We start from the raw sequence: 118,396 nt of genomic DNA on the forward strand, positions 1-118,396 counted from the left end.
GTCAGCGTGCAGTCAGCAGCCAGCATGAGCGCTATGGAAATCAAAGATAGCCGTATGCAGTTACGTAGCACGATGAGTGCCATTTACAAGCATGCAGCGACACTTTTTAAAATGTGTTAAAAACTCTCCAAGACTGTTAATTAGGATGCAAAATTGAATTCCAAATAATTAAGTCGGTGGAAATGGTGTGATTTGTAATAACTGTTGTGATAGGTGCGTTAGAATGATGTAATTTTTAGTTAAAAAATAGAAAAAGATGTCTGTACGAAGCAACTAAGGACTTCACAGCACATTTTTAGCTTCATAAAACTTGCCAATTAAAGAACTGCTACTTCTGAATGGTTCATTCTCTATTTGTATTATTCTTTTACCTACAAACTAAAGAAAAAACGTATTTTACAAACAACTTTAAATTAGTGTAACTCTGAAAATATTGAGAATAGGAACTATGATTATATTACATTTTGTTCAAAATGTCTTCAGGAAAAACCTCCGTAATGGACAGTAAGTCCTTGTGAATCACCCTGTATAATATGAAAATAGAACGCATAAGTGTTCTCATTCATTGTATATTGGTGCATTAAACAATTTATGTAATTAGAACATTATTTGCTAAAAATATATTTTATTAATTGGCAAAATGTGAACGTTCATTGCAAAAAGGTCATGAGTCATTGATTTTGAAAATGTGTTTTATGCCAAACAAAAAATTTTAAATGAAAAATGTGTAATGCAATATTTTCCTTGGTAACGCTTTAATCATTGACAGTCGGATGAGAATTAAAAATTAGATAGTTTATGCTGTAGGTAGTTTTTTCTTTCTCCTGTAAAATTTCATTTCCTTGACTCATGACCTTTTTGAAATGACCGATTCAATTTAAGATCAACTTATTTCAATTCCAGTTTAATTGTTTCAGTACACATTAAAATATAATACATAATAAAGACAGATACATGTAAATGTGTTTTGCACAACAGTAAATAACAATTTAATTCACACAAAGTGATCAAGATAGTATAAGAGAATAGTGAACTGTTAAAAGGCCATCAGTTACTATTTTGGCTCATTGGAGTTTTTGTACAATTTGGAATATAAATTGGTATAGCTACCATGTAGTGTTAGGAAGTCATCAGACAATGCATTCATAAACTTGTGGCAGGAGAGCAAACATTTTACATTTTATTACAAGGATAATAGTCACTGATTCATGCCTCTCTTACAAAATATTATTGGTGGCACTGATTAGAGAATCAGCTATTTACCATCTATTTTCTTCATTGTACATAAGCAAATGATACTGAGGAAGAAATGAATGTCAGCATCCTGCTAATAGGAAGAAAGGGGCTAGATAAGATTGAAGCAGAATAAGTATATGAATATGAGACCAATGACGAAATTGCATTGAAGATGATAGTTTGGGCATGAATTGGACAGATCCTGATTCTGAAAATTGAGTTACCTACTACTTCACAAATGCATTTGAATATTCAAGATTATATAGAACCAGGAACATACGTATTTTGGTAAACTTCGAGGGTAAGTTGTATCTTGATAAGATAATGGAAAAAAATTGTGAAGTTTACTTATAAAATTCGAGCCACAACAGAAATGAAATATATCAGAAATTGCCACAAAAACCAGATGAATAGAATACTACAAGAAATCGTTCAACTCATCAATGAGCCTTATAAGACTGGCCGTTCTTATCTATACTTGTATAATTTCTAATTAAAACATCAAAATTAAGTTAAAACATAAGTTGACCTATCAAAAACACTTCTTTGCTCTTACAGCCAAACTTATTTATTCATTGCGACTGATGTACTTTTAACAGTTTGCTTTCAAATAAATATGTAAATGTTACAACAGATACAAATTGTTTTCTAAAAATTATACAACTTATAAAATAATAAAAAAGAAAATATTAATCTATTTCATGCAGGGGCTCTTGAATTCATCATTAGAAAACATAGTTTGTGACGATGTTTTGTGTATTCTGCTCTTCATGAATGTAGTCTAATTGGGGAACTTAATACTAATTTTATTTATACAATTGTGTATTAGTCATTGTAAGATTACTAATCTACTTAGTTCTATCACAGAAATGTGTAAATTTTATCATTCAGACCTTGTTTACAGAGATATTCGGGTGCTGATGATTTACAACTGCACTTATCTTACAATTCTTTAATATACATTTTGTTATATGCCTGGCAATAAAATTAACATAACCATTCTGACAGGAGAAGAGATACATAGCTGAAATTCTCACTACTAGTTCAATACAACCACCCTGGTACTTACAAAATCATTTCAAGCTTCCTTTCATACCACTAAATATGGATTCAAATCACACACTAATTCTCATACACATTCTCTAAAAGTTCTGCACAAGTACATTCTTGTATACTGCTTCAATTACAATTACAGTAAAACCTCGCTTATTACGCTATCCCGTGTAGTCCACTTTTTTTGTCCGGTCCCTGTGTAATAAAGTTGCGAGTTATAGAACCAAAGTTGGCTTTATTCAACATATAAATTTAGCTACCTGGTTACATAAACAAATACCTTGGATACATAAACAAAACAAAACAGAAGAATCGATCATTATGGATATGGTCGATTTAACTATAAAACTCATTACACCCTGAACATTTCATATGTAACGCCTTTATAAAATACCCTGTTTGTTGCGCTCAAGTCCCGCATAATACACTATTTTTGTGGAATATTTTCGATGTAATTTTCAGCAATGTACTGTAATGGCAATGAAACATTTTGGCCATTGAACTCACTGGTGCCATTAACCTGAAAAGTATTGGTATTCGACCCTTTACCTGAGCATTTAAACCACCCTTTTGTTACGCTCTCTTATTCGACCCTTTACCTGCGTGCTTAAAGCTTACCCCTCTCTCTCTCAAACAACATTCCTCACGCGACTGTAATAAAATTCTGGAAATTTTTGCTGGTCAGTTTGTTGTCCTTTTGTATTGAAGTGTCTGTGAGTGTGATTACAATGCGTGTTAAACGAAAAACGCTTTCTGCATTGGAAAAATTGGGAATCTTACGAAAATACGATGAAAACAGTACTCTTCATCAGAAACAACTGTCTGATTCATTAGGAATCCCATCATCGATATTAAGAACGATAATAAAAAATTCGCGACTCAATCACTGCAGCTGCAACGTCGGGAGGATGTAAGCGCAAGAGAGTGAAGTGTGGTAAACATGAGGACTTGGAGAACACGCACACGGCAAACAACTATAAATGACTCTTTTCGAAAGAATTAAGTACAGTACATACATACAGTATGGTAAATGTCTTTAACGTACAGTAATTACATAATAGAGTAATACTGTATTACCTTTCATGAATAATGTATTTCAATAAAGAAGAATGCTAATAGATACTGTATATAGGTCAAAATTAGCATACCCGCCTAATACGCAGTCCCTTGAACAGTGTCTTATCGGGGTTTTACTGTATTTTTAAACTAACTTCAACTACATTTACTTCTCTCACATTTTATGTCACTATAAGTTGACTTAATATATATCAACATATATGTCGAACTTGGAGTCAGGCCACAAGGGAAAAACACTAGAGGAGAGGGATTCGATCCGGTGCTGTTGATTGAACTTCGGCGTAGCTCAACAGTTGGAGCTCTTGGTGCGTAGAATTTTTTTCCTTTAATAACCATAATTATTTGGAACCATAATGATTTCCTCTGCGTAATTTAACTACGCAACTTCTCATAATTTCGTCCTATGTTCACACCTTAATCAGTACAAAATTGAATGTTACTATGTATAACATCAATAACTTCTGAGGACATACTTCTTTATAATTACATGATAAAAGAACACATGAAACGCTTAATAAGCCATTAAAACAACCTATACTGAAATTTACTGAGAAATGTTGATTTTAAGTTTGTAAGGTAATGAATGTAGTTAAGCCTAAAGTGAACTATGGCACGAGCAAAAAGAAGGGGGGGGGGGTTTAAGAGAAGGTAGATATGAAGGCTTAGAGATAGAAATGAGCTGGAAAAGAAGTAGGCTTAAGCTACTAACTCCATATCCTTGATAATGTGCCTTTTTAACGGGCTCCCTCTATCCTCTCTCATCTCAAATTTATCCCTGACATAAGAAAAAGGAAGAATTTTTAGGTAAAATATCACGTTCATACTTGAGCAAGTGCAGCATTTATTTCATTTCCTAACAATGGTTTAGGTCGTGTATATAAGAAAAATAATAGGTAAGCTGACCGAAATCACACCCTCCTTTTCACATAAGTATTTTCTCTTAATTCTCATTTGTAAGTTCACGAGAATTGAGTTCAATACAGAAGAACAGTCTTTTCTTACCCCCCCCCCTCTTTCGTTTTTTCAGATCCATGAAAATACATACTGACAAACATCATTATTCTGGTCCTTTTCTCAACGTCCTTAACATAATAACTACAACAGCAGTCTTTTTCCAATATTATCTTCGCATATAACAATACATCTTAGCTGCAAAAGTTTCACTACCGTAACTTAAAAAACTAAAAATAAAAAATAATAATACATTACAAAGAAGAAATCAATACGAAACAGTTACGATCTACGAGAGTAACTTCAATAAAACTATCTCTAAGATATGCAAAAACATTATTAGTTAAAAAATAGAGACAGCCATCTCTTAACATTCGTTGAATACAAAGTTAAAATATGAGTCATAAAGAGACAACCTTCTATCTACCCTTTATTTGCGTTTCTGTATCCTGCTGCAAAGTTTAAGCCCTTTGTTTTTCTAGTATTTCCACATTCATTTGCTTTTCTACATTTTAGTGTAAGTCTGTTTTTGGAAAAATGATGTCATATGAGTTATCTATACTAAAATAATGTACACACACTTTGAAAATAAATTCTTTGTTCACTGTTCATTTATGATCTATTCAAACTATAAATTAAATTGCAATTAAATAAGAAAGCGGTAATGGCAGAACTTTGTTGTAGTGTATTATTTTACAATTCTGAATAGTTTGAATGTTATAATCCAAATAGTATTTTGTTTAAATATTATTATAATACAGAACTATAGCATCTTAAAGCAAAACGGTAAAAATAAAACTCTAAATGCTACTGAAAGTAGTCACTTCCTTTCGACCATTCAGAAATATTCAGGTCAAAAATTGTTGTCAAACTCTTCGCATTTTTAAACACCATCATAGTTTTCACCAGGACTTGAGGTGGGGTTCGGTGTGGTGGGATGGCATCCCGGTTCCTTTTAAAATGGCCTAAAACCATCCCTTTACTTTTTAGCACTGGAATGTTTTCTTTGTATTGCAGATATGTTGATTTCAAAATATTTTATTTATTTCATACTGCTTGAATGAAATATAATCAGGTCTTCTATTGTCAAAATCACTTACTGACGACCTTTCGATATGTCGGCATCATACAAATTTAAGGAAAGCATAATTTTCATATTCTTAAGACCAATCATAATTATACAATGTCGAAAACAGTTTGCCCATCCCACCCCAATGCAGCGGCAGCCTGTATCCGATAGACCAATAATTTACAACACAATTTTAAGTTTTTCTATTGTTGTCACGTCTGAATTGTTAGTTATTGAAAATGAAAACCTTGGCAGAAAATGAGGTATACACTTCCTCCTTCCTTTTACTTCATCGAACAAAAATAAATTTGGTGTTGAAATAACATAGCCAAAAAACTACAAGTAAAATTTATGATGGGTATAGGCTATATTCTGAAAACTTGTAGAATAATGCGAGAACTTTGAAAATAGATTTTTCACCCATCCCATTTAAGTGACGTGTCAGATGTTTACAGTAAATAGTCAGTCATAAAAGTTTCTATTGTTGATAACATGTTCCAACCATAAGCCAATGAGAATAAAAAAAAAAGAATGGAAGTAAATCAACCAATGGGGACACAACATAATTATTATATTTTATTATTCTAGTTCTACCATTGAGAAAGGATCATTGCTTCAGTGACAGAAAGTGCACGAAATGTTACTTTAATCCAGCATCTGTTTTCATTTACCAGTGAAAATGGAGAAATAGATAATTCGAAGTAAGATACTTGAGTGAACTGTGTGCAAGTATAAGTAAAAGTAAACCAAAGAACTGACTGGTGAAGTAGTTTTTCTTTATACCTCTATAATGCAGCACCTATTTGAGTAACACATATAGCCTTTGTGCACTGAATAAAGAGGAATTTTAGCTTCACTCTCAAATATTTTGAAAAGTGCTTTAGACCTCTCAAATAACAAAAAAAATATTAAAACATTCATTGATTATAGCAACTGCAAATATAAAAGTAACAAACTGTTCCTTGGATCACTAAGGTTTTGAGGTATACATATCAGTACTAACATGTTTTATCATTCATTAAGCTAAATTTTACATCACATGAAAAAAATAAATGTTAAATGTTACGTTTTATTTAATGACGCTCGCAACTGCAGAGGTTATATCAACATCGCCGGATGTGCCGGAATTTTGTCCCGCAGGAGTTCTTTTACATGCCAGTAAATCTACTGACATGAGCCTGTCGCATTTAAGCATACTTAAATGCCATCGACCTGGCCCGGGATCGAACCCGCAACCTTGGGCATAGAAGGCCAGCGCTATACCAACTCGCCAACCAGGTCGACTGAAAAAAATATATGAGTATGATGAAAATTTACAGCATCAGAAATAATAAAATTTAAATAATTATGCAGCATATTTTAAATGACATATATAGTTCAGCAGAATTGAAGAAAACCACACATTTAGATCAGTCAATTTCTGGTTGGAAATAAACATGATTATGACGTAATTAAAAAAAATACATCATACATGTTAACACAAAGAAGTACGTTCACGATCAACAGATAACAAAGTTACATATAATCTGAGATACTGTCAAACAGAAAAGGGTCATTGTTCTATGAAAATAATACATTCTTTCAGACATTTTTTCTGCATAATATTGTGAGACAATTATTATATCACAATCATGTAAATACATAAAATGATTACGGTATCACGAAACTCTCGTTATAATGTGGCAGCTGAAGAATAGTCTGTAATTCAACAAAGTTCAAAGAATAATTCATTACAGACATATGAAACTATTGTAAAGATGCAGAAATGTTAGTTTTAATTTATATTTACAGATTATACACAATGTTGTAATTACCTATCATTTAAAATTCATAATACATAAAATGGCGGCATGGCGCGTCCTCAGGTTGCGGATAGAGGAGATGGCCTCCAGATATGGAGGGTAGCTGCAAATATATTGAATAAGCAGTCGTGGACAGCCGATAAGGGGTGGTCCTCCAGCTTGGGGGTTGGGCGAAGGGCTAACAACCCATCACCGTAAAAAACAGCTTGTTACGTATCCCTACAATAAGATGGGAGGATAATATTAAAATGGATTTGAGGGAGGTGGGGTATGATGATAGAGACTGGATTAATCTTGCACAGGATAGGGACCGCTGGCGGGCTTATGTGAGGGCGGTAATGAACCTTCGGGTTCCTTAAAAGCCATTTGTAAGTAAGTAAGTTGTAAGTAATACATAAAATGGTCATGATATCACAAAACTCTCGTTATAATGTGTCAGCTGAAGAATAGCCTGTAATTCAACAAAATTCAAATAATAATTCATTACAGACATATGAAACTATTGTAGAGATTCAGAAATGTTGGCTTTAATTTATATTTACAGATACTATTCAACTTTGTAATTACCTACTATGTAAAATTCATAATACATAAAATGGTTATGGAAACTCTCATAATGTGCCAGCTGAAGAATAGTCTATAATTCAACGAAATTCAAGGAATAATTCATTACAGACATATGAAACTATTATACAGAAGTAGAAATGTTCGTTTTAATTTATATTTACAGATGCTACACAACCTTGCAATTACCTACCATCCTAGATCATATATACCCCAGATAGGTCAGCCTTATAGACTTTGACATTAACAACTTTTGTCAGGTTTACTATGCTGCCATCTAATTGTTACATAAGGAGTCACGTCATAATTCCCATTTGAATTGCATTAGCGACTGTACTGCCATCTTGTGTTCATTTACAGCAGACACGTGGTGATCCTGGCGGTTGTTCTCTTCAAAGTGCAAACGATTTTAACATAGCGATGACCTATCTGTTACATATATGATCTAGGCTACCATGTAAAATTCATAATACATACAATGGTTATGGTATCACATTTTTCAGTATAGTCTATATGGATATAAAAATCAACAAGTTACATTTATATACATCTTGATCATAAAAGGTTAAAAATGTTCGTAAAAATCTGTCTCTTATGCCATTATTATTGCTCTAAAAATGCAGACATTGCTACAATTAAGCATGAAAACTACGTTTCAAGCAGAGTTGCTTTGTAGCTACTGAACAATTGTCATCATATTAATTGCTATCATAATAAAAATTACAAAAATACCGCCTTTCTCTCTGACTCCTCTATTCAGTCTTATCAGCTCTTGAACCTTAAGTTTAGCAATATTGTCGTTGGGGTTTCCTTTTTCCCCATCAAACCATAACCTCATGCACGGTTGATCATCTGGGGTGTACTTCCATGCATCATCCCATACCTTCAGGAAAAATAATACAATTATGATTAAACATAATACAGCAAAGATTAACATTTAGTAAGATTTTATATATATATATATATATATATATATATATATATATATATATATATATATATTAAAATCCTTTATATTTAGTTAAAATAATTCATTAAATCTGCTTTGGGTACACTGAAATAATTTAAGATCACTTCGAGGCTGGTCAAAGAGAGTTTCATCACCTTATTCCAATTGTCAAGAAACAATAAAGTCCAAATTGTGTTGGTTACTGAATACACTGGTGTCACAATTAATGAATAAGAAGATGCTTATATAATTTATTTCCAAGAAATAGTCTGTCCAGGCATCCTGGGTTGCCAAAAACACAGAATAACACACATATAAGAATAGTAACGATTACAGTAAAAAGATGAGTCAAATTGAAATGTGAACTAGGAGCTTAAATTTAAGAAATAATAAATTTGTACATATATTTGTAACAATCACACACTAACGAATAGAAAAGGGGTGGGGGATTATGATATTCCGTATAAATGATTTTTCAGAATTGCCACAGACCCTTTAATGGTTGAAGTAATTATTTTTGGAATGATGTCATGGATTCCAAATGTTTTGATAGTGTTTGCAGTTGATTCTATTTGCCAAATCATATCCATATCATCATAGTCTCTGCAGTTGATGGCATTGTTAAATAAAATATTTAAACTAAATCATACCTTTTCACAGAAATTTTTTTCCGTCTCAAATACTTCCCGAAACGTTCTGCATTCTGATCCATGAGGACAGGAATTTCCTTGTTTACTCCACACCCATTTACTAACCCAGTTGTCTATACATGTGTAGTCATCAACACAAGCTGAGAACCAAGCAATACAATCACTTTGGCACAATGGTACTTGGTAAAAACGTTCATTACGAATCTTCATAGATACCTGTAAGTGTAATAAATTACAATTAATTTAATATTTTGTATTATGTTTCAGAACTTTTCTAATATTTATTTAACCCTTCAATAATCACGTGGGGGATACCTGTTAACCAGCGTGTTTCTTTTCATTGTTGCATTTCCTAGAAGGGATTACAACCGTAAGGCTTTAGGTACATCCAAGACCAAGCTCTGTATTGTAAAGAGATGTCAGCAGAAAGTGTTCAGAAATAAATACTTTTGAAGGAAAATCCCAGAACAAAAAAAAAATAGGACACAAGCGATTCAGGTATTATTGTATACAAAGATGTTCACAACAAAGCAAGGATTATAAACGTGTTTGCAATGTCAATTTTGTAGGTAAATGTCAAAAGTATTTGAAATTTACACATAAATGATTATCTATTAATTATAAATAAACTAATTCCGTTTCAAAATTATTTTTATGTTTATTTATTAATAAATTGTATATACTCCATAGTACCACATTCATGTAACTATTCATATTAAAAAGAATGTCCAAAATCATTCTCTAAAACAAGAATATGACTTGGGTGACAGCTGTCTCCCATGCGACTGAAAATCTTACAAAAAAGTACATAAGTATTGAAGATTTAATTTAATCAGTACATACATTTTATTCCAATTTAAGTAAAACACATTAAACTAATATGCACACTCGAAAACAACAGACCTACTGTACTAGAAATTCATTTATGAATGTAAAATAGGCAATAACCAGAAGACATACACAAAAGCATGCGCACACAAAAAGTAAAGAATAATTCAACTAAAAACATATAAATATAAATACATAATATTAAAATAAATCAGAGCTAGAGAAGTAGTCCAAATAAATGCTAATGTTAATATTAATCAATGACAATTTCGTTACTTTAAAAAAAATATATATGCGCATCATTACCTACTTTCAATGATCTCATCCTGTCCCTATTGTTATGAGATAATGAACAAATACTACAGTGGCAATCAGTTATGAGTAGGAGGCGGATGTTGATGAAAAGACATCTTATTTTTCACATTAGGACAATGCCTATTAATATAGAAATCCTTCCTGTGTTAATATCAATGTAAAAACTAAGTTTGTTATATTGAATTTTTTTTTACTTTTTTTTTTTAACTAATAGGTCATTTTTACAGTTTTTTCGGCATTTTTTGGTCATTTGCAATATTTTGAAGACCTTTTAGATCATTTTGAATGCATTTTACTTTCTTCTTTACATATAGGTCTGTTAAATCTTTTTCTAAGCAAACAGATCAGTAGTAGACCCTACTTGTAATTACCTACTGAATAAGTGAATAACAATGAACTTTGAGTTTTATAGTTTGGAACAAACTCTAAAATCCATCCCTCGTTTCACTGAAGGCTTCACCTCACACAACAGAAGTAATATAAAATGCTTGACAACAGCTTAGTTTAAGTGAGGGCTTTGACCACTGCTGTTCTTTTGTTGGTACGAGGGTGTCTTTAGAATTTGTTTGGAAGGGGGAAAACTTTCACCCTTTCCTGGACAATAGGATGTTGTTTCCCTAATATGGTTCGGGAGGGATGTACTAGAGTAGACAGTATTTTTAACACAAAGACTGCAAAAATGAATGCTGCACCCACAATTTGTTTTGTCATTTACACTCTCCATCTGGAAGGTCTGGTAACAAAAGTGAAGAGCTGAAGGAGGAAGGCACTGACATATACCACCCCTGATTGAAATACATTGTAAACCCTCGTTAAAATCTATAGTTTTCCCTTAAAACTCTAATTTTGTTGCATGCTCTTTTCCTTTATCTTAGTCAAATTCCAGGAAGTTGCCTCCTATCTCCGACATTTGCAGGGCAGTTATTGAAACAAGGTGACTAATTTTAAAAAATTGTGGATGAGTATGGTGAATAATATTACAATGTACCAAAGTACATATGATATTTCAGTGCAGAACTTCTGCGTCATCATATGATGATGTAAGAGTGGAACAGAGAAAAATTCTCTCCGGCACCGGGATTTGAACCCGAGTTTTCAGCTCTACGTGCTGACGCTCTATCCACTAAGCCACATCGGATTCCCATCCCGATGTCGGATCGAATCCTCTCAGTTTAAGTTCCACTTCTTGGGTTCCCTTTATGATGTAATATAATATACGATAATGTGAAAAATAATCACATTGTGATTTAAGACGCAGCTTATTCCGTGGTGGGAATATAATGGTGTAGCAGACGGTTGACTCAAACTCGTTTTCTACTGCGCATGTCGTCACTTGGGAAGCAGCAGTGGCGCGCTAATTCGCGCCGCAGTCCTCGAGGAACAAAACAAATAGCTGTTGTGTGTACGTGCACGGTGTTAATTCTTTGTTTATATATATTATATTGAATGTTATTCTTGTATCAGTAATACTATTAGTGTGACACATTTTTAAGTCGATGATGTACTTGGAATAACTCACATCACACAGTGACATTTGAGTATTAGCACAGTACATTTAGCAAAACTATGTCTATGGGCCGGCTTCACCAACCTTCAGTAAATCAGTCCAAATGAAACATTAAAATATTTAACGATTCACTAAAATGCGAGCTGCTCACCAACCAAATTTTCTTAACATTTAATGAACAGTAAGTAATGGCTCATTAAGGATAAATAAATGCGACCTATGAATTTTTCGTAACTATATCACAACATCTTTATACGAAACCACAGTCTACTATATCGCAAATCGTGTACAGTATTAGAAAACGGTTTTGTTATGTCTCTTGGTAGTGGAAATGTTGAAATTTTGGCCGCGATTTACACGAGTACATTTATATGCGCTGTCTCCGTAGACTTCAAGCTGAGCACCTATTATATGCCTCGTAAAGCTTATTACGTCTCGGCTCTTTGGTGGAGCAGTCAGTAGCGAGCTGGGACCCGAGTTCGACTCTCGGTGAGAACTATTTTTTTATTAACGTAACTAATTTCTATACATGTTATCTTTCTTCATTTTATATTTTTTTGTAGTAAAACGAATTATTTCGCAAATCTGGCTCCACTAGGAGAATTAAGAAAACTCTTGGGAGATCAATTTTCTTCCCGAAATACAACAAAGCTAAACAAACAAATTAAAGAAAAGAAAAAAACACATGTGGATCTAATACTTTGTCCACATGCCACTGGCATCTATCACTGCCTGGCATCTTCGGGGCATTGAGTCAATCAGATCGCGGAAAAGTTCTGGTCCTCAGTGAGATGTTCCCAGATAGCTAGAACTGATCTGGATTTTTAGATGGGCTGTCTCGATATTTGCCAATCCTCCTCTTTTCATGTCTTTCCGTGAACCGTCTTTGAACATTTATGGCGGTGTGCGCGGGGTTGTTATCCTGCTGGAAATGAAATTTCCTTTGGAAAGAAAATCCACGAATCCAGTTCTTTCGCTTCTGTTTTAAAGCCAGTGCAAACATATCTTATTGCTAGCTATAATATAATTCTAATAAATGAAAGTTAATATACCAATTAAGTTTTGTACTAATACTTCTTAGGTATAGTTATAATAACCACTTTCATGTGTTATAAAAACTCAGTTGTATGTTACCTAGTTGACTAGTTTCAGCTTTGTCTCAGCTGTTTTTATGACATTCTAACCCAGTCATGTCAATTGATGCCCATAGGAGCAAGCGCGCGCTTTAGAGCTCAGGAGAGGCTGAGCGCTTTACAGCGGAAAGGAAAGAGAGAGACGAAAGAGGTAGTATATGCCGCTTGGTCGAGCTATATTCAGGGATGGTCAGCACTGATTCAATGGATAAAGGGAAGAGAACTTATTAAAACTGTATCCATGTTAATTTTTAGATTTGTCTGAGAAGTATAAGTGCATTATAAGAATATAAGTTTTAATTTCAATGCTCATTTTTCACAAGTTTAATTTTTTTTTTATTCAAAAGAAATATTATCTCAACTTATTTTATAGAAAAGTGACATTTTCAGATATAGGCCTATTTATTTAGTAGCCTTACAGAATGTTTTCGTAAATCTAATATACCGTAAATACATATTACTGAAGATAGTGTATTGAAAATTTTGAAAATATTCGCATGGAAATTCTTTGTAAGGAAATGAATTAACAAAGCAACTACTGTTACATCATAATTAAAAGATACGTGCCCACGTGTCGTAAAAATGTCAGCTCTATAGCTTCAGCAGATTTAGAGAAAATAATTTAATATTCTAATGATAGGAAGTTGCTCACCAATATCACCTTAAAAGCATAATGCGATAAGAGTTTTATTATGGAATATTAGTTACACTTAAAACATATACAGCACCTAGGTAACTTTGCTTTGTACTGTAATATTGTTTTGATTAGTTTATTGATTACTTTAATAAGGCTAAAGGTACCATCAATATTAATTCCAACTTATCATGTCATACTCAATCTCTTTTTTTGGGATATTACTTTTTTTATGAATGATGTGTTTCATCCATTTAGTACAGTAAGTTGTACTACTATTGAATTTATTGAATATTCCTTCTTAACTCTTTATTATGTTATTAACATTTAAAACACAACTGCAATATTAAGAAATTGGTATTAGTACTTTTGTTTTAAAGATAATATAGATAATATCAAATAGAAAGAAGCCATATAAAAATAACGACATAAAATTTCACATTCCGTCTGAAGTTTGTGCACCACTGTTTTCTTAATCCAACAGGCTGCTTATTTATATACACAACCTTTCTTCTTTCCATACTTTGCGCTTGATGCCCGCGCACGACGTCAAGGTCAGAAAAATGCGCTTGCTTTTACATCACTGTTCTAACCTATGATCAATTTCTTCTAAAATTTTGAGTACCATGATCTTCGTGATGCGGTATCTTTCGTGAATTTTTGTGTCATTGAAATTTTAAAATGATCGTTTCTTAAATGGTTCACTTTATCTTCATCTGACTCTTAATTTTCAGCAGTTCCCGCTATAGGCCTAACAATTCTGCGTCGAAACGTTCCGCCATTTTATATTGCAACTAATGAACTATTAAAAATTTAAAGACGGAAATTTCTATTACTAAATTTAATGATAGTTTTACTGGTTCGTTAGGCTAAAGATGGTTAGCAAGATATAAAAATTATTTAATGAACCAGTAAATAAATTAAAGAATCATTAAAACCTTGGTGAAGGTTGGTGAAACCGGCCCATTTGTCAAACTGAATGTGTAATGTAAAATTAATTTTAGTAGGTAGATTTATAGTTATTTTTATCTCACAAGTTATACTGCTGTTTCAATAATTCAATTATTTACTGTTAAATAATTATAATATGTAGGTCTATTGTAGACGAACTGAAGAATTGTTACATCTGAATTTTGGTGAACTTGTTTATTATTTTTTAAATTTAGATTCAGATTTTTTTCGACGCGTGTTGTTATTTTAAATTCCGAATGGGGTGACTGTATCCACCTCTTGTGCTTAAAATTGTTTTATGTTTTAAACATACAGAATTAATAAAAGTTAGTGTACTTAATTAATAACATGTAATATAAAATGCCATATTTGATTCTGATTTCTTGGTATTCATAATCAATTAACCTATTCCACTTCCAAAGCCTTACGGAGTTGAGCTGAGCTAAGCTAACAAGCTGCGAGAGAGTTCGCAATGCTTCCCGCGTGACGTCATCACGTAGTATGAGAACAGGCGAGACTGTGCACTGCTTCACCATTATATTCCCATCACGGCATATTCCGTCAGATTCTGGCCACTTAGTCACTCATAACGAGTGCACCTCTGCACATGTGTGGACATTGTGCCATTGTCATACATCTATGACGCAGTGCATGAGGGTAGGCCAATAGAGGGAACCCAAGCGGTAGAACTTAAACTGAGAGGATTCGATCCGACATCGGGATGGGAATCCAGTGTGGCTTAGTGGATAGAGCATCAGCACGTAGAACTGAAAACCCAGGTTCAAATCCCGGTGCCGGAGAGAATTTTTTTCTCTGTTCCACTCTTACATCACCATAGGCCTATGGTGAATAATATTTAAATGTCATTTTCTTTTAATTTCATGTTATTTTTCCATTATTTTAAGGACATTTTATTGATCATTTTAAGTAGATTTTTAGGTCATCAACAGCCGCTCCCTAGTTATGAAAGTAGCTTGATTTAGAAAGCATTTGCACATACACAGTCGCGTGACCTCCCGGGTCAATCCGCTATAGTTCGTTGCTGATTGTTGAACTAACTACAGTAGAACTTTGTTACAGCATCATCAAAAGGACTAAAGAAACGATGTCGCAATAAATGAGTGTCACTATAACAAAAAATTAATATGTAAATAAAAAAAAAAAAAGAAAAGAAATGTATTCACAATAATATGTATTCTGTACTGCTATAATTTAATATTAAATTTCATACAGAAGTACGGTATTACAACTTTTTAAAATACTTTACACAGTTCTTGTTCTTTTTATTATTTTGAAAAATAAAAATATTGTATTGGGATGTAGAAAATAGTGAAATAAGGAGTAAAATACTATAATGTACAATAATTAAAATACATACAGTACTCACAATTAAGAAAGTGGGTTGAAGAAATCTGTAATTTTTTTCTGCTTCTGTTTTGCAAAATACTGCATCTGTAAATCATTCTCAATTCTTCCTTAAACAAATCAAATTTACGACAAACATCAACTTTCTTTTTACCACTCTCGATTTGTTTTATAATATTAGAGAGTTTTTGCACTCTTGATGCCCGCCAAAATCTAACACTATCAGCGTATTCCGAATCTCACCGGACCAGTGGACATCAATGACGTCACACTGCAGAAAAATAGGAACAAAAAATCTGCTGGAAGGTTCAATGGTTATCATGGCGGCTGTACAAGTTGTATGTGCTATGCTAGCAAAATTTTGCGAAATTTTTATACTGTCATCTCATTCAAAGAAAAGAGATCATAAACAATTTATTTCTTGAACAAGCAGTAATAATTAGTCCGTTGACATGTTCGTTCATAAGCCATTAACATATTTTCTTTTATGTTGTGCTCATTACAAACAATACAGCAGAACACACTGCCATGACACAACAGTACACGATGTCTTTCGTCTGCTAATTCTCACCCTATACAAGAACCAATCAGATTCACTGATGGCGGCTGATGGAGACTGCCACCACCTCTGCAAGCTGATGGCACCGGTGCGACAGTGGTGGAGCATCAGTGACGTCATCATTGAAATTCTGAACACGGTGATGCCATCAGATTGCTCAGCACTGAGAATGCGCTATATGTTAATATCAATAGTGATGTAAAGTTTCGGAAAGAATCGAAAGAGATCTGTGCATGTATTCCTTTAATGTGGCTCGTTTTGTTGTTTCTATTATACGATATTTTCCGCTCCATTAACATTTATCATTCTTAGCTTCTATGGCAGTCAATCAATCACGCTGTAATTTTTTTAATTGATAGTTCAATGTGTAAGAAAAGCATAGAAAAAAAATTCGAAATGCAAATCTTCCTTGAAAAGTGAAAAAAAAAATACAAACTTCGATGTGACCTGTTCAATATGATCAGTCAATTTAAGAGAACAGTGAATTATGATAATTAATAATTGAAATAATTTTAGTTTTGTCCTTTAAATGTGCAGAAATTTAATCTGAACAAATGTAACATTATAAAATTCATTTGCAGAACGAAAAGTTACATTTATCTTTCTCTTCCAGTTACTTCTAGCACTCTGTCGAATTCGAGTGTAATCCTCGGCACAATTTACGCAGTGCTCAATATTGGGACACGAGGAATTTCCATGGTCATCATTGCCGCACTTTGCACATGTGATATTATTAGTGCAATGTTTCTGCATATGTCCGAACCATTGGCAGCTAAGCAATGCATAGGGTTTGGCACATATGCAAGCGCACACGCACGCACACACACACACACAGAGGGACACACTCACAGGGACACACTCACACCAACAAGTACATGTTCTGGTAGGAAAGACCTCTCAAAGGTCAAGAATATTGTGCAGAGCAGAACAGTTTGTCCCGCTTACCTAACAGATTGTTCTGTGAGCTCTAGCTGTAACTCCTCATCAGACATATCACCAAGAGCATCTGAAACTTGCCTTTAGCGACATCTCATTTTGTTACAGAGACGAAGTTTCGACTAGAAGACTAACCTTGCCCACGAATCCATCGAGTGAATGTCTCATGTAAAATGGGCTGATATTTTTTTTTCTGGTCTTATTTAAAGTTATACTACTTTTATTTTAACATTGTTAGGGTCCAGATTCATTGCATCATTTTGAGTCTTTGTAGAACCACTAGTTGCTTTTTGCTGTTGTTGAGAAGGGAGGAGAGAGTGTGGGTGCATTGGAAAACTGGCTTCCCCTTACAAAACCATCAGCGTTAGCCTGCCACTGAGGGGGCAAAAGAAAAAAACGCCTAAGGATAATTCACAGCCTGTACCGAACATAAGGACCCCTCCTCCGCAACCTCCTCACTCAAGTTACCCTTCAAACTGGTCATTATACATCTAATGGCAAGTCCTGCACCAGAAATGAGCCTGTGACTCCCCACTCTTTGCTGAATAATCCTAAGACTACCTGGATTCAGGGAACTTGTAACTGATTGCATTGTGGCTTCCATTTGTCAGAGTGATAAAACATTGCATTCATCTGGAATAATGTTGATTTATTTGGTATATTCAGATTTACTATCATTTCTCTTATAGTAGTGTTTACTGATGATAATTCGATTTTACAAAGTGATTACTCTCTTGCCAATCATTATTTCTAACCGAACAATTTCGAGTATTTATGAAATTTTTCTGGGTAATTCGCAAATTTAAGTCTTAAAAAAATAGTAAAAAAAAATCTAATGTCTATTACATTCAAAGAGCAAGGAAAAACACCAAGAAACAACTGAAAGGATTTTAAACAGGTTCTGTGTTACAGTTTCGCATAGAAATCGATAACATTTAAATTTGGTTAAAATCAGTTGATTATGCAGGATGTTTCAAAAGTAGAGGACATTATTTCAGGTATGTATTCCCCATATGTAGACAATACAAAAAGTTCATTATAACATGCATCTGGAAACACTTGGTTTCCGAGTTACAGCCTTCAAAACAGTAATATTCACAGGCATGTTTTTCTTCCTGCAGGTAGGTGCCGTGACAGAAGATATTAACAGAGGACACTCTGACAGTTAATTCCGAAGGGTACATTGAGTGTTATGTTTGGCGTTGTACTGTGTGACATGTACTCAAATCAGGAGCTGGCAGAAGTGCACTTCATGTACAGTAAGGCGGACAACAATGTTGCGCTGGCTCGTCATTTGTACCAGGAGAGGTACCCTGATCAATGGATAGGTAGAGGTGGCACAATTGCTTGGCCTCCACGCTCGCCTGATTTCAACCCTATCGATTTCTACTTGTGGGGCCATTTAAAGTCATTGGTATATTCGTCTCCATGGTGCCTGACATGGAATTCCTTCGAAATCGAATTGTGGCAGGTTGTGAGAAAATAAGCAATACTCCTGGAATTTGGGGTCGTGTTCGCAGGGCCATGAGACATCGATGTGAGGCCTGTATTCAAGCAGGAAGTGGACATTTTGTTCATCTGATGTAAAGGCAACTACCAGCGGGAAGAAAAATGTTCCAGTGAATATCACTGTTTTGAAGGCCATAACTTGGAAACCAAGCATTTCCAGACACATATTGTAATGAACTTTTTGTACTGTCTACATATGGGGAATACATACCTGAAATTATGCCCTCTATTTTTAAACACCCTGTATAACAGGTTTCCCATGCAGAAATAACAAACAATAAATACTTCAAAATGAATTATGGGAATGAATATGGAAAATTAACTATTTTGTTAGTATTTGCAATTTAATCAAAACAATTTAAATTAAATGAACTATGAAAATGCTTACAATGAGAGTTAAGAGAACAATCACAAACGAGATTATGCAATGTCATTTCAAGCAGAATAATTTTAGAGAAAAAAAGTTTCAGAACATATTTTTTCTATGAACATGCGGAAAGACAGCATTTCCAACAAGAAAACTGGCATTGAAAGTAAGGTTTCCCGTACTGAGTACAGAAAATATTTTTTGCACGCTGCCTAATAAATGCATCTACAGAAAAACATTTTTTTTTATAATTAACACTTTATTAATAATAATATTCGAATAAAACGTTTCTACAGTGATTTACAAATTGCTATTGGTAGCTAATATTAATCATAAATTCGTTGGTTTCATTTTCACCACCAGAATCCATTATTTTTAACAAAAAGTATTGAAACAGAATTAAATTTCCTACATAAAAAACGGGAACTCTTATTTGCATCTAAAATACACTATTGTTGCCACTAGATCACCACCTTCTGGAAATGTATCTTACAATATATGAGTTTCGAAACAAAATATGAAGATAGTCATTTTGTCAATTTTTCTCTCATCTGTTTAATCCTGTCACTTTCGTAGAAAAAATAGCATACAATACACTTGCGGAAATGGCAATTTCAAAATTTGTATGATTGGTGCACTTGCACGCTTTGCTTATTTTCGAAATATGACTTCCTCTGGAAGAGAAATAAAGCTGGAAGACCTATGTTATACTAAATTTTTGACACACAAAAGCATATCATATTTTTTTACTAGGTTATTTAACGACGCTGTATCAACTACTAGGTTATTTAGCGACGATGGGATTGGTGATAGCAAGATCGTATTTGGCGAGATGAGGCCGTGGATTCGCCATAGATTACCTGACATTCGCCTTACGGTTGAGGAAACCTACGAAAAAACCCAAGCAGGTAATCAGCCCAAGTGGGAATCGAACCCACACCCGACCACAACTCCAGATCAGCAGGCCAGCACCTCAGTTGACTGACAAGCAAACATTCTCATTGGGGCAGATAAAAAAGTTATTTTTTTTTCTTTCACCATGTTAATAATGTCAAAACAAGTGCTTGTACAAATTTTGGTCACTCGAACGCAATTACGAGGGCTGTAAAAAATAAGTTTCCCTTAAAGAAAGAAAATACAATTTCATTGAAAAAAATTTATTGGAGTAGATACAACAAATATGTTGAGCTATTTTTAAACATATTCCCCACTGGAATTGAGACATCTGTCATACTATGGGATGGACAGAATAGTGCAGACAGCTGTTACACTTGATTCCGATCCCAGGCAACAAACTTCTATGACACAGGGCTACGGAAGTATGACAAATGTCTCAATTCCGGTGGGAAATATGTTGATTTGTATAAGCACTTGTTTTGACATTGTTAACATGGTGGAAGAAAAAAAATAATTTTTTTATCTGCCCCCATGAGAATGTTTGCTTGTGAGCTATGCCAGTGGCTAGCAAACATATTCAGATGATTAATTTTGTAAACAAAGTTCTTAATAGTCTTAACTGGTAATACTTTCAGGTAGAAATGGTTTTGTCAGCTAACTCTTAAAAATGATGCCATGTAAAATTACCTCAGCCATTATCATCGTAGCTTATAAAAGTCTACCATAACAAGTAATCATTATAAATGTCATCATCTAAAAAATGGAATTCTCATCTGACAGAGTAATTATAGTAAGAGTTTGTTAACTAACAGCTGGAAGCACTGGAACCCAAAAAACTACATCATCATTACAAATAGACACGGTATATTTAAATGCAAATACCTTTCTATACATTGCATTTATATGAACGATTTTGGTGTCATGCAATATCATGGACTAAAAAGCTTTTATTCAAATCACAAGATTTTCAATATATAATCCTACAGCATTCAATGCCTTTGCAAACGTCTATCAAATTTAACACTCAAGTTAATGTTTCTTCAGAGATGCTCTCCACAGCAGTTATAATAGCATTTTTCACTTCTTTGATCGTGTATGGGTTATTCTTTCACACGCTGCTCTTCAGTAAACTTCAAAGGTAGTAACCACAGAGATTCAAATCTGACAAGTACAACAGCCAGGTTCAGCATGTTCATCAAATTGTTCAGGATAATGATTGGAGAGTACTGTCAAGGAAGTATTCATTCAGGTTATCCATGATGACATTCGCAGTTATGCAGTCTTACCCCATCTTTTTGGAAAAATGTTTCTTTCATGTTTATTCCTGTATCATAAAGAGTTGGAACGAAGTCATTACGAGTTGCAGATAATACTATGTAGTAATTGTGTCAGTCAAGAAGAACAGTCCAACAAATAATGAAATAGTGCAACACACTACACATTTCTGAGATCCCCAGACAGTTGGGTAACAAACATTGCAGTAACTAATTTTTGTGGTCACCCAACATGAGGTCTACCTGGTGAGATGCCAGAGAGAGGAAATATCCCCACTAGGTTGAGAATGCCTGATGTAGATGCAACATATAGAAGGATAATATTTTAATTTAAAAAGTATGTCTTTTTGTAACATCCCTGTATATGCATTACCAAAACTACTGTGTATTATCTAATGCCAGGCGTTTGACAATAAAGTTATTTGACCTCCTGCACTCCAATATTTTTCAAAGATATTATCAAGGCCAGCCACTGAAGCACAGATTTTGAGGTGTTCCGAATCCATTTCTTGGTTTGAGTTGCACAATGGGCAGTTAGGGGACTGATATATTCCAATTCTATGCAGGTATTTGGCCAAACAATCATGGCCTGTTGCCAATCTAAACAACAATTGTGTATTATCTGCTGCCTACCTTTACAGTCCAAGGTCCAACATTTGGTGAACATTCATAGAAACATAAATCTTGTCTGAAATGTCTCCTACAATCTTCAGACATATTTTTCTTGTGACTGCAATGGTCGTAGTTGAAGTTGTAAAGATTTGAGTGATGGGCATTTCTTGTTGTATTGTGTGTGCAGCATGATCTTTTTGCCCATGGTGAACACTAGAAGAGATTATTAAAACATAACATATTAATTCAATCAGCACTATAGAAGACTGGAAGACTATCTCTCTACAATAATTTTCTTTTTGGGAATGTAGAAAAGTGGGCATCTGGGTGAACAGAACTTAACTACTGTGCTCCAACCACGAGAAAGTTTCTGCCGGATGAGACGAAGGGGGATAATGCTGTGAATGAATGTTGATGTCATAAGGTCACACACGTGGGTACTCTTATCTCTATTGGCTAGCTCTCACAGCACAAACCATAACATTGATACAGACATATTGATACTACCCTAGTTACAAAATTAGATCACAGTTAATCTCTTGGTCTTTTAATCCCTTCATACAGGAAAAAACATATGCAGGAGAGCGCATGGTTTTTAAACTGGCGTTATAACGGTAATATTATTTATGTACTTCATTCCAATAGATGAGGCAATAGTAAGCACATTCCTTTCACGGTTGATCTCCTGGTTGGAGAACAGTATGGTGGAAACCTTCAGTGTACAATAACACCCTGTGGAGGGAGTGGGAGGAGGGACTCCATTTAATATGTCTGTGCTAAACTGGTTGGTGGTTGCTAATGCTCGGCGTTTTGAAGTTCTCCCATATGCCTTCTTGCTTCCCAGTATCGTAATGACAGATTTGTAGTTGTTAAATGTTTACACTTCTTGAGGTGTGTCATACTATAATGTATTGTCTTCTTTACAAAGTAAACAATTAGGAGTACGAAAAATATTTATTTTATATAGATGGGCAGCCAAACAATCATGTTCCATATATAACTGAAAAAAGTGCGAGAGCTTTCATTCGTGGACAATCTGGAATTAAATTTTTATTGTTTAATAAAATATTCCATTGCTTATTTACACTTTCACGTATTTCTTGTTGGATGATTTTCTTGATTATTAGTTTTGAGGACTGAAATGATAAACATGAATTTGTAGTTTGTTGAATCATTGTGCCCTTTTTTGCTAAGGAATCTGCTATCTCATTATACCAAGAATTCCACGGTGTGAAGGAACCCATTGCAAAACTTGTTTTATGAAAAGATTATGTTTGATACTTTGGTGAATTTTATCAATTTTTTTGGTGTATAGGTGTTTGCATTAATGGCTTGTATAGTTGATTTAGTATCGCTAAATATAATAGCTTTATTAAAGAGGTAAATGTGATAGAAAAGTTGTTTTAATATAGAATTGACTGCCTCAAGTTTTCCATCAAAGTGAGTTGAATTTTGATCCAAAGATATATGAAGGAGCAAAATAATTTACTGTATATTACTGTATTATAAAATTTATTGTCAATTTTGAGTCATCAGTGTAAATGTGTATCCACTCAGTTTCTGAGAATCTAGTGTTGATAGTTTCTAGTGCAATTTGTTTCAAACAAATAGGGCTTTCATCTTGTTTTTTTTTTTAATTTGGTCTATCAAATGTATATTATAATGGATTTGTAATCTATTGACAGGATAAGATGGAAGATGTAATTTTCCATACTACATTTGTCTAATGGTAAGCTATATTGTTTTTGTAGATATTTAACTTCCTGTATGAAACCTTGTTGGGTCTCTAGGGTTCTGGGAGTATCTGAAAGGCCTAACAATCGCCTCGGATTGTATACTTTAACATATATATGGTGCCGGTAAACGAAGTTTTACGAAATGTAGATGATACTTACCTGTACGGTATATTCTAATGCATTGTTGTAGCCTCCTCCTCTCAGTTGTTACAAATATGACTCTCGACAGGCCCAGGATGCCATTTCCCTAGTAATTCGTCCTGAACCTCTCATATGTTATGTTGGTAATTAGTAATAAGTAGTAGGAGGGGGAATTACAATTATGCATTGGAATAAATAAGTAAGTATTAAACGATTTTTGTTGAAAGTGACTGCAAACTAAAACTATGTGTTTTTCACTATGTACCTAAATCTCACAGAAAACAGCGAAGCAAAAGAAAACTGTGCCTCCTTTGATGTAGTTCTTCTGGGAAAATATCAATTTCTGTTATAAGTTTAGGCTAGACCTACCTGTTTATACAGCTCTTCCTCTGGACCAGGTCTGCTCTTATGATGTTTTCCATCCAAGCACCAATTCAGAAGCTGATCAGGATCATTTGACAACTGACTCATTATCATGGGAAATATAAAAAGTAAGTGAAGGTAGATGATATTATTCATTATCTGAAATAAAAACGATACGGTATATAGTAATTAATACCAGTAACAGTGATAATAGCCATTAACTACACTATTCAAAATCATTAATTAATCAGTAATCCAACTTTTTGATCGTCTCTTCGACATTTTAATTAAAAGTCTGCCCATTATTACGAAATAAAACACAGACCTACCTGCAATAAAATTAAGTTCTTACTCAATTTACATTTAAGTTAATATTATTTAGATAGGCTATTATTTTTCGGTAAATCAAGGGAAGTTAAACTTGACGAAAAAATAGCAAAGGGAAATGGATATACTAAAGAGAGTAGGCTTAGGTCGTGCTTGAATTTGAAGAAATTCAAGACATAAATAAGGTTAAGTTAGGAAACGATGTAACCTTAATGTAACTATTTCTTTCAACATTTTCTCAAGTCTTAAAGCTAATTACAATAGAGTGTAATGCTGAACTCACCCCAAAACACTTGGATACAACGAATATGCTATAATTAACAGACAAACACTAATTTAATAAAATGCGTTCTCATCTGTATTTGACCTTATAACCTTGACCGCATTGGTAGCAAAATTCGAGACTACGGAAAACTGGCTAATCGGTAGCACAAATTAAAAATAACTTGTACCAAGCACAGAAATTATTCTACAGATGTAATGTCTTCATATTTTACAAAATTACAAATTATTATTTTTATGTATGTGTAGAAACGAAGACATACAAATTATTGCATCATTTAAATTTTCCCGGTCAAATTACAGCGTTGCCAGAGGCCACAAATCTACGTCATCTACGTCAGAGTCATCTTCAGTCGGATGGCTCTGGTAAAAATGCAAGCTCGAAACCTACTTTCGAATGATCTTCTTCGTCTCGACTTTCAAGAGCAATAAGAGCAGTTTGGAGCTCATTGATTGCATGGAGTGTTCTGATTTTCTGAACACAGTTTTGAATGAGCTTAACCGAGCTCAACCAATCCGAACCAGACTTTGTGTTGTTGTTGTGTGTTGTCCGGTTTGATGTGTGTATTTTATGAGCATTGGCGAAATAAGAGTAATATTCTCGGGTGGATAATTTGATACGAATGATAATAAACACAGGCTAACATAAATCGTTGAAGATATTCAAAATGAATTTGTTCAGTGTACTGTTTCACTGTTTTTGATGTGATTAATGTTAGTAGGCCATGTTTCTTGTGTTTCATTATGGTTGACGTTACGAAGAATGTACAAATAGTGCATTTAATAAGTGAGGTGGATGATAATTTGACGTGTTTTTATTGCTAAAGCGAATTCATCTAACATGAAAAGAAAGGTAAATGGTGTAGGTGATGGGACATTTTTTTATATAAGATTCTATTGAGGTTAAGTGGCACGTAGAAGTTCATTTTTTTTTTTAATTTGTATTCTAATAGGCCGAAGAGAATGGAGAAGGTGATGGCACAGTCCCAAAATCACCATTTCCTTTACCTCAGAACTATAATAGAGGTGGAGTTCATACAGGCTGGCAGCCATGGGGAAATATGCGATTTCGAGGTGGAAGAGGAATGTGGAGAGGGCCAAGAGGAATGCCAAACAATCATGGATACTTTCGAGGACCAGGAAGGGGAGGCCCCTACGGATATTATGACCCTTCACAGCAAATGTATCAGGTAATATATATGGATATTTGTTTACTTTAGCAACACCGACTATAGCCAGATGTGAGATTAGGAAGTCAATGTAGAGTATCCACCGGCCACTGAACGCATATTTCACACTTTTATCACTGCCAGTGTTGCGCTATAAACCAATTTTCGACAATGTAATGTAAAAGACTGCCTACAAATATTCGGAAAGTTTCAGAGAAAATATACAAATTCAATCTTCTATCATGATTTTTTGTTTTTAAATTGGGTAATTTGCTGGGAGACATCGTTAGACATAGACCACTCTTACACTAAACCTGGAGTAATTTAAGCTTACATACATACATACATACATACAAATGGCTTTTAAGGAACCCGAAGGTTCATTGCCGCCCTCCCGCCATCGGTCCCTATCCTGTGCAAGATTAATCCAGTCTCTATCATCATATCCCACATCCCTCAAATCGATTTTAATATTATCCTCCCATCTACGTCTCGGCCTCCCCAAAGGTATTTTTCCCTCCGGTCTCCCAACTTACACTCTATATGCATTTCTGGATTCGCCCATACGTGCTACATTCCCTGCCCATCGTAAACGTCTGGATTTAATGTTCCTGATTATGTCGGGTGAAGAATACAATATGTGCAGTTCTGCGTTGTGTAACTTTCTCCATTCTCCTGTAACTTCATCCCTCTTAGCCCCAAATATTTTCCTAAGAACCTTATTCTCAAACACCCTTAACCTATGTTCCTCTCTCAGAGTGAGAGTCCAAGTTTCATTGCTGAGGTCGTGCCAGAGAATCAGTCCTATTCCGAGGCTTATTGTAGGGATTCGTAACAACCCCCAGGCTGGAGGACCACCCCTTATCGGCTGTCCACGACTGCTTATTTAATATATTCACAGCTACTCTCCATATCTGGAGGCCGTCTCCTCTATCCGCAACCTGAGGATGCGCTGTGCCGTGGTGATAGGGACCCACAATACATTACATGCAATACAAGCTTATTAATCAAATATGATTCTACTTAGCCCCTACTGTTTTTTATATGCTTACCTGTATATAATTTCTATTTTATACATATTTCATTGTTATTTTACATCCAGACATCATTAAGAACGATGAATATTACTTAATATCTCCTATCGTTCTTCAAATAGTGTTTATGTGCCATGTTAATTTTCATTTGTTTTCATAAGTTAACAATGATGCACATTAGGAGCAACATATAAGCAATTATTTTCCTCCACAATCCACGTTATACTCACGTTGTTTTGAAATGATTAATCGAAGATGATATGCTTATTGTTTATTACACGCACATTTGTATTTAATTTCTATTCTATACATCTTTTTTCTGTCCCAAAATCATTAAGAATGGTGAATATTATTCATGCTTGTTTCCTGTATTTCTTAAAATGTTATGTGGCATGTTAGTTTTTGTTTGTCGTTATTTATGTATACAATGATGCGTGGGAAAATGTTAGAACACGGACTGCACCTGCCAAAAACAATGCGCCAAAAAAAAAAAAAAAAATTCGTACTCACTCCACATCCTATATTCACATTTGTTTTTCAGTGATTTATTAAAGAATGTACCGGTATTTAAAATACTAATTTAGAAACATGTTACATAAATCATCCTTGTACCAAAAGAGAATGCTCCCCTGGACAAAATTATCGTATAGGCCTATTGTAACGGTCCTCAGCACTCTCTGAAATGATTAACGGGTAAAAAGTGTATCGGAATATGCACCTTCGTGCAGAAGGGAGAGGAAGAAAGCATGTTCGCCAGTAGCCACGGATGCACGCTAGTACATCTCTTATCCGTGGGTAAGAGAAGCGAGCCCGAGGGCGCGGTGTGCTGATGACCACTGATATATTGGCTGCAATATCAATTTAAGAAGCATATTAAAGGAATTATTCTTGCACTAAAATGTAGCCTATGCTACCTGGACAAAAATGATCGTATTTTAATAAAATTATTTAAATACGGTTGCATGTTAAACGAATTATCCTTGAACTAAAAAGGAAGCTCTCTGGACCAAATGATCGTAGTTTAATTATTTCATTACTTCATAAATATACTCTCAAAAATTGTAGTACGCAATTCCAGGACACTATGTCATCACTGCGAAAGCTGCTGTAAACCCACCCAAAATATGTTATATAGGCTATATGAGGTTAAGTTAGGTTAGATTTAGGTGTGTAGCATTATATGAAAGTTACGTTAGGTTAGGTTAGATTAGATTAGATTAGATTAGGTGTGTAGTTTTATATGAGATTATGTTAGGTTAGATTTAGGTGTGTAGCGTTATATGAAACGTTAGGTTAGATTGTGTAGCATTATATGAAAGGTTAGGTTAGGTTAGATTACATGTGTAGTATTACACGGGGTTAAGTTAGGTTAGATTAAATACGTAGCATTATATGTAAGGTTAGGTTAGATTAGGTGTGTAGTATTATCTGAGGTTACGATAGGTTAGATTAGGTGTCTGGTATTCTCAAAGGTTAGGTTAGGTATGTAGTATTATATGAGAGGTTAGATTGGGTTAGGTTTATAGTAATATTTACCATTTATGGTTGTGGTGGATAGAGCAGTGCTGCCCTTTTGTAGAACTCTCATAACAGACGTTGACCTGGGCAAGTTCTCTTTGAGTATGTGCTTGTCAAAGTAGCACTCGAAATGCTCCTTTTGGCCGAACAAAGGCATTGAATACTTGACGAGCAACAAGTTATACTAAATATGTTTATGATTAGTGTAAAACTGGTAGGAACATAAGTAACATTCACCTTTGTTTCCTTTAGCGACACCAAATATAGCCAGATGTGATGAGATAGTAGCGACATCTTGTGACTAACCTTGTAACCTTGTCACAGTCCTTGGTCTCATGTCACTTCATTTACTCACTCTAACCTTGCCACATTCCTCTGCCTCTTGTTACATCTAAACTAGTGCTGAGGTAGTTCCCTATGTACTATGCCTATACGCCTTGCATATATTAATCTGTGACAAGTTAGGTTTGTTAGTTTAGGCTTTTATTACACCTTGGATATACGATAAACTGCATCTCCATAAAAAAAAATCCCTTATAAATTTAACGATTTTCACTTCTGAAATCACCGGAATTACCTCAGCGCTAGTCCCCCCTCATCTAACCCACTCTAACTTTGTTATATTTCTCAGTCTCATGTCACTTAGCTATCTCCTCATGTAATGTAAACTAACCTTTAATTAGTAATATTTGCGAAAATACACGCCGGCGAAAGGTGAAACATAGTGCAACACAATTCCCACTGTGGTGGGAAGACTTACAGGTGGACCTATGTGCATGTTTTCCATCTCTTTCCACTAGCTATTACGTCTTCTGGATTGCAACTTGAGCGATGGGCGTTTGTTTTGGATTTATGCACAATCTTAAAGCTGATTCATTACTAAGTGAGACCTTAACATTGCATTATATTGAAATCAGTTGGATACACAGTATGTCACTATGTCATATGGTGCCATTTACAGTTGCCAAAATCATTGTAGAAAAACGAAAGGGAGTGAGATAAAATATTTCAGGTTCTATCCTCCTCCTCTCTCTCTCTCTCTCTCTCTCTCTCTCTCTCTCTCTCTCTCTCTCTTAGCACCAAATATGTCAGTAACTTCATCATATAACTTGGGACGTTTTTTAAGTTCCTTGAAGAGTGATTTTTCAATAGTCATTGAAGTGAGTCCATTGAGATGATCCTGAGCTGTTGTATTTCTGCAGCAGTCTTTTAGTCTTTTCAAGGCAGAAAAGCTTCTTTCAGCAGAGGCATTTGTAGCTAGCATGGTTAAAATAAATTTAACGAGCTTTGATACTTCAAGTAACGTTTTGCTAAAGTCATTTTGCTCTAGGTACCTATGCAAAGCTGACACAGATTCTAATTTGAAGAAAGTTCAGATGACTAAAATGGGGAATTGATGAGATTTTGAAGAAGACATAGAGGGAAATTAATAGAGTATTCTTGCAATTTATTGAAATTTAAAATACCGAAAATTTGCATGTGATGTAAATCAGAAAATCTTGGGCATGCTTTTATAAAGGGGCAGTGGCAAAATGACGTCAAAAAGAAAACTCATACTGTATTCTCTTCTACACTCTTATTCTTCTTCGTCTTTCTTCACAGTCTGCAACTTTATTTCTACTATCTAATTTTATATCTACATTACATACATTTTCATTAACACAACTTATCTTGCTGGAGGTGAGACTCGAAACACGGTCCTTTACTTCTATGCTCCACAACCTTAACCATTAGGCTATGCGAACACTTATGAACATGATGCGTGAAACTTATACAAAAGATGAACCGAATTTCAAAACTCCAACTACATGTCATATATTATGTCACGCATTATAGCCTATTATATCTTAAGGAGGAAGACATTTCCCTCCAGCACATAACACACAATACCAAAATCCGCTACCTTAGAAACCACGAAAATCATCACAAAACAGACAATTCTAAATAATAACTTTAACAGGAAACCTTTACATACCGAAAACTTAACATTTTTTTTTTAAGTTAATATTTGTATACCGGTATGTATTTTTCTGTATGTGATTTGATCCTGGTTGAGTGGAAGAAAAGGCCTGATGGCTTTAACCCTGCCAGGGAAAATAAAACTATTATTATTAACGTCATTTTCCTGCAGTAAATCCAAACACCACTCGCTAAATAACAACATATCCCACTATTCTACAATTGATCTATTCACATATACAAATATACACTCTTAATGCCTAATTTTCGATTTTAAAAAAAACACATACGATGCACACTGACCTTAGAAAAATGCACACATTCACTAGACCTACCTGTATCCACCCTAGAAAATAACTTAGCGTTATAAATCAATGTTCCTTCCACTGCAGACATGACGAAAACAACCGACGCCATCATTCTTAATTTTCGATTAATACACATACACCTAAACTGAGCTGTAACCTTAGAAAATGCACACATTCGCTAGGTATCCATCCTAGAAAATAACTTAGCATTATGAACCGATGTTACTCCCACTGCAGACATGACGAAAACAACTGACGCCATCACATTGGCTTAAAGAATTTAGCGTTCTAAGCCATGTTACCATACCTGCAAGATCCCATGACGACAACTGATGTCATCACATACAATGCCTACCGACATGTTCCACCATTAGAAAAGCAAATTTTGTACAGGAAAAGGAGGCCCATTATTGTCTCAAAATAGTACTGCACATTACAAACCACTTCTCTCGCCTGACTTGTAAGGGGAGCACTTTTTCCGTTACTTCTAGACTTGCTGTCCCTTGTAGCACTCCTTTCTCCCTCTGAGCCCATAATTCGTTTTGTACCGCTAACTGCAGAAGTGCTGCCTTTCAACATTATATAAGTGAAACACATGGACACTGTAAATTGCATTAGATATACACTCACAACTAAATTAAATTTAAAATTAAACTCAAAATAATTCTACCTTCATCAACAACTAAATACTCGTATCTACGAAAACAATAACCATGATATAACACCAATACTTGCTGTAACACAATAACGAAGATTCAACACTTCCGAACAAAACAACTGGCTACCATGTGCTCGCTACAAAACAGTTAGCAACATCGACCTGTCACCATGTACTCTGATTGGCTAGTTTGAGTAGTTGCCATAGTGATGCTTTGAAGCCACTGAACTATCAATACCTTTTTAGTTTTGTATAGACTGTAGATCACTGGCTAAAAAGAAACTGCCTACTGAAGGATGCACTGGAAGGAATGGTGAACAGGAAAAAAGTTAGGGACAGAAGAAGTTATCAGATGATAGAAAACATTAAGTAAGATATTATAAAGATCGTATATGGAGACGAAGAGGGGGCTGAAGAGAAGGAAGATTGGAGAATGCTGGGTTTACACAGTAGAACCTTCTCTTGGACAGAAAACTATGAATGAATGAAGCCTATATCGAGTTAACATAAAACATATAAATATTAAGAAAATGTCTTTACATGCTCACATTTGTTTTTCCATGTATATTTCGAATATTGTTCTTTGCTGCTTTCAAAAGCGGCACAAATGTGTGTTTGCCCGGGAACTGAGACAGTGTTTAAAATTCTGGGATAATTCCATGAAAGCTGGACGGGTGGCAACCCTACATTCATGATATAAGCTAACCATAATTTGAGTACATCGCCACTTCTGTGACTCAACAGTGCAAATGGTCCAGGTTCAATACCCAGTCAGATCGTGATGGAATTTATGGTGGACAAAGCAAACATGTGAAGGGTTTCTCTGAGGGTACTCCCATTTTCCTCTTCCATTCCATCAACAATTTCCACCTTCCTTCATTTCACCTATCGTCTGTAATAATTAAAAATAGGCTGGTGTGAAATTTTTGTGGTAGTACATGTTCCGATACTGATACAGGAAAAGCTTGGATACCCTGACTCAAGACAGGATAGCTCATCTGTCAACATAGAATTCACAAATGCTACTCGTCGGACTTAAACAATTATCGCATAGGCATATATATATATATATATATATATATATACACATATACATACATACATACACAGACACACATACACATACATACATACATACATACATACACGAGGGTTGTGGCAAAAGTCATGGCAACTATTTTTTTTGTGAGAATTCGAACATGAGTGGAAAATGTGAAATATACAGATGAAAGGACAAGGAAAGGAGGAAATGTATGGACATTTAAAAAATGCCAACATTTTGCTCCTCATGTTTATTATGGTTGTTGCCATAACATTACAAGGTTCCTTGCCAGAATCATTACAGCACACATACCTGTTCTAAAGGCCCTCAAAGTAGCTACCCACCTCCCGACAGCTTTTACCAACTCTCTGTGGCATTCTCTGGTATTTATCCCATGGAGAACAGCTATTTTGATATACGAGCATTGTTCAACACGGATTACATCCATCCTGCATGGCACTACACTGACAAATGATTTAACGTTTCTGTTCTATTACAGACAAGCACAGAGCCATTTGTTTTGTGGACACACACTATGACTGCACGGCTTCCGTGCGACATGTGATATTTTGTGATATCAACTCTTACCTTTGAAAAAAATAGTTGCCATGACTTATGTCCCAACTCTCATATAATATATCTGTGGCTCATAGTCTTGTCACAGTCTAGTATATACAGTCATGAAGATCAATACATAGTGAATATATATCCATAGATAGTTGCTAACCACTAGGATCGCTACTATCGCCTCATCACAGACAGTCTATTGTTCCTAATACCCTCAACAGCTCAAGCTTCATGACTATGTACTAGACTGTGGTCTTATTACAGTATTTGAATTTCTGTCGTGTTTTGTTTCATCACGAATCTCGGGTGCAGGGGAAGATGTATTCTGCGCCAAAACTGAAACAGAGTTTGTTTTCGAGTAAAGGAATATTAAGATGATCTATATATAATGTTACAACTGATAGGAGCCAAGTAAACTGTTATCCAGCTTGCAGCGGGATTGAAATCCTGGCTCATGTATTTGATTTCTGCAAAAATGGGTGAACTTCTCAATAACAGGTACCATAAAGTTCGCAGTTCCATTGCAAGCTGTTTTAGAAATGCTAAAAAATTATGAGGTACCTATGTGGCGAAGTAGTTTGTGTACGCTATTAGTTTTGAATAAGTAATCATATAATATGCACAAAAACTGTCACAATTGAAACACATTTCATTTTTTATGTTTCTTATAATACGAAGTACAAGTTTCATGATCATTAATATTTTTGAAACAGTGATTATAGAAAAACACATTTTATTTGAAAAGTGAGTAAATAAATTACGATTTCTTGAAACCAAGTTCAAAATTAAAACTAAGAACAATATTATTGAGAAATCTCCCTCTTTGTCTCTTCCTCATCATCATTGTGGTCGTCATTATCATCATCATCATCATCATCACCATTGTCATCCATTAAAGGACCGTCTTGCACCCTTTTTATAATTCAGTGTTCTTTTTGGGTCTGGGCTGACAGAGAGGCTGAATCTCAGTTGGCTGATGTAACACGACCTCAAGGCCATGTAATGAGCGTGTATGTTGCAGTTTAGTTCTGCTGTTGCCTTCATCGTGCAGTGTGATAAATCTCCTAAAGATCAAGATATGTCGTTATTTTAGTGTTAATAAAATTCTTTCATGAAATTTTAGTATGTGTGTGTGTATTATATTAGATTGTTGAACTATTGAAATGTTAGCCGAAAGTTAATGAAGAACAAAGTCCCTGAGTTCCATATCCTAGTTGACAGACAGACAACTTGTTCTTAGATTAAGGAAAATGAGATTGCTAAATGCTACAATATTGCAAAGCTAATAAATGTTTTAACAGAACAGAAACTTATGAAATTGGTACATTATTGGAACATTGTCCAAAGAAATCTCCATGTCGTGTTTTACAGGAAGTAGGCTTTTTAAAAACCTCAGCCCTTATGGCTACCAAATTTTTAATGGACTGAAACCTTACAGAATGGCTATAGTCCAAGAATTACTGCTGCATTACGTAAGTTGAGTAAATTTCTGTAATTGGGTTTAACAGAATATTGTTGACGGTATTGTTGAGCCATTTTTTTTAAATAATTTTCTCTGGTGAAGCATGGTTGCATTCACATACATCAGAGGCAGGCAAAATGTAAGGAGCAACTGATGCAGCCTGCATGACAACAAAATAACAGGGTGGGGAGAACAAGAAATACCACACTGATATTTACGGTTGGTTTTGTTTTTCGAATGGGGGGGGGGGGTAGCCTGACGTCACTGTGATGATCACAGAGTTTGTTTTGTGTTGCAACACACATTTTGTTCGCCTGTGATTTACTTGATCATATTGCGGCTTTTTTATAGCACGCGATGCAGAAATTTCCAACCACAATTTCTCTGAGTTCTCCAGTGCGGGAATCTGTGACATGTTAGGTTAGATTAGCCTAGTTTAGGCTTTTCATATGTCTTGTATATACGAATCTGTGAAAGGTTAGGTTAGGTTAGTTAAGGTTTTTGGTATGCCTTACATATTATACGAATCTGTGGCAGGTTAGATTAGGTTAGTTTAGGCTTTTTGTATGCTTTGCATATACAGTACTAAATGAAGTGAAATATGCGTTTCGTTATATTTTGAAGTGTTCTACTTATTTATTTAACATGTTAAATAATCACTTTTAGATTATCTACACCGATCAATTCTTTCCAATTTTTTCCTGTTTTCTGATATATTTTCAAGCCAACTGACGTCCTATACGGATTCTTCATATTCCAAACTACATTCCGTTTGAAAATTAGATCACTTTCCCACTTTTTTCGTCAAAAAAACCTTCAGTGTCGTGTGCTGAAAAAAATCGCATTGCTTCATGAAACAATAAATACGTACTAGAGCACAGATAATCCCAAATAATAAATATAGAAATATATTCTTATACAGTATGAGGACGATAGCTCAGATAGTAAGAGCACTCAGTGTGCCAAGCTGAAGGTCCTGAGTTCGATTCCTGATGCCAGAACGAATTTTTGTCCATTAATAAGTATCTACGTGGATGAATACATAATACTACACAATATTCAATAGAGGACGGCAAGGTCCTCATATAAGAATATAAAAATTATGGTTTATTTAACGACGTTCGCAACTGCCGATGTTATATCAGCATTGCCGATGTGTCGGAATTTTGTCCCGCATTAGTTTTTTTACATGCCACTAAATCTAGTGACATGTGCCTGTCGCATTTAAACTATATATATATATATATATATATATATATAGGATATGCGTGTGTGTTAACATTGATTCAAAAACTGTTGTTGAAATGGCCATAAAGTCATTAAAAATATATGCTCCTGCATATATGACTTATATGTCTAAAATGCAGGTAGTAGGCCGTCGATGATACAAAGAAGAAGAGTTCGGCTGGCACTGTGGATTGGATCTCGGCATAGCTCAGATGGTAAAAGCACTCAGCTCGCAAAGTGGAGGGTCCTGGGTTCGATTCCCGATGCCAGAACGAATTTTTCTCCATTAATAAGTAATAAATAAATAAGCCCAAGTAATAAGCTTACACATGGTTCCATTGCATGACTGAATGGGTTTATATTTTATATTTTATGAAGCGCATGCTATTATTATTATTTTTTAAAGAAAGTTTATTATACAATTATGTACAATACAATTGTGCTTAAAAGTTATGCTATTATTAATAAAAGTTATATGTGTTGAACTACACTGGAGGGTTAATGTGTTACCTCTCAAATAGTTCAAACAGTTTTTGGTAAGAAATAACACATTCACTTCACTGACCATAGACATCACGCACAACACAGTAAATATCTAATATGTTATACGAATCAGCTGAATGAGGAAAAAGAAAAGAGTGGGGAATGCTCATTTGTACTGCCACAAACTTGTCTCTGGCAGAGACTAGGCTACTTAACACAATATCCACATTGTTAAAAATTTAATATTTTTTCATGTTATAAGTAGAATTTTTTGCATACCACTTACTTTAGCATTGTCTACAAGTGTGCAAAACTACTGTCCAGTATTTGATAAAACTGCCTTACTGAATTACTGCTGTCATGCTACTTAAATTCCTACCGAAGTCGGAACTATAAGTTGTTTTAACATCACATAAGAAACTAGGTACATGTAGAGTCCACAATTAAAATGAACCTAGCCATTGGCGTAGCTCTGTCGGCTAAGGGGCTTGCCTACTGATCAGAAGTTGCATTCAGGCGCGGGTTTGATTCCTGCTTGGGCTGATTACGTGGTTGGGTTTTTCCGAGGTTTTCCCCAACTGTAAGACAAATGTCAGGTAATCTATGGCGAATGCCCGGCCTCATTTCGCCAAATACCATCTCGCGATCACCAATCCCATCGACGCTAAATAACCTCGTAGTTGATACAGCGTTGTTAAATAACAAAGTTAAAAAAAATGAACCTAGGAGTATATTACAGTGCAGTATGTTTACATACGCAAGAAGAGGTTTGCATTAAGCGCTACTGTCTTGTCACTCTGGTATGTTTGTAAACAAACAATGCTACAAAATCAAAACAAACACTCTGTTCAAATACTTATGAAATAAAGCCAGTATTTAAAACTAGTTTGTTCATTTTTTTTTTTCAGAAACTAAGCATTTTCCGTAAAATTTCCCCATAAGAAATTGTTCTTGTGTTTTATCCAGGAGCACATTCACGCATTTTCCAAACATACATTTAAGACTCACCCTGTACGAACCTACGTAAAATCTAGACATGTGACAATTATGATGTATTCATAGCTAGTGTAGAAGGAAAAATGAGAGGCCATTAGGCCAATAGATGTTGATATTATGCTAGGAGTTATGAACAGCAGTCAAAGGCTTTCATGTTATGGACGGAACTATATAAATCCTATATTGTGTTTCAGCCTGGATACTATCACAATCCAAAATGGAACCAGCCACCACTTCCACCACCTCTGCCTTTTGTGCAAGTAGATCAGAATAACCAACATCAACAGCAGCCTAACCTTCCAGAGAATCAAGACCAAGATACTAGTGTAAGTAGCGTAATGTCATCTTTAATCTGTTTTCGTCCCTTTCCTTGTTGAATATGGAGCTGACATCAGTATTGAGAATCTGCAGAAGTTGAGTATTTGAGTTGTTTTAAATTTTTTTAACTATAGTTCTATGGTTTGCTATATGGGGAAAATGTTTGCTTGGCAGAAGCTGTACATTTTTATGTTATGATAATTTTAAACTTTAGGAGCTATTAGAGTAGAACTAGCCACTAGTAGTAGATGGCTGAGAAGTATAGTTCTCCCTCAGCATCCATGCTTTCTTTATTTTTATCTGTGCTGGTCGCCAGAATGCTAAATTTTAAAATTCTGAAATCTAATCATTCCATTTCATAATGCCTAAAAAAATAATACCATTTACAAAAAAATATAATATCAGGAGAAGTTCAAACAGATCATGAATCATATATCAAACAGTTAATGACAACTCAAAGTAAATCATCATGAGTGTGTGTTCATGCATGTGCATTCTCTCTTCCTCTTTCCATCTTGCTCTCTCACTGCCTCTCTTTTCATCCCCTTTCTCTCCTGTTTCTCCCTCTCTTTGTCCCTTCCTCTCTGTCCCTACTTTCTCCAAGTGCCTCTTCTTCTCTCCCTTTCTTCCTCTTTCTACCACTTCCTCTGCCTTTCTCTCCCTCTCACCATCTTTCTCCTTTGCACCCTCCCTCTCTTTTTGTCTGTCTCAGAAAATGACATTGACAATTGTTCCATGCTCTTCTTTAACAATATCCGATTTGTAGAGGGAGTTCTGAAGCTCGTTTTGTTATTTTCATGAAATATGGATATATACTTTTGTGCGAGATCGTGCGTATTTGCTTGGTTTCTGCACAAAACCAATCCGCGGAAAGTCTAAAATTCCACATTCAGTATTCCCAACCTAACACACACACAACAATTTCCCTCTTCTTACCGCTTAAGTGACATATTGATTTTACTGATTTAGGCTTTTAACATATTATTTTTAGAGACGTTCAATATAGTAATAATTATAAATTGGAAACTTACCATTGAAATTTCACCTAAATTGCACTGTTAATTATTGTTTTTAAATATTTGCAAAAATTAAGTAAACTCTACAACTCCACTAAAGTTACTGCATTCGTGATGCAAGTAACATTAAGGAAGCCGTGAAAAAATCAACAAGATTCCAGACTCATCATAGACTGGGGGAAAAAAAAGACAGACATATATCACGGCCTGCTGGAGTATAGTAAACACAGAAAACATTTTAAAGCAACAATGTTGAAGATAGATATTTTTGTTTTGAAAATTTTCCATCATTGAACAGAAACCAAGATGGAGATTTCATTGCAACTAATTAGAAATTCCTCTTTCAGGTATGTAATAAACGATCTTCGCACAAAATAATGTACGATACACGAGCGGTATGTTTTCTTTCAATTCTCGGAAATTAAAAAAGCTCAACTACGTTTTGCTTTTTCAAACTTTTCCTCGAACATGAAAACTTCAACATACCACTCTTGTAACGCATATTACTATTGTCATTATAAAGTAAATATTTTTGTTTTCACTGTAATAAATGTTTTTTTTATGCATTAAGTTCTTCTTTTTTTATTTAGGGTGCGTGCAGCATAGATGGCAATTTAGAGCAGGTAAAATTTTTGTATATACTGTAGTTGTATTTTACTTCTTTTTATTGTGATTTAAGTTTTATGAACATTTTCACATTACGATCTAATTAGCTGTGATTACTTAAACAGTATTCTTTTCCTAAAGTACTGAATGCGAAATTCATAGTTGCTACAGAATTCTAAATTTGTAGGTTCTGGAATTTGATCTTTTCTCTCTGTCTCTTGCTCTCTCTCTCACATATACATACACACAGTGTGGATAGAAATCACAGGATACCAGTTCAGAAAATCTGAAAATGTCACCCCTTCTGTGATGTCTGAATTCACTGTTTGTAAAGTGGATGGGTAAGAGAAAGCATAGCTTGATGTGGGCAGTGATTTGCTGTAGTACGAATAAACATTACGAGTTAGCAGATTTTGAAGGCGAGATGGTAATGGTACCCCATGTGTGAATGACTCCATCATCAGAGGTGTGCAGAAATTGCACTATCTCTGTTCTACAGTATCAGTAGCATTTCGGGAATATGTCATTTCTTGAATGAGATTACATCATGAACAGCACTGTGGATAGAAGAAGATGGATGAATGTGACTGTTGATATCTGTTTTGTATGGTTGCAACTAACTGGGGAATGACAGTTGTGCAGATCAACGCTTACTTCGAGGGAAGTGCAACTACATTGAGACTGCCAGAGGTTTGGTGATAGCATGGAAGTTTTTCATCTAGCACTAGTTGAGACCTGTGGTACATATCCGTGCATCTCTGAATGGTCCAAGTGTATGTCCATACCTAACTGACTTTTTTTTTAACTTGGTTATTTAACGATGCTGTATCAACTATGAGGTTATTTAGCGTCAATGAGATTGGTGATAGCGAGATGATATTTGGCGAGATGAGGCCGAGGATTCACCATAAATTACCTGACATTTGCCTTATGGTTGGGGAAAACCTCGGAAGAAACCCAACCAAGTAATCAGCACAAGCGAGAATTGAACCCGAGCCTGAGCACAACTCCGGATCGGCAGGCAAGCGCCTTAACCGACCGAGCTATGCTGGTGGCTTAACTGACCATCTGAATTCTTTCACGGTCGTCATCAATTCTTAGGCCATCTGAATTCTTTCAGGGTCATCATAAATTCTTAGATCAATGAGATTTTTCAGGACAAGGACATGGCTAGAAGATCATTCTGCAGATCTTCTCACCATAAAATGGCCGCCGTTTTCACCAGATATGAAGATTGTAGAAAATCTGCATCAAGTATATCCACTACCACTATCTTTCATAATCTGTTAAGTCCTGGCATTTATCCCTACTGCCAGCAAATTTCTGTCTTCGTCAAGCTGTACTGTCCTCCTACAGATATACCTGCAAAGTGATGGTGGGTTCATGCACTAATGAGAAAAGAGACAGCTTACAGCTTTGCATTTCCCGAAACCCAGGTGTCCTATAATTTCTGTCCACTTAGTCTACATATGACCTCGACATATCTGACCCTATGGAAGAAAGCTTATATACATCTCCTTCCTAAAAATAATAATCCTTTAAACCCAACGATTATCATCCTATAAGCATCTTGCCCACCCTGTCAAAAGCATTGGAACACATTGTTCACAAACATTTGACGGACTTCTTGAATGAACACAATTTACAAGATGAGTATCAGACAGGCTTCAGAACTGGATATAGCACAAATACAGCATTACTTAAAGTTGTGGAAGACATATGGGAAGCCTCCAATAAACAAAAACTGACCATTTTGACACTTCTTGATTTCAGGAAAGTCTTTGACTCATTTGACATAGATCTGTTTCTATGCAAGCTCTGAGTCCTTAACCAATCAGAAAATTCAGTTTTGTGTTTTCTTCCTACCTTCAAGTATGCCAACAATGTGTGCTAGTCTGTAACCGAGTTTCTTCGTGGTGTATTATGGGTGCAGGTGTACCACAGAGTTCGGTTCTTGGACATCTACGTTTTACATAAATTACATATTACAATCTATTAAACACATCCTATTTGCTGATGACGTACAAATATATATAAGTTGGAATACTCAAATCACACACATATGTAAAATATTTTTTATGAAAAAATTTATACTCTACAAAAAAAAAAAAAAAAAGAGTCCGAAATTTCCTTCTGTTGGCTTTCAAGAAGAATTTAGTACAGTCGCCCTTGATGCCTCATTTTGATTACTGTGATACGCTCTTCACTGACCTTAACATGGGACTGACGGAAAAAACTAGAGTGTGTTCATAATGCATGTGTTCGATTTATTTGCAACATCTGTAGATCTGACCAGATCTTACTTTCACTAAATATGCTGTCCTGAGTCATCTCAAAGAGCGAAGAACTATTCACTCTCTTACGTTTCTCTTCAATATTCTTCAGAACTCTAACCCTAGCTTCTTGTTTTCAACATTTGTCCTCATATCACTCAATAGATACTCACTCACAACACCATATCACACTCTCCATTCCTAAACACAGAACATTTCTACTCTTCATCTTTCATCATTTCTGCAGCTCATCTCTGGAACTGTCTACCACAGCATGTCAGAGACTGTTGGATATTATCTATTTAAAAAATAAACTAAAATTGTACTTCTCCGATTCATATTCCTTTCAATTATATAAGCCCTTTTCTCTGGAACAGGTTTGTAAATAATATCTTTTTCTTCCTTTCCTGTTCACCAACACTGAACTGTCTTGACCACCAGATGAATTTGTCATAGCTTTTTATTGTGGCTTTTATTTAAATTTAGTTTTCCCCCCCCCCCCCCCCATTACATTTGTTGTATGCTTCCTTATATTTTCCCTGTTAACTATTTGTACTAATTAACATGCTTATGGTATTATTTTCAGTTTGTACAGAGTCAACTCTTGTTTTGTTCTTAATTTCTGTAATATGTTAGTTAGTATTTTATTCTTTCACTTTTTGTTAAATTTCACTGCTTGTGTACTTTGTGACCTGGTAGAGTGTAAGAGAAGGCCCTATGGCCTTAACTCTGTTAGTATAAATAAATAAATGAAATAATGAATGAATATGGTGGATGTGATTGGAGGATGAGTATTTTCGCTCCTTTCCTCCCTTTTTCACTCCACCAGCACTCTCCATTTCACTTCAATTTTCTCATTATTTCATTTTGTAAAATGTATGCACTTTGTGGCATTCAGACTTAAATGATACTAGATGGCTAGCTGCATACTTATTGTTCATGATGATGGACTGGTGCTGATTTGGGATCCCAAGATAAGACCAAATTCTTTATCAAGGTTTTGTCTAGTAACTGTTGGGGAACTATTTGCGTCTATCTCTGTGGTAACTCCAAGACTGATCAGTAAGGCTAGGATTTGTATGTAATTACATGTTTTTTCCCTTTGCATATACATAACTAAAAATGATAAATGTTCACGAATTAGAACTTTACCCACCTTATATGAAAATTTATCATTACATATTTTACATATTTGATAATAATTACATATTTTTACTTTCTTTTATGTAAAACTACATATTCTGTCTCTTAATTAAAATAAAAATGTTGTAAGAGCAATATGATTTAAAACGGTCTGTATGGCAATATTTGTTCACATTAGAAACTGTGGTACCTGACACTGAAACGGATTTTTCAAGCTATTCAAAAGCTGCTGAGAAATGGTCAGGGAAGAATTCTATTTACTCAATATCGTAGATAAGGATAGCTACACCGCTGGTTTTCCAGCATTCCAAGAAATTGTAAAGGGACTGGCAGAGAAAAAGGTATGGGAATTTACCTCACACCCTGTTTTCCTTCTTCACAATTTGCATTACTGTAGAAAGATCATCCACCCTATTTTATTTTAGTTGTCCAGTGAGTGCCTGAGGCACTCCTTTTCTACTTGTTGTTTGGAAAGGGCGTTGCTATCTTTCCTCCCACCCCGCAAAGAAAAAGTGTACCTCACAAAATTTATTCTTAAATTTGTACATTAGTATTGGTTTGGCAACCACAGCGTTTCATTGCATTTCACAAGTGATGGCTCCTGTAGCGTCAAAATTATCATCGAAGTTAAAATCGTGGGTTAAAATAGACGATTCGTTCACTACTGACGGTGATGTGGTTCTGTGCCAGGCTTGTAATAAGAAGATAGGATGTTCAATGAAATCCCAACTTGAGCAACATGTCCGCAGTGCCCTGCATACTAAGAATAAAGCACTGCAAACATCTAAAAAGCAAGTGCTTCTGTCTCAAATGCAACAGTCTTCAAATGGAAGGAATGAATTCTTCCATGACATGTGTAGTGCTATGGTTGCCGCAAATATCCCATGGTACAAACTCCAGGTACCTAAATATCGCGCATTTTTGGAGAAGTATTACGGGAGGCAGATACCTAACGATTCTACGCTCCGAAAAAAACTACCTGCATTTGTGTTATGAGGAAGCGCTTGCATATGTGCGACGTTATATAGGCAATAACTATATATGGTTCGCCGTCAATGAAACTGCCGATATAAAAGGGCGCTATGTCGCCAACTTTGTGATTGGTAAGCTGGATGGAGAAATATCCCCCACATCTTTTGTGATTTCTTCAAAAGTGTTGGAACACACAAATCATGCAACAGTGGCTCGTTTTGTGAATGATGGACTTAAAGTGTTGTGGCCTGAAGGCGTTCAAGAAGATAAAGTTTTTGTTCTTTATTCTGATGCTGCTGCGTACATGCTAAAAGCGGGAACTGATCCTCACCTGTCTCGCCCATGGACTGCAACGTGTCACCGAAGAAGTGTGAAGTAACTATCCACAAGTGAACAGCATTATTTTTAAACACCAAGAAAGTGTTCGTTAAAGCCCCCCAATGTGTGTTGTACTATAGGGAACAACTGCCAAATATGAAATTGCCCCCTGAACCTGTCCTGACTAGGTGGCGTACGTGGATCAAGGCTGCCTGCTTTTATAGTGAACATTTTAAAGAAGTGAAGTCTGTGATAGATTCGTTTCCAGGGAAATCGGCAGTTTCAGTGAGAGAGGCCCAAAGTGCCTTCAGTGATTCTAAAGTACAGTGCCAATTAGCATATATTCAAAGCAATTTTGGATTCATTGCTGACAGCAATATAAAATTAGAAACTCGTGGGATGCCTTTGAAGACATCACTGGACATTGTGGAAGATGTTAAGTCAAAGTTAAGTGCCGTTGAAGGGATTGTTGGAATAGGAGTAATGAAGAAATTTGTGTCTGTTATGGGAAGAAACCCTGGCTTCTCGACATTGACTGCAGTGTGCAAGATCCTCAGCGGGGAAGAAGAGAATCCTCCAGATGACATCTCTCCTGAAAAATGTCATCTACTTAAATTTGTACCAGCAATGTCCTGCGATGTGGAAAGATCATTTTCTGCGTACAAAAACATCCTCTCTGACTGACAGCATTCCATGACAATGGAAAGCTTGGAGATGTATCTGATAGTTCATTGCACTTCGAAATGAAGTAAGTAGATTGAGTTCTATAAAATAATATTTATTGGACAGATCGCTTAAACAGTGACTATGAAAATAATTGTGTAACGTCTAGTATATATTCGCATTTTTCAAACAGAATAATGGATTTTATTAAATTTTACATATAATTTCGACATGTTTAATTAATTAATTAATTATTGTATCACACTTTATTTTGCAAAAAATATCATTAATGAAATGAAGTGCGCTTGAAGTAACTTAATGTTTAATGTACAATTTATATAAAAATGGAATTTTAATGTACTTTAATATTACATATTTTAAGAAATTGTTGTGTAATATTACATATTTAACTACATATTTCACCTAATATTGTTACATAAATATGTACATATTTTGCATGTTGATATTACATAAAAATCCTAGCCTTACTGATCAGTTCATGTCAACTCTACACATAGACCATATGGCTGCAATGCTGAAGGACCTCTGCCTTGCCCTTCCGTAAATTAAATATTAACTATGTCACAATGGGAGTGATGTTTCCAGACTTCTTTTCTCTCTATTTACAGAGTGATCACCTGATCACAGCAACTCACTGTATGAGTAATTCATTGAAGCTATTGATTACTTCTCTGTCAATGATGATGATTCATAGGGAAAAATACCTTGTAAAAACCTGTAGAAAAGATACCAATTGAAACTAATACTCCAGCCATGGCTAATTGTTTTTACATTATAAAAGTTATTAATAAAGTAATAAATGGCATGCTGGTCCTAAAAATTGCAATTAATTTGTTTGAAGTTAATCAAAATATGACTGTGTATTATTTTCTCGTATACAAAGCATAAAGAAAGAGTATTGTAATGATGCAAAAAATGTATTTCTTGATTTTCGAGGAAATGCACGTTTTTAGCATCCCTGTTACCGAAAAAGTGCTTTTTGGATATGGTGTCGATCTGTGTACAGTGATTTCTGTTTAAATATTGGATGTATTTTGTTCATATTCAAGTCATTATATCCAAGAAAAATAATACAATTACCTAGAAATAATGGATCATTATTTGAAATCACTAATATGATTGGCAATTCACTTCAAGATTGGGTAGGCTGTTTTCTTTATAATAAAATAGTGAATTTAGTATAGTAATAAGGGGAAAACGTTTTGCTAAGAGATTGTTTCATTGCAAATCTTACCTGAGTGTTGAGTTCCTCAGACCAGAACAGATAATGGAGAGTATCTCATCACTAGACATCGGATTTTTAGGCACTAAAAATTGCAGTTTTAGGCGCCTAAAATAAGCTCAAAATTTGTGAAATTAGGCTCTATTTTAATGAAAATAGGCATTTTAGGCACATCAAGGTATCATACTTATTTCTTTCACTGAAATTTTTAGTTATACACTAAAATACGCACAAAAAAGTATGTTTAAACATTAAAAAAGAATACTATATTATATTTATAAACAGAGCTGCACAAATTTAATATATTGAAACTAATGAAACAATGATTATTGATATCAAGATTACTCATTTTAAGTTATTGAAATTCAGTTCCATGCTCAGACTTTATTATAATTATCTGCACAGTACACCACCAGAATTTTTTCTAAATTCTCCACAGTTAACCTTTGCCTTTTGTCACTGAGAATCATTTTGAAAGCAGAAAAACTTCTTTCAACCGAAACTGATGTGAGAGGCGCAAATTTTAAATTAGGTACAATAGAAACATCAATACTTACTGGAACATTTACACTTTCCCCCGATATCACTCTTGATATTTTTTCCAACAATGAAAATCCTACATTCTTATTTAATACGTTGTCCCACTTATTTTTAACTTTTTTCCCAGTTTCGCCCAAAGCAGAATGTATGTTCACTTGAGCTTCCTTTACTATTGCTATTTGGCTACAAAGAGATTGTTTTTCACGTTCTAATTGTTCAATGCTTGCAGGTATGAAAGAAAAGTTTGATGTTATGTAGGCAATATCGTTTTTCACTCGTGAGTCATTCAGACAATCTTTCACTGCTTTCACACACGCTGCACTATCAGTTTCAGGTAATTTATCAATAACTGTGACCACTTCTTTAAAATACTTAGAATAATACACCACTGACTGAATCCAGGTTCCCCATCGTGTAACAACCGGCTGAGGTGGGAGTGGGATATCTGGAAAGTTCTCTCTGAATATTGAAATCCTGGATGGGGCTTTACAAAAAACATTTTTTGTGTTAGAAATAAACGAATTGACAAGAGGAAATTCATTCCGGATTGTTTCAGAAACCCTGTGAAGGCCATGTGCTAGACAGGTTACATGCGTGAGGTTAGGATAAAATGTTTTAAGAAGTGGAGCTGCAGCAACCATGTATGAGGCAGCATCAGTACAAAACAACAGAACTTTAGAATCGTCTATATTACCTGAGTATAAAGACTGTAGGCCTTTATTTACAAAATAAGCAATGGCTTGGCTATTCACTTTCGAAAGTTCCTTAACACATACGAGGTGTGGAATCGAAGGTCCATCAGGACTAAGTTTTCCTACTACCATATTTGCTATATACCTATTCATAGGATCTGAGGTTTCATCCACAGAGACCCATATGTAAGAATCACCTATATCCTCCCGAATGGAAGCTAAAGTTTCATTGTATATTCTGTCTAAGTAATTTTTTCTTAGGGTCGACTCAGATGGGATATTTTGTTTGCAGTATTTTTGTAAAAACTGTCTTAAAACCGGATTTTCAATTGCATTCCAGGGAATGTTAGCAGCAACAAACGCTCTGGTTAAATCAGCATAGAAATTGCTGCTGAGATTGGATGAAGTAGGCTGTGTTAGTAAAGTTTGTTGTAGTTGATTTTTCTGCTGAGCTTTAGCCTTATGAGCCGCTCCTTGCACATGCTGCTTTAGGTGGCACTTCTTTTCTTGCGAAATCTAAAAATGTAAAGTAAACTGAATTAAAATAAAATCCTAATTGTTGTATTGCCGTATTTCTATCACAGAGTTAGTGGGTTCGAACAATCAAAATTTTAATGACCTGCAAATACTTTAACTATCGGAATTTAAAAGGTTAAAGTGTAGTGGTCTTAAAAAGAATTATACCTCAGGATAGCTCAGTCAATGTATAAATATTATAGGCCTACTCATTAAAATTAATAGAATTTATATATTTCAACTATTGTTACATACCTGTTTGCTACAAATCTTGCAGAATATTATTTTTCCATCATAAGTGAATTCTGAATATTCTGTTAGCCATTGCCGGATCAATGTAGATTTTGCACTTATATTTTTCAGCATTATCGCATTAAACTTCACAGGAAAACGTCCTACCACTCAAAATTCTCAACACAAATAAGGTGAGGGAAAGAGCAACTGTTAACGAGCATTCAAATGAACCGTTGTTATTGAGATTCAATTGGACAAAAATACAAAGTTCCACTTATTGTTGCATTTCCTGGTAGTGTTAACACTAGGAGGGCCATTCTTTTAAATATTTTGTAACGGTTTACCCTACTAATTCGCAGTTTTACGACTTTTCATAAATATTTCAAAAACACTCTTTCTCCAAAAATTGTGATTTTATGACACTCTGAAGGGCAGTACAGCTAATCGGTTTCAGACCGAAAACAGTCATTTTTATAGTATAGTATATCTCTGAATCGGTAGCAGCACATGTTGTGATTGTTGCCTGCTTCAAAACTAAGGTTGGTTCTTTGTCGGCATTTATGCCTCCAAACATGTTAAATTCGGTGAAATCTATTGCGAGTGTCGTGAGATTCAAAACATTTTGTTTCCTTTATCAATGGTTTCATGGCCGGTGTGAAGCAAACTTTCCACTTTTTAAATGCCTTAAATTTCGCAGTGAATGCATGTATAAATTATAAAAAGTAAGAGTAAAATGCGAAACTTTACAGTGAGTTAGGCATTTTTAGGCGAATATTAACAAATTAGGCTCTAATAACCGTTTTAGGGCATTTTAGGGCACTATAAAACTCTTTGAATACCTTTCAATTTCCATGAAACACAAATATTAATAATTATTTTTACTTTTCTCCTAAAGAAACAAAATAGGCATTTGCCCTAGAATCCGATGTCTGCTCATCACTAGAGGATTATTGTCGACTCTAAACCAATTTGGTATATGTGAGTGAACCACTGAAGCAAGGCCAAATATAATGTAACATATCACTTTTAATTCCCCTTTTCTGTAGATAGAAAATATTAGAAATTACTGCATTACAGATATAGCTGTTTTATCTAAACTTGTAGTTAAACTGTATCAATCAAGTAAAATGGCTTACTTTAGAGATTATAAAGGATGCCTTTCATGTGCAGTTCAGAAAACGAAAGTTTATCTTATTTCAGTGCATATTAAATTATTTCATTTGCATACATGTTTTGAATAACAGTTCAAGAAAATAAATTCTGTGGCCAGGAGGAAAAAGGTCTTAAGTAAAAATTTTATACTTTTCAGGAGAGCAGTAGAAAGATTGAAATTGGTGTCAATTATAGAGTTTTTTTAATTAAGAGGTTTTTCCTGGATATTATTTGTTTATATTTCTTCTAAAATAGGTAATGTTGGTCATTTAACAATTTTCTTGATTATTTCCAAAAATAGCCGCACTTAAGCCCTTTTAAGACTAGAACCCAAACTAAGACCTTTTTCATGTCAAAATAAATGAGAAATGTAAATTATTAGGAATGCAAAATGGGTCTTAACTAATTATAGGACTGTTTACCCTGATGCTTAAAGTTTTAAAAGGAAAGGGCATCAGTATGTGATAAAATGGCTAAAATACAAGTTAGACCTTTTTAATAGGGAAGCATGGAAAGTGAACATGTGATGATTTGTAAGAAATAAAGTATTAAATATTCTTAAGTCCTGTATTCTGTGTGTGCTCGATTCGAAAAGTACTTAGGACATTTGGTAACGCTCTATAAATCCAGTCAGGAGTCTTATTTGACTTTCACCCTTTTACCAGCTTGTAGAGAATTGTTTCTGCTTTCAGAATATATAAAAATCTTATGTTCGCAAAAAAATTGACTTAAGACCTTTTTCCTCCCGGCCACAGAATTGTAAAACAGTAAAGTCATACACACCACACTAAGGAAATTGAATTAATGGAAAATGTGTAGAAATTGTATTACATAAATTTGAAATGACTATTTCGTTTATATGACGTCATTGCATTTTCGACCAATGAAGTGTAATGAAATTTTGAATTCCAACCAATCACAGTCACACTTTGCGATAATTTTTGCAGCTAGATTTATCGCTATCAATTTATCACATGGTCGTTCTTTTGTTTAATCATTGTCGCCAACTGTTCCCCCGTAAATCAATGATCATGAATACATTAAGATGCAACTACACGGTTAAATTTTTCTTTCAACTTTAAAGCAATGAATGCAAGATTAATATTTAATATTAATTAATATATTTACGCAGTGAAGACGATGTTCAAAACAGCACTCCATGTAGACATAAAATCTTCATGCATCTTAATTTAACGTACGTTTTAAACTTGATTCTTTCAATATTCTTCCCAGATTGCATGGATATGCGATAGGAATATTAAACTGTGTAGATGCAGCCTTAGTTCCGTTACACACTACAGCGAGAATGCGTTTGTCGAGCTATAAAAAATTATTTCCTGTAGCACGTAGTAACCGTCGAAATAAGGCACAGCTGACACTGGTCCTGCTCACACAGGTAATCTAAACTTATGACTGTAGCCTATAAAATACATCTTCATCTTCTAATTCCATGTCCATTGTAGGCTATCTGAAAAAAATTACATTCCTTCATTCAGATTAGATAACTGCGTTTTCAACAATTCTTCATTTAATTAATGTATTAATCAGGTCACTGTCATTATATTATAAAATTGTGAATTAAATCATGATTTCAGCAGATAATGAAAACATATATATTATAATAATAAGAGGAAAGTGCAGTATATGTAATTAACATTTTTAAACCTGTATTTTGCTTTTTTCAATTGGCATTACTGAATAATAACATCGAATTTCCTTATTGCAGTAATCGATATTCATCTATTTCAACTTCACAATGTCTGAATAGGTTAAGTATTCGTAAATGTACAATTATTAACATTTTGTGATCGAATTTTAGGGATATATTATTTACATTTTTATTTTATTCACGAAATAGTCCTAATAAATGTCACTCGAGGTCTGAGATTTATCGGCAGATCTCAGACCTCTCGTGACATTACTACAGATAAATAGAGAAATGCTTCTAGTGAAGTATTAATGTACTTAATTTACCTGTCAATTATATTGTTAGATATTTTGTTTGCACATCAACAGCAGTCACAGCAGCAACAGAAGCAGCAGACACAACAGCAACAACAACCTGAAGAAACTCTAAGGAGGTCAAAAGGCAGTAGACGACGACCGATGTCACAGAGTTATCCATCACGGCCTTGGAACAAAGAAGATGCAGAGCGCGCTCTGAAGGAGGAAGCAGTTCACATGAAAGGCTTGCGTAACAAGAGTCTTATTATTCGCTTTCCTGATCCAGAAGTTTCTAAAGATATGGTTAAGGGATTTCACACAGCTATTGACAAAGTTCATTTTCAAGTTCCAAGTGGACCAAGGTAATTAGAGAGGAGATACAACTTGGTTACTGTATCTGATAATATTGCTGTGTCACATGATTATCTTGCTGGAAGGTGATTCCTGTGCACGTGCGAATGATACCACCTTGAGTACTTGAAACTCTAGTTGTTTTAGGAATCTTAAGTCAATTCATGACAGGAGAGGAGAGCTATATAAAATCAAAATTAATTTCACTAACCTCTTAAATTGTAGAAAATTTGATTGACGCCCATTAGTTTTGTTTATATAAATATGTAAGAATAATTTGAAAGACATGTAGGTTAAACATTTTTCATTGTTGGTAATGAAAAGGGAAATTACAGCATTCTGAAGATTGCTGTGTCTTCGTTTCAAGATGATCCAAAGAAGTGGAATGAGAAGGGATTTCTCTTTGGGATTGATACCGACAGCTACATTTGCTTGCTGCAAACCCCAACGAGTAAGAATCCTCTGTGTGTGTGTGTGTGTGTGTGTGTGTGCGTGCGTGCGTGCGTGTGTGTGTGTCCAAGTACAAAATAGATGTCCCTTTTGTTGTCATAAAGACGATGGTGGACTTAACTTTCGAAATATATTCGTTACCAGTAATGAAAAATGTCGAAGTCATCATACTTTTTTCTGCTTCATTCTATTGAATCATTTGCAAAAAGATTAAAAACATATTAATATTTCTATCTGTGGAACTACATTTAGTTTTGAGGATTTAATTCATCTTTCTGTATTGTTATATTATTAAGTTGGTTGGAATTCTCTTCTTTCAAAATCTTCGAGATGAGTTTCTCTGTCAACATTATCATAATTATGTATTTTTATAGTCCATGAAAAGATATTAACAGGTAAATGATATTTTGTTCATTTCTCTATTATTTGTATAGTTGAAAAATATAGTCTGTACAGCTATTTTTTTATTGCATTTATATGTAATTTTGAAGCTGTAAAGAATAATGTTATATCTCTACAATTTCATTTGTACTATCTTTCAGTCAATAATAATTACTACTGACTGCTTAGTAACTAGGTTTTCATTTCGTCACTGCACCTCCAAAATCCGCTGTGTGCATTTAAACATACTTTTTAGGAGAAAAAAGTATTATCACTTTTAATTCCCTTGATTTTCAAAGCTACTCTGTATAATTTCAATCATTACATAAAAAATTATGAAATTATTCCGAAAGTAGCTTTAAAAATAAAGGGAATTAGGAGTGATGTTCTTTTCGTTCTTCTGAAAATCTGTTAAATGCACATAGCAGATTTTCCAGATGCAGCGACAATTTATTATATTTTATATGTTTATTACTTTTACAGGTATTGTTTTGTACAACTCTGTGAGAAGGCAAATACAGAGAAAACTATTAAAGAATTAGAACAAATCAAGTTTGGTTCTGGAAATTTGATGGTAGAAAAGAAATTTCAGAAAGATGACGAAGAATTGTCTCCAGAGGCCATTGACCCATATACGTAAGAGTCTTTTCACACTGTCTTTACATAATATGATATTCCCTTACTGAAGCAAATCCAAATTAAATTTTTTTTATCTTATTTGCAGGTTATATATTGGTAATTTGCCAACAAATGTGAATGTTGCAAGTGTTAAGGAAAAATTTCCTACAGCTTCAAGAATTGACATTGGTTTCGCCCAAAAGATGAAACACACGAGGTAATTAACATTGTAAGTAAATATATATGCCATTGAATAAACTTCGCATTTTGTAATGATTGTATAGTCTGGTCTCTGTTTTTTGTCTAGGTATGCATTTATTCGCTATAATTCAGTAGACGAAGCAATAAAAGCCTATAGGCAGTCTCATAATCTTGTCCTCGAATCAAGAAGTATTATTGTAAGGTTCCGTCGGCAGAGGGGTCATGTTGGACTTCCAGGGGAAAATGGAAAGCAAAAGGTATTTAGTAATCCTCTTTTAAACTATTATATTTGTGAGAAAGTATATTAGTAAAGCTACTAATGTAATTATATTGGTAGAGTGACCAGACGTCCTCTTTTGTCTGGACATGTCCTCCTTTTTAGGCCTCTGTCCGGGGTCTGGGCAGATTTTTTAAAAATCAAGAAATGTTCTCCTTCTCATAACTTGCATGTCTGATATTTTGAAATTATCTTTCACGCCTTTTTAAGTAATTTTCCTGTAGGTGGCAGCAGCATTGACAGAATATACTCTTTGCCAACTATCATAACTTACTCTCTTTGCATAAAAAGTAATATTAAATTCACATTTTGTGTCATGTTTTTTTTATATATATATTTTGATAATAATTATAATTCCTTTGGCTTTCATATGTAGTTAACTGGAAAATCACTTTATATTAATAAGTTTTATCATAAGTATACTATAATAAAATAGATATTGACATAATTTTAAGTATAATATAGGCCTAAGCCTAAATCTAGATAGGGTAGATATTTTCTGTCCTCTTTAATGATTATAGTTCCCTTGACTTTCATATGTAGCTAAATGTAAAAGCATTATTATTAAGTGTTATCATAATTATTTTTGTAATATTAACGTACTTCTAAGTATCATATAAGCCTAAATCTAAGTACATATTTTCTGTTCTCTTTTTTCGAACAATGTCCTCCTCTTTTTTTTTTTTTTTTTTTTTTTTTTTTTCGATGTGAATCTGGTCACCCTACATATATACTTGAGAAGTGTACAGTGCTATAGTGATAATCATGCTTTGATCTTAGATTTAACTTGTTTTCTATAAGACGAAAAAAATTGATAATAATAATCCGTTTTGAATTTTTTTTTTTTTTTAATTTTTGTGTGATTTGTTTTCTTTTCCTAATAAGTTGATGTAAGCTGTTTGAAAACCATTTAGGATATTGAGATCTTTTAACCATGGTGACTGGAACTGCCAGAGATATGACATTTTTTTACATTAGAACAGAGTGTATTAAGTGCTACGTTTACATCAGCAGCCTGATATACGCAATTCCAATCATAGTTATAAAGATAGAGATTCAAGTAATCACCTTGAGTGTAATTTAGAAAGGAACTTTGTTGACTGTGAATAGGAAAAAAGATCATTTAACTTCGAGATGGATAGAATTTGGTGGATGATAAATGTCATGCAGAAGTAGAGAGTGATTGGTCAGTTTGAATAATAATAATAATAATAATAATAATATAATAGTAATAATGAATAATAAAATAATAATGATGATAATAAGAATAATAAAATAACAACAGTAATAATAATAAATAATTATATTCTAAATGGTTTATTAAAAAATCATGCCTTTTCATTGTAGATGTTACATTTTGACCCCTAGACCAGCCTCATGGTCTAGTGGTCAGAGCTTCTGGCTATAGTTCATGAGGTCCTGGGTTCGATTCCCGGTTAGAGCACAGGAATTTTTCCTTAAAGGGGATTATTCCTGTGTTCGTCCATGGTCTGGAATTTAGGTTAAAGTTTAGATTTAAGACCTCTCCTGGCACCACATTGTCATAATCATCCTATCATATCATCGGGGTAATGTAACTCCGCCTTCCAGGCACCCCAACCTCAGAAGTGGGTTACAACTAAGCCACAGCCAGGAGAGAAGACCAGAAATGTCGAAAAGACAACCTGGTGGCATTGGATAAAAAAAAAAACATTTTGACCCCTCATTTTCTTAAAGCATTTGAAAGATCCAGGGGAAAAACTCATTTACTCCAAATTTAGTAATTTTTATATTTTAATTGAATATGGTGGGTAGTTAAAGTAGATCTTCAAAATCCCCTAATCATACAGGAGAATAACTCACTTGGTTCCACATTATAAGCATATTAAGGAAAGACTTACACAGGAAGAAACTGTCAGTTCTGAAAGTCTGTAAACACATTCCTGAAAAATTTGCAAAATATGACGAAACATTTTTTCCCCTGGACCCTTCATTTGCATTGATCTGAACTTCACATCTACACTGAATGACTTACTGTCTGCGGCACTAATAGTTTGGGGTGGAAAAAGCCGCTTCTTCTGGGTAGGACTACATGAAATGTGATATTTATGATCCATCATTCAAAATCTACCAAAATGTTAATTTAGCAGCTTAGTGATTCTTCGTTATTTTGTAGCCAATAGTTTTATTCGTGATTGAAATAATGTTTTCATTAACAATAATAGAATAGTAGAATATCCCTTTAATTGTGACAACAGTGGAATAAGTGACTTTGCAGTGCTGCTGTACCAAGTTCTTTTCAGTGCCGCAGATATAAGTTGCACACTACTTGAATGTATTTGTCGTTGTTCAGTAAGATTATGTATAGTGCTTATTTGTGTTAAGTTTCATTGTATATAAATTTCTTGTGTAGATGATTTTAAATTATAATAAATACAATTTTGTTGCAGCCGGCAGCTAAAGCAACTAAAACAAAGGTTAAAAAAGAAAAGGAGAAAGATGGAAAGGTAAGCCACACCAAGACATACCCGAAATCATTTGTTACTTTTATGACAAGTTACATATGTTTTGATAATTTATTGGTGATGAGATGGGAGGAATTTTTTGTAAGAATATATTTCATTCTTGTTTCACGATTTGCATGAATATTCAGGAAGCATTTAGAATAATGAGAGATCAGTAAGTTAGTCTGTAATATACGAATATAAAATAAGAATTCAGATTGAAAAAGACGTAGTTTCTTTATAAAAAGTATACATGAATAAATAAACATAATCGTGGATTCGAATTCCATATCCTAAGGTATTGATATTGTTTTGTTTTATAAATGTGATTTCCTGGATTGTAATTAAATAAAGATAACATTGATACTGTTCAAGAATTTAAATATTTGGGTAGTATAATTGACAAGGATGGTGGAGCCTTTGAGGATGTAAAGAACTGAATAAAAAATGCAAATAGTGCATTTGTCCAGTTGTACCCAATATGGAAATCTTATATTATATCTAGATCTATAAAAATTAAAATCTTTAACATTAATGTGAAATCAGTCTTATTATATGGCTGTGAGACATGGAAAACAAGTAAAATTATACAAAATAAACTGCAGACATTTGTTAATAGATGTTTACGAAGAATCTTAAAAATTAGATGGCCAGATATAATCACAAACTCAGAACTATGGAAGATAACAAATCAGAAAGAAATCACAACAGAAATCAAAAGACGAAAGTGGAATTGGATAGGGCACACAATCAGGAAAGAAGATGGAGCAGTAGAAAGAATGGCTTTGGATTGGAACCCCCAGGGTAGTAGAACAAGAGGAAGGCCAAAAAGTACATGGAAGAGAACAGTTTTGGAGGAAATTGCTAGGGAGGGGAAAACATGGAGCGAAGTGAAGAAGTTGGCTACAAATAGGGTCCGATGGAGGGCATTCACCCTATGCTCCTCTTGAGGAGATACAGGAGTTTGATTGATTGATTGATTGATTGAATTAAATAAAGGCCCGATGTTATGCTGACTCCATGTCAGAGATCTTTTTTCCAGGTGTATGTCTGTTGTATAAGGTGAACATTTCTGACAATCCCAAAGATTAAACACGGACAAGAGTAAAATGCCCGAGGGGTTTTTGTATGTATGTGTGTGTGCGTGCACACGTGCGTTATTTTTTTTAAAGAGGACTGGAAATATAATCCCTGTTAAAAAAATTGAGGAATTCCATTTCATTTGGGTTGGGGATGTTGCGCATACACACAATGATACAGTATTTACAACAATCAGAAATACCAGAACAAAATGGTTGTTGCTTCATAAAACTAATTTTGGCACAGTCTGGCACACTCATCACAAATAATTTTTTCCTGCCTTATATGTTACTTGTGTCTTATTTTCTTCAGAGACTGTTCTTTGGAAATTAGTCAGAGAAAGATTTAGTAGTGTTGGTGATTTGATTCTTTTAATGGGCTAATAATTGTGGATAAATTTGTGATTAGGATAAGCAATAAAAATGACTACAATTTCAAGTAATGTGTTGGAGATAGACAACAGACAGTGCGAAAGAACAAGAATTTTGTTTGTATTGTCTATACTAGACCAGTGCTTCCCAAACACTCTGAAACCGCAACCCACTTTCGGGTGAGCCTTCTGTTTGTAACCTCCCACTACCATACCAGTTCTTGACGCCATTCGAAAAATACAGATCCCTATCAAATTACAAACAAGTATAATTTTACTTAAGACCAGTGGATACCACCCAAAGTATGATTTTAAATAATAGCATTTTGAATATTTTCCAGAAGAAACTCTGAACAATTACGACAGTCACAGACAGATACTAAATCCACTCTTAGACAGTTGCATTCAACCGATTGAAATTAAAAAAAAAGTAGGGAAGGACTCATTGAAATATGTACCTACTGGTGAAATGTTGAAACTAGATTTGTTTTCGCAGAGTATAGACAAGTTTTGATCAAAAGAATACATCGAGCTTGCAAAAGAAACTCTTAAATTTTATATAACATTTGCAACCTCGCGTTTATGCAAAATAATTTCCTCGCCTATGATTGTTATCAAAACAGAAGCGAGAAATGTCCTTGAACTTGAAAAATCACAGTATGTATCAAATACTTGGTTCAGATTTGAGAAGCTACTTTCTGAAAAACAGATACATTTATCATATTAATTATTTTCTACTTTATAACTACTGAAAGTTTTTTTTAATTTTTAAATTAAACGTTGTTTATGTTTAAATACAAAATGTATGTTCATAAGGCGTTTTTGTCCTGTTTTGTAAATCATCTCATGACCTGTCTCAGCTCTTTACACGGCCAAACTAGGGAGTAACGATCGCCACTTTGGGAACCACTGTACAGCGCATGCATTATGTCCAGACACTCCCCCACTCTTCCTAGAGAGCTGAACACGAGATCGGATGAGTCTACTTACGAATTATAGGGGAATGGGTTTGTCTTTGCCTAGAACTCTGTAGACACATGCCCAATCTTCCCTTCTATTCTTACCCTCTCCACAGAAACGTTCCTGTACTGCACATCGCGAGTGTCTTGACAAAATCACATGAGCTGTACTAGACTGATTATAATTATACGAAGGCAAATGAAATTGGTCAATAGAGGTTGAACACGCTATTGCAACATCGCTCATACATGTGCATGAAGTGGAGAGGGGACGATTTCTGTGCATCATTATTCGAAATCCGAGTAGAAGGGCTCATACAATTATGTTATTTCACTTTTACCTCAATAATATATATACACCACATACCTTAATGATGTAAAAGTTGTTTCTCCATATAAAGGAGTGATGTCTACAGGGAGTTAGCTAATGCATTGTCATTGCCTTCACTTGATTCACTGTCACTATTACTATCATCTTTTATATTCATCACAAAGCATTCCATAAATTTGTCCCATGATACATCTTTTTGAAAATCTTCCTCCTGTAGTTGTTCAGCATGGCGAACTCAGGGAAACCCAGTCTTCTCTAGTAACTCTGTCTGGAGTTTCATTCTGTAAACTTTTTGACACGTGTTATATGGAAAGAACTTTTTTTGTGCAGTCTCATTCTTTACTTTCGTCCAAATTATTTCTATTACACTATATTGACGATGATAAGAAGGTAAACACACTACAAGATGACCAATGCTTACAGCTATTTGATCCAGTTTGTAGACTTTTTTTCCAGGGTTTTAATGTTGCAACTCGTTCTAGTAATTTAGGAATAGTTTCTGTACAATGAAAATCTATGTAATGTTTTTTTTGCAACCATGCTATAATTTCATGTTTATGGGAATTTGTCTTGGGGAGTTTGTCTACCTGAACAGAATGATAGCTGACATTGTCCACAATGATAACTGATCCCTCCAATTAAGAAAACTGTTTACGAATCAGTATTTAAAACTATTAGCATTAATTTTAGAATGATAATTTTATTTCTCATATGTGGACAAGAGCGAAATAATTACCCATTTACTTTCAGAAATAAAGCCAGTTTTCGCTCATCATAAATGTATCACTGTGAGTCTGCTTCCTTTACCTGGTTGGCACTTTTAAGGCTACCCCTACTTGATGAGTTCTGTCATTTGTGTTGTCTAAAATGATTCTGATTGACCTATATTTCATGCAAATAGAAAATTGGGTGCAGAAATATTCTCAAATTGTAAACTGTCCTTAGGAATTTTGTTCAAGCAACAACTATGTCACCTCTTTAGTTAAAAATCTTCGACCATCATTCGTTCTTTTGTAAATGAAAGCAATATTTTTTTTTAATAGAATTTTTTGCGTGGGTGAAGTAGAACCTTTGTAAATTATCTTTCCTGTCATATGAATTATATTCTTTGCTATTGGATATTTTTTCTCATAGAAATTGTAAATAGTTCTACACAACATACTGTATCTTTCGAAAAGTCATCTCTCATAAATAAGTGCTTCATCCTACTGTGATACTTTCAAAGAGACCTGAATAATGGCACATTTATATTTCACATTGAACCTTTAATGTCTTGAAAATTCTTGTAACTGTACATTCACTCATACCACATGCATTAGCAGAAGTCCTGGCTTTTGGAAAATCAATGGTTGCACATTTCACTTCTACTGATAAATTCTTTGAAAAAAGTATAGACTATATAAAATACATCCCTGCGTTATCCTTGAATTTACTTTTATGTTTTTTTTTTTTTTGGCTATAGCAGAACTGCTGCTACCACTAACGCTTGGTTCACGAAGTCTATTACATACACTTCGAACAGAGAACAGACAAAACATCAAAATTCAAAATGGAAAGAATCATTCAAAGATCCAAAACTAATTCCTGATCTACCTCGAAAATCTGCTGGGGCATGTTTACATTGATTACTGGTCATGATTGCCTCAGTAAACACCTCCATCTTATTGGAGTACTAAATTCACCTAAATGCTTACTGTGCACCAGAAAAGAGGACATGGAGATGGAGCACCTGGCTAATTGTGAAACTCTTAGGACATTATTTGTGGACCTTCAAAATATTGGGAAGCAAGGAGGATGATGACTTCATTGTTAAATCCAGAGCATTAGATACACACACACACACTTCGAACAACACACACAAACTGACAAGTATATTTCACATCTTAAAATACATACCCGCAGTCAAGCAAATCAGCTACCAGCGTGGCTCAGTCGGTTAAGGCGCTTGCCTGCTGGTCTGAAGTTGCGCTTGGGCACGGTTTCAATCCCTGGTTGGGTTTTTCCGAGGTTTTCCTCAACTGTAAGGTAAATGCCAGGTAATCTATGGCCAAATACCATCTCGCTATCACCAATCTCATTGGCACTAAATAACCTCTTAGTTGATACATCGTCGTTAAATAACCCACAAAAAAAAAGTCAAGCAAAACTGAAACCAAACTGATACGATATTGTTAACTGTTTTCTTAGGAGGGGAAAAAAAAGTGAAACTCAGATTGAACAAACAGTTTCGTACCTTAAAACAGTAATAAAACAATCATAAAAGTCATGAAATGTGGTCTCAACTTGACTGCAATTTCCTTCGGAACTATATATCGCAAAAATATGGGAATTATTTTATTTTATTTATTTATTTATTTATTTAATAATAACATATACATAAAAACGTTACATTAAAATACCCCGAAAGAGCAAAGCTCGTGTTCGGGGACAGTTCCGTTACATAGATACACATACTTTGTAGACAAAATACTTAAGAAAAAAGCTCACATAAAGATTGTAATAAAATTAGTAAATAATAATACTAATAATAACTGAGTGAAAAAAGAGACGATGTTTAGATTGATGGATTAATATTAAATTATTATTAGTAGTATAATTAGTGCAGGTCATGTTGAGATAGTAACCAAGATAAAATAGAAAAATACACTTAGGATAGAAATAAACTTGTTTTACAATACATGGTACATAATATATATACAGGGAAGTCTGTCATATAAATTTTTTAATTCTGGATCTGAAAATTTCATTGCTTAAAGTAGTCAATTCTGGATGAAATTTTATTATCGAATTATATAGCCGTGGACCATAATTTGTACTGTGTAGTAAAGCAGCAGATGTGAAATATTTAGGTTCAACTAATTTAAGATTCTGTAAACAAAGCTGTTGTAAACGTGTTTCTCTAAGACCCTTATCTATAGAGGAGTAGGTGGGCGGAAGTTTTAAACAAAACCATGTGTCCACAGCGGTATGTAGCGCTTTGGCTATCTGGGCAATAGCACTTAGAGGCACCTTACTAAGTGCCTTCATATGATCTGCTAGTTATAAATACCAAGTGTAAGTGATAAATAACTACACAGGAAATAGTAAAGGTCCTTTCCTCTCGAATCTTTCATTTAAAATTTGTTGTTAAGCCAAATTGTTGTGGACATTCACCAGAAGTAATCTTCGGAATGATAGTTTTAAGGAACTGGAAATGAAGAGTAAAAAAATCTAAAGTATTAAAATTCTGTTAGAGCTGTTTTTACAGTCTATCTACTGCTGTTTTGGATAGAGTACATGCAGTAGTTAAACAAAAACTAGCTTCAGAAAGATTTAATTCCAAAATATTTGTCAGCGCGTAAGTACAGCACAGGAGAGTTCATAACGTGCTAGTTTGGAACTCTCAATTAACAGCACTTAATTCATTGCTTTGAGGCACCTTCAAATAAAATGGTCAGCACCTGTGGTAGAAAATTAATTTTGTTTGTCATATTCGTTAGTGGTCCAAACTGTAAGAAGCTGCTTGTGGTAAAATGTTTTCAAGGTTTATGCATCACATTCATTCTTCTTAATTATACTGTCTACTTATGTGTCATTTTCTGTTTATAAAGCAAGAAACTGCACAGGTTAAGAAAGAAGGTGAGGAGGAAGAAGCAGAAGAAGAAGATGACGACGACGATGATGATGATGATGACGACGATGATGATGACGACGATGATGACGATGATGATGATGACGACGATGATGACGATGATGATGATGACGACGATGACGATGATGATGAAGACGAAGATGAAGAGGATGAAGAAGATGCTGATGGTGTACAAGAGGGTGATGATGATGACCCAGATGATGATGACGATGATATTGATGCCGACGATGATGATGACGATGATGCAGATGAAGAAGATGTAAGTATAGTCATTTTAAGTGATATATTCTTTAAAATCCTATCTTGCATTCACTTGTCATTTAACTTCTATATTCTGCTGTAAATGAAAACCATACTGCCAGTTCTGATAGGGCATTTCACTATTGACATTCTACAGTGCTGTATACAGATTGATTGCTTTTCAAAATATTCATTTTAAGATTAAAACTATGTAGGCTATAGTAATCTTTAAAAATAATAAAAGTAAGCTAACTCATACAACAGTTTTCACATATAGGCTAAATAAATAAAATAATAAAAGTAAGCTGACTCAAACTTACAAAATATGTCCCATACAAATGAGTAAAATAATAAAAGTAAGCTAAGCTAACTAATACAACAAACGTCGCATGCAGATAGGTGAAATAGTAAAAGTAAGCTACCTAATACAACAGACGTCACATACAAATAAGTAAAATAATAAAAGTAAGCTAACTCATACAACAGGTGTCACATACAGATAAGTAATATAATGAAAGTAAGCTAACTCATACAACAGTTGTCACATACAAATAAGTAAAATAATAAAAGTAAGCTAAAAGCAACTCATACAACAGGTGTCACATACAAATAAGTAAAATAATACAAGTAAGCTAATACAACAAATGTCACATTACTAATAAGTAAAATAATAAAAGTAAGCTAAAAGCTAACTAATACAACAGGTGTCACATACAAATAAGTAAAATAATACAAGTAAGCTAACTAATACAACAAATGTCACATATAAATAAGTAGAATAATAAAAGTAAGTTAACGTATACAACAGTTGTCACATACAAATAATTGATATTAGAGGAGAAAAATTCGCTCTGGCTCCAGGAATCGAACCTGGGTCCTTGGTTCTATGTACCAAGTGCTCTGACCTTTGAGCTACAATCAGGATCAAATCCCCCTCCTCCAGTGTTTTTTTCATTTGTGGCCTGACTTCAAGTTCGACATGTATGTTGACATTTATAGTAAGTCAACTGCCATTATACAAGGAGTGCAGTCAGTTGAGTGACTTGGTGGCCTTGATTCCACAGTAATATGCATAGTAATCTGTACAGTAATATGCACTGTTGCTCAGAGAATCTACGTAAAGATTAATTTTTTTTGTCCTACAGAATACATCTGACAGAGGAGAAAAATTCTGTAGGACCAAAAAATTAAAGTAAAAAACACTGGGACACTTGTTAGATGCGAGATATCAAACACAAATTTTACGAACTGAAATTTACGTAATTACAACTGCAAATTTATGCTGTTGTGATAAAAGAAATAAGAATAAAAATTAAACTTGCTCATAATTTTAATGCCAATGCAACAACAACAACAATACATATAATTTACCATACCTTAAAAACAATAAGTTAATAACCCTTTAATCATGTATGTTGCATGTTCCATACTTCTCAGAGCTATGGAATTGTGATATTTCCTATTGACTTTATATGTAAGTATAGAAGTCAAAACAGAAAAGATTAAAATGAGTTTTAACAACAATATTAATGTTGCTTTAACTAAATTTAGGGAAGCACGATTCTTTTCATCAGTGAAATAAATGTTCATAAGGCTGAAAACACATTCCAGACTAGTATTGCTCCCTGGAAGATACAATAAAAACTCAGCAAATAATAAAATGTTCAAAGAGCCTTTGCTGTGGTTGTGCCAGAGAATCAGTCCCATTCCTGGACTTATTGTGGCTTCGTAACAAGCTGTTTTTTACGGCGATGGGTTGTTAGCCCTTCACCCAACCCCCAAGCTGGAGGACCACCCTTTTTCGGCTGTCCATGACTGCTTATTCAATATATTTGCAGCTACCCTCCATATCTGGAGGCTGTCTCCTCTATCCACAACCTGAGGACGCGCCATAACGTGGCGATAGGGACCCACAATACATGGATAAAAGTTACAGTAACAAGAATATTTAAAATGCTTGATAGGCTTACTGTGCTGATGTCAGTGGATCAATATGAATTGTTCCTATAATGCTTTTCACATGACTTAATTCATACGTCTCATCTTCTTCATGGCTACAGTATTTTGTCAGGGCTGCCGAACTTTAATTTCCTTTAAATGTAAATTAGAAAAATATCTTATGATGAGTTGCCAGACCTAATGCTTTTCAAATATTTGATGGAATGTGTTCCACTGTATTTATTTTTATTTTTTTGTTTCTTATTTTTATTGTGTAATCATGTAAATTGTGTTTATTTATCACTTAACGCCAATATGTATCCCACTGTGTTGTTTTTTTATTATTAATCTATTTTTTCGCTAATATGTTTTCGCGGGATATCAGCCGAGTTAAGATTTTGGAATGCTCCAAGCTTTCGACTGCTATCTCTGCAGCCATCTTCAGGGAAGTGATGTCCGAACAGAAAGTCGAGAGGTAATATAGATGTTAGGCTGTCTCAGGTGAAATGGGATTGGTTGGCGGATCGGCCAATCCGGGGCCGGGAATTGTCATCTCTCGTAAGCTCCGCCCCTCCCGGGATTCCTGTGTGAAGTTTGGCGGGCGGCGAGCCCTGTTCCGCCGGTTGGAATCGGTTGCTGTCCTCGGTCCGTGATCTTCATGACCTTGATTGTAAGAGGGCCTAAGTTGGTCCAAGGCCGGTGTCCATGCCTGACTGAGCTGGAGTCCACTGTCTCTGTTAAAGTTGTTTTTCTCCAGCTTGATCTTATGGCCTCCTTGATTGTACGATCCCAGTAGTGGCTTGATTTGTTAATGACCTTGGTGTGGTCAAACAGTATTTTATGCTCCTTTTCTATGCTGTGTTGCGCCACTGCAGATTTTTCCGGGTAATACAGCCTCAGGTTCCTCTTATGTTCTTTGATTCTGTCTTCTATTGTGCGGCCAGTCTGCCCTATGTATACTTCGCCGCACTCGCATGGAATCTTGTAAATCCCTGGAGTCCTTAAGCCCTGACTGTCTTTAACCTGACGTAGATGACTCCGGATTTTGCTCTGTGGTTTATGGATGGTTTTGATATTTACCTTCTGGAGGATTCTGCTTATTTTGTGTGACACGCTCCCGCAGAATGGAATGAAAGCTTTCTTTGTCGGTTCTTGCTTGCTGTCTAAGTCTATTGTGTTACATCTCGTGGTAACTTATTTGAGGGCTTTGTTGATGTCTCTCCGGCTGTAGTTGTTTTGTTGTAGTGTTCTACGAAGATGGTCCATTTCTGCAGGCAAGTTGTTGATATCGGAAATGGCGCGATGTAGTAGACTCGTCAGGACGGACTTCTTCTGCAAAGGGTGGTGGAGGCTGAGTGTATTCAGGTACAGATCTGTGTGCGTCGGCTTTCTATACACGCCATGTCTGAGAGTACCATCTGCTTTCCTGTGTATGTGGATATCCAGGAACGGCAGTGAGCCCTCTGACTCCACCTCCATGGTGAACTGGATATTCGCGTGGATGCTGTTGAGATGTTGTAGGAACTCTTGTAGCTTGTCTTGTCCATGCGGCCAGACCACGAAGGTGTCGTCTACGTAGCGGAAGAAGTGGCTCGGCTTGTGTGTGGCTGAGTCTAGGGCCTGGTGTTCGAAGTGCTGCATGTAAAAGTTAGCAATAGCAGGTGACAGCGGGGAGCCCATTGCCACGCCGTCGGTTTGTTCGTAGAACTCACTGTTGTATGTAAAGTAAGTTGTAGTCAAGGCCAGTCAGAAGAGTTGTAGAATATCATCCGGGAATTGTTCCGCTACCAGTTCTAGAGCCTCTTTTATCGGAACCTTTGTGAAGAGTGAAATTACATCGAAGCTCACTAGTAGATCTGATGGGACCACTCTGATGTTCTCCAGAATTCTGTCAAATTCTGTAGAGTTTTTCACATGATGTTCACACGTTCCAATCAGGGGTTGGAGCATGTTGGTTAGATGCTTGGCCAGGTGGTATGTGGGCGACCCGATGGTGCTAACAATGGGTCGTAATGGTAGCCCTTGTTTGTGGATCTTGGGGAGCCCGTAAATCCGAGGTGGTGTAGCCGAGTGTGGTAGTAGAACTTTTATAGCCTCGGCAGGCAGCGAGGAAGATTTCAGCAGCGTGGTGGTTCTTCTTATGATCCTGTTAGTGGGATCACGTGTCAGTTTCTTGTAGGTCGTGTCTGCTAGTAGTTCAACAATTTTCTGGTGGTACGTTGAAGAGTCCAACACCACCATAGCGTTTCCTTTGTCGGCCTGGAGAACGACTATACTCTCATCTTCACGTAGCTCCCGGAGCGCTAGTCGTTCATTCCTCGTGATATTGGGTTTGGGTGGTCTGGCTGTGTTGATTATTCGGCAGACATCTCTTCTCACTTCTTCAGATATTCCAGGAGGAAGAGAGGAGATAGCTTGCTCCACTCCACTGATAATGTCCTTGACTGGATATTTTCTTGGAGCTGGAACGAAGGTCATTAACAAATCAAGCCACTACTGGGATTGTACAATCAAGGAGGCCATAGAGATCAAGCTGGAGAAAAACAACTTTAACAGAGACAGTGGACTCCAGCTCAGTCAGGCATGGACACCGGCCTTGGACCAATTTAGGCCCTCTTACAATCAAGGTCATGAAGATCACGGACCGAGGACAGCAACCGATTCCAACCGGCGGAACAGGGCTCGCCGCCCACCAAACTTCACACAGGAATCCCGGGAGGGACGGAGCTTACGAGAGATGACAATTCCCGGCCCCGGATTGGCCGATCCGCCAACTAATCCCGTTTCACCTGAGACAGCCTAACATCTATATTACCTCTCGACTTTCTGTTCAGACATCACTTCCCTGAAGATGGCTGCAGAGATAGCAGTCGAAAGCTTGGAGCATTCCAAAATCTTAACTCGGCTGATATCCCGCGAAAACATATTAGCGAACCAACGCCAAGAAAGCCTCAAATCATACATAAATCTATTTTTTGTGTACATTTTATTCAATTGTCGGTTTCTGGTTTAATTATGTAAGTCCTACTTAATTGTAAACTAATACTAATATGTATACTAATGTGTTTATTTTTATTTCTACTGTATACATTTTTTATTGAATTATCGGCTTCTGTTTTTATGTGATTCGTATTTGATTCTAACAACATTAATATGTATTCCACTATGTTTATTTTTATTTTATGAGGTAAATTTTTATGTAACTACCTCTTTTGATCTCATTATGTACCTAAATTGTATCAGTATGTAATTACTTAATTCTGATCCAGTTTTATGTTCAACTATGTAAGCAAGTTTTAATCCTGGTTGAGTGTAAGAGAAGGCCTTACGGCCTTAACTCTGCCAGGTTAAATAAAGCCGTTATTATTATTATTATTATTATTATTATTATTAAACTTCCCGTAACTAACAGCGACTGAGTCTTAACATTAAAATTAGGCAACGCTGCTTAAGTGCGAATGGTTCGTGTTGTTCGTGGCAGCTAAAAGCCGCAACTTCCATGAACTAAGTCACATAGAAAGGGACATAATAATAATTAATATTAGAATTTTTCTATTGGATACATTTTGAGCATTGAATCAAATTTAGTGAAATTCAAAGCTCTCACTTTCAACTGTTTTCTTAATTGGAGCTGCATTATTGCACAGCACTGAATTTCCATGTAATAAATTATATTTATGTGACCCTATAGAGTCAAGCTCTATCACCAGTGCTGTTTGGAGGAAGGATGTGTATGCCTATTTCTTTTTATATAGCACTGCTGGTGATAGCCACCCTGCTTATATTGTATGTGTGTATTCAATGTCTATCCACTTCACTTGGATGATTCGAGTTTCTGTAATTATGTCATTCACATAGGAAGAAATTAATCTAAGTTTGACTGGTGAATTATCATTGTAATGCTAAAAGAGTCATGAACACATTTAACATACATATGTTTGTATACTAATGGAATGTATTTCTCTTTCAGCACTCCAGCAGTCTCTTCCAACAAATTGATACACAAATTGTTGACCTGAATGGAACACGATTTGACATATAATTGAAATGCTTCAGAAAATGAACTTATGTGAGGGGTGTTAGAAACTTTCCACAAAAACATTTTCAAGACTGCATCAACTGAGTTATAATTTATAAAACAAGTTTTAATACTCCCAGAAATAGTTTCATTGGACTACAGTTTCCATTGGGATTATTGGTCTTATAGGATAATTGTTGTTCCTGCAGGAAATGAGAATTTTATTTTCTCACACTACAGGTTCAAAATCCTGCTGAATGTAAAGGATGTTTGCATGTGGTTTTTACACCACAATTCCGAGTAAATTCTATGATTTCTTACATGTCACAATACTGTATATTAAACTTATTCATTCAGTTACTGTATAGTTTGTGCAGGAACATTTCATTTTGCAATATAGACATGAACTTTTGTACAAATAATCAAGTCCCAGAAATCTATAGAACTCAGGAAGACGAGTTTTTTTTGCTGCTTTTCCGGTTGCTGTTCCTGTGTAGATAAATCAGAGTTAAATGCGATTTTAGCAAGATCAATTTTTTGCAATTCTACTGTCTTCACAGAAATAGTGAAAAGCAAGAATGAAGGCATCAAGTTTGATGAAGATATGAATAATCAATCAGTAATCGTTGTGTGAAACTCAATCCTTAATGAATGAAGGAAGCTCGATCTGGTGTTCTCACATTATAATTTTATATTATTTGACGAGTCGATTTTTTTATTAAGTTATTTATGATAACTTTCATGGCAATCTTTGTGTTTTATTGTTTTATGAATAATATTATGTATATTTATATAAATATTTTATCTGCAGTAATATGTTGAATATTTAAAAGAATCGTGAAGTTGTAATTAAAATGGCATCAGATGAAATATTTTAAACCTATAAAAACTTTTAAAGTTTTGTGCTTTCGTTCTCTTATAAAAGACATGTAACTTTCTTCTTCCTTTTGTCATGTATGTTAATAAATTATATTTGGAAGTTCATTGATACATTTTAACTTTTCTTTGATGTCTATAAGAAATATATATATAATTTTGACTGGCAGTTTCGTAGACAGGAAAAATATAAACTGTAAAGTATTTAGAAACTATTATATTTTTTATATCGCTTTAATCAGTTTTAGAATCATCATACAGAGAGTCTTTGGAATTTATTATTTTTAACAACCAGCGCCTTGTTTTTTTTTTTTTATGCATTTCTTTTCTGGATACTGATTCATTAGATTTATCTTCTCACCAAGATGGTTTTGTTACAAGAATGAAATAAGAATAAGAAAGTGGCAGTACAGAAGAGAAACTATACTTACAGATATCGGATTTTAATTTTTTAATTTTGTGATTTTATAGGACATGGTTGACTACATTATAAATGCATTGTACATAGTTGGCTACATTATAAATGCATTGTCCAAACTAGAGAACTGTGTTTTCTTATTTATCAATAAGTGATCAGGGTTTGATAGTGTATCAGTTGAACTTAAAATGTATAAAAAAAATTTTATTGTGTTGTAATTTCTTGCTATTGTTAGTATACATTCTTTTACTTTTTGAATATTTGTAACTCTTGACTCACTTTTTAGTAAGCCTAGGTACAAGAAAACTTCATCTTGTGTACATATTTTATTAGATTATGTAAAATGCTAGCATTGTTAGTCTTAATGGGTAGTTCCTGAATGACTGTGAAAGAAATTCATTGAAAATGGACTAGAAATACTTTAAAAATAGTGGAAACACCCATTAATTAAGCCTGCATCTGACCAGGAACTCATATTTATTAAGTCTCAAGAGACTATGGGCAAATGATTTTAATCTAGTTAATTATGGACTTGAATAATGAAGCTTATTGTGAATGTTTAGTTTTTGTGCAGTCACTATTGAAGTGGGGACAGAAAATGCTGAAGACACAATTCTAGAAGATCAGTTTATACATTATATTAATATTTTTATAATATGCTGTGTCTTATGGCAACCCTAAATTAAAGGCAGCTATCCTCCTGGTTTATAACAGCTTATAATTGAAGCGTCGGCTGGAACAACGTTGTAAGTTACAAAATTTTCATTCGGTGTGTTTCCGTGTAATAATGCTGTATGTCATGTTACCTTGCTATACTCTTTCGCTTGCAACTGTCCATCAACGCAGTACGTGAAATTTGTCCACTCAAAAGTTTGCTATCCTATAAGAACAAAGTTGTACGTGTACACATTTTTGCAGCTCCTGTAAATTTTACCAAATGTAACTTATAACGTTGTTCCAGCTGACGCTTCAATTACCGTCTTTCGTTATTTGATCAGTTAAATGGAAATATATTAACTCCAACACCTAGATTCCCAAAGATACAATTTAAAGCGAAATGCCACTCAAAATTGATTGCTTACATATCTGAATGAAAAGTACAAGCACACTGCCACTAGATATTCTGATTGAATTAAATTGCATTAGAAAATTGATTGCATTTGTTTCATAATATCTGAATGAAAATTACAACATGCTTGCTGACATTCTGCGAGTTGTATGCAGCCTCTTTAAAAAGCCGAAGTGTACTGAAAAACTCGAGTAAAGTCATAAATAAGCTCTGAGAATCGGCATAAATATCCAATGCACTTTGAATATAGTTTGAACACAAATGCAAATAGGTTTAAAATGACTAAATATTTACCAGGGAGAAAAAATTAATTGTGGATGTGATGATATCTTTTCAGTACAATCTTTAGCAACATTGCTCAGTTTCATTATATATTCTGTACAAGTGTTGAGATATATTGCCAATGTAATTTTGTGGTGTATTATAATTTTATATGTGAACATTTTAAGACCTTTATTATGCCATTTTGGCCTTTGTGTACAAACTAAGCCAGTTTCTTCATTGTTGCTGATATAAATGCTCAGTTTTGAAATATTTTTATTGAGCAATTTTGGTATGGAGTTAAGCTCAGGAAATTTAACATAATGTCCACACAGAATGGTAAAATATATCTTTAGACAGACAAATTTATATTTTAAATTCTACATTGTAAGATATAATCTTCTATGGTGTAGACTGTCAGAGGCATGATTTATGACGAAAGGCCTAAATGTACAAAAGCATACAAGTGTCTGAAATGTTCATACAATAAATGTCCAAATGATGTGAAGGTCCATTATATTTCTTCATTTCATAGTCTAATCTCAAATGAAGATCAATATCTATTTGCTGAAATGCACATATTGAATATTCAAGCAACAGGAGACACATAAATACTAACACTCTGAATTACTGTATTACATTACACCCTAGATCATATATGTAACAGATAACTCCTCGCTATGTTAAAATCGGCAGCACTTTAAAGAGAACAACCGCCAGGATCGCCACCCATCCGCTGTAAATGAACACGAGATGGCAGCACAGTCAGTAATGCAATTCAAATGGGAATTATGACGTGACTCCTTATGTAACAACTAGATGGCAGCGTAGTAAACCTGACAGAAGTTGTTAACCAAATGCCTATAAGCCCGACATATCTGTTATATATATGATCTAGGATTACACTAAGTCAGTGTTTCTCAGTCTTTTCTGTAAATGTACTCTCTTAAGTTTCTAAATGTTCTTAAGTACTCCCATAGTAAATACTATTAATTGTAACATGCTAATAGCCATTGACATAGCTCGCATAGTAATGCATTTGCCAGCTGATCCAGAACTGCGATCAGTCTCGGGTTTCATTCTGGCTTTGGGCTTATTATTTGGTTGAATTTTTTTCCGAGGTTCTTCTCAACTATAAAGCAAATATCAGTAATTCCATAGTCAATCCTCTGCCTCATTTCACCAATCATCTTGCTATCACCATTCCCACAACACTATATCACCTACTAGTTGATATGACGTCGTTAAATAACCAAAAAAATCAAGCTTATCTTAAGGTGATACAGCCATTATGAATGTTACTATAGTATGTACAATCATAACATACCAGTACTCATGTCATTTTATACTTACACAACAACCAACGCAATGAATAACAACATATGCATAAGCAGAGAGAGAACCATTTCCTTGGGGGAGGGGGGGGGGAAGGAAAACCATAGAATCCCCATATAACAAGGTTATAGGAGACATCATTTACCTCCTTTCCCCGTTATAGCTTGACCGTGGTACAACATATGGGAATATGATTATTTAATAAAGGTATTTTCGAGGGTATGTTTCTTACAGTGTTAGTTGCACATCCGCGATGTTTCGGACCGAGTTGTATAAGACTTGTACTGTAGGTCTACTACAAATTACAATAGGGCATAACTTAAAACAATCTCCCTCTTTTTCTCTGTCGTACAGAAACACATGCATACATCAATAAAACTACGTAACAGTGCTAACAGAAACTTTTTTATATAAAGTTTACCTTCCTGAAGATATAATTATGAAATGGAAACTCTGATTATTTTATTTAATCTCGTCTTTAAGTTTACACATTATACCGGGATCACTTTTATTTTTCCGCATTGTTGTCCAGTATGTTATTCATATTTCTCCAAGTGGCGGCCTGAACACATGCAGACTTATACAGGCTGTTACAAAAGAAACATTACAGTGCTTCCATTCCTCAAATGAGGTATAGAAATTCTTATACATTCAGAAATTTAAAATAAATGTTATAGTCCAGACACATAATCTGAAGACATTAATTCATCAATTTAAGAACAGAAACTTAATCATAAACAAAAGCAAAAAAGATCTTTTGAATTCAATATTTTCTAACGTTAGTGGAAAAAAAAATTCAGACAAGTGTGCCCCCTCCCCCCCATAACTCCGCCTATGAACATATGAAATATGAAATTAACGTAGTGATTTTATTTACTAAACAATATAGGAAAAGTAGGCCTGCTTCCACAGTAATTATTATTATTTTAAAACTACATAAAATTAAGTAAGTTTAGAGCCTTGCTGAAACACTTTACAGCATTAAAAATTAATGAAACGTTAAGAAAACGTAAGGGTACTTACAAAAAAAGTTTACTTGATGGAAAACCTGAGCTTGTTTTCGCGGAATATGTTATCTGTTCTCGGCCTAACTGTATTTATAGCTACAAATAAATCGTTTTCTGAATTTAATCGGTTTCATTCTCTACTTTTAATTTCAATAAGATGTGAAAAACTGGGCTCTTACAAATATAATTATGTGGAGTCAGAAGGAAGAAGTTCCCTCAAAGCTATGTATAACAACACAAAGTCTTAATTCTTAATGTGTATACAATATTAGCAATATCATGGGCCTCTCCAAATATTCCCAGAAGTACTGCCTTAGACACAAAAAATTACCACTCTCTTGTAGCGTGAATTTTGTCTAAGTCCACTTTGGGGAACATCTGGTTCACACGACTAGGGAAAGGATGTTTATTTTGCACCTAATTTATTCCTTGAATATATCTTTGTTATAGATTATTCATAATATTTGACCTATAAACAGACAGAAAAAGCAACAAACAAAACAAAGGAAAAACAGAGGGGAGTCGTGCATAAGAAATTCCTTCATGTGTAAACGTAAGCTCTCACAAAATCAACTGAAGTCTTCTGAAGGGGATTTAGCGTAAGGCAGTTTTTTTTTTCCTAAGACTGTACATGTATCACTGACTGAGAAACACTGCACTAAGGTTGTGGGTAAATAATCATCTTTGTTATCTATAATCAAACTTCATTTTAGTGTTCAGATCCGTTTAATGTTTGTAACAGTCATCATAATGTCTGAAGGATAATATTTTGATGCACTCTTGCTCATGATTGCTTTTAATTACTCCACAGTTCCAACATATATAAAGTGACTTTCAGTTAGTACATCAGGATGTCATCATTGTCTTTGTACTTTTATCAACTTTCTACAAGATTTAAAATACACTGTTGATATTGTATGTATTATTTGCTTAGGTCCTAGATGAGAAGCCCTTTAGTTCCACTCTGGTTTTTAGAGGTGATGGGTAAAATGCCAGATACTGGATTTTCATATACCACACTGTTATTTGTAGATATCTGGACTTCTTGGACCCTTTATACTACCGACATTTCAGCATATTGAACCATTGTATTAGGAACCGCGTTGTTTGGACTACTTTTAACAAACTGTTCAGTTCTGTGACTTTCATGGTGATGGTCCTTTCTCACATTAAATTATCAGTGGACGAAAATTTTTGACAATTTTATAATTGGGCCTTTCCTATGGTTATAATAAGTGAAATTTATTTTTTAGGCCTCATTTCTAGGTACCATGCTGTATTTATTGCAGTTAGACAATATGATTTTTCAAGTAATTTTCCTTGGGAGTGAAGTTATATCTATTATTAATGCAAGATTTTACACAAACTTTGTATATTTCAATCTAATACTTGTTTTAGCTTTTGGTAGCTATAAATGCAAACAGTATAATACATAGAACATGGTTAAAATTAAAATAGTTAAAGGCCAGGCACCTGCATATGTAATAAGAGACATACATTCAGGATTCCTTTTCTGTTGTTTTGAGTAGACATCTTGCATGCCTTGGAAAATACTGAGAGTTTCATGTAAAATTCACATCCATATTATTCTTTGGTGAAATTGCCTTTTCAGCCAGTTTAACTTTGAATTTTGTCACGCAATCTGACTTAAAGTCCAGAGGAAGTTACAAGAGTAATTCCTTTATTGAAATATGGACGAAGTATGTACAGTAGTGGCAAAAAAAATCAGACCAACAGAATAATCAAAGTGCCCGAAATGAGCCACTGCACATGCCACACCCGCATTCACAAGATAGCGAGTAATCTATTGAAATTGTTGTAGTTTCGACTGCAGACGTAGCCCATTTCGAAAGCCATTAGAAAATAAACTGGTAAAATTCATGTTCTGGGAATAATAAGTTAATTAAGTAGTAAAATATCGCTGCAATGGAAAAGTATTGGGAATAAATTTGAATAAGGAACAAAAAAAAGTTTCCTTCCCAGGCAGGATTCGAACCACGAAAGTCTTAGTTACCAGTCTATTGTGCTGTCACTGTGAACACGTCTCTGAAATCAGCTACTAGGTTCGGTCCGGTTTTTTTATTGCCACTACTGTACAATATAGTCAGGAACCTCATAAACATTTTTTACTGTACAGAGAAAAAGTGAAAGTTGCAGAGAACTTAATACCTGCACTTTTTCTAGAAAGCCTGGAATAACCATCAGAAGAGAAATATCCGTGAGGGAGATCAAATCTGCAACTGAAAGTTTGACATGATCGCAATATGACGGCTATAGAAGCATGTAATTGCCTCGAAGGGTCTGTGTCAGTGAATAAGCAAAAAGAAGAAAACAGGAGGAGATAGATCTCATTTCTAGAAGTCTTGATCCCGCTAACACAACACTGGGCATTGCATCTTTGCTTTGCTCATCAATATCATGTCCTAATGGACTGTTCTGAAATGGAGGGAATCTCTGTTTCCAGTCCTACTTCATACTCTTTTTCTTTCAATCACTTATCAGTGAAGAGAACATTCCATCACTGGTCTTCTATTCAGAACTGACATTGACAAGCAAAAAGATGGTATGCTTCCCTAAGTTGACGTGTAGCAGAGATCCTTGTCTGATTTTTCAGACATGAGAACTATCTAGTGTTTTCTCACTGACACAGATCATTCATCACCTTTTCATATTGATTTCATGCTCCTGCAGTAGTCTTATGGTGATCCCATGTATGACTCCTAATTATCTGTGCATGTGAAAAAACATGTAATATGTGTAATAAGCTCTCCGTTTCTCAACTACATGTATCTGGATGTAAACGGTTTTACGGTACATATAAACATGTTTAGTTACAGTTTGCTGTATGTGTATTACAATTTACAGCATTTCTAAAGTTCCTAAGCTATGGGATGTTAATCTTGGTCTCATTGCACTTCAAATTAGCCTATTAACTGGGTAGTTACAGTAGTCGTGAGTTATTTTGTAAAATTTTATGAATTCTGAAGTCGAAAAAAATAAATATAACTTCACTATTAGCAAAGCAGAATTCCTTTACTACCACTTACAGACCTTATTTTCGAAGACATTTTGAGCAAAAAATTTCATATAAACACGTGAGTCCTATTCTCAATATTTTCAGCATTACAGTAATTTGAAGTTGTTTGTAAAATATCCTTTTTCTTTAGTTTGAAGGGTAAAACAATATTACAAATAGAGAGTGAACTATTCAGAATCATTTCTTGAATTGGCTAACATTCTGAAGCTAAAAATTTGTTGTGAATATCTTAGTTGCTTCGTACAGATTTTTTTTTAACTACACAATTGCATTATTCTTACGCACTTATCACAACAGTTGTTTCCACACCTGTAGAGTAACGGCTGGCGCGTCTGGCCGCAAAACCATGTGCCCCAGGGTCGATTCCCGGTTGGGGCAAGTTACTGGTTGAGGTTTTTTCCGGGATTTTCCCTCAACCCAATATGAGCAAATGCTGGGTAACTTTAGGTGCTGGATCCTGGACTCATTTCACCGGCATTATTACTATCTCATTCAGATGCTAAATAACCTGAGATGTTGATAAAGCGTCGTAAAATAACCTACAAAAAAGCAGTTGTTACAAATCACACTTCTAGTGACTTGATTCTTTACAGTTCAGTTTTGCATCCTAATGTGTGGTCTTAAAGAATTTAGAGGAGTGGCATGATTTGTAATAATTGTTGTAAGTTCGAAGAATAATGCAAATTTGTAGTTGAACATCGACAACTAACAAATATTCTCTATTTGTAATATTATTTTACCCTTCAAACAATAGAAAAAAGATATTTTACAAACAACTTCAAATTAGTGTAGCTCTGAAAATATTGAGAATAGGACCCATGTTTATATGACTTATTTTTGCTCAGAAGTTTTTGAAAATAAGCTCCATAAGTGGTGATAACTCCTCCTGAATCACTCACTCTGTACATAAAGTACCAACTTACGATGGCTTACATATACTCATAAAATTACCCATACAAGTGTCTATTTTGAAACAGGAACACAAGCATAGCTACGATTTGTGAACTAAGACAATTTCTTTTCAGTGTTATAATATTTCCTGCCATAGAAAATGAGCGTTCCAAAGTTGCAGAGCTTGCCAATAGTATCTGTGAGCCATTGCTGCAACTGTCAGGTTCTTTTTATTCCTAGCTTTCCATCAATTACAGAATCGAATCGCAGTTGGGGTTCTGCCAAATCCGTCAAGCTGTGTAGAAACACCATTCTTATTCTGTGCCAGCTGCTAGTACAAATATGCCAGAGCCATATTGGTAACATCATTCCCGCCTTGTAGATCATTTGTTTCTTCTTTGCCAGTGGTGGTTAACCTGGTACAGACATACTTTTAAGCCTTTGCCTTCATAAGAGGCAATTCATCGAGGTGCTTATGGCATGGATCAAGGAAGGATACAAATCATGGATTCAGTTCTGATTGTTCATCTCCATCAAGATTGAAGTGTTTCCCTGGTTCCTCACTAATAAACACTTTTAACTTCATTGCCATCTGGGAATCATCTGACAGTGGCTTCATATGGTTTTGAATAACTTTGAAAATTATTGATTGTACCATGGACACCAGGGGATGTGTATCCCCATAGAAAATTTTTGTCGCCATTTGATGAGGTTTAAGCAGTTTCATCAGCTCAAGGATTTCAACCGATTCCTTTGCTATAATTTCGAGCTTTAAGCCATAGATGTTGATGTTACCAAGCAATCTGCTAGTATGTTGGCAGTAGGACTTTTATTCCTAAGAAGGTGCTCTAACATCACATATGTAAAATTCCATCGGATTGTTACTCTCTGGATGGGCTTTTGTTTGGGTATCCAAACATTTTTTATTTGCCGACCAAAGCCGCGATAGACATATTTGAATGGTGGAAGTGTCCGACTAAGGCACTTGCTTTCTGGCTTATTTAATTCACTTTTGGCTGCTTGAGTACCTTGTTTTGTTTGCCATGAGCTGCAGAGAGTGGGCAGCACAAGTGGCCACCTCACTGCAGTTCATAGACCACACAGTGTTTACAATGTTTGCAGCATTATCTATCTCAATGCCTTTAGTAAGAGGGTATAATAATAGGAGCCCTCTTGGCCTGTAGTAATCTCAGTTATGTTCCACTCTGCTAAGACTTTTTCCATTGCTTCACAAAGATTTGCTGTTGTGTTCCACTCATTAAGAAAGTGCATTGTTATAGGTATCCTACAAGCAAAACTCAGCTCGGACTCCTTGTGGTGCGCATGCTATACCCTTCTTACCCCCCCCCCCCTTTCTGCGCACCGAGTTTTCCCCGTCTGATGCCTATAGTGTTTAGGATTTGGAGGTCCAAGCAGAGTTTATGGTTTGAGCTGTGACTAACAGATAGCGTTGTTGTGCAAGAAATGTCCAGAGATCTACAGTGCAAGCAGTGTAGGAAGAATCCCAGTGCCTGATACTTGCACGTCTTATTGTCGGGTTCAACGACAGCCATGAACTGAACAAAATCCGGACAGAATATGAAGAGCAGCAGCTGCGACATTCCTATCATTTTAGCCAGAGCCTTGTGGATGATTATTTGTCTGAGCATTTGGAATAACATGCCTTCTCTTTCTCCTGTAGAATGCCAACTGTATCGGAATCAACTGAGAACAACGTTGACGGAGTGATGGGTAGTGATTCGGATACTGTGTTGTTCATTCTTTCCAGGTGATCAGCAGTCTCTTGTTTTCCATGTCATCATGATTTTCAGTGGATTTAAAACAAAGTATATTCGATTCATTAGCAGTGCATGTTATTTCTAAAGCAACTCAGTACAGGGTGTTAGATGTGTCAGTGCACAGATGTTATCTGTTAGTAGATTAAAGTAAAAGTAAAAAGTTCAAGTTCATATTTAAATATTATTAATGGTTAATGAGTTATATTTATTTTCATATTCTAAATTTGCAGCAACAATGTAAATGGACAGCCACTTGTAAAGTTTGCTTTTTATTTAGAAACACTTTGAAACAGGAACAGTTACCAAGCTTCTAAATTTATGTGAACCTAGAACTTAATCACCCTTCCTCTGTTCAGCCTAAGTCATTAACACTTCCTTAACAACCTGTATGTTGTAGAAGACATGATATACCCAACTGTTAACAAGAGAAACTTACAACTAAGCAGTGAATTGAGAACCCCTTGATGACTTTCCCCAAACTTATAGTGGCAAAAAAAAAATTGAACAAGTTTTGAAAAATCACAGCAATACTCATATATCGTAATATATTTTCGTACATGGTTCTGGCATTAGACATTTGGAATTTTCCGTTTATCTTCTCAGATGAGAGACAATAGCTCCGGTTGAACCATTAGTGGAACTGAAACTGTTACTTATTCCATCATCACATGAGGCAGTAGGCTTTGTTACCTTTATGTTCAGCATACTCCCATATCCAACTTTTTGTTACATGATGCTCATTGCTGTTCAGTGTTCAGTTCTCCTTATTCAGTTACACAAACAGTGCTTCATATCTAACCTTTATATACTATTCAGACCAGAAATGCATTTCTTCTAGCAAATTCTAGAACATTTGAAATATTCCAGAATACTTGTGAAAATTCAAGAACGTGTATTTTTATGTTATAAAAATTCCTTGCTGTCAGCGGACTTGAACCCCTAATCACCTGATTAAGAAGCCGATGTTGTACCATTTGGTTATGCTGTCAGCTCACAGTTGAGTGTATAAACGTTTGTAACCATCTCTGAGTGAGTTCAAAACTCATAGTTGTTTCTTTACGTGTTCAGTGAAATCCGTGTTATCTTTGTACACATTTTTTAGAAATGTTTATTGTCCGGATATATTGTTTGTGTGTACATGGGAACCCAAAAAACGGATTACACTCCGAACCCTAATCCTGTCAAACTTTCAGTCACACTAATTATACCTGGTCACTGTTCCAAGGTTTCTAGAGAACGTGTTAAGTTCTTTGTGTCTTTTGAATGTTCTCTAACAATAAAAACATTGAATTGTGTAATGTAGCATACGTTGAAGTCTAGAAGAAGCTGTAGCACTAATTTTTTGTTGAAATATGGGCGAAGTATGCACTATTATGAGTGCCTAACATCAGTTAGTGCTCCAGTATGGGATTTTCTACTTCTTCAGGAGAATGCTGTCTTTCAGTTTCTTTACCCTGTTTACAAATGTGGAACAGAATTGTGATTGTAGAGATCCATGAGTTACAAGTATTTTCTGAACTTGATATGTCCAGTTATGAATCTGATAACTTTTTTTAGTTGCCTGTCCATTCACATCAGGAAATTAATAAGATTTAGTTTTTTGACAAGTGTTTATTTTTTGCATGGTTGGTGAACTGTAGTTTTATCATCAGTTTGCTAGTATCATAGACCAGTAAAGGGGTAATGCTTTCCTTTCAGCCACAATATCTACCCTTTCATTGTATGATAATTCTATCACAGAGATTGCAAATTTGTTTTTCTGATTTTGAAATATTTAATTAACATCAAAGTTTAAACAAAATATGTGTAAAGTGTTAACTTTTGTTTAAACCTTATGTGGAATATATTTTCTAATTATCGTTTTTTGTTTTATATCTTCTTCAGTGGTGTAGTATCATATTACAGAAAGAAATTTATAGTATTACCAAATACCTTACTATAATAATACCAGACAGCTGTATACTAGCAGTATTGACGTGAGTGTGAAATATTGTGGGTCTGACATCTAGCGGAGTGGTGTGGAATTATGTCCACAAATACAAATATTAACATAGTGGAAATCGGACTATTGCTTAAAATGTGAGGTACTAATGTATGTGGAATAATATATGAGACGAGAAATGTTGAATAGTATTTAATGTAACATTATTATTTTGTATCAAAGCTGGATACTATGAGAAATATTGCATACTTTGTATTACTTTCCGTAATCGTCACATATTCTTTCTTTGCTTTATTGAGACAAAATTAATTCCGACATTAAGAATGAATTTACAATAATGCATTATGTACCCATTTGCTGACAGCTGCAAAGATAAATCTGATAGTAATATGATGCTTGTAATAATTAGTAAAGGCATGTGAGCAACAATAAAACTTAATTTGATAAAACCTTAAAATTTCCAATACATTTTAACTTCTATTTATTTATTAAGCCTAAATAAAAAATCTAATTTTTATTGTTCTGTCAACACAGAGATGAAGGCATTACGCCTACTAAAGAATGTTGTTGACTCACGTTTTATGATCTCTCGGAAATCGAAAGTACGATTTGAAACAGTTTGTAATGCTGTAATTGTAGCAGTTATAAACAGCACATATACACCCTGACATTTGAATACTAATTAATACAAATATTTACTAGCCCAGTAACAATCTACATTATAGTAGATTACACCTTGCTTCGCAGGTTTCAGCACACCCTCCACCTAGGTAGCAGCACTTGCGCTATTCACGTGCAGAACTGCTAGCTGCTTATAGTAAGGTATTTGGCATTACCTTCATTTCATTCAGCAAAAGTTATGAGCTCAAATGCAGAAGAGAGGATGTCATTAGGTAAAGAGAATGTGTTTACTGGTTTGTAAGAGTACATGATAGGATACACTGTAAATAAAATGATGCAGTAAATGATAATTGTATTGTTTGGCAATTTATTGGCTCTTGTATTGATTATCATAAATCGTGTAACTCGCTGTTTGAGATGGACTGACTGCGAAGCTGGTTCTTTTAAATTGTGCTATTTGTTCACTGGCTAACAAAGTATTATACAATGAAGCTCCAAAAAGCACATGTAATTGAAAACCCAAGTATAAAGAGTTTTTTGCTGTATTGAATATTTCGTTATAGGGAAGTTTGTTAAAGCACTGAATATTCACATTACAGTAATGTTTATCATATTTGCTAATTGTAATTATGAATAACTTTTATGTATAGTTTTTAGGTACTACTTAAGACTGCTATATATGAATTACAAGTATGTGTTATTTGATAATATGGAAATGTTTCATTTTCATTTCGTTTTGTTCATATACATTTAATGCACACGTGTGCATGCGTACCAACCACTACTTACAGTATGCTAAAGGTGTAAGTTGAAATATATACAGAACATCATTATAATTTCTGCTGTTAGGTTCGCCCTGACATGCCATAAAATGAATATTAGTACAATTACTAAACATTGTATATCAAAATTATTTGATTAATTGTGCATTATTGATTGAATATGAAGATTATAAAAATACCAAGCATATTACATGTTATTTGAGACTTGTTGGTAACACTTTAGATGACAATATGCAAGTTTTCGGGGTGGTTTCATGGAATTTACATTTTTGTTTCTTGAAAGCCTGGATTTGTTCAATTAAAAACTTTGCTTTCAAGCTACCTTTTTCATCTTGGATCTTTTACTTTGGCAAGTTGGTTTTGAATACTGTATTTTTCCTTTTGATTTTGTTTCTGAAAACTTCAGAGCTTACTTTTTAAATTATATATTGTCTGTCTGAACTTACTTTCCAATAAGCTGATATTGTTTCCTAGTCAATTTTGTGTGTTGTAATTTAATAGTTTTGGGAATTATTGTTTTTTAAATTGCGCATATGTGGTCATACTTTTTGTACATGCTTCGTAGACTTCAATTAAAACATTTGCTTTATTGAGGAGAGTTGCTGTACTTCGATCAACATGAGATTTACTTATTTTATTTTTTTTGCAGAATGGATGTCATTTCGCACTTCTGTTAGTATTCTTTTGTGCCACCTACTTATATTTAAAAGAAATTTGTTTTCATGTTTTGAGAAATCCTCAAACACTGATGGTATATTTGTTAATGACTGAGAAAAATTCGCCCCAGCGCCAGATCTAACCCAGGACCCCCAGTTCTATGCACTGGGTGCTCTACTACTGAGCTGTGCTCAGGCTCAATCCACAACAGATGGTATAGTCGTCCCACTCAAAGGTCAGCAACTCTTTGATACTCAAGTTTACACCACTCACTATGTTTCTTATTCACTGCGTAATTGTTATTATATTATACAGTCACCTGGAGGAGTGGAGGGAGAGATTCGAGGTCAGCATTCAGATCTTATTTTCACCTTAGAAGCAAGTCACATATCGGATGACTTGTAATAATCAGCCAGTGTTGCAAGGACAATACGTGTTTGCTTGCAGTACAACCAACAGTAACTTTGACTTTAACCCTTTGAGTGGAATGATTATACCACGTTAGGAAGGAGAAATTTCTTGTTATGCTATGTTAAAATCAGCTTCTTTGAAATGTCTGCTGCAGACACGTGATTTTGTACTTGGCATCCAGAATCCTTGTCTTGTCCCCTTTGCTAGAAATGATTAAATTTACTTTCTTCCTTAGTTTTCTAATTTGTGGAAAATGATGAAAATATGAGTCACATTCTTTACTGTGCTTTAATTTTCAAAATGATACAATCGCATAAATTTCAGACTGGTATTCTAGTTTAATTTAATTCTAACTTATAATTTAAAAATAAAATACTACAGCATTCACTGTTACTATAAATTGTAGACTAATCAGTATTAGACATTTTTTCTCCACTAAAAACAAATCACACAATTGTATTTTTCTTGCATTGTAACTAAAATGCCCTCTCAGTTAGTGGGTAAGGGTCAGGTTGAAATTCACTTATGCTTGTTGGGTTCTGGCCAGGCTCAAACCTTGAATAAACGTAAATCTTTTTTTTCGTGAATTATGTATTGATTAAAAAAGGAATATGAATATTTTAATGCATGCACGATTGGATGTCCACCTGGCATACATCCAGAATATTAGACTACCGGTACCAAAAGTTATTGTTTAGTTCGACGTCATATTCCATAACGGCATTTGTCTTGTTCTCTACTCTGTCAAGACACAGAGCATGGATTGGGAGACTGGGAGATTATCTTTCTCATGTTCCTACTAGAGTTATATATCTCGCAGCTGTTCCTGACCCTTCTGGCCTCTGCTTTATCTGCTAGTCTTTGGGTTTCGGGTCAGGTGTATTAAGTTTCTCTAATTCATTTTCGAAAATGTTTGCTGTATGAATTCAAATACAAGAAAGAAAGTGCCACAGTTTATATGTAATATTTTTAATATTAAGAATGACAACCATTTATTTTAATATAATTATTGAGACATAGAGGTTGAAAAATGACATCCATTATCCATAAAATACTGTACGAAGCAATTCATAAGCATTTTAAATGCATCAAATTTCAATGACATTCAACTGTTTATGATTCTTTGGTATGAAGCACCACTCAGCAATGAAATTGCTGTTCCATGAGAATCAGTTTAGAGCTGTATTTCGTCTGCTACCGATATATTCCAGCCTATGCCTGTAGTGTAAGCAGTGGTACACACACACACACACTTTCACTCACACCTTCTTCTGCTAAGAAACTAAACACTTTATACTCCACTTTAAAGACGACAAACTGTGTTTACACAAAGCAAATATGATAAGCACAATAAATTGTCAGCTTATAAATTGTGCATATGTTATGCATATATACTTACATGCATAACATACGTACATAAATAGGAAAGGTAATGATAATGAATAAAGGGACTAAAATAATGTACCATTAAATTTGCGAAGTAGAATTGTTTCCATATATAAATGAGAAAGAGATTGAATGTTCGAAATTATTGTGATTTTTACTAACACCAGCCAAGTGGAGTCTTGGAAAGCTATATTCTCAAGTCACCTGCAAACATCCTTCATGTCTTGCAAGATCGTTCACTCCTAGTGATAATGTCAGTATGTGAAATTGGCTAGTTTGGCCCTTGCTAGAGATTGTAAAAGGCATATCGAAGTAATCGAGCATGTGTATTTAGCCATGATAGAATTTACATTACTGATCTCAGACTTGATTGACCAGAATTATGAAGCAAGTATGAAAGCGGTATGATGACCATATTGTGACACATTTTATGATTTGTAAATAAAAAAATTAATAAAATGTTTGTAATATATTTCGATTGATTTAAATGTTTATACTATTTTAACATTAGGTTTCACAATTTTTTCATTCATAAATTAATGTGTGAAGGTGAATCTTACACTCATGACACAACTTAGATATATAAAATTCGAATTCAATACTTTGTTTATATAATATAAATTACATTAAAAGTAAAATGTACAGTGAGACCTTTTTGGACGTTATATAAAATTATACACAAAAGAATGTATAACTGTGAATACTAACAACATGAAAATATCATTAATTTACATAATATTTTAATGTATACAAAAAGAAATCCAAACTACTAACACACAGAAGAAAGAAAGACTCATACATTTTGTCTAAAATACATTACCAGTGAAACTGTTTATTTGGTATAATAATAGTACCTGGATTGTCCTTGTATAAAAAATAAAATTTGTATTACAATGCATTAAAGTACAGTTTTATTTTACTCTATTGGGGTCTGCTCGTTAACAAAGTATTCCTTACAATTTTCATCTTTAATACCAGTAGTTAAATAATCAGAGCTTTTTTCCTTACCCGAGAAGTTACAGGATCATGCTTTACGTTTTAATTTTGGACACAATCCTCTCTCTCTCTTCCTCGCTTCCCCTTCTGCACCCTCTCCCCCCTCTCTCTGTCTCTTTTTCAGTGCGTGATTATTGAATTTAATAGTACCAAAAATTCATATGAATATTATAAATGTGTAACAAAAATAAATTATAATTTATAGGTGAATCATATGGAAGACGAGCTATTTTTACACTGCATTGTGAAATATGCATATTAATAGTGCAAGAAACGTAAAATATAACAGTAAATGGTTTGTTATTAAGTGAACGCGTAAATATTCGTAATTGGGAATGCTTACTATAATGATTAATTGGCTTACAAAAACAAAATACATCCTAAATTTCAAACTGGAATTGTTCCATATGCACGCACAGTTATAAATTTTATTAGTTTTGAGAATTGTGAGGCAGTAACAATGAGACAAGATGTACAAGACACCGCAACTGTGAATGGCAATAATTGGTAATTGTAATGCTGATACATAGTTCATTTTTATATTAATTGAGTTTGACTAAAATTACGCAGTACCTGTAAAATATGTTTAAATTAAATTTTTTTTTTTCGGAAATGTAGATGACTTTTCTTATGTCTTTATATACATGAATCTTATTAGATATCTGAAGTTTTAAATACAATAATAAAGAAACTATATATATTTTAGATGTACTTTCTTTTCAGTTCATTGAGGCCTACACATTTCATTAAATACTCTGGAATACTTATCCATAATGTAAAATACAAAAAGAATGCAATGAAACGGGATGTTCTTATTGAAATCAAGAGCTGAGGATGTTTACGAAATCTTGAAAGCTGAGACTTCAAAAGATAATACTTCAATTTTTGGCGAATATGTGGCCTCAAAAATAAGAAAACTTAATCCTATGGCTGAAACATAACATTTTATCTGACGCTGTTACAAGACAGTATGAGAATTTAGTCATTGTTCAATCGAAAGATGTCACATTAATTGAAATACAGAAATTAACCAAAATTAAAGTGAATAAATTGAGTTTATTGTACAAAATAGTTTTAAAAAATTGCTTCATGAAGTATTGTACCTCAATTAGTGCTTTACAGAATTCTGGTATAATTAAGGAGATGGAGGAGCTTAATACTTTAAAACGATGCATAAGAGATTTGTAGGAATCTCCAGTAGGCAAATATCTCAGTGTTATTGCCAATCTGGTATTTACTAGAATACTATTGCAATAGTTGTTCTATGTTTTGCTGTTATTAATAATATAAGTGCATGCAAATTGTCGAAATATGTATTGGATATTCTTGTAAAATTTGTAAATAGATATCCATCATCACAATTCAATTCAATCATCAAAGCCATTCTATGTGCTGTTGCATTGAATGTTTGTTTTCACCACCATCACCTTCGATGCCATTTATCTTTCAAATTAGAATCTAGAATCAAATAAACTGCAGCAGAAAATTTTGAAAGTGAGATTTTTCTTGACAAATGAACTTGCTGCTTCAGTGTAAATAGTAATGTTACATGCGATGGTTGTGGCAAGGCAGCATTGATCAACAAAATTTAAATTGGGAAATCATGTTGCACATTGCTCCCTCTGTGTAATTCCGCCTTTAAATCCAATACCTAACACCTTCGATTGTTGATTAATTATTACTCAGGAATGGACAATATAAGTAATGGTAATACAAACTATACGGAAAATCAGAAAATAGACCTTTAATAATATGTAGGCCTGTTATTTTTCATTGTAATTGCAATAGTTTTCCATTTATTTTTGTATTAATAAACATCTCCAATTTTTTTACGTAAGTTTTATGTGCAACATTGGTAACTTGTAGCTTTCCAAGTGCTTTGCCTCACTCTATTGTGAGGGCTGTATCTCACTCCATTCTGCATATTGTATTGTATTGTATTTATTTACATTCCATTTACATTCCATACATGTACATTCGTACATCGCTTCACAGCTAGAATATGGAACATATCAAATGTACCTCAAGGCTTTCCACGTGGTCTGTCTTGCTCCATTCTCTAGTTATTCGTGTTAAATCAGACATTCCGACACCTTTTATTAAGCGAGATTATTGAATGGTTGATAACTTTAAAATTCTTTGAATTTCTACAAGTTTATTTTGACATAATTAAGAGAAACATATTTCTTATACACAATAAAGTGTACTTATCGCTGCTGTTTCTACAGTAAATAACTAGATTAAAAATAATAATAGTACCGGTAGGCTATAATTTAATGGCTAACATGGATGAAGCAAAGGATCGTAAAGGTAACAAAATGTTGCGAATTTAAAACATCAGTGTTGAAAATGGGAAATGCATTTAGCCTACTTAGGTACGTTATTAGAATTTCCTCTATATTTGCTTCATGTTCTATCAAATAAATAACTCCTAGATACATGTTGTCAGCCATCTAGATGTAAAACAACCATTGGGACTCTGTTATAAAAATCAGTCGACAGTATATACCGGTACTGCAAGTATCAACAGAATTTCATGCATGGTGCATCAGATCCATGGCTCTTAGAAACCTCCGCTTGAGACTTTCATGTGCTGCAGCCTATGTAATCTGCGTGAGATGACAAGCCCATGCTTCAACTACAGTGGAACATCTATTGCTTACCGGTATTGGTACCATTACCTAGCAGAAAGAAGGAAAGAATGGTTTTTCATACCTCTGATTGAGGTTCTGGCTGATATATACATCTCACTTGACGATATGTGTCTGAGGAAGAACAATAATAGTTTGTATACCATCTGAAGTCTGATTAGTGAAATACGGTACCTAGGTACTGGTATGTTACTAGTCAGCAATGTATAGGAAAGGAACTGGCAACCCTACCCTATTTCCTGGCTTAGTTGCCTCATAAGTGATGCCTGATCACATATATACGGGTATGTGATCAGTGAGACTTCTGTCTTCGGACAGCTGACTAGACAACAGCAACAATAATGGTTTTTCACCGACAAGGCATTACCTTTCGATGAAAAAAAGAAAAAGCAAACTTAAAGAGAGTTTTTCAATTATTTATCCAGAGTTTGTACAATAAACTCAATTTATTCAATTTAATTTTGGTTAATTTCTGTATTTCAATTAATGTGACATATTTCGATTGAACAATGACTAAATTCTCATACTGTCTTGTAACAGCGTCTGCTCTCTTCACGATTTTCTTTTCATTTGGATAATTTTGGCTATAAATTGTGTCGTAAAGTAGATGTTGTTCTTACCGGCGGAGGCATTTACTCCGGTAATGCAGCATTTTTTTTCTAGTTATTATAGATGGCAGAACAGGAGCAAAGATGATATTCTGAGAAAACAACACGCAAAACTGCATGTTGATCATATTTGGACTCAAGTGGATTTTTTGCACCGTTATGGAGATAAAACACGAATAAGAGTATCGTGTGCATTTTTATGTGACATAACAAAGCAACTGCGCGTGCTTGCTGGAAATACTGCCCCCGGCTGCTTTGATTCGTTCTCCAAAGAGTACATAAAAAGTATGTACTCTTTGGTGACAACAATCTCAAAACTGCTATCGATTCCTTCATTCTTCTCGATTATCGAAAGTTCTTTGGCGCCTTCGCACTGTAATCTACCAATCAGACAGTGTAATTATCAATCGTCGTGAAATTTACGCGCGGAATCATTTATGTTGGAAATTGTATTGTGCTGTAGCAAGTTGTAACAGGCACAAAGAAGTATTTGGTGCATTTATAATATTTTTTGTCGATAAGGTGAAAGGAAAAGTACAGCGAAAATGTTTGAAGCACGTCTTGTACAGAGTTCTATTTTGAAGAAGGTTTTGGAAGCAATAAAAGATTTGCTTAATGAAGCAACATTTGATTGTTCTGATTCTGGTATCCAACTTCAAGCGATGGATAATGCTCATGTCAGTCTAGTGTCTATGAATCTGAGAAGTGATGGATTTGATAAATACAGATGTGATAGAAATATTTCAATGGGTATGAATTTGGGCAGGTAAGATCTAGAGGTAGACTCTTCTAACACAACTGGTAATTAGTTTGTGCTCTCCTATTCGAAGAAATTCTCCCCATTATTTTTTTATACTAGCTTTTCATACTGAAAGGCACAGCGGAAATTTCGGAAAAGCTGTAGTGATACACGGGATTTTGTACTGGCCGTTTGACACAAATTTGGGCCCAGGGAAAATACTTGAGGTAGTTCCGGTGATTTTGGAAGTGAAAATGGTCTAATTTGTAGTTCATTTCTTGCGGAGATGGATTTCAAAAGTTCAGGATTTTATAGGGTGAATGTAGAGTATCCAACGCCCTCTGAACGAATATTTCACTTTTATCACTGCCAATGTTGCGCTATAATCGTATATGCAAGATAGGCTATAACAAAAACCTAAAGTAACCAAACCTAACCTGTCAAAGAAGCAACAAGTTATACTAAATATGTGAAAAATTGGCCTATGTCTCTATAGTGGGCGGGACATAAGTAACATTGACCTTTTATAGGAAAATGTTTCAAGAAAAGGAAATAGTTCGGAGATGTAGTAAATTAGTGTGAAATGAGAGGTGCGTGGTAAGTGCAAACGTTAAGATTTCTAGTGATGGAAAGGAACGTAGGGACATAAAACACACGATACAATATAATGCGAAGAAAGTAAAACTTGTATTTCAATAACCAGTATACAGTAAAGCACAAAAAAAAAATAATGAAATAGACACAAAATTCCTAGGCTATGTTGTAACTTCGTTTCCACGTCTGTCATTACACTCTCAACATCACTAAACAAAAATCACCAGGCTTTGAAAATCCTGCAGAGATTTGTATATGTAAGACATAATAAAAGGCTAAATTAGCCTAACCTGTCACAGACTCGTACATACAACCTGTACTAACCTAACCTATCGCAGATTCGGTATATGCAAGGCATAGCCTGAGTGTACACTAGCATGACATTTTTGTACTGTTACCAAAGTTGCGTTTGTATTACAGAGGAAACAGTTGAAAGTGTGGAGGCGAAGTGGGAAGAGAACTACCTCCTCGCATGTTTAACCAATACCTTCCTTTTACGAAAACAGTCCTCTTTTATTCACTGATTTACAGGAATATTATGAATCACTGTAGCTTAGCTGAGATGGTCTGGTTGGTATTTATGTACAAGAGCGCTACGAAAAATAGGCACTTATTTATCTGCTTGGCTTCTAGTCGAGTTATGGTCCTACGTACCTATAACAAAAGAATTGAGGGGGTGACGTCAACTTGGGACGAACATTCATCGCATTGTTCCTCGAAGAATTCCGCTGGATATTCCAATAGCCGTGCATTCAGTTAAAACATTGTTCTGCTGAAAATTTACCTGTCTTTGGTATCACTCCTGTACAGAATTACCGCATTGTCTAATGTACGTGAACCATGAAACCATGCATCAGTCTTACAATACATTATGTATATTTTACTTTCCAGTAAGCATGATACAGTTCATGTTGGGTTAGGTTAGTTTAGATGAGGGTTAGATTAAATTAATTGGTATTTCTTTGTAATAGCTTTACCACGTTAAGGTACAAATATATTTACATACTTGGCTTCTAGTCAGTCATATGTAGGCCTACCGTAAATAAAAGAAAAATTGAGTGCCGATACCAATTTCGTACCGAAATAAGGGTGGAAAGTTTATATGAAAGGGGAGACTGTCGGAGAGGTGTGGGCTGGCAGGATCACTCTGTCGAGTGGAAGGGATAGACGGCAGGGAGGGACAGCACATTTCATTTTCGCGCGTTTCCTTTACCGATCACAGAGAAAAAGTGGGTTTATTTTCTTTTATGGTACATATGATTTAACTTACAACCCAAGTACCTTAACGTGCTAAGCAATTGTAAAAAATGTCCCATTAATTTGAATTAAGATGGATAAATGTAGAGTAGGGCTAGCCTCCAGATTACCACAGTAATGAGGTTACATTCTATTTTTTTGTGCAGCTTTTCTCGTTTGGAGGCAAGGCATGCATTTAGCTATTAATGTGCTTGACATTCTGGTGTTTAGGATTACCAGGATATTTGAACGTTACTAATAGCTTTTGTGTATTTTAATTTGATTGACAATTATTTTTAGTTTTCTACAGAATAGAGTTATGGAGCTTTCAGTGCAAAAAATTTTCTTTTTTTCCTCACAGCATGGCCAAGATTCTAAAATGTGCTGCCAATGAGGATGTCGTAACAATGAAGGCACAGGACAATGCAGATACTGTCACATTTGTTTTCGAATCTCCAAACCAAGAAAAAGTGTCTGATTATGAAATGAAATTGATGAATTTAGATCAGGAACATCTTGGTATTCCAGTAAGTTTATCTAGTTATGGCCTATATCAAACTTACCGTATTATTTCTCATACTTCTCTTTTACTTCTTCACAAAGGTGACAGAGAGGGGATTAAAAATCATTGGCAATTCTCCAAGAAATTACACTTAACATTTAATCTTATTCCTAATAATTATGCTATTCTAGTTATAATTGCTGTCTCCGTGAGCATAATTCCTTCTTCTTCTTTTGGTTAAATCTGAAAGAACAACTCTAGTAGAGGAGGTTATCTCCATTCTCGCAGCACACTTTACGCTTTCTTGGCGGAGTCACTGCCTAGTTTTTTCCTCTTTTTGACATTATTGTAATAAAAATCTAAACACGAAAGAATTCATTAAAATGTGATATGTTATTTCTATCAATTACCGGAATAAGTATTCTTAAGCATACATTTTACGGTGATATTCGCTTTTCGGAGTTAGTACTAATAATTTCATGTGGTCAAACAAAATACATTTTTAGGTTAGGTCTCATGAATCTGTTGTTTAGTCAAATCAATTAATTTCATATTGCCAGACAAAATACCTAACATGTTGGTCCCTTTCTCGTTTAGTTTGCCTACGAAAATATGTTACAAATTATTGAAGTATTTAAATAACCTTCCTACATAAAGGTAAAGTACGGTAAGTAAATAAGTCATTCAGTATATAGGATCGTGATTTTACTTCATATCGTAATATCTTGACAACACTGACAAGATGGCAATATTTGCTGTTTAGGAACTGTTCTTATGTGACCCTCACTATAGATAGAGATCATTTCTGTACATGTTTATTTTCTAATGTATAGCCAGCAATTTATATTAGAAATCCAATTTTGGTTGTTGGCAAGTATAGTGATACTAATCACTAAAAAGACATTCACATCAGCATTATCAGATATTATTTTCTTCGATGTTTTTCCCAGTGTGTGGAAAGTAGTGTTGAAAATATTCCCATCATGGCCATCATCATAGCTCAGTTGGCTAAAGTATTTGCTTGCCGATCCAGATTTGCCCTCAGGCATGGGTTCGATTTCTGCTTGGGCTGATTATCTGGTTGGGTTTTTTCCGAGGTTTTCCTGTACCATAAGACAAATGTCAGGTAATCTATGACATTGTTGGTCTAATCTCATCAAATATCATATCGCTATCATCAATCCCATCGATGCTAAATAACCTTGTGGTTGATACAGAGTCACTAAATAACCAAGTAAAAAAAAATACATTCTCGTCATTGGGCAATTTTTTTTTTCTCACGTTATTGACTTTACTATGTTTTATAAATTGCAGGACTTATGATATAATTATATATTTTCCTCAAACATTTTCTCTTATTAAGCAATTTTTTTTTTTTTAGCTTCTTGATATTGACAAGTTTTATAATTCATCATCACCATCCCATGGTGCTTCGGCCTTTTTCAGACCATGACTTTCTCTATTATTCTCTTCCATTTCTCCCTGTTTCTTGTGGTCGCCTTCCAGTTTCTTACATGGTTCAGGTCAGTTGCATCTTCCTGTATCATTTCTTCCCATCGGTTACGTGGTCTTCCAACTGGTCTTTTCCCATCAATGTGTCCATCAGTACTTTTTTGGGGATTCGTTGATTTTGTTTTCTTATAATATGATCAACCCACCAAAGTCGCCTGTCTCTGGGCGCACTTCCGAACAGGGGCAGCGACATTTCCCCTAAGGTTCGAGCCCAGTTTAGGTGTGTATTAATCGAAAAAAGTCATATAAACATGCGTCCTATTCTCAATATTTTTTAGCCCCTAATTTTCGATTAATACACACGCACCTAAACAGGGCTCTAACCTTAGGGGAAATGCCACTGCCCCTGTTCGGAAGTGCACCCCCGCCATTTGTCAAAACACTCCTTCCCTAATATGATTCCGTAAATCAGGCAGACCATTCACCTTGCTTTTGTACACCTTGGACTTTGTATAGCCCCATGCAAAAAAGTCTAAGGGGGTAAGGTCTGGTGAACGGGAAACCAATAGCTGAGATGATCCTGATCCTCTGTCCATCTCCCTGGAAAGATTATATTCAGATAGTCTGGACAATATGTGCAAAATGTGAAGGAGTCCTGTTTTGCTGTATCCAGTATGCCAGCCTGTAGAAACTGTGGTTCCAGGAACATTTCTAACATGTTCGGCAAAAAGAAATGGGCCATTTTGATTTTGTCATGTCCAACCAAACATCCACCTTTGGTGTATCCCATTCTCACTCCGATGTCTCATGTTGCTGTCCATATTCGGCTGTTGTGTCTATGCACTTTCCCACAAACATGGAAAGTGGCTTTGTCGGAGAATAAAATGTTGTCTGTAAAATTCTCGTTCTGTACAGCCTCCAGGAGGTCATAAGACATTGCCCGATGACAGGCGAAATCTTCGTCCTCAAAATGATGGAAAACTTGGATGTCATAAGCACGTTTTCGTAGAGTGAAAAGTAGAATTTTCCACACTGTGTTGCGAGGGACATTCAATGCCCAACTGAGGCATCTAGTTGATGCACTGGGAATTTGAACCTCCTGTACAGTGTCTGCCGATATGCGTGGTTGTCCATGACATTCCTCACTGCCGGTACGCTTCAATTTGTTTACAGACGAATGTGTGCCCTTGTTGGTATGGAATTTATGAGTGAATTTGATTGGTGTCTTCATATGACAATCCATGCACAAACAATGGCAACCCATTTTTCCGTGGTAAATATCCACTACGCTAACCTAGAGTTCCATTTTACGACTCTTTCAACTAGAAATGCTCTTGGTCCACACCTGTGGAATAACGGTTAGCGCGACTAGCCTCGAAACCAGGTGGCCCGGGTTCGATATCCGGTCGGGCAAGTGACCTGGTTGAGGTTTTTTCCGTTGTTTTCCCTCAACCCAATATGAGCAAATGGTGGGTAACTTTCGATGTTGGACTCCGGACTCATTTCACTGGCATTATCACCTACATCTCATTCAGACGCTAAATAACCTAAGATGTTGATAAAGCGTCGTAAAATAACCTACTAAAATAAAAAAAAGAAATGCTCTTCAGGGCCAGAATTCACAAAATGATGTTACACTGCAAGAATCCAAGCTAAAATAAATTTTTTTCGACAACTTAAATGGTAATTTGACTAACACAGTTGCATTCTAAAACCAAATCAAATTCATTGTGACGCTTAACTTGGTCTGGTTAATTAGTTACGAAGAAACAGCTGATTATATAATACGTGTACCACAAGTCCAACTTCGATTTTTTTTTTTTTTTTTTTTTTGTTCTATCTTTTCCATTGCCCCAAAAGGACAAACTTTGAAAGAATGAAAATAATATTGATAGAGAAGTAGAATGAGAAGTTGAGCCGTTTTATATAATAAAATTAATTATTTAAAATATATCATAATGAAATAACTGTTACATTACTCGATTCACTGCTGAGTTTTACAGAATAAAATAAATGACAAACAATACTAAATAGAGAAAGATTGGGGAAATACTCGTAAGATAGGACTACAGGAATCATTGTTATTTTTTTTATCTGGGAAGTTATGATTACATTAGCAGGTGCCTCTTTTGTCATTTTGCGTTGTATTTTTTTTATGCTAGATGAAGTGGAAGTGTTTGATACTGCGATACTGAAGTATTATCTCCTTATTTCACCTCAGCAGAGCTTTCTCTCTCTGTTTATGTACAGTATAATACCTATGTATGCTTGCAGGTCTTGTTACTAGGCTGTACCTTCCTTTCTATGTGTAAAAATAGTCGGTATTGAAAAAATCTCATAAATGTACAGTATCATAAAATCTGCTAAAATTTAAACTCTCCTCGTAACTGGTACAAGGAAATTTGAAACTTTGTAGCCTTTTGTTTATGATATTATTTGTAAGTAATTTGCAAATTTGTGTATTATTAATTTAGAACTTTTATAGTTTTATAGTGCCCATTCATCATCATCATCATCAGCGCTACAACCCATTAAGAATCCGGCTGTACCAAGAAGTCTTCGCCACTCCTCTCTGTTTTTTTTTTTTGCTTCACCAGTCCAGTTAGACTCCAATGCTTTTAGCATTCTCTTCTATGTCATCCTCCCATTTAGCTCTCGGTCTTCTTCTAGTCCTCTGTCCTGGATTATATAAAAAGACTCTTTTAGCTGGTCGTGAGTCTTCTATTTTTGCCAAATGTTCAGCCCATCTCAAACGATCAGTTTTTATTACTGTAATGCTGTTTGGCTCTTACATAGTTCGCATTATATCATATTCTCCATTCATCGTTTACTTGTACTGGTCCAAAAATTGCTCTTAGTATTTTTCTCTCAAATATATTTATTCTGTCTATATCTTGTTTATTAAGGATCCAAGTTTCGGAGGCATAGGTAAACACTGGTCTAATCAAAGTTTTGTATATTATGATTTTACTTTTAATAGTCAATACTTTAGATTTAATGTGTCTTACGAGGCCATGATAACATCTATTTGCACGGAGTAGTCTTTTCTTAATTTCAAGACTTATGTTATTTTCTTGATTCATCAAGGAACCGAGGTATGTAAAACTGTTCACACACTCGAAGACATAATTTCCAAACTGAATATGGTCAGGTGGATTGTTTATTCTTTTTGGATTAGCTATCATGTATTTAGTTTTCCCCTCATTTGTAGTCCTATTTTCTTTGCCGATTTCTCTAGAGAGGTGAAGGCTTTATTCCGCGCCTTTGTAGACCTGGCAATGATATCTATGTTGTCCGCATATGCTAATAGTTGTACGAATTTATAATAAATTGTGTTAATTCTTTGCAGTCCTGAGTCCCTTATTGCTTTCTCCAGTGCGATATTAAACAGTAAACAAGCCAGTGCATCCCCTTGTCTTAATCCGGTCGTAGTTTCAAATTTTTCTGAGAGATTTGATTGAATTCTCACGAAAATTATAGTGCCCAGTGTGGTGGGAATTTTTTTAACATGGTGACGTAAGTTTAGAAATTTTCAAAATCGTGAAACAGAGTGGCTTTATCATCAGGAAAGTCGAGGAAAGGGAGGCCTTTCTGCTGGATCTGTTCTGCAGGACCAGTTTGGTTCTTGGGAAAAATCCAACAGAAGTTCCCCTTTTCTAGTACTCTAATAAAATGGAGCAGATAACTCTGTAACTTTGATGTTGCTACTTCTGTGACTTGCTGCTAAAACCCATCAATTTGTATTGTAAATTTGCTTCTTTCGTTGTGAATAGTGGTACCATGCTTTTAACAGAAAATTTAATGGAGATACAAACCAATACCAACATCAAGTGGTTACAGTTCGAATTCAGGAACTTTGTTCTTCATGTCCCAAGATCAAGTAGCAGGCACAAAGTGGAAATTATAACATATGCTTACTGCTAAAATATTTGGTATTTGCTGTATTTACAGGAAACTGATTATGCATGTGTTGTTCGTCTTCCGGCTGTTGAGTTTGCTAGAATTTGCAGAGATCTCAGTCAGTTTGGGGAATCTGTGATCATTTCTTGTACGAAGGAAGGCGTTAAGTTCTCGTCAGTTGGTGATATTGGTGCAGGTAATAATGCAGATAAACCAGTATTTTTTTAGAGTACTTCCTTTCTCCCTCTCAGTACAATGTCTGGTCAGAAAGTAGAATATTTTCACGTAATTTTCTAAATAGTTCAAATTAATCTTTGAGATAGTTTGAATTATTTATTGTTTCAAATCTGTGAGCACAATGTCCTGTCACTGGTGAAAGACAAACATAACCCTCTTTGAATAAAAATTGCATGATGTGAAAGTTGTATTATGTGTAAACATGTAAAACTACAAATGCAGTTGGATTAATTTGTATATTAAATTCGTGTTCATGTCTTATGCTCCTGAAGAATACAGTATTCCCTTTCAGAGACCATGGTGCTGCACAGTTGCGAATGTGTCTCACAGAGATGTCGTGTGTATACAATATATGTACTATGTATAAACTACCCAAAGAAAAGATGTAAATAGAACATGAGACAATACCCACATACATGTACAGTCTTAGAAAAAAGTTTTGTCGCACATATACTTTAGAAGACCCAGAAAGAAGACAGTGCACATGATCAGAGGACGAGCAACCTGGTTCACAAGAGAATGACTAGTTAAGATAATAAAATTAGTTTTGTTTCTTTTATGTCTGATCATATGCACTGCCTCCTTTCTGGAACTTACAACATATGTGTGACAAAACTTTTTTCTAAGACTGTACTTTAATGTTACAATTCACTGTGTGTGTGTGTGTTTTTTTTTTTTTTTTAATTTATATAATTGTTTTAATAGGCTACTACAGCACATATACTGTTCAGTATCCTGGATTTTTTGTTTTCCTATTACTTTATATATTTTGTCACTTACATCCTTCATAATTTTTATAGCAAACATTAAGCTGGCTCAGACAAGTAATGTTGATAAGGAGGAACAAGCTGTGACCATAGAGATGCAGGAGCCTGTTTCATTGACCTTTGCATCAAAATATCTCAATTCATTCACAAAGGCAACATCTCTTTCTACTGTGGTGAGTTGCAATTATTAAAATAATAAATAAATATAGCAATATTTATTAAGAAAGCAGTATGTTCCTTTTCTTGAAGTACGGTACATTTTGAAATTAATTTATAATGTAGAGGAAATGATCTCTGAGGCCTCAAATGCTCTAATACCATCAGAGTCGAAAAGAACAAAAGTTAGCCAAGGGAGGCTGGATAGGAAAGAGCAAAAGGAAAGAAAAGGGAGGCTAATACTAGAAAAGAGAAAGGATCAGTCTCGGTCATAAGTCCACCAAGCTGACCAGTACTGTTTGGTAGGTAGCCCATCCCGTTTGTTTATTTTGCATAAGCAAAATGGTAACAGCTGCACCACGAGAAGGTATGGATTGGACACTAAGTTATTGTTCAGACCGGTTCCATAAAGTTCTTAATATGGACAATTAATGGGTCTCCTTCCTATGTTTGACATAACCCTTAATTCATAGTGAAACATAGTGGAACACGTGTTGTCAGCAAATAGCTGGATACACTACGAAGATAGATAGTTGTAGAAGAATTGAAAATGAGTTACATTTTGTGAAGCTTGGAGATATATGGATTGTGTGGTGAATTACAGAAATGAACATGTTCTTTGGAACAGATTTGCTCAACGTGATGATTGTAAGGAAAATATTGACCTAGTATTTTATCTCGACAGTTCACCAGTGGTTTTCATATGCTGTTTATTTGAAGTGTAATTTGTTCATTGGAAACGTGTAGTTGAGATAGTACGTTGATTTCTGTTTCAGGTGCAGCTGTCTATGTCACCTGATGTGCCTTTGGTAGTAGAGTACAGAATTGGAGAAATTGGACACATCCGTTATTATCTTGCACCAAAAATTGAAGATGAGGATAATTAAATCTTCATTCATATAATGTATTTGGTTTTTTTTCTTTCTTTTTCAAAGAAGGAATAGACAATTGGACTAACGTGTTCCTGGAAAGAAGTAACATAAGATAAGCTTCTTCCTCTATTCAGATGCATTTAGCCAGATGTAAATTTTATGCACCCTTTCTATTGCAGTTCAGACACTAAAAAAAGTATTGCACTTCAGACACTGAAAAAAAGTCTTGCACTTCAGTCTGTCAGCTTCATATTGCTGCAGCCTTCTGCTAGAATGAGAGGACTTCTGATAAGATAGATCCTGGTCGATCATACTTAAATTAATACTATTGGCAGTGAAACAGCCATAAATATAAATATACCTATATATAAAAAAAAAACATTGATCATATTTTTAGAACTACGAAATGTCTTAATGTTCAGTGTAAATGTATTTTATACGTCCAATAAACTTCGAAATTGTGAGATTTATAAATCCTACTCCAAAATACGCATTTTATCCTAAGTTCCTTATCATATTTGATTCCTGTAATTATTGTTTCTTAGAGTGGTTACTGTGTTTTCACTTTGACTTGAGGGTTACAAATTAGAACCAGGTGAAGGTGACTATAGATGATGAAGATCTTTAGCATAGTTTCTTACAGGAAGGAGGTGCAGCTGAGAATCTCATAGTAAATGTACAGGGGTGGGGGAAACTGTCCAAGAATGAAATGGTTCAAAGTAAAATTGAGCAACCATTTTTCGCCCATGTCATAGTTCATTCCAATTCAGAAACAACTAAGTAAACTAAAAAAACTCCAAAAGGAAAGTAACATTTCAGTGGTTATTGTGGTATACCTGGAAACGAGAAAGTCGATAATATTGCAAAATGGACAACATATTTGCAATTAAGACCTCTTCAAGTGATATCTCTATCCAGTGCTTTTGCTTCAGTAACATCTCATTTTATAAACCTATGGATCAACAATTGGCTCTCTGACAAAGAAAAAAATTTACAGTCCGTACAAAAGAAACCAAATGACCTGGAAATGTACAAAATCTTTCCCAGATATGTTCAAACATTTTTAACAAGAACCAGAACAGGTCACTTTGTCGCACAATTGTACCTACACCGATTTCACATTTCTGATAATCCTACTTGTCTGTGGTGTAATAATCATGATGAAGATGTGGAACACGATCTTCTATACTGTCCATCCATAAACCACAAAAGAAGTAAATTAAAATCATCAGTACCAGTTGCAGAAGACACAGCCCTGCAGTATAAATTGACTACATCCCAACTCTGGCTACTAGCAACAGGCATTTATAATGAACACCAGTCAAAATACCCTTCATTTCTCATGAAAAACAAAAATTGAATAGACTATAATGGACTTTATGTTGTCAGCAAAGAGTTGGATACATTAAGAAGATTGATTGATAGTTATTATCACCTATTGTCCTATCATTTGGCAGTAATGGTGCCCCTATCTGAGAAGTGGTGTTCAATTCTGCAAGACTAGCAGAATTCTGGGAATGTCTTAGTTGGCCATACCTGATGGTATTGCATAGCACTTAATAAATAAATCTTCTCACCATTCGTGAGCTGCCACAAGGGACAAAGAGTTCTTAAGCACAGAAATTTTTACAAGTTCACTGAACCATTAATTTTGTTTTAACAATGAAATTCCTACAAGTACATAGCTGCAAATAATTTTCTGAGATTAGTGGAAATATACCTATTTTAGAGAGGTAAGTGTTACAAAAAAAGTAAAGAATGCTACTGAACTTAGTTTGATTTCGAATATAGGTGATTCTTCAGGAGAGCAATTGATCCCTTCAATGCAGCTAAGGTTACAATCTGAATAATAGATGTAGGTATTCCAAGCCTCTTAAACACATCTTTCATGAAGAGAGTAGTGGTACCTCTTGCTCCAACCAGAAATCCTATTACTTCAAGCTCTTTTAGCTAGTATTTTTGGAGGTAATAGGGAATGGTAGGATTGTAGATATTCTTTTTTTCATTATCCACTTCTGCTGGCTGTTCCTCATCTGTTTCGAAACTCACAGTGGGATAAATTATGTATACAGATCTTGTAGATTCCTTGAAAGCTATTATATCTATGTGCCATGTACTGCCAGTGACGGAGAGACCATGTACTTTTTCAAAGGTGTTGTAATCGGCATCTTTAAGGGCAGTGACTATAATTGATCGTACTTGGTGGTGTCTAGCGTTTCGCAGAGCTTCGCCATGCGGACAGGATCCCAGGACGTGTGCAAGAGTTTCAACCTCGTTGTGGCAATGCCTACAACTGTTGTCCTGAGATCTTCCCAGCACAGCACATACCGCAGCAACATTTCCAACCATTTTAATGCCATGACGCCATTCGTTGTTGGAGAGTCCTTCGTGTTTACAAATCCATTTGTTGGCACCAGGATATTGTTTAAATAAATAGTGTTTGTGTGTGTAGGATGTATTTTTCTTGTTAGATTTCTGCAATTCCTTCTGTCCTCTAAATTTCATTGGGAAGTTTTTAAGAGGAAATAATAACAGTTTAATGTATTATTAACATAATCTGTTAAGAGCGAGGTATTAACTATATTATTACCTGTGACAACGTTTTTTTAATTCTTTTTAGCATTCTGGTTGTATTGGTTGTGTTTTATGTTTGTGACCAATTTTAGATAAGGGGGCAAATAGCCATAGTTGCTGACACGCCCTTTTTAAACTTAACTATATTATCTAATAAGTTTCAGCACAAGAGTACCATCTTCATATATGATAAAGTAATCATAATGAATTGGGACATTAGTGATACATAGTATTGTTCATGTCAAAACTGTAGGAGTGTATGCAGAATTTCAAGTATAGTACTTTTGTACAGTACTGTATTGGAATTAGTGTCTACAGGATTCGATCATGTAGGACTGAAATAATTATACAGAGTGATGAGATAAGATGTGGACAGGAGTGATATGGTTCTTTTACATGTCAGTAAATCTGACATGAGCCTGTTACATTTAAACATACTTAAATGCCATTGGCCTGGGCCAGGATCGAACCCACAACATTGGACACAGAAGGCCAGCACTCTACCGAGTGTGTCACCAAGGCACAAACTTAATAATATGCATGTATAAATAATAAAAATGGACTGAGCGAGTTTTGGATCCACACTTTTCAATTATGTTTTCAAGTTTAATACTTTTCATCTCTTCCCTGTTAATGTACCCTGTGGGTTCATTAATCTTAAGCAGGGTGTCTACCAGTAACTAATTTAAGCAATTGGTAACAAAAGTTTAAAGAATTTAAAATACTAGAATGATCATGAGTAGCGAAATTGCGCATATTGTTCATGTTTCACTTATTTAATCTTTGTGCCACTGCATGAGGTGTTATGGTCAGTAGTCAGTGATTACATATGTCAGTTTAATAAATCGGCTATCATCTGATATATTCTATCCCAGATTCTTCCGTTCACAATTCCTTCCAGTGCACCCTTCAGTAGGCAGTTTCTTCTCAGCAATCTGTATATGATTTATACTAATTTTTATGATATAATTGGTGTTAATGTATGTATTTTTATACTAGTATTGTTTTATTTAAAATGAAACTTGATTTATTTTCGATTTTCTTTCTTTTTAACATGCCCCCCCCCCTTTTTTTACAAACTGTCTCTGGTTTTTAAAGTAAAATTTTGCAAATGTCTTGGATTTTTAAAAAGCCATTATGAGAATCCTACTGTGGGTGGTCATGCTTGGTGAGCAATACACAAGCATACGATGAAAGATTAATGGAACTGAGAAAAATTCTCTCCGGCATGGGGATTTGAACCCGGGTTTTCAGCTCTACGTGCTGATGATTTATCCACTAAGCCACACAGGATACCCATCCCGGCGTCGGACAGAATCGTCTCAGTTTAAGTTCCAACTCTTGGGTTCCCTCTAGTGGCTGCCCTCTGCACTACGTCATAGATATCTATGAACGTAGGACTGAAGTCCACATATGTGCTGAGGTGCACTCGTTATGAGTGACTAGTTGGCCGGGATCTGACGGAATAAGCGCAGTCTTAAATCACGAAGTGATTTACGCATATCATATGTATTATTTTAATGTACCGAAGTACATATGATATTTCCATACAGATATTCTGCATCATCATACGATGAAAGAGTAATGGAACGGAGAAAAATTCTCTCCGGTGCCAGGATTTGAACCCAGGTTTCAGCTTTACGTGCTGATACTTTATCCACTAAGCCACACCGGATACCCATCCCTGTGTCGGACAGAATTGTCTCAGTTTAAGTTCCAACTCTTGGGTGCTCTCTAGTGGCTGCCCTCTGAAAACCCGGGTTGAAATCCCGGCACCGGAGAGAATTTTTCTCCGTTCCATTACTCTTTCATCGTATGATGACGCAGAATATCTGCATGAAAATATCATATGTACTTCGGTACATTAAAATAATACATATGATATGCGTAAATCACTTCGTGACTTAAGATGGCGCTTATTCCGTCGGATCCCGGCCAACTAGTCACTCATAATGAGTGCACCTCAGCACATATGTGGACTTCAGTCCTACGTTCATAGACATTTATGACGTAGTGCAGAGGGCGGCCACTAGAGGGAACCCAAAAGTTGGAACTTAAACTGAGACGATTCTGTCCGACGCCGGGATGGCTTAGTGGATAAAGCATCAGCACGTAGAGCTGAAAACCTGGGTTCAAATCCTGGCGCCAGAAAGAATTTTTCTCCGTTCCATTACTCTTTCATCGTATGATGACGCAGAATATCTGCATGGAAATATCATATGTACTTCGGTACATTAAAATAATACATATGATATGCGTAAATCACTTCGTGACTTAAGACGGCGCTTATTCTGTCGGATCCCGGCCAACTAGTCACTCATAACGAGTGCACCTCAGCACATATGTGGACTTCAGTCCTACATTCATAGACATCTATGACGTAGTGCAGAGGGCTGCCACTAGAGGGAACCCAAGCATTGGAACTTAAACTGAGACGATTCTGTCAGACGCTGGGATGGCTTAGTGGGTAAAGCATCAGCACGTAGAGCTGACAACCCGGGTTCAAATCCTGGCACCAGAGAGAATTTTTCTCCGTTCCATTACTCTTTCATCATATGATGGCGCAGAATATCTGCATGGAAATATCATATGTACTTCGGTACATTAAAATAATACATATAAATACACAAGCAGCTTTCAGACTATAAGAAAGCAACAATTTGATCAGGTGGAAAAATTTTCCCTTACATTTATCTTGCTACATGTAAGTCAGAAATTTCAGAAGCACAGTAGTTATATTGATAGAGACAGATTTTTGCCCCTGACCTTGATATAGATGCTTTGGGGGAGGGAATGAGATAGGGTGCCCAACTTCCGTTCACAAAAATATGGGAGACTTAGTCACGACAAATTTTAGCGCAATTTTTTTACTCATTGAAGGAATTGTTTAAATTTTCCATACAAAACTATCATTAATAGAATTTCAACAAATGGTTTTATCAATTGAATTTTAAAAATAAATGAATCATCAGATGACTGAAAATGACCTCTGAAATCAATTTATACTAATTTAGAAATTACTTCTGGTGAGAAAAATAGTTAAATAACAACATTATCTTGTCAAGATAAAATTATTCATATTATTTAGTTAATTTTGGGTACAATTATATTCAAAAATATATTGTTTCCCAGTTTTAATTTGTTTATATTTGTCAACCAGATGCTGCAGAACATTTAATTTTTATCTTGCTTTGCTAAAAAAAAAAATTACAATCCTATATGCATACAGTAACATCAAAGATTATGGAGGATCCCAAAATATTAGCTCAAATACGAGAGTTCCTGAAAAATACGAGAAAGTTGGTCAGCCTAGGATAGGAAGTAGAGTGGATTAGTGTGATATAAGTTCAGCTGGTAAAATAATTTAAACTAATTAGTTCATGAATAAATATTATTTTTAAATATGAAGCAATAATTTATACATATTTTAAGACTGACAATGAGTAGCAAATAATGCTAAATATTGAAGTAATTAGACCATATTTTCAGTCACACTTCCTGAAAAAAACAGGAATAAATAAAGTGGATAAATGAATTTTGGTACACAATGTTTACATTCACATTAATATAGAATTTCGGATAAAAATGGAGTCTGATATTGCTGCATGTATTGGCAATTTCATTTTACACATGTTGATTCAGTCTTACCAATGTTAAGCTCTGTTTAGGTAACTAAATACTGTAATAGTTTTTGCTTGTCAACATTTACAAATCTGAAAACAGACGTGAACTGGAGTCAATGAAAGGTATCAGTAATTTATGGCAGCATTCAGTTCTGTCCACAAATGTAAACTGAATTTTCATTATGCAATGTCGGAAAATTATAGGATTTATAGTTACAAATCTGAAACGAATATAGTACCAAATTTCATTTTCAAACTTTGCTCCATGTCTCATGTTTTATTTATTTTTTGTTTAGAATGAGTTTTGCTCCATGCCAATTAAATAGGAAGGTGATCCTATCTTTGAACGTCTAATCCTTCATACTTATTTTAGTTTGGCTAAAACCACATATCTCAGTTTTTCTTGATCTAGAACTTGAACAAATGGGACTGCCATGACAATGAGTCAACACCATACCAACCTTTATCAAATACATTTCATTAAATCATAGACAAAATCTGGGCCACAGGCAGAATTTGATACCGTGCAGTGGTGAAGACCTATAAGGCTAAGCACCTACATGCAATTTTAAGTTGTATGATCATCAGCCAGCCACTGTTCTGTACCCACTAAACTATTGTGCAATCAAAATGTGTTCCCATATATGTAACTACACAGTTTGATGATGGAATTGGAAGAGGTAGCTTATGATTATGCTCTTGAACTGAAAAGAGAAAACTACATGAGCAAAAGCTCTGCATTAACCCAACCACAATAAAGGAAGATTTCTACAAATTAACCACAAGCTAGCTTTTAATGAAGGAATTTTTCTACAAATTATAAATGAAGACAATGTGACATACAAACAAAAGTTCTTTTACCCTCTTATTGGTAAAAGTGAACAATTCGACATTTGCCCTCTGCTTGGTACGATTTTCTTTTCTTTTGTTTTATAAATTCTCTCTCGAAACATATTTTTAAATTGTTAAATCGTTGTTGGATTTCTTTACATGAAATTATTAATGAAAGAACTATCATAGAATTTCTCAATCAATTATAACTTTTAAACATATTCTCATTTTTAAATATATCTGACAATAGCGAAATATTTAAATTTCCTTTATTCTGAATTTCTAATGAGTACCAGCATTACAGTTATATGACAAACTGATTGTGCTTAAAATGTATATGTATATATTCCTGAAGTGGATGAAAGTATACAATATGTCTCAGAATAAAGTATACCAAAGTTAATGTTGCACTCACAGCTCAGTGAGAAAAAATTATTGGCGACATTATTAATTGTTACTTCAGTTGTTTCTAAAGAAGACTGTGAAAGAAAATAATCAAAATGGTACTTAGTATCCACGAAAAAGAATTCCTCATAGAGCGTTATTAAATGTATTAGCCACAGACCATGTTCCAAACAACTTATAGCAAACATATATAATATCTATAAAACAAATCTAATTGCAGTAAGGTGTGACAATAGTGGACAGAATTTATCACGTAAAACATTATCGGAACAGTTGGATAAATCATCTGCATCGCATGCATAGAGATAGAATCCAATCCACTATCGTCCAAGCAGGAAGAGATCTTTCGGTCGTCCAAAGAAGCACTGGATTGAAAGTTCAACTGTGAGATCGTAACTGGTCATATGGCCAAATACTTGAAGGGAAGAAGAAGAGAAAAAAGAAAGATATTATTCCGTTTGTAGCACTTCCTAAAAGAGTAGAAATCAATCTCAAGAAAGCGACTGATGTTAATGATCTTCTCATGAAACACTATTATAGTCCAAAGTGGAAAGAATTGGATGGACTCAAATTGTATGTTAATATCATACAAAATGGAAAAATTAACTCTGAGGCTGTTTATAACAATTGGCTTGTGAAGGAGCTCCAGATGACATCTTGCTAGAAGTTTAGAGTTTTGTGTTTTCAACTGTACAAAACATTTAGTTTATTTGATAATATGATGGCAAAAAGTTGGATTCATTTTTGTCGAAATTTTGTCAATAAACCATGTCACAAAATTCATTTCTTTTATTTTTCTTACGTACATTCCTTTGAATTTCAATCTCAACTATGTTCTGAACCTTGCACCACAGTTTAGTTTCAAAACACCCTATCTCACCAATTTAGGAACAAAACCCACTATGAATGCTATTTGAATGCCTATGGAGCTCTTTGGAAGAGTTTTGTGAAATCGACATGCTCCATAATGTCCTTTGATTGACTGATTGATTGATGGAGCTCTTTTACTGACATACACACTTCAGATTCTTTTTCTAAAACTCATCTTGACACCCAATAATGTTCATAAACCATATATTCTGGAAACAACTTAATTTTTTCATGGAAATATAAAAAATTGCAATTTTTATAAAATCATGTTTGAGGATTATGGTGGGTTTTGAATCTAGATGACTCAATTACTTCTATTAAACATAGACTTAAAAATTTATCAGTAGCACTATTTTTGTGAAAATAAATTTGCAAATCAAACAATGCTTGCATTTTTATTATTACACTGACGAAATTGTTTAAGAAAAGTACTGCATATTTTTGTAAGGAAGATATTAAATATTTGAGAAATACACGTGAAGATGATATCGCCCTAATGTTGAAGTAAACTTGTTTCCAAGAATATTTACAGCGAATATTATTAATCCTTGCAAATAGTATGCATCGAATACTTACTGTCATTGAAACCATTATAGTATCATAATGATAACCTTGTAGTTCACAAGTACAAATATCATTACTAAAACGTAATTCAAGTAAGTCAGTTTAAGAAAAGGTCTGTTTCCTTCTCTGTTTCATATGTAAATAAGAATGCACTTGTTGTATACATAAATATATCTAAGAAATGCATATAATGATACGGATTTTGTTCTAAATAATGAAACAAATTCCATTAACAAGCATTGAAGATAAAAGATTTGTCCACTAACATTGCCTAAAAGTGATATAGTCTAGAGGTCCCAGGGTTTCCTATTTTGCACTGATCATCTAGTTTTTTAATACTAATTATTAACATAACACACGAACATAAAGAACACTATGTTATTTTCTAACCAGTGCAGTAACACGGGTGGGGCATAGGAACCAAGTGTTTTTAAAATAATCATAAAATAGTTTTTGTTTTCAACACAGTTTATTGATAGAACAACATTTATGAGAACATACCATTTCAGTTATGAGTAGAAAATTACATTTGGCATGTGATGTCTGTCGGCGTTGATGCATTATTGAAGGCGCTGACGAAAATTGACTACTCTTTCCAGGAGATCTCAGTTGATTTGGGTGATGTGTTAACGTACTTCGTCTTTCAATTCATCTAATATTCTGTTAACGGCTCCATTAAGGTGGAAATGGGCTTCATCACTTATTGCAACCATCATGTTTTCATACTGCTCGTGGAGTGCAAGCGTTTCCTGTGCGAAATTCACTGTTGGGGGTAATCCCTTACATTGAATTTCTGCACAACCACCCAATCTTGTATGAATGTAAATGTAAATTGTCATGCAAAATCCGTCTTACTGTACGATTGCAGATTCCAAGTGCAACTGAATGTCTACAAGGAGAGCTGCCCGGGCTGCGCAGTATCGCTTGTCTGACTCTTTCAACATATTCTGGAGTACGCACTCTGCATTGAGGACCGGGCAGTTTATTCTTCAGTATTGCGCCTTTTGTTCAAAGATTGTTAACCCAACATAAGATTGTGCCATGCACGGAAACAGAATCATTGCGATTAATATTGAATCTGTAGCAAAACTCACGCTGTACCGCGGTCACCAACGCGACAACCCCAACAAAACAATCATACGCAAACATGCGTCCACTGCTCCATGATGCCGACTGCAGGTGAAATGCCATGAGCCATGGAATAGAATGTCACATGCCGCACATCTGTCCCTTTCATAATGACAGAGTACAAGCCATTCCAAAAACACTTGGTTCCCATGCCCCACTTTATACAAAAGAATCTGAAGTTCTTGCAAATTTTGGAATAATGACTGTATTTTATAAATGTAAGTTGAAATTTAACAACACTACTAAATTACAGCTTTTTTCTTTTTGAGTATCAATCTGAAATATTCTTTATAACAGATAGTCTTAATTCTTCAAACATAAAATTTTTTTTAGACTTTTGGCACTTACACATTAAATTCTTTATCTTTACCTCTATGAAATCTCAAAATGCACATTTACTGGTATAGAATGTAATTTTTATTACAAAATTGTAACCGCATTTTCATTATATTTATCATATGAGTGAAACCTGTCAGTGTCTTTGAAAACCAATGAAAGAGATGATTTAGGATTTATTATAGACCTATATTTTTTCTGACAAAATATTATAATTTACGTAGATCCTAACATATGTTTAAATGTGTGTTATGCAGTTCTAACAGAGGGCTATATTTATGTTTAAGGAGTAAAGATAAGTGTAAGAAATGGGCTACAGAACAGATCTTTGAATGAGTACAATGAACAATCTACCAGTACCTTTTAATCCTTACAAGAAAACATCCTGGAGACACGTGAAAATGTTAAAAAATAAGTATTGGGAAAGGAATGGAATAGAATTGTTCCAGAATAGACAACACAAGGAATCTGACAATGATCATTAGGAGAGCTGAGCTGCAGTTCTGACACTTCATTGAAAGAATCCGACTAGGTAAAGTTTTAGTAACAGTAAGAAAAGAATGTGACTCTTTGCTACAAAGCAGCTTTTAAACCTGATAAATACAGTACAATCATCGACTTAAAATTTAAATCTGAAATACATTGAGATATTTTTCTTCCTGTAAATTTATTATTTGTTGATAAATTATGTTACATAAAATGTTACTAAGAGATAAGTAATACACAGTACTCTCCCATCATCCATGCTTAACTTCAGAGACATTTTTTCAAAATGTATTTTACTGCCTAGCATCTTAATCTGAAGAGTTTTACAGAAAATGTAGAATTTAGTCGCATCCTGTATTCACAGACTGTGGTAATATCAGTCACTAACACTATCCACAGTGGCATTATTCCCACTATTTAATTTTCACTACAAGGGGATTACTAAACTCATCTTTTTCATTTTTTTTTTTTGGCCTGATTATTACAATATTAAATATCCTATTTATGTGCAATTTGAAGTAAATTCGAAACAATAATACTGGTATGTCTTTTGGGGGACAATATCAGATACCTTCAAAAGAAACAGTACATTAGTCAGAGCTTTCAGAAATCAAAATGTGGTTCATTACATTACTTGGTTTTTTTATTCATTATTCTCTAGCTAATTAGCTATTTCCACTTTATAGTTTTTAATAATCACAGATCATACATTTCTTTCCATTACTATTTCATCAAAGTTCAGGAAATGACATAGAAGAACGATGGAAGAAAATATGTGATTAAATTTGGTGCTAAATACTTATTATTCACAGAATGTTGAGAGGGTATAAAAATGTGCTCCTACACTTGTGGAAGTGAGTAATAATAAAGAATGTTATTATGGAGTAATATCGTGTGTACATTCTAAACTGTTTTACGTAGATTCAAACTAACAAGAGTAACCATTCGTAATTAAATCTATATCACGGAAGAATAAAATAGTGAGCTGTGAAAAATTACAAATATGTTTTGTAATCTTTTTCATTTCAGAAACTGTTAAGTAGATGTATGAATGCTGTTCAATATTTTGTGCTGTAATAGAATTATTTGATAGAATTTGGATGCATCAGTTTGTATTGTCACTGAACATTGCCGCTGTGTTCTCGCATGCATGCACACACACAGGATGGAAATTAAATAACCCTGCAGATTTTTAGGGTGAATAGCTCATGTTGTATGTAACAAAAAACTATAATACCATATTGGTGGAAAGTTCATAGTTTTCTCAGAATTTCCCCCCTCCTCCCAAATGTTTAACACCCTCTTATTCTGTAACTATTGCGAGTTGGATCGTGATTTTTGTCCATATCGTTAGTTAGTTGGTAGGTCATTTTACGACGCTTTATCAAAATCTCAGGTTATTTAGTGTCTGAATGAGATGAACGTGATAATGCTGGTGAAATGAGTCCGAGGTCCAGCACCGTATTGGGTAAGAGAAAACCCTGGAAAAAACCTCAACCAGGTAACTTGCCCCAACCAGGAATCGAACCTGGGCCACCTGGTTTCACGGCCAGACGCGCTGACCGTTATTCCACAGGTGTGGACTTTTCCATATCGATAGAAAATCTAATAAAGAATAATTTACCCCTCTGGCGGGTATTTCAATAATGTGGTCGGTTTTCGTGTAAATTTAATTTTAAAACCACTAATTTCAAGCCACTGAACAATGCAACCACATCGCAATGTTGCAGCTGGAGGAGGCAGCGCGAGGCAGTTCACATAGGTTGAGTTCATTGACCTCTTACATCTTTATTATGATACGAAAGGAGAGACTTAGTGGCGAGGTTGCCAGACTGCTGGATCTTCCAACTTGACTTTCTAATTAACCGTGCATTTAATCACAAAATGTAATACACGTTTTCTATTCCTTTAAGTGTATCGTATCATTCCTTTCAATCTGCAGGACTATTTCACTTCAATCTGTAACTTATTCTTTCCTTCCTTCCCTATATGTTCCTCTTACAGGACAATTCTTAATGAACGTAAATGAAAAGGAAAGAGAATATATTTCCTGTGATTTTTTCTAAGCAGTATTTGAATTTAATCAATATTATAATAGGAATTTTATTGTGCACAATATGCATTAGTGTTCACCATAATCTCGGCAAGAATTTTTTTCTGCAATGTAGTTATTTTTTGCATGACAACGTTCACATTTTCTCTTGCACGGTTTACACACTCAGTGTGGGAAATGAGTAGGTAGCTCTTAACAAATGCTGCAGAAATTCTTGAAGGTAAAGATTGTAATGTTTCTCATTTATGAAGAATAGGTTAAGTCGAAAACATTAAAGAGGAGATTCAAAATTTGAAAGTTCTCTTAGCTCAGACTAAGAGAAGTATGAACCACACCGAAGTTAACTGCACATATTAAAGACATTGCCCCAAATGCGTGCTGTATAATGATCATTCAACAGAGTGGTGTAAGGAAACGCAAGAGCTGACTTACTATGTATTTCCCAGTCACTTAGACATAGACGGAACTCTGCCTCTCTGTTGTAATTTAATAAGCTTCATATACCATCTCATGTCTTAGTCAATGTAAATTGTAATATGAATACTAATATTATAATTAATAGGAATTATTATTTTGAAGAGAACATAGTTTTTTTATTGTTTTATTTTTTTAAATCTAAACTAAAATCCATACACTAATATATAGCAAGTCAAATGTGTCTCTCCATGCACAAGAGATTAAAATTTCCAATTCTAAAATAGACACTATGAATGAGATTTGATCAGATCTCTAAGTATAGCAATACAAAGAAGAAACTTAATTATGAAATCATCTTGTACGTAACATTTAGTATAGGCTACTACTTCATATATGAAATCACACACACAAAACAAAAAAATAAATAAATTGGCATAAAGAAAACTTATAACCTTCTTCCTGATTACTATATTCAGACTACAATGATGGTTTATTAATTCAATTTTTCTTTGGTATTGTAAATTCAAGTGCAGATCTTAATGACTTCTAACACGCAATAAAGGAACTTCGAGAGTCTTGACAATTTATAAGCACCACGACACATGAGACTAGCAATTAAATGCCTCACTTTTACATAGCAGCTCGTATGTGGATTTGTCATGAGATAAATGTATTGTATTAAAATTTAATTGAAACCATAAGACAAGACACTGATCTATAAATACAGAGCAAACAGTTCAGGTTTGGGCCAATAAAAGTGCACGAATGTGTGATGAGCAGATCACAGTGTAGACCAGCAATTTCGATCTGTAATGCTAGGAAATCTCTCTCTAAATTTCCTAACCATATTTTAACATGAATCGGTTTTCACATATGTATCATACATAAAAATTCTTCATTCTAGTGTCTAACAATGTAATTTAATGTACACACACTGAAATTCTATTTGAAAGAACTAACACATCTTGATCTTTAAGAAACATATCAAACTGCACACACATGCATTATGTGGCGTGGCATCAGCCAGCTTCTCTTGGCCCAGACCCGAAGCAAATGCTCTGTATATGATAGTAGAAGAAAAATTAAAGGTTGAATAAAATGTAAATTAAAAATTATATTTGTATGCAATTGATTTGTCTCTATTGTATTCTAAATTCTCATAATGGCTTTCGTGCTATACGAAAGAGGAGACTTGGATGAGTTTATCTGTTAATGAGTCAAGGGTCCCTAAAATGTGACTGCAAACGACCCTGAAATTTTTCGATACGCCACTGAATGATAATCGAAATAAAACAACTGAATCAATGCAAAACTGACAACAGCTATAGAATGTAGTAAACATACTGGAATATTTACAATTTTGACAAGAAAAATATGTATAAAAAATGTTGCTACAAAGGCACAACTACAATATCTAAAACTTAATTGTTGCTTCTGACATTCGTATTTCTTCCTCTAATCTTTCTTCCATTCAACTTGACTAGTCACAATAAACTTAAGTAAATCATAGTGTAATTTTTAATAAATACAATTACATGTGTCTTTAAATTAAATACACTGTTACACTTATATGGCAAAGAACTAGAGAGTATAATTCATATCAAACTTGAAACTAGTTTAAAACTGAAAAATCCGACTACACAAAACATTGCTTCTCTGCTGGAATAAAATCCAACCATAATATAATTTAAAAAATATAAGATTTAAATATATTTGTACATGTCATAGAGGCGTCAATTACACTTAACCTTGCTAAATTGTTGAAATATTGTGATATGCCTTATGAACAAAATATAGGGTGTTTCAAAAACCACACAACCAAAATATAAATTGTTAAAAATAATTAAATAGGAAACTTATTTTAGGTTATCAACCATGTACTCAATGCAGAGTCGTTCATTTGGATATTTAGCCTCAAACTGCATCAGTCAGTAGGTAGAACCTGTAATGTTCTCTTATGCTAACTACAGAAGAGATTCGACTATTGTCATCTGTAAATATCGTTTGTATTAACTGTTTGCTATTTAATAGCATTAAACTCTATTCTTGTCGAATTTCTACTAATTGTTTTGTGCCAAACCATGTATAATCCAACAATCAAAGTGTGCAGGAAGCAAATATTCCTACTGGTCATACTGGAATGGCGATTAAGTCATTTGTCATGGAACTCTTGGAGACTAAGGTTCTGCTCCTGTGAAGTACGATTTATTCCAGATAGTGGAAAATGTCATTGTTGCATTCGTACTGCATTAGTGTATTTCAGGTCAGTCTTAAAGAATGAAATGACCTCTCTGTCACACCTCTCGTTATCAGTTAGTCGGCGCGAAAATATGACATCATGTGCTAAGCAGGAACAGAAGTGCTATGTTTAGTCTGCTGTCACCCTATACTGGAACACTTCTTCTGGATGACTTAACATCTGCACTATCTTAAGAATCCAGTCAGGCACCTGATCAAAAGTGAAAGGTTATGGAAAAACCGAAGTCTTGATTGTTATTTCAAGATGACACACTTGCTTCAGACCTCTAGTCATCTACTCTAAGAAATAGATGTAATTTACTTCACGAACTTTCATCTTTTTAGAAACCACGAGGAGGTCTCTACATCTTTCAATTAACTTACTCTTACGTCCAGAGCATAATAATATTTTAACAAGTGCATCTGTCTTCTGAATTATTAGGTTTGTTCCAACAAGCAATTCAGAATGTGTTATAAACTAATATTGAACATCTTTCGACGGATGCACTAGTTCAATATGTTCTCAGAACTAGTTCAGGATTTTGCGTTGGAATGTTTCTTGAACTGTTTTTTCATCGCCTTTGGCATTTCTTCTCATTTTACAATTATGTTCATCTTCTGAATTTAATTAGTCACAAAATATATCACTATCATCATGACTGATTATTTTTTAATTTTAACCCCCCAGTCTCAAAGCATTTTAACTTCAACCTCGGATTAAGCCATCTGCGCATGCGTGAGCAGTACAGAATTCTCAGTTTTTGCTCTTAATCAAGAACCAATTTCACTTGTTCCGGACAAGTAAGACACTTCATCTGAGTAGTGCCAGAGCTTTCAAATTAGAAAGGAAAAGTAACGATAGGCCTAATATGTCGTTTTACATCGTAAAATGCTTTGTAATAATAATAATAATAATAATAATAATAATAATAATAGGCCTAGTAATAAAATAATATAATAAATTGGGAACTGTGAAGTTTTGTAAACTGTTCTATACAGGATTTCAATTTTCCTATCATTTCAGCAGAGTTCAATAATACAGTGGGCTAATAATAGTAAAGGTAAAAGGTATTCCCGTCACATGCCATGAAGGCACTTGGGGGGCATGGAGGTAGAGCCCCATGCTTTCCATGACCTCGGCACTAGAATAAGGTGGTGTGGTCGGCACCATGCTCTGACCACCTTTTACCCCCAGAAAAGACCCGGTACTCAATTTTATAGCAGGCTGAGTGAACCTTGGGGCCATTCTGGAAGTTTGGCAACAAGAAAAATCCCGTCACCACTTGGGATCGAACCCCGGACCTTCCAGTCCATAGCCAGCTGCTCTACCAACTGAGCTACCCAGCTAACTAGTAGTAATAGTAATAATAATAATAATAATAATAATAATAATAATAATAATAATAATAGGCCTAGTAATAAAATGATATAATAAATTTGGAACTTTGAAGTTCTCTAAACTGTTTTATATCTATTTTCCTGTCATTTTCAGCAAAGAATTCAATGACCTTCTGACTGAAACTGGGGATTTTGCTACCAGAAGTGAACTAAATCCACCCACCTTTCTTAGACCAATGCCAGTTACCACCAAAATGCACACAAGAAAAACAGAAGATAGAATTTTTAATGTCACATCCTCAAATCCATTTGTTTTTTTACACGATTGTCCCGATTTCATTTTCGACCTCGGCATACTTTATTAGCACCTTTTATTTTCATGTTTATGTTCAAATCCGAAGTTAGTCTTCCCATATACTTTACTTTGCTTATCTTCATATGATAATGAAGAAAATGGATTTTGTAATAAATTATTCTATTCATAATTTCTTTCTTATCAACACAACATAATAAATTATTATATGCATTAGATGTCAGATACCAAACTGTTTCACTTATGCTCTTTTGAGTAACTGATTTGCCGGCAAGAAAATTATACTGTTAGTCCTGGCATAGAACAAAAAATATTCTTATTTAATGCTGCCATCTCTAATCAAGTGTCAACTGAATGGCACAGAAAAATCCTTTCCCCCTGCCATTTGCACCGCTGTGAAGCTTTATGGAGTGGATTTCAAAACACTTTTGTGCATGCCCTTCCACAGCTGACTCGCAGCTGGCACAAATGACAAAGATTATATGTACAGCTATACAGTAGCACACGAATGGGAGAACAGCATTGTTATCTCTGATCTGGCGCAGTAGTTCAAATTGGTACGTTCTACTTGAATCGCTCCATGAAAAACCAGCATTGTTATAAAATTTATGATCTTCTAGTGCTGTGAATGTACAGTTGAAAATAAAAAAATAATCCCATTTTATTTAGACAGTGCCACAGCACAAGGACACTACCCTGGTACCCCTGGTACAGAATTCCGTTCCTGCTCTTGATCAAGAACAAATTTCACTCATTCCGAACGAGTTCCAAAGCATGTTGGAACAGAAAACTATGAGTTCAGAATCAGTTGAAGTCTTGTTAGAACACACAGTGAGATACTGCGCATGAGCAGGCAGTTCAGAATCGATTCTGAATTGTGCTGGAACAAACCTATTATAAGTAAAATGACTACTTCTGTTGAGTACGGAGGATGTTCAAGAACAGTTACCATCTTCTGAGCCAGGAATTGGCGCACATGGATCGCACAGTGTGCAGGAGCAATTGTCATGGAGCAGCATCCATTTTCCAATCCTGTGCAACTCTGGCCGAACCCGCCGGATAAGCTGTAGCAATCAGTTCAAAACGGACTGGTAAAATGCAGCATTAATGGTTTGACCTGCAGGAACAAATTCCTTGTGGATGATGCCGTTGTTGTCGAAGACGGCGATCAACAGTGTTTTCACCTTGGATTTTTGCAGACGGCTTTTTTTTTGGTCGCGGGGAAGTCGGTGAACACCATGACATCGATTGCCGTTTTGATTCCGGATCAAACTGGTAGCACCAGGTCTCATCTCCCGTGACGATGGTTTTCAGAAGCAATGGATCCTGGTCACACATGGAAATGAAATCACCAGAAGTTTCCATCCGTTTTGCTTTCTGCTCGTCTGTGAGCTTGTGCGGCACAAATCAGGAGCAGATCTTCCGCTTACCCAAATCATCGCGGACGATAGTGTGCACCGTGTCCTTACTAATGTCCAATTCCTCCGCAGTCAATCTTAGAGTCAGTCGCCGATCTTGTGCCAGCATTTGTCGCACTTTCTCGATCATTTCTGGGGTTCTGCTTGTCGATG

At 34.8% G+C, this 118,396-nt stretch overlaps 3 protein-coding genes across 5 annotated transcripts; 2 read left to right on the forward strand and 1 right to left on the reverse strand.

Annotated features, from left to right (window-relative positions):
* Positions 1 to 890: 890 nt before the first annotated feature.
* LOC138701365 (folate receptor gamma-like) lies at positions 891 to 25,368 on the reverse strand. 2 transcript variants are annotated; one of them, XM_069828187.1, is made up of 5 exons: positions 25,089 to 25,368; positions 24,485 to 24,637; positions 22,260 to 22,451; positions 9,352 to 9,567; positions 891 to 8,635 (listed from the first exon to the last, which is right to left on the reverse strand). In XM_069828187.1, the coding sequence occupies exons 2-5, from the start codon at positions 24,632 to 24,634 to the stop codon at positions 8,429 to 8,431; spliced, it is 765 nt and encodes a 254-aa protein (XP_069684288.1). In that variant the 5' UTR covers positions 24,635 to 24,637; positions 25,089 to 25,368; the 3' UTR covers positions 891 to 8,428. The 2 variants fall into 2 exon arrangements, with proteins under 2 accessions (XP_069684288.1, XP_069684290.1); XM_069828189.1 differs by lacking the exon at positions 25,089 to 25,368 and adding an exon at positions 24,808 to 24,957.
* Positions 25,369 to 25,580: 212 nt separating this feature from the next.
* Positions 25,581 to 85,858, forward strand: LOC138701364 (DNA ligase 1-like). Of its 2 annotated transcripts, XM_069828185.1 has the most exons (11): positions 25,581 to 25,940; positions 26,041 to 26,277; positions 37,705 to 37,836; positions 39,435 to 39,467; positions 51,213 to 51,502; positions 52,806 to 52,958; positions 53,047 to 53,157; positions 53,248 to 53,398; positions 55,848 to 55,904; positions 62,232 to 62,531; positions 68,421 to 85,858. In XM_069828185.1, the coding sequence occupies exons 1-11, from the start codon at positions 25,929 to 25,931 to the stop codon at positions 68,490 to 68,492; spliced, it is 1,548 nt and encodes a 515-aa protein (XP_069684286.1). In that variant the 5' UTR covers positions 25,581 to 25,928; the 3' UTR covers positions 68,493 to 85,858. The 2 variants fall into 2 exon arrangements, with proteins under 2 accessions (XP_069684286.1, XP_069684287.1); XM_069828186.1 differs by lacking the exon at positions 39,435 to 39,467 and having other exon boundaries at positions 25,582 to 25,940.
* Positions 85,859 to 89,499: 3,641 nt separating this feature from the next.
* Positions 89,500 to 99,704, forward strand: PCNA (Proliferating cell nuclear antigen). The gene is made up of 5 exons (XM_069828190.1): positions 89,500 to 89,960; positions 92,125 to 92,290; positions 97,669 to 97,813; positions 98,655 to 98,794; positions 99,554 to 99,704. The coding sequence occupies exons 1-5, from the start codon at positions 89,740 to 89,742 to the stop codon at positions 99,662 to 99,664; spliced, it is 783 nt and encodes a 260-aa protein (XP_069684291.1). The 5' UTR covers positions 89,500 to 89,739; the 3' UTR covers positions 99,665 to 99,704.
* Positions 99,705 to 118,396: the final 18,692 nt, after the last annotated feature.

This window comes from Periplaneta americana, chromosome 6 (assembly GCF_040183065.1).
Source record: "Periplaneta americana isolate PAMFEO1 chromosome 6, P.americana_PAMFEO1_priV1, whole genome shotgun sequence".
NCBI classification, from domain to species: Eukaryota; Metazoa; Arthropoda; class Insecta; order Blattodea; family Blattidae; genus Periplaneta; species Periplaneta americana.

What these genes read in the sequence shown, in the direction of transcription:
- PCNA (XM_069828190.1), top strand. Translation starts at nt 89,740, where the DNA reads ATGTTTGAAGCACGTCTTGTACAGAGTTCTATTTTGAAGAAGGTTTTG. An exon ending in AGGAACATCTTGGTATTCCA is followed by an intron (nt 92,291 to 97,668) that starts GTAAGTTTATCT and finishes CTGTATTTACAG; the next exon opens with GAAACTGATTATGCATGTGT. An exon ending in AGTTGGTGATATTGGTGCAG is followed by an intron (nt 97,814 to 98,654) that starts GTAATAATGCAG and finishes TAATTTTTATAG; the next exon opens with CAAACATTAAGCTGGCTCAG.
- LOC138701365 (XM_069828187.1), bottom strand. Translation starts at nt 24,634, where the DNA reads ATGAATAATATCATCTACCTTCACTTACTTTTTATATTTCCCATGATA. An exon ending in AGGAAGAGCTGTATAAACAG is followed by an intron (nt 22,452 to 24,484) that starts GTAGGTCTAGCC and finishes AATCTCTTCTAG; the next exon opens with TGTTCACCATGGGCAAAAAG. An exon ending in AAAAAAATTTCTGTGAAAAG is followed by an intron (nt 8,636 to 9,351) that starts GTATGATTTAGT and finishes TTTTTCCTGAAG; the next exon opens with GTATGGGATGATGCATGGAA.
- LOC138701364 (XM_069828185.1), top strand. An exon ending in CTTCACAGCAAATGTATCAG is followed by an intron (nt 26,278 to 37,704) that starts GTAATATATATG and finishes ATTGTGTTTCAG; the next exon opens with CCTGGATACTATCACAATCC. An exon ending in GGGAAAATGGAAAGCAAAAG is followed by an intron (nt 53,399 to 55,847) that starts GTATTTAGTAAT and finishes ATTTTGTTGCAG; the next exon opens with CCGGCAGCTAAAGCAACTAA.